Genomic DNA, 144,179 nt, shown 5'->3' on the forward strand with positions numbered 1-144,179 from the left:
CTGACCAAATATACATCAGTGTTGTAATTATACATGTGTATACATCATATCTAATATCTTATTTCCCTCTCATGGTTTTAAAAATACCACTCCCAGAATCTCACAGTCCCGGTCAACATGTTGGATATAGGCAGGTGAGGCAGAGTGCATGAGTCTGAGTAGAGGCCCTTGGATGTTGTCAGGTGAGCAGTGGCAGTTAGGGGTTCAGGGTTGCTCTCGTGGCTCTAATGTGAATTGAAGTAAATGCATCTGGCCCCTTGCTTGGGGCCTTACCCTTTCAGCTATCCCTGCTGATGCTTCCCCTTCCTCCAACCTCGGCCAGCATCTCCAAAAGCAGCTATAGCAACAACAGAAACAGCAGCAGCGGTGGCAGCAGTCACAAGGAGAAATAGAAGCAAGGTCCCACAAAGATTTACTATGGTTCTGACAAACTGTATAAATCATATAACAATCTATTCCACAGAATGTATCATGATGATAAGGGATACATACTTGAATATGCATAGTTTTAAAAAGCATGGTACTTTGGAAAGTGCTTAAAGTGCAAACCCTGTTATTAACACAATGTTAATAAAACACACTATAGAAGGATCCCTTTATTTCAGTAATACCCTACTTTTCACTTATAAACTACCTTGTTATCTTACATTTTGCAATTACGGCAATAGCAAAAGGCAACGATCTGATTATTTTGTGCATTAACAACATAGATCTGGAAGTAATAGACATCACGTTTCAAGGCAGATTAAGGCTAGCTGTGATGGTTAAGATGATGTGGCAGCTTCACTGAACCATGGTGCTCAGTTGTTTGGCACTTAGGTAATGATGTAATTTGGCAATTTTGAAATGATGTCATTATGCTCCATATTGATATAATACCTACTTTCTCATAACAATATAGTTTTTTGAACTTAGTCACGTTCTTAAGTGAGGAGCGGTGCAGCATCGGTTATTACACGAGTGCTATCTATCGCAAAATACACATTTCCCTTTTACAAGGTTACATGTTAAGATGTCTAAGTACAAAATTCCCCCCAATCCAAAGAGAAACAGAAATTCCCTGGCATTTATGCAAATAGGACATGTCCAATTTTGAAGGTTCTTAAAATTAAAAGATATTATATAAAGTAAGATGCAATATTATATTTAAAAGTCCTGCTGATAACATCTGAGATATAGATGGGCCCAAATAAAGCAATAACATGAATGCAAAATTGACAAGCATATCTTTCTTGGTCTGGAAACATTTCTGCTGCAAACCTGTGAGTAATTTTGAAGTATTCATTGAAATCTCTAATGTTATTCATGTTATTCTAATTAAATTTTGTTCAGAAATTTATTTTTTGTTCTACCAATAAATTTCAGTTTTAATCCTTAAGAAACTGTACAATTATTCAATAAGGCAATGTATATTTATGGTATCTGAATATCATAACTGTCCTTGAAGAAGAAATTGATTAAAAATACTAAACAAATCTATCTAGTGGATTGAAAACAAAATTTCCAGATCCATAATCTCACGAAGTAAAGTGTTTAGTTCATGTGAGACAGTTAAGCTATTTGGTAAGAAAGATCTAGATCTAGATAGTGTTTAATATTTTAATGATATCCAATTTCTTGAACTTATTGCAGAATAAAAAGAATAAAAATTAGGACATGCATGATAATAGATATCACGTTATTATTTGCTGGAAAGTTGTAAAGGTAGTAGAATTTCCATATACACTAACCTTAGTTTTTGCTATTGTCAACCCTTTACCGAATGTTTGAAACTAATGAAACAAAATGACCATGTGAATGCTTTATTGACATTTATTTAGATTTTAATTAAATATTCTTCTCGTGTTCTGGGACCCTAGCAGAATGCCACATTTCATTTCCTCATCCTTTTACTTACTGTGATTTTAACTATGGTACTGTGTTTAGGCACCATTGAATCTGTTTCTGCCATTGCAACCTTGCGTAAAACACACTGAAAGCACTGGACAGTGCTTCCCCTCCTCAAAGTTGTTCCTGTACTTGAGCCAATTGTTGCAGCAACTGTGGCGACCCATCTTCTTGAGGGCTTTTCTTTCTTTTTTTTCAATTTTGCTGCCCTGGGCTTTACCAAACCTGGTGTCCATCTTCTGGGACCATTCACTCCTGACAAGATACCCAAAGTATGTAAGACAAAGCCTTGCCATTCTTCCTTTTGAGGAGCACTCTGGAGGTTTAATTTCTTCCCAGATCAGTTAGTCCTTACAGCAGTCTGCAGTGCTTTCGACGTTCTTCTCTAGCACCACAATTCACGCACATGGATCCACTCCTGTCTTCCTTGCTTGATGTTCAAGTTCACATCCATATGAGACAATGGAAAATACCAGGTGCCCCTTAGTCCTGAGAGCAACATCCTTGTTTTTCAATATTCTGAAGCGATCCTTGGCAGCAGAATTACTCAACATAACTTGGTTTTAGTTGTTGTTCTTGCTGTTGTTGTTTAATTTCTTGACTCTGCTTCCATGAGCACATTGATTTTGGATCCAAAAGATAAAATTCTTCACATCAAGCATTTCTCCATTTGCTACAATGTTACCTACTGGCTCAGTTGTGAGGATTTGCCACTTGTTTGCACTGAATTGTACATGTTGAAGGCTGCAATCACAGGTTGTTAATCAGACTTCCTCTTATCCCGATGCTATATTCTTCTTCATATAAGTCAATATATCTGACTATTTTCTCAGGATACAGATTGAATAATATGGTGAGAGAAAAGAAACTTGATTAACACCTTTCTGTATCACAAAACATGCAATATTTCCTGGTTCTCTTCCCTCAACTGTCTCTTGATCAAGGAATAAGTTCTGAATGAACACAAAATCCCCCATCCTTCTCCAGGTGATCTGCAGTGTATGATGGTCCACACTGTTGAATGCTTTTTCAGAGTCAATGAACCACTTGTAAGCATTTCTTTGGTATTCTCAATTTTGAGAGTAGATGCCAGAATATTTACCAAAAAGAGCCCCCAAATTATTGAAAAATACATTTTTATGCTCAAAGTTGCAGATAAGATATTGCAGCTTAACTACTATTTAATTGATCTTAAAACAAAGAGTTTAACTTGGATTATATCGGTGGGCTTAATGTAATCACAAGTTTCCTCAAAAGAAGGGAGAAGGTTGTAGACATTTTCAAGTCAAAATGATGTGAAGTGAGAAATAATGGTCTGGTTATGGATGCCTTGTTTGTGAACAGTCTCTCGAGGAAGGTAAAAACAAGAAAATGTTTTCTATTCTGGAGACTGTATATTGTTATCAATTGAGAGTGATATTTTGCTTCTGGTTCAGAGAACTGTAAAAAACAATTTAAGTGTTTTTAGACAAATTTGTAGTCATTTGGTACAATGACAATAAGAAATGAATAAAATGTGTATTTCCAAATTAATAAAGATTTCATTGAAAATATACCTGTATTGTTGGATTGTGATAAGAGTTGTATGAGCCCTAATAAAATGATTTTTTAAAAGAAAGAAAATATACCTGTATTAATAGTTTTACTTAGTACTATTGACTTTCTTACATGGATATATGATATCAAATGGTAGGTATAGCAAAAAGAACTGTATAGTTTTTTTCTAGTTTATTGACATGGTTTTTTTTAGTATCTCTTCCAAACCAGTTTTTCATTTACATCCACAAATATGAGAGGGGGCTTCAAAAATGTGACATTTAAATTTAATTTTCCACAACCCTTTTGAAGCCCTTGTGTAAATACTGAGGTTAGGCAATTTCTGGTCTCATGTGTAGAATATCTTTTCACTTACCTGCCAACAGTACATTGGGTGAGCACTTATTTCTTATTTAAGACAAAATGTGGGTCAAAATCTGGGAGATTGTTTTCCCATAGCACGCTTAACCAAATATAAGCGAGTGTGACTCTGAGAGTCCTCTAACTGTGGGAGAGACTATCATGGCAAACATCTTTGTTTAACAAAAGAAGCAGTTTTTCATACTGAAGAGCTTGGCTTTGGGGATATTGGTGGCCATGCATAAAAATTATAAGCTGAGGCTGGCAGAAAAAAACTCAAGTATAACTGCAGTTGAATTAGCACTTTGAAAGGAAATTATTTGGAGCTGGAAAGAAAGTAGAGGCATAGGGAGTACACTTGGAGGGAGAAAAGGTTATTTAAATGGATATCAGACAACAGATTTATTGAAAAAGGAAACTGTAAATATACTTTGAAATGATAATTATAGATGCTGATTAAAATCTGCATCAATTGCATATGTGTATATGCATATCTAGATATCTCTATATAGTTCCCTGTTTAACGGTATTTATTGACTATGTATCCACCACTGACATCATGAATCTGGTATCTTAATGAATGAATTAGAGAAATGAAAAGAAATACAGGTAGTTAATAACAATTCTTTAAAAGACAGTTAATACTTTTGAAGAAACGTAAAAATATAATAGGATCAAGCATGATAATGCTATTTTACTCCTAGATAAGATGATCAACTCTGACTTTCCTAAAAAGGTGGTATTTATGTCAAATTGAGACATACAGTTATCTGTAGAAAATTACTTCAAAGACAAAAACAAGGCATGAGAAATGGCATGATTTGGAAATGAGGCTAGCCTATTAGAGAAACAGCAAGGAATCCAGTACTTGGACAAGGGCCCTAATATTAATATTACCATAGTTCTGGGTTTGTGAGCTATGATGTATGTAGCATGTCACATTCCATTACAAGGTGAAAATTGAAGTGGTGAGCCTATTTCCAATCATTTGGAAATATTACAAATCAAGATACAAATATGAGTTTAAGTCAAAATATAATGAAAAGCTTATTGTTGAAGTTATTTTAAGCCATTGTTTAAGCTATTGTTAAATTAGTTTCAGAGAGGTGGTGATACCATCCCTCCTGTTTTTACAGAATCATTTTGTATGGAATACATTGTAGACTCTGCTACACAAGACCTCTTTAAATCTTGGAATAGCAAGAATGTAACTTTGGGGATGAGGACTTGCCAGAGCAAATCTCGGCCTTTTCAATCACCGTACGTGCATGTAAAAGTTGAAAATGAATAAGAAATACCTCAGAAGAATTGATGCCTTTTTATTTTGATGTCGACATAGAATACTGCGAAAATTATATACTCCCAGAAGAATTTACAAACTCTATTTAGAAAGATGTACAACCAGAATGCTCCTTTGAAGGAAGGTTGGCAAGACACTATGTCAAGTAATTTGGATGGGTTATCAGGAGAGACGAGTCCCTGGAAAAAGGCATCAGGCTTAGCAAAGTACAGTATCCTGAATAAGGAAGAGTGTTCTCAATGAGATGGGTTGACAGAGTGTGCATCAGCAGATGTCTACATTCCATAATAACAATGGCGAGTACTGTTCGGGCAGGGCTGTTTCATTAGAGAATCAGGGTGATGGAAACTCAGCTTCATTTCAGGCCAGTGATAGAATTATAGGTAATACAGGATGGGAACTTGATAGTGCTAAGACCTGAGGTGAGGCATAAAATACATGATATGGTTTAAATAATTTGCCCCTTTCTTAGACAAAGGATATGACAATAAAGAATGGAAAGACATTGTAATACATAGATACTTGTGCCATGTATTGAAATAGAATATTTTGAAAGATATTGAGGCAAGTAGAGGAAATGGGAGAAACCCTGTGAGCTCAGTGGGATGTGTTGAGCCGCTAACAGGAATGTCAGTGGTTGGAATCCACTGAATGCATATGAAGAAAATAAGAGGTAGTCTGGTTTCCTAAAGATCCAATGTGTTGGAATTCTATGGAGCAGTTCCACTTCTCTGTCCTACAAGTTTATGGCGGCATGTTCGTGGTTATTTTTTTACTTTTTTCAGTTGATAAAGTTGAAGTCGAATCTTAGAAAAATAACGTTTGAGATTCCATTAGACATTCATGTAAAGATACCCATCTTAAATTGGAATGAGAGCATAAAATCAGAGAATATTGTATCCAGACATACATATTTAGTGGTGGTCAGCTTTAAATGAAATTCACTGCTGTATATGAGATTATTGGGAAGCAAATGTACCTGGAAAGGAGAACAGAAGATAAAATCTTCAGAGCGACTCAATACAAAAAAGAAAGAAAAGAATGATCCTTTGAAGGGCATGATGAGGGTGCATTCCATAAAATAGGTTGAAAATCATTAAAAAAGTCATAAAGCTAAATAATTAAATAAATGGTTTCTGTTGAGAGAAAGTGACAAAAAAAACAAACACATAATAAATCCAAAAATAAATTTTGGCAAGATGAGGACAGTGAAGTGGCTACTGAATTTTTGCATCTTACATGTAAGTATTACTTTGATGAGAAGAGTATCAGTGATGTGGTGAGGTGTGTTATAATGTATAGACGAAGCGAAAAATGTAATAGAGGATGTATAGAAGACTGTTTTAGGCAATTTTCTACGAATATTTATAAAAATGATGAGATATAATGAGCTTTTCATTTGACAAATATATTTTTCTGATACTTCATTTAGCTTTTAAATATTGGAGATGATGGCTAGTATGTGTACACTAAGGTACATATGCATAGTGTAAGGTAGGTATCCACCACTTGTCTGTCAGTTTATCATAGTGTGGTGGCTTGTGTGTTGCTGCTAGTAGGGATGCCCCTGGTATTTCAAATGCAAGCAGGGTCACCCCCAGGGAATATGTTTCAGCAGGACTTCCAGATTAAGAATAGATGATGGGGAAGGATTTGGCTCCCCACTTCAGGAGAAGGAGCCACTGAAAACGTTATGCATAGCTTGAAAATATTGTCAGATACCAAAGTCCTAAAAAATGAAAGCAAAACCGTGTCCGAGGTAGTGGCATAGGACAAAATCCTCAGCTCTGAGGGCACTTGGATTGTGACCGAGGAGGAGCTGACTGTTCAGAGTGGAGTCAACCACAATGATGTGAATCTGGTGAAGCCTGTGGGATTGGATTTAGGAGTGTAGCCTTCAGGCTCAAACTACACTAAAAGTAAAGGTGAAACAGCTATTGGAGGTATGGGGTAACAGATGCAAAAGTTCTGCTAATGATCCAAAATTGGTAAGTGCAAAGTATGAATCTAGGAAACTGGAAAGTCATAAAAATAAAATGTAATTCATAAAGATTGCTATCCTAAGCATTAGTGAGCTGAAATGGACTGGGATTGGCCCTTTGGCGATAGCAAAACACATGATTTACTGTGCCATGAATAATCCAACCACACAGAATGACATTGCTTTACTTGTCAAAAAAGGACATTTCAAAATCAACCTTAAAATACAATGCTTTGTATAATAGGACTAGATCTATCAGCCTTCAAGGAAACCCCAATTTATAGACCTGCTATTCCCTTTTATCCACCTCCCACAATTAAAATACTTCCTCAAGCTGGTGAAGCACTGGAAGCAGTCACTGATCATCTGAAAGACAATTACATGGCCAACACTCAGGAAGAGACCCAACACCATGATCAAACTATGGAACCATATCATATGCAAATAAAATTTTACTTAAGATCATCCAATAACAGTTGCAGCCGTACATTGTCAAGGATATCCCAGAAGTTCAGGCTGAATTCAGAAGAGGGTGTCAGATGAATATTGGCTAAAACAGAAAGAGGTTAACTTGTATTTTGTTGACTATAAAAAGACATTTGACTGTATGGACTATAATACATTATGGATAGCCTTGAAAAGAATGGGAAGTCCTTAACACTCCATTGTGCTCATGAAGGACTCATACATAGATCAAGAGGCAGTTGTGGGAAGGAGCAGCACAAGGTGGTACTGAATGGGTTAAAACCAGGAACGACAGTGTGTCAGGTCTGAAGCCTTTCACCATACTTGTTCAATCAGTATGCTGAGCAAGTTAGCTTCTTATGTGAAGAAGAAGGTTGGCTTATGTGAAGAAGAAGGTTGGCTTCTTATGTGAAGAAGAATGTGGCATCAGGATTAGCCTAACACTCTGCAATTTGCAGATGACACAACCTTACTTGCTGAAGGTGAGGAAGAATTGACACATTTAGTGATGAAGATCAAGCTTTGCAGCTTTCAGTGTGGATTAATGCAATGTGAAACAGACTGAAATCCTTACAACTGGACCAATAAGTAACCATATGAAAAATGGAGCAGTCTTTGAAGTTGTCAAGGGTTGTACTTTGCATGGATCCACAATCAATGCTCGTGGAAGCAGCAGACAAGTGATGAAGAGAAGGGTTGCATTGGCTGTACATTTTTATGTGAGGGTAAAACCTCCTCTCTCTCCTGTGGAGCAGCTGATGGATTGCACTGCTGACTGCCAATAAACAGGAACAAGGCACAACTTAAGCCTCATCCCCTCCTGAGTGGTGTCTTATACAAGGAGAGTCATATACATTTATAAAGAAGTAGCTAGGTCTCCCAGATACCACTAGAAATTACATGAGAGATCACAAACGATTTCTTTGCAATGCCATCGAAATGAATATAAATGGCTGATACACGGATTTGAATGTCTAACTTCCAGAAGTTTGAGTAAGTACAATTAAATTCTTTGAACATACCTATTTTATGATATTTTGCAATGGCACCCTTAATGCACTAACATAGCATACATGAATGTGCATGCTATCCTTGGTGTTGATTAATAAAAATAATTAGTATATTTATGAAAGGCAGCTTCAAGATAAATTTAAAAATATTCACTAACATCTTATCCTATGGTAGCACTGGTGAGAGGAATTTTAGCAATGACACAATAGACAAAGGTCTTATTACTAAAATCTACTGTACCCCCTAGCCTAAAAAAAGAAGAAACCACTTAACTCTCTTTAGGAAGTGGGTAAAAGACCTGAACAGTAGTTTCACTAGGAAGGAGACCAAAATGGCCAATAAACACCTGAGAAAATGCTCCTGATCATCAGCCATCAGAGAAGTGCACATTAAAACAATCATGAGATGCCACCTAACGCCCTTGAGATAGCCCAAATCAGAAAATCCGAGAGCAACAAATGTTGGAGGGGATGTGGCTCAATAGGAACAGTCCTCCACTGCTGGTGGTCATGTAAAGTCGAATAGCCTCTGTGGAAAGTGATCTGGTTATATTTAAAGAAAATGAAAATTGAATTACCTTATGTGTCAGCAATCCCTTTACTGGACATACATCCCACAACCAGTCATCTGTAATCCAATGTTTATTGTGGTACACTTCACAATTACAAAGAAATGAGAACAACCTAAATTTTCAATCATAGTTGAGTAGATTAGAAAATTCTGGCACATACACACAGTGGAGTCCTACACATCAGTATAAAATACTGATGATTGCATGAAGCACATCATCTCATGGGACGAGTTGGAGGAAATGATGCTAAGCAAAATTAGCCAATCCCAAAAGGACAAGTACAACCTGAGTGCACTAAGGTAGATATAATCAACACAGTAGGTACAGAAGAAAAGCTAATCATCTCACTATATGGGTTGAGATACAGGTAATTGGGCAGGGGACAGACCAAACCCGAGAATGTTTGTGTCATTCCAACAAAAAGAATAGGAAAAGGGGTGGTGGAAAAATGGGGGGGGGGGGAAGAGGGAGACAATGACACTGGACAAGTAGGGAACTATACCACCGAGGTGAAGGGTATTGTTTATGTCTCTACAGAAATGGGAGTGTGCATGCAGAACCTAACACGGCATGCCAAACCTTGGGGGCAATGTAACCACATGGAGCAACATATGAACAGAGAGGTCTACAGGGCTGGCCCCAATTAGGGCCAAACTGGCCCCTTCCCTAGAAGTACAGAGTACAACAGTAAAACTACATGTTGGGGAAAGAGGCTGACCTGTCGTCCCCACACAGAAATGAACCAAGCAGGAAAAAGAAAGAATGAGGGACTGCAGCCCATGTGGCACATCACACTCTGAGCACAATGTCCCTGCAGGGAGAAGACTGTAGTTAGCTGAGACATGATGCCCCCTTGCTGGAGCATACCGTAATTGAGACCAATATGGGGGACACAGGAAGGGAGTGAAACCCATCTGACCTCCACTAGAGAAACAAGAAAGGAACATAACAGATCAACAGAGGGAACAAAGGAAAGCCACCCCTCAACCCCGTGGACAAAAAACAGAAATGTGGGTGAAGAGAGACAGCGGTCTGAGTAAGATATGAAAATAATAATTTATAATTTATCAACAGGTCACGATGGTGGGAGAGGGGAGGGAGAGAAAAAGAGGAATTGAGACTAAGGATTCAAATAGAAAGTAAATGATTAGAAAATGATGATGGGAACATATGTACAAATATGCTTGATACAATTGATGTATGGATTGTTTCAAGAGCTATAAGAGCCTCCAATAAAATGATCTTTAATGAATGAAAAGCAAATATTGCTGACAATCTGGGAATCCTCAAGCTTCTGTCTTACTCTTGGTCAAATTTAGAATCTGGAACACCGTGTGCTTTCCCTGTTAAAATCTGACCTAATTTCAAGGGGTTAAAATATCATGTATGTCAGATTAGAACTGTACAGCATAGAATTGTCAACAATGAATATTTGAGAGGCGCATTGCCAAGCATGTTTGTTGAGGTATCTCTGAGTCCATTTTATCTTCCAAATTTTTATTTGGTAGTGAAATGTAATAAAAGTTTGCACCACTCAGAAATTTTAAAAGGATGCAGGATACAATCAGGAAATGTTGCAGCAGCTTGTAGCCTTTCTCCATGCTTACGCAGACTAGATACTCAGCACATAATCAAAAAAGCTGGACGATATGAAAAAGAATGCAGCATGAGGATTGCAGGAAATTTTATTAACAGCCTTCTCTCTGCAGATCATACAAATTTCCTTGCAGCATACGGATTTCAGAATGGATTATAACACACTATACATAAAATAAAAATCATCAAGACTGGATCTATAGACAATATCATGATAAATGGAAGAAAGCGTGAAGTTTTCCAAGATGACATGTTACTTGGATTCGTCAAGGCTCATGAAGTAGCGGTCAAGATACCAGATGATGTAGTGCACCCGGAAAATTTGCTGCACAAAATTTCTTGCAAGTGTTGAAGAACACGGATGTTACATTAGGAATAAGGTGCATCTAAACTATGCCCTGGTATTTTAACTCATATGCATGCGAAATTTGGACAGTGAATAAGGAAGAAAAGAGAAGCATTGAAGCATTTCATTTATGATGTTGGAAAAGGATATTGAAAGTATCCTGAACGCAAGGAGAACTGCTGGAAGTTCCATTTTATTCTTGATGACTTTGAGTTTCTCTCGATTCATTCTTTGTAGATTCCAAGTTCAGATTATCAAGAGATGCTTACAACTGTTTCTTTTCATTTTGAGTCATGCCCCATCAGCAAATGGAGGCCGTAAAAGCTCGACCCCAATCACATCTGTACGGTCAGCGCTACTTTAACAAGGCAGCAGCTCTTCCTTGGCCATATTCTGAGTGCCTTTCAACTTTAAGGTCTCCTCTTCTGGTGCTCTCTCTAAGGATGTTCTATTGATATGCATGATGTTCTATTGATATGCATGATGTTCTATTGATATGCATGATGTTCTATTGATATGCATGATGTTCTATTGATATGCATGATGTTCTATTGATATGCATGATGTTCTATTGATATGCATGACATTATCTGACAGTGTTCTGCCTCGTTTTATAAAGCATTCAGTGGCTAATTCCTCTGACATGGACAGTCTCTCCCATGCTCATAGTCTTCTTTTAGTGTGGAAACTTTGTAGAAGCATGTGCACTTTGGGTGACTTTGCCGGTATTTAAAATACCGGTGACATAGCTTGTAGCATTACAGAAAAGAGAAGCCATCACAGTACCACAGTACAGCACATTACAGACAAGTGGTGAAAGCGCTGCTTTGTAGTTACAATAGCAGAGTTGAGACAGTACCTTGAAAATTTAGAGTTCCCAGAGGCTAAGATTTTTAATCACACTTAGATGTTTTACATTAAAGGCTTGTTAAGTGTTAATGCATGGTATTATTTTACTTGTGTGCATAAGAAAATTTAGAATCGCGGAATTACTTACCCTGCTCAAGGAAGATTGTGTGATTACATTGTTAATGTCAACCTGAAGTTTACACTTAGACACACATAAATTTTACTAAAATCACTTTGACAAATAATGTTTTCCCTGCTAAAGAATATTAACGTTAAGACAAAATCAGAATTTAGAATCAAACTATGATAAAATCAATAGTGACTTGAAGTTTAAAATATAAGGTAATAAATATGGATTAAAGTAGTCTGAATCAGATTGATAATAAATCTGTTTCTGGGTCTGCTCTTCATTTGACTTTAGTATTTTTTTTAATTAAATAAAGAGCTAACCGCAAAGAAAAACAAAATTAGAGCATATTATCATTCATCATTTTAGAAATGTTCTTCTTAAATATATATTACAGATCTATTCCTTAAAGTTTTTTTTTAAAAACTTAAGTTGTTAAATAATTCAAGAAAATAACTACATTTTTATTCTTACATTTTTATACAAAATCACTTGGGAAGAGATATCAAGTGTTCATTTAGAAATTTATAGGAATCAAAAGGCTGCACTTTCTTCTCAAATAATAATCCAATAATTTGAAAACAAACAACATTTTATACAATGAACTAGCTGTGGTATTCAATATGAAGTTATTTCTTATAAAATCCCATTATGAATGCGTGTTACAGAAATATGAGAAGATTCTCTAGTAGTACTGTTTTATTTGCCATATAATTGAATTGCCTTTATGGGATAATAAAAATGAAAAGTAAATAAAAAATGAAATTCTATTAACGTAACCACGATTTTGTCAAACCTACTGGGTGCAGGTATCATCTATGAGTTTTGAAAATACTAACTCAGTTATCACTCATAACAATTTTTATAGTATATATAGAGAGAGATATACATCTAAAGTTGGTGAAGACTGTATTCATACATAGACAGAATAGCTTACAATCCATGCTTTTCATTTATATGAAAATATTTATTATTAATAATTGCATTAAAATATTCGGTTTCTGTATATTTTTACAATTTGAAGGCACATGTCAAAGTTTCTAGAAGAGAGAGTTTTAAGGAACATAGAAAGCTTTGTTAGAAGGAATCCTGGTGATATCACGGGTAGGGTGGCCTACGACACTGAACGCTTTGCAGCGTGAATACCCATCGGCTCTGTCGGAGGTGGCCCCTTGAGATCTGTTCCTGTCAAAGTTAAAACCAGTCAACGGTCCTATTCTGTTCTGCAGTGCCAATGTGAAGACAGAAATGACAAATTTTGTTTTATTTTATTATTTTTATTTTTCATTTTGTTTTATATGTTTATCAGTTTATTGGGAGCTCTTACAGATAGCATACCATTCCATAGTTCAATCACATCAAGCAGTAGTGTACAATTGCTACCACCGCCAGTTTCAAAATATTTTTTTTCTTCTTGAACTCCTTGATATCAGCTCCCCTTTATCCCCTCCCTACACACCCTCCCCACAAGGAACCCTTACTATTATTATTACTATTTTGCCGCATCTTACACTTTCCTGTAGATCCATTTATGAACAATTCTGTTGCTTGCTCCTCTTGAGTGGGGTTATACAGTCATCAGTGAGATCAGCTGCTCCCCCTTCTCCTGGTCCACCCCTCACCCACCCCTGACTCACGTCTTGTTCCCTCGGGGAACTATTACTCTTGTTACTGTTTCTGAAGTGTTATCTATCTTTGCTTTCATGTATTGAATGATCTTTATGCAAATGAACGTACATTAGTCTAATTTTTTGTAATCATTTTATTAGGGCTCATACCACTCTTATCACAATCCATCCATCCATCAATTGTGTCAAGCACATTTGTACATATATTGCCATCATCATTCTCAAAACATTTGCTTTCTATTTGAGCCCTTGCTATCAGCTCCTGATTTTTCCCATCCCTCCCTGCTCCCCTATGAACCCTTGAGAATTAATAAATTATTACTATTTTGTCATATCTTATACCAACCATCGTCTTCCTTCACCCACGTCTTCACTGTCTGTCCCCCAGGGAGGAGGTTGTATATAGACCTTGTAACCTGTTCCCCCTTTCTCCCTCACCTTACTTCCGCCTTCTCGGTATTGCCACTCTCACCACTGGTCCTGAGGTGTTCATCTGTCCTGGAATGAAGTTAGCCAAGCACAAAAGGTCAAATACAGCATGAGTCCTCTGGGGTAAATTCAAATAGCAAAATGTGCATAAGGAAAATGCACACACCACACAATACCCAGGCTGTTATGAGCCAAACCAATTATGACAGATTCTATCTTCATCAAAAAGAGATGCAGAAATAACCTGTGCTGAGAGGGAACCTCCCTCCCTGATATGCCTCTAAGACCCACGAAAGGGTGGAAGAAGAAAACAATGACAATGGGGGGTCAGGAAACTAACCCAGCCAAGGGGGGGTATTATCTTTATCTTAGCAGGAAAAGGAGAGCAAGAATAGACCTCATTCTGGTGTTACGATACTTGAGGATAATGTTCCTGCTCAGAGCAGCTCATACCCAGAGGTGACTGCAGGATCCGCTTCAGCCTGAGACAGGACACCCTCTCCCTAGATGGCAGCACTACAGAGGTTGGCCTTAAAGATAGGATTTGGGAAAAAGTTGGTGATCTGACCTACCCACTGGGGGACAAACCAAGACAGGAGTGCAACAAACCACTGATGGGAGCGCAAAGCCACAAAGTCCCCAAGGAATCCTGATGGTAGACCTTTGACTTGGGGGCACCTCATTTTAACTGGGTGGGGATTACACATAAGGGGACCCCACTGAAAATCTAAAAGTGTAACCAGGCATGAGGGTTGGGGAGGGCTCTAGATCACTCCATCCCTGACTGCAGATATAGAAATGGGGACTTTAATGATGGGCATCTTTTGGACACAAATGCTGAAGACCAAACGGGTGTGTAGGTTGTTAGGTAAGTGAGAGTTATAACATCTCCTTCCATTTAATTATTGTTTGATCATTCCTTTTATTTATTTTTTCCCTTAAAACTATGCATCAGGTCAACAGTTTCAATATGCACAGTGGCATTAGTTATGTTCTCTGAGTTATGCAAGAACTCTCATCTCCCTTCCCTGAATTGTTCTTTCCCCACTAACATAGAACCAATGCTACCTAAGATGCTTCTTTTAATTTCAATAGCAAATCATTGCTATATTTTAGAAATGTCACTTTGGATAAGGCCTGTAAGAGTGAAAATAATAACAATCTATTATCTATCAAAGGGCCACAAGGGCAGGAGGGAGGAGGGAGGGAAAAAGAGGAGCTGATCCCAAGGGCTTAATAGAAAGTAAATGTCTAGAAAAGAATGATGGCAATATATGTACAAGTATGTCTGATTCAATTGATGTCTGGATTGTAGCAAGAGTTCTAAGAGCCCCAGTGAAATGATTTCAAAAATAAAAAAGTGCATGAGTGGACTTTTAAAAAGATATATGTAATTCCTAAAAAGAAGGATTCATATGACAACAAAACTATTTTGTGATGTCTTATTTCCAAAAGAAAAGGTGTGAGCATAGATTTATTTTAATAGCTGCTGTTTCTCATATGTTATGTTCTCTTTAAAAATCAGAATAGTCATATCAATTCAATATCAACTGCCTGTATATTGGTTAGCAACAAACATGTTATCTCCAGCCATGAATTTAAAGTGATAAAAAGTAGTTTATAGTTCTGACTCTATAAACTTTGGCCTACACCTTCACAGTGATTTTAGTCTCTCCATATGTCACACTTCTCTGGTTCTACACAATTCCAACTTCTAATCCTTAAATCCTGAGTTCAGTGAACATTTCCATGGAGTTCTCTGATCACCTAGTTATACCCAGCTTAATTTCTACAACAAAATCTATTTTAAAATATCTACCATTATTTCAATTTGTGACTTGCTTTTATATAAACTTGTGGTTACATTGGTGTCCTTCTTGTCCTACCTATTTATTCTTCTATGAGAGGTGTGTTGTCTGTTTACTCTTTACCACCTCAATATTGCCACAAAGTAAATATGTTGTTGTTGCTCTTGCTTACAAGTATGTTTCATTCACAATGACCTTGTGGGACAAAATAGAACTACCCAGTAGGGTTTCTCAGACAAAAGCAGAATGCCTGGTCTTTTTTCCAGTGTAAAAAATGTTGGGTTTGGGATTGCTGACCTTTCAGTTAGCAAAATAATGTTTAACTATTATAGCACCAGAGCTCTTTGGATATATGACTTGTAAATGTTTATCAAATGAAGTAGAGAAGTACAATTCAGATCACCAACTAAAATAACTAAATAAAAGTAACTAACTAAAATCACCAGGAATCACCCATATGCTATAACATTAGGTATAATATTAACAAAAATACAGAAAACCTCCGTATTGTGCTAAATTAAATAAAAGTACCTTTTATCTATGTTAAAAATTAAGATACTCACTTATGAAGATCTACATATAACCTCCTCTCTGGGGAGCAGACAATAGAAAATTGGGTGAAGTGAGATGTCGGACAGTGTAAGGCATGACAGAATAATAATAATTTATAAATGATCAATCTTTCATGAGGGAGAGGGGAGCAGGGAGGGAGGGGGGAAAGGTGAGGAGTTGATACCAAAGGCTTAAATGGAGAGCAAATATTTTGAGAATGATGAGGGCAACGAAAATCCAAATGTGCTTGATGCAATTAATTTATGTATGGATTGTAATAAGAGTTGTATGAACCCCAATAACATGATTTTTAAAAATTAAGATACTCCTTCTATACCTTTCCCTTATTCATGTGACTTATGATTTCTCAGGAGAAAACATATTTCAAGCAAGAAAATTCTGAAGAACCTTGCAGAGTTCCACTGACATAAATTGATGTTGAAGGATAAAGTCCAATGATGAAAGTAGAGAGTAAAAGACAAGGAAAAAGCTCTATTCTAATGAAACAACAATCGTTTCTGAAATCAGAAGCACCAGGAAAAAGGCATCTATAAGTTCCTGGGTCACATGCTACCCATGATAAAGATGGTTTGAATATGCCAATAAGAGTTAATGAAGCTGTAATTGGAACATTGAAAAACATTTTATTTACACTTATAAAAGTGATTAAAATATCTAAAATAATTAATTTTAATAATAATTACTAATGACAAAAACTGAATTGAAACTCCCTACCATCTAGTCGGCTTCATCTCATGAAGACTCTATTGGACAGTGCATAATTGACCCTGTGAGATTTCTGATACTCAAAATCTTTGTGGATATAGTAAGCTCCATCTTTCCTGTGGAGCAGCTGGTGACTTTGAGCTGATGATTGTGCTGACAACAGCCCAATGCATAACCACTACACCACCAGGCCTCCCAATAGCCAGTCGAAGCCTCCTCTCCCCCACTACCCGATTCCGCTCCCAGTTACGTTACATATGTGTTAACTCAATTGCCACCACATCCTTATGATGTCATTGCCATATGTCCTAATGGCATAGATGAAGAAATAATTGACAAGAGTAGACATGGAGGCTAGTTTCACACATTTTTCCCTGACGCCAAAAACCATTTTTCTGATTGAGCTTAAGAGTTTCAGTGCTCAACTTTTATTCTTTGAATAAATGTAACAGTCATGTAAATAATAAAATATTCGCTGCTATGAGCACAAATTAAGACAAGAAGAAGCCAGAGAATTCTTACAATGTAGTTTGTGTCGTGTTGTTGTTGGGGACCATGGAGTCCATTCCAATGTGTAATGACCCTTATGCACAACAAAATGAAACACAGGTTGGTCCTGGACTATGTTCAGAATTGTGCCTGCTATTGAGCCCATTGTTCAGTCCTGTGTCAGTCCATCTCCTGGGGGCCTTCCTTTTGTTTGCTGTCCCTCTAGTGTACTGAGCATGATGTACTTCTTCAGGTACTCTACTCACCTGACAACACATCCAATGCATGTAATACTAACTGTCACTATCTCTGCATCTAAGGAAGCCTTCTTCCAAGAGTCATTTGTTTGTCTTTTAAGCAATCCATGGTACTTTCAATATTCGTCATCAGAATAACATACATTTATTTTATTTCTCATTTCCTTATTCAATGTCCAACATTTACATGCATATTAGAGAAATGAAAATATCATGCAGTGAGTCAGGGGCACATAAGTGTTCAAAGTAATACCCTTGCTTTTCCATGTTCTATAGCTGCCGTTTGCGGTAGATTCCCACAATGGACTCCTATTTTGATCTCTTGACTGATGCTGCTATGAGTATTGACTCGGGGTTTAAGCAAGACAAAATCTTTGACTTGAATCTTTTCTCCATTTACCATTATGTGACTTATTTGTCCAGCCATGAGGATTTTGGTCTCCCTTAAATGAGTTGTATGCAACAACACTTTATTCTATCAACCTGGCATTCTCTGATGCTCCCCCTCTCAGCAAGATTGCTGAAGAGAACATGTGTGCACAACTAAGTGTGGTGAAGAAAGCTGATGGTGCCTGTGTTTGGGATCTTAAAGGCTGGTAGCATTTGGAGTCTTAAAGGCTTGAAATTAAACAAACAGCCATCTAGCTGAGAAGCAACAAGCCCACACAGAAGAAGCATATCAGCCCATGTGATCATGAGGTATAGACGAGATCATGTATAAGGTATCAGAAGACCCCAAACAAATAAAACATATTCCTGAGAATGAGGGGTTCAGAGTGGAGACTCAAAACCCATCTGCAGACAATGGGACAACCCCTCACAGGAGGTTCACAAGGGAGGGATGAATCAACAGGGCACATTATATCACTGATAAAATACAAAATATTCCTCTGGTTCTTTGAGGCTTCCTCACCCCCCACAATCATGACCCCAGTCCTGCCTTTCAATTCTGGCTACACAAGAGCATGTACACTGACTGGTAAAGTTAAGAATTCAAGACAAAAAAAGTTCATAACAGACAGAATCCAGATCCGATAAACCCCTCAAGAAAAGAAGTGGGAGTAGCAACAATACCTGGAGGGTAAGTCGAAGGTGGGGGAAGAAAGGAGGAAGGGGGAACCAATTGGCATACTGCCCCCCTCCCCACTGTCCAGGGGGATGATCAGTAGAAGCAATGGAGGAAGGGAAAAAGCAGTCAGTATAAGATAGGAAAATAATATTAATTTATTAAGGGGTCACAAGGGTGGGAGGGGGGAAAGGGAGGGAACAAAGAGAAGCTGATGCCAAGGGCTCAAATAGAAAGTAAATGTTTAGAAAATTATGATGGTGACATATGTACAAATACACTTGGTACAATTGATGTATGAATTGTTATAAGATTTGTAAGAGCTATAAATAAATAAGCAATCCACACTTCAGTTTGTAATTCTTAATCTTCATTAGCAAGTGCTTCAAGTCCTTCTCAATTTCAGCAAGCAAGGCTGTTTCATCTGAATATTACAAGTTATTAATGAGGCATTCTTAAATTCAAATGCTATATTCTTCATAAAGGTCAAACTCTGATTATTTGCTGAACATACAGATTGAATAAATATAGTGAGAGGACACAAACCTGACAGTCCTTTCCTGTTTTTAAGCCATGCAGTATTCCCAAGAAACTGCTCATGCAGTTTCTTCTCTGTCCATGTAAAAGCTCCACAGGAGCACATGAAGTTTTCTGGAATACCATTTTTCTCAGGGCTATCCAGCATGTGTTATGATCCACAGAGTCAAATGCTTTTGTGTATTCACTGAAATGCAAGGAAACCTATTTGTGGTATTCTCTGTCTTAAGCTAAAATGTGTCTAGCATCAGCAATGATATTCTTTGTTCAATGTCCTCCTCTGAAATCAGCCTGAACCTCAGACAGCTGACTATCAATGTACTGCTGTTGGATAATCTTCAGCAAAATTTTACTTGCATGTGATATCAATGATATTGTTCTATAATTTGTAAATTCTGTCAGGTCACCTTTCTTGGGAATGAATATAAATCTTGATCTCTTCCAGTCAGATGGCTAACTAGCTGCCTTCCAAATTTCCTGCCATAGAACAGTAATTTCTGTCAATGTTTTATCAAATTGTTGAAACATTTCAATTGGTATTCTATCAATTCCTGAAGCCTTTTTTTGGCACTAATGTTTTATGTGTAACTTGAACTACCTCTATTGGTTCTGGTTCATAAGCTACCTTGTTCATAAGTTACCTTTCAAATTGGCTAGTTTATTTGGGTACAGTAACTGTATTCTTTCCATTTTCTTTTAATACTTCCTACATCATTCAGTATTTTCCCACACAATCTTTTGTTATTGAAATCCAGGGTTCAATTTTTTCTTCAGTTCTTTCAGCTTAAGATATGCTGAGCCTGTTCTTCATTTTTGCTTTTCTAACTCTAGGTCTTTTCACATTTCATTATAATACTTTGTCTGCTCAAGATGTTCTTTGAAATTGTCGATTTTTATCTCTGGCTTCATCATTTCTTCCATTTGCCTTATGTATACTAGAATTAAAAGCAAGTTATAGATTCTCTTCTGACATCCATTTTGATCTTCATGTGTTTTCAGTCACTTTTCCTTTATTCATGAATCCTGTTCTCGATGTCCTCCCTCAGCTCCTTAAGCCTCTGTCTCTTCTTTTGGCTCGCCTGGACTTATTTTCATTTAATCAACTTCAACTTACATATGAGCAATTTATGAATGCTCCACAGTCAGCCTTGTCTTGATGTTAGCTGATGATATTGAGTTTCTCCTTTGTCTTTTCCCATAGTGGTAGTCAATTTGATTTCTATGTATTCCATCTTGAGAAGTCTATATGCTTGTGTTGTTGAAAAAAGGTATTCTCAATGAAAGCAGCATTAGTCTTGCAAAATTCGTTCGTGCAATCTCCAGCTTTGTTTCTATCATGAAGACAATATTTTCCAATTACTCATTCTTCCTCTTTGTTTCCATTTTTGCATTTCAATAATTATTCATGCACCTTGATTGTATGTTTGATCAATTTCTGAATAAAGACATTGGTAGACTTACTTAGTTTCTCCACCACTTGCTTTGGTATTTGGTTCAACTAATATATATAAAATATTTGATTATTGCTTCAAGTCAAACTTCAAGAAAAGGAGGGAAAAGACTGAAATAGGAATAAACCATAGGAAAATAAATTGAAAATATAGTACATTTTATGATGAACTCACTAAAAAGGGGAAAAAGTCTGGGGAAAGTTATAAAGATCTGACACATATAAAATTATCAGTATTTCCCATCAGAGAGCAGCATAGTCACTGCAGGAAAGCAAGAAGTGATATACAAAAACAGACTTCAGGATTATCCTTCAATGAAGAGGATCTTGATAAAGTTAGAAACAAATGACTGAAATAGAGACCATTATATATGGAAGCAAAGAAAACCTTACTTATTAGTAACTGTGGTTTAGAAATGATATGCAAAAAATTGCAATAGACAATTAGTTTTCACCTAAAGATAGTTGGGTAAATTATATGAGATCATGGCAGAGACTAGGAAAATTCATTGTGGAATGTGCTGGTGTAAGAGATACCTACTTTTTAAATAAAATAAAAACATGGATAGTCCTAACCCCTTAGAAAAATTAGTGTTATATCATATTTATGTATAATAATGAAGAGGTATAATTTAGGAAGCATAATAATTTCATAATATTTATACTTTACAGAAATACTTTTTAACTTGTGTAAAATTACACAGAATGATATATGCTTACATTTCTTCTGAGCAAGAAAGATGATAATTAAGTTGAATAACAAATAATCAGTATATGTTATAAGAGAATTTTAAGTGATCATAGAAATGAATTAAATATAGCATTGCATTTAAATCATTACTAAAACTTTCTTCAAAGAGAATTTAATGGCAAAACTCCACTTAAACTCCAGTAAGTACATCTTAGAATCATAGTATAAATATTTGTTATTTTAATGCACTCAACTGACAAAATTATTTGGAAAATCACACAGAAACAAGAGGAAATAAGAAAATATAGTAAAACAATTTTGGAAAATAAATTTTAACTTATGTCCCTATAAATGTTCTCAAGAACATTTCCCCATTTAGACCACAAATTAATTATTAAAAGATTACTAAATTGTAGTTTTATAGAATATATTCATTTACCATATTCATTAAAATTAATAGTAAGATTAAACAAAAATATCTGACTTTTTGACAATAATTTTGTTTTAAATTAGAAAAATTAAAACTATAATTATAGCATTGAGTTACTGATAAGATAAACATCTTATCAGAACACAGTTTATGAAAATAAATCAGCCAAATTGTCAATTTATGAGGAATAAAACAAACTTAATGAAAGGAATATTGAAGGAAGAAGTGACTGAAGAAAAATGATAAAAATATGGATTTGATAACAGAATGTATTTCACATCAAATATTAATTTGTGATGGGTTTCAATCTTAAATTATATAAAACAGATATTTGTATACTTAAAGAAATAGGAGGAGTGCTTCCTGTTTTCAGGGTGAGAAATTATTCTAGGCAAATAAATCACATGACAACAAAATTGAAGCTTGATAGATTTGATGATGATATATATCTATATCTATATCTATCTATCTCTATCTCTATCTATCTCTATCTCTATCTCTATCTCTATCTCTATCTCTATCTCTATCTCTATCTCTATCTCTATCTCTATCTCTATCTCTATCTCTATCTCTATCTCTATCTCTATCTCTATCCCTATCCCTATCCCTATCCCTATCCATATCCATATCTATATCTATCTATACATAACTGTACATTTAACACCTTTAGAAAATAGTGAAGACCTTTGGGAAAATATTTGAAACAGGGAGAATCAGCTTCACTATTCTATATAGAACACATATGCAAAAACAGTTGGATGACGTTAGAGGCGCATGGATAAATTATTCTTACAAAGATACATTTAAAATATGCAATATCCATTTAGCTGATTATTAAAGTATAACTAAAAATAATGTAAGTCTCATATTTATTTTTCTATCATACTGAAGCTATATTTGAAATTATTCCTTATCTATCTAGAAATATTTACATTTTGGATTGAGTACATTTTATCATAAAATATGGTTGTCAACTGATTATCTGTATGCCTCATACCTTCTAAAATATTGGTATATCTAAGTATAGAATAAAGAATTCCTTATGTCCCCGCTGTGGAGCACAGGAAAAATGGATGCATGGTGATGATAACTGATACAATTGGGTCTAGGGAATAAAGAGGTGGGGGGAGATAAGAAGAGAAAGGGGATTTCGAAAGTAGATCATGAAGGTGGGAGAGGGGAGGGAGCACTAAAACGGATTATTGCACAATTCGTTTTAAAGGCAACTTTAATGGGAATTGAGATACTCTAAATTTTATGTGGTAATGATTTTACAATTCTATTTAACATAATTTAACAATTGAATTATTTTTAATTGTATGCTATGTAAATGTGTCAATAAAATGGTTGGAAAAAAAGAATTTACTGAGAAAATTACAAAATAATTTAAACATAGATTTTAAACATTTAAGATTATGATTAATGTTTTTTTCCTACAAAACTGGAATTAAAAGGACAAAGGAGAACAAATATGGTTTCTAGAACAAATAAATCATGAAGAAACTGAAAATAATTTGACATCCAGATACATTTATATTTGTAATCTGAAAGCTTGAGCACACTATATCCAAATAATGTTCCAAATAATATAATGTTTCAGTTTCCCTGAAAATAAGACAGCGTCTTATATTAATTTTTTCCCAAAGATGCGCTAGGTCTTATTTTCAGGCAATATCTTATTTTTTCCATGAAGAAGTATATGGTACACATTTATTGTTGAACAAAGAAAAAGGAAATGTATTACCTCTATACAGTATGGTAGTATCTGTCATCACAAACCAGTATAACCAAACAAACTGTGAATCCTACAGTATCAAGAATTTCTTGTTACTACCATTATTTCCATGTACAACAATCTATAATACATTTACTCATAATCTATGGTATATTTACTCACACTTCCTGTCTGCTCTGGCTGCGCTATGGTCAACAGTGAGCTGTGCTGCGGCTCCCGCTGCTACAGTCCAGAGTCCACAGTTACAGTAGCTTCCGGGGGGCCTTATTCTCAGGAAGATACTTCAGGGGGATGACTTATAATTCAGCGAGAGACAAAACTGTAAGTAGGCCTTGTTTTCGGGCGATGTCTTACTTTCGGGGAAACACGGTATAATGAAATTAATATTAATAATGGAATAGCAATGAGAATTATGTACTGAGGTATATGTAATATGTAAAAGTGATAAATATTTATTAGCAAACGTTTGTTATTTCAGCAATCTTCACATGTGCATTTCAGTCACATCTATCATGGTCACCTCATTGGTCAGCCATCACCTTTATGAACTCTCAAATTATATCATCACTCTTCCCAGAAACTCAATTTCCTATAAGTATTGATGAGCCCGCTTATAGGAAATATCAATAATTGGTAACGTTATTGAGGACTACATGCCATCTTTATAAATTGCTTGGAATTATTATTGAGATTCTTTAGGGGGATTATTTATTTGCCTGATCAGAATGTGTACCGCTAAAAATTGGAAGCAAACAAACAAAAAACTTTAGTATCTATCATGATACAGGGAAAGGATGTGCTGTTATGGATTTATTAAGTTTTTTATAATAACTGTCGATTAAAACACATGATTGATATAGAAAAATGGTATTAGGCCCATGGAATTCTATATTTTTAAGTAAATATATTCATATGTACATATGCCTATCATTGTAACTTTTAGAAAGTTAATAGTACTTTTCTGTAAACAATTTGTGGTTGAATATTCACTACTTTCTAATTTACAATGATCAATTTTTTGTTACATTTTTATGCAGAAAGCAAGAATTTAAATCATTCTACTTATGGTAACTATGTTAGAAGTAGAAGAGCCTCAGATTAATAAAAAAACATTACTTAAGTTCATTGTAAATAAATTTGTCAATAAAATGTTTACATAATATTAACCAATAAGGTATAACTGATGGTAATGTAACAGGTGTAAAAAATATTAGCAAAACAATAACATTATGTCAAAATAAAGAGGAGACCATTCTAAGATTGTATTTTAATATGGTATGAAATTGGAGTACAGTGTTAACAGCAGTCAAGACTACATAACTGTTATACAGAAATATATCTTATATATTCTTATTTTTGAAACTTTGCTATCAAATAAAATTTATTTCCAAATAAAACTTTCTTAAATCTCAAGATCCCACAAAGAATGCGCAACAGGATGTTGACATACAATTTACTATTTTTCTTGTAGAAAATTCTCCAAAGCATCAAATCATGTTTTAAATAAAATGTGAAATCATGGTATGCACAAAGACATGTACAGTGGGTAGCACAAGTTTGCATTAGAATAAATGATTTTGAAGTAGATGAATGGATTTGAATATTAAAGCACTACTGCAAATTGTAATATATCTTTGACACATTAATTTCCTGACATCAGGTGGATAGTAAAATAGATGCTTAATATTACTTATTAATTGTGTTTATCCTCAGACAGAATTTGCCATGTTGACTTTTGATACTGTGGAAAAATAAATCAATTACTTAAAGTGTACCAAGACTTCATACTTTTTATTTAAAATCCGTTTTGCTGTTTACCTTTTAATTTTTCCCCCTTTTTAATGAACAGCTTGGTTCTGAGTAGACACACACAATTTGGCACCATTCTCTATAGTTCAGCACAGTATGGTTGATTTGGCAGTCTCTGCTCTGAGCATGCCATTATCGCCTCGGCAATTAAATTCCATTAGTCCAATCCCTACAGAAGGAGACCTTTATAAGGCAGGAAGAAGACTGATGGTGTGATGTCGGCACTGGTCTGCTAATCGTTCTACTTGAAGAATATTTACCGAAGAGAAATATGGCTAAACAGCTTTAATGCATATGGCTTTTCTTTGAGAATTTATTATAAAGAGACAAAAGAGAGTTTTTCATAATTGATTTTAATCACTTCAATGTTAAATCATTTCACTGAGCAAATGTGTTTGAAATGCATTCAGAAGAATTTTCTCTGCTTACTAGTGGAATTAAATATAATAAACATTATGAAATTATTTATTAAATAACTTATCTGTATGATTTTATTATTGAATTAAGCATTTTATTTTATATACCCTTGTAACCAACGTGCAACAAGGAAATATAAATTGTGGAAGGAAAATATTTCCTTACATGCAAAACTTTTACCTGTCAGATATATTGCTTGAAATTTTAAGAAAAGAGGGCATTTTTCCTAAATTAGCAAAGTAAGAGAACCGAGTAAATGCATTCAACTGTTAACTTATTCACTTATCCATTACTCTAAGTCATGCTTGTCCCCGGTGGTAGTTGGTTGATTTTATGTCAACTAGAAACACCTGGTAATGAGTGGAATTTAGCATGTAGATCGGGTTGTAGCCTGGTTATGTCTCTTAGAAGTGTGGGCTAGATACACAGTGACACTGTGAAGGACAGCCTCTCTCTCACTCCTCTGGACCATCCTGCTTGCTGGCCACCCTGAATGCTGTCAGACACCTGCCATGCTTCTACTGATCATGGATCCAGAGGATTCTGCACCCACTTGTCTGTGATTTTTTAGCATTCTGTGTCAGTGTATGTGATTATGTGAGTCTGGAAAAGGTAGAATTGGAGGGATGGACTTGAGGTAGACTGGGCTGGGATGCTTTCCTGAATTATAAGTACTTTTGATAGAACGCTCTTTATCATACATGTATACATGTCACTGGGTCTGTTCCTCTAGTCAAATGAGTGTAACATATACCCTCTGCAACAGTGTACCACGTCCTTCATAACATTTCCCCCCAAGCTATTTTATTAGGAGCTAATCCATCCATCATACCACGCCATAGTTCGATCGCAACAAGCAGTCTTGCACAATTGCTACCAAAATTAGTTTCTGAATATTTTCTTCCTTATGTGCTATTTGATATCAGCCTCTCCTCCCCCCAGCTCCATTTGCCCTCTTCCATGGCCTCCCTGAACTCTTTCTCTAAGTTGGTGTCTCTATAGCTTCACCTACCCAAGGTTTAATATCCCCAAACCATAGAGAAATGCATGAGAAGGAGTGAAGAAAACTACCAACAATGACAAAATTCAACAGAGAAAAACATCAATATGAAAAAAAAACCACAGACAATCTGAAAAAACAGATTAAGCCCAAGATGTATCAGAATGGACATAAAATGACAAGGTTCAAGTCAGATTTATAATTTTGCTCAATGGTAGTTGTCTCTCCAGTACTCTGTCTAATAACCAGGTTACTCCCATCCTTCAATGATGGTTAGAGGGAAATAACTGGAATCTTACTCCCTGTGTAGATCCTGAAAGTATATTTGGCTTTCTTTTGTCATCCATTCCCTTCTAAACCCTAGAATATCACAATTTAAGCTTTGATATTATTCCCTTGATCGGATTTGAATGATATATTTCACTCCTGGATGTTGGTATGCTTCTTCCATGTGGGTTTAGTTGACATCTTACTTAGATGGCTGATTGTTTGGAAACAAGCTTTTCAGACCTCAGATGCTCTTCTTTATGATAGCCAGGCACTATTTAATTTCTTTACCACATTTTGCTATAGCTCCCATACCTTGTGTGTTTCCTTTATGAGGGTGAGTTGAGCATGGCCATGTTGTAAGAACTAATTATTCTTAGAATGGAGCTAGGAGTGAGAGCCCCAAATCCATTCCTGAATCTGTTTTTATGATCTGCCTCTGGTTCTTTTTTGAGAAGCTCTTGTTAGGAACTTCTGTTTACAGTGATTGATAAAACTATGGTATTAATTTTAAACACTATTCAGAGAGCAAGATCAAGCCAGTGTAGGTTACCTAGATGTTGCAATACCTGGATTATACATTTGTACAGAATAATTACTAACCTTTGGCACAAACCATAGGAGTTGGTAATCGGGCAAAAATAATATTCACTGATAACAGCAGACACATGTCTGCAAGCATGATATATATCCTAATATAGCAAATAGTTTATCGATATATTAAGTCAATATTAGTCTACCTACCAACAGTTCAATACTCTTGGCTTAACTATCTTCAGCCTTTCAGACAACGTGAAGTTTCAGTTTTGAGTCTTCAGGTTAAAGGTGCGTTTGAGGTAGAGTCCAGTTAACCTAGTGGGGTTTCCACATCCCATACTTCTGATATGGCTTTTGCAGTGTGTTGTGGGCCTTGAAGATGCAGGGCTTTATGTCCCAGTGTTCTATGGCACATGGTCTAGGTCCGCAGGGGGACGTATGGAAACTTGGACCAATGTGGCTTACTAGGAGCGTATTAGCAGGCATACCCCCCCTTAGGGTCCTTAAAAATATCATTATTTATTTTTTACCCCATTAGTAACTTGGTCCTCATCATTTTTGACCACAGATGTGCATTTGCCTTCTCCCAAACATGTATGCTTCTTTCCCTCCTTCCTGACTTGACTTTCTGATCAGTATCCCTCATCACTCTGAGAAGAATGGTTCCCAGTTCAGAAGGATCTTCGTCATACTTTTGCATGACAGTCATTAAGCGGTCATCTTCCCCTCCACCTCTCTCAAATATCTGATCCCAGCTAAGGCAAGTACCCATTCACCAGAGTGGGCTTCCAGATACACATGTAGAGAGGATAGTGCATGGTTCATTAGCACCATTCAAACCCTTTCATGAGCTACCTGCCTGCCCAAGCTAGCAGATTGGATGGCCTGAAAGCCTAACCCTCCTCCCACCCTCGTGCTCATCCCTAGAGCAATGAACTAATACAGAACCTTCCTCTCGTGACTGACTACCACTGTTCATCATCACGATCTCAGAGCCAAGCACGTCATGAGGCACTTCAAGGTCTCATCACTGTGCTTCAGGGAGGCTTAGTCTTCTAGTTTGTGTGGAAGTGGGTAAGTTTTTATACATCCCCTTTTCAAATTGTACTGCCATTGTGAGTGTTAGAGGGTACCCTATCATTGCTTTGTTTTCATTTATGGATGGCTAGTAAATAAGAGCATTTCCTCATGAGCTTGTTAGCTATTAAGATGTCGTCCTTCGTGAGTTTTCTACTGATGTAATTTCCACACCTTTTGAGAGGGCTGTTAATTGTTGTTATTGTTGTTTTATCCTTGTTGTGGACTTGCAGTATTATGTAAGTTGTAATAATTAGTTCTTTGTCAGTTATGTTATTGCAAAATATCCCAATCTGTGGGCTCTCTTTTTACTCTTTTAATGAAATCTTTTGTTGTACGTAATGTTTTACTTTTTAATAGGTTCCATTCATTGATTTTTATCTTGCATTGATTTTTATCTTGCTCTTCCTTTGTTAGGTCTGGTAGCCTGTGCATGCTGTGCACCAGGACCCTAGATGTGTCCCATTTTTCTTCTTGATGTTCATGATAGTGTTAGATTTTATATTTAGGTCTCTGATCCAACTTGAGTTCACTTTTTGTGTATGGGGTGAGGTATGGGTCGTGTTTAAGAGATGGTGTCTGGGGTCTTAAAAGCTTGAAGGTAAACAAGTGGCCATCTAGGTCAGAAGCAACAAAGCCCACATGGAAGAAGCACACCAGCCTATGCGATCACGAGGTGTCGAAGGGATCAGGTATAAGGAATCATCAGAGAAAAAAAATTTTTACCATAGTGAATGAAGGGGGAAGTGCAGAGTGGAGACCCAAAGCCCATTTGTCGGCAGCTGGAGATGCCCTCACGGAGGGGTCTAGGGGAGGGGATGAATCAGTCAGGGTGCGATGTAGCACCGATGAAGAATACAGCTTTCCTCCAGTTCCTAAATGCTTCCTCCACCCCCAACTATCATGATCCGGATTCTACCTTGCAAGTCTGGATAGAGCAGAGAATGTACGCTGGTGCAGATAGGAGCTGGAGGCACAGGGAATCCAGGGCGGATGATACCTTCAGGACCAGGGGTGTGAGGGTCGATACTGGGAGGGTAGAGGGTGAGTGGATTGAAAAGAGGGAACCAATTACAGGTATCTACATGAGATATCCTCCCTGGGGGACGGACCACAGAAAAGGGGGTGAAGGGAGATGCCAGACAGGGCAAGATATGATAAAATAATAATTTCTAAATTATCAAGGGCTCATGATGGCGGGAGGGAGAAGCGGGGAGGGAGGGAAAAAAAGAGGACTTGATGCAAAGGGCTTAAGTGGAGAGCAAATGCTTTGAAAATGATTAGGGCAAAGAATGTACAGATGTGTTTTATACAATTGATGTACGTATGGATTGTGATAAGAGTTGTATGAGTCCCTAATAAAATGTTTAAATTTTTTTAAAGGAAGAACATATTAAGCATGTCTGAAACCGAAGGAACTCAAGAAAAAAATTCAAGCCCCAATTTTCAATCTTGAAAGATTCTATGGACAAAATATTGAATTATTGAGGAAGCATTAAAATAAGATGGAAAGAATATACAGGGTCACTACACCCAAATTAACTGGTCTATATTTCATCATTCCAGGAGGTACCATATTAGCCAAAAAACAATGAAACAGAAGGAAGAACTTCTAGCTATATTTGAAGCATTAGCCCCAAACAAGGCTCCAGGAATTGAGAGAATACCAATTGAAATATTTCAACAAGCTGCTGAAGTACTGGAAACATTCATGTGTCTATGTGCAGAAACTTGGAAGACAACTGATTGGCTGACTGATTTGTCGTGATTGATATTTGTCTGTGACCATTGCAAAGAAAAATGGTCCAACAGAAAGTACAAATTATAGACCAACCTCATTGATATCACACACAAGTAAAATTTTGCTGGAGATCATCCAACAAGCTCATTCTACATTGACAGGTTGCTGAAAGGGGTCATATTAGATGAAGACTAAAAGAAATCCCGAGGAACAAGAGCTATCCATCGCAGTGTCCAGTGGGTCTTGGTGGAAAGCAGAGAATGCCAACAAATATTTACTTGTATATTAATGACTATGCAAAGTAATATTACTGTATGAATCTTTAAAAACAAACAAAAATACTTTGGATAACCTTGTAAAGAATAGGAATCTGGAGCAGCTTATTGGATTCATGTGGAGCCTATATATGAACCAAGAGATGGTCATCATGAATAAAGTAAGGCAATAAGTACTTTACCATTTAAACTCAGGTCAGGTCTGCATTAAAATCGGATCATTCCATCCTATTTATTCCATCTGTATGTTGAGCGTAAATTCCCAAAGGTTGAACTATTTAAAGAAGGATACATAATAGTGATTGGGGGAGGACTTATTAACAATATGGTGTAGCTATAGATGGAACAACCTTGTTTGCTGCTATTGTAGAACACTGGAAGTACTTCCGGGTGAAGATCTAGGATTGTAGCGTTCAATATGGCTTCAAAATATCTAAATTAAAAAAAACCCCTCAAAATTCTCACAACTGGTCCAATAAGTAACAGCAGCCATGAAATCAAATGATACTGTCTTAGGAAAATGCGCTGCATGAGACCCCTGTAAAGTACTGAAGAATAAATATGTCACTTAGAAGACTATGATGAGCATGACCCAGTCCATGTTATTTTCAGTCCGATAATGTGCATGTGAAAATGGGACAATAAATAAGAAAGACTGAAGAAAAATTGATGCATTTAAATCAAGGATACTCAAACTTTCTAATTCCATGACCCTTTAATAAAGTTCCTCATGTTGTGGTGACTGCCAACCATATGTGTGTGTGTATGTATATGTGTGTGTATATATATATATATATATTATATATATATAAATATATCACATTGAATGAAAGGGGAAGAGCATAAAATTATTTTTGTTGCTACTTCATAACTGTAATTTTGCTACTGTTATGCATTGTAAAGTAAATATCTGATATGCAGAATGTATTTTCATGGTTAGAAATTGAACATAATTAAACATAACTAAAACACAGTGATTAATCACAAAACAATATGCAATTATATAATGTGAAATATTTATGTGTTTTCTGATGGTCTTAGGTAACCCCTGTGAAAGGGTCATTCAACCCCCTAAGAGGTCACGACCCACAGGTTGAGAAACACTCATTAAAATGATAGTGTTGGTGACATACATTGAAAGTACCATGGAAGATGTACCAGAAGAACAAACAGATCTGTTTTGGAAAAAGTATGCCTAGAATTCTCAATAAAAGTAGAGATAAGATTGTATCTCATGTATTTTGGATATACTACCAGCAGAAGTCACTTGAAAAGGAGATTGAGTTCGATAAAGTGTAAAGTCAGCGAAAAAGAGGGAGAGCTTACGCATCGGCTGCAAGAGCAGACACACACAATAAACCAAATGCAAATTGGTTTTCTTGAGTAGCATACAACTAATACAAAGGAAAATATGTGTCATTTTCAACATGACATTGATACAGTAACTGGTTTGTTATAAAAGACAAAAGGTTAAATGTTAAGAATGTAGTACTACAGTTTATTTATATCAGGAGTTTTCAGTGTAGAAAATATCATATAGTTGCTATTATCAGAGTTTATTTGGGTGGCTCTCACTCATCGCTATACTAAGCATAGCATAATGCAATGTTGCTTGTTCCCGTGCCATTTAGTCATTACCATATTTGAGTATTTGAGTCCACTAGTGTACCCAGTATATTAACCCACCACATTGAGTGTCTTCCTCTTTTTCTCTGGCCCTCCACCCAGAATCCTATCTTCTTTCAGCGAGAACTCTCACCATCATTGCTTCTAAGGAGCGTTTAGGTTATACTTTATTCAAGACAAATTTGTTTGTTCTGGCAACCCAAGGCATATTCATCATTTTTTACATCACCATATTCAAGTACATAAATTCCTCTTCGTTTTTCATTGTCTAAATTCTCGTGCATGGTATTTTACTGTGAGTATTTGACAAAGTTTTTCTTACCCTCTCTTCAGGTGATGTATATGTGTTTCAGTTATTTGTAATACTATAATGATGCTATTCATTATTAGGGACCCTAAGTTTGTCCCTATCTTTTTTTAATGCTGATCTTTATGATGTTAGGTTTTACGTTTATATTTTTATCCATTTTTAGTTTGTTTTTGTATAAGATGGGATATATTGGCCCTGCTTCATTCTTCTTCAAATGACTATCTATTTTTATAAGCATAATTTATAAAGAAATATTTTCCCCAATTTATTATGCTTTCATTCTCTGTCTGAAGTAAGTTTTCCATAGATTAATGGATTTATTTCTAGGTTCTAAATTCTTTTCCATGTGTCTATCAATGGATCAGTATCACATAGCTTGGATTGTGATTCTGTAGTACCTTTGGATCACAAAATGAGACTCATTCTACTTTGATCTTCTGCATTAGTGTTTTCACCCCACACCCCACCATAGTGTTTTTTTCTTTTCATATATAGTTGGTTATTTACTTTTTTCATCTCTTTAAATAAGGGTAATGAAATCTGAATTGGTATTGAATTATATTTGTATAATGTTCTGTAGTACAGAACAATTTATTATGTTAATTCTTCCTATTCGTTAAGATGGCATGTGCTTCTATTTATGTACATCTCATTTTATTTCTTGTAGTAGTATTTTGTGCTTTTCTTTGTATAGAACTTTTATTGTTTCTATGGTTACATTTAGTCCCAATTATGTCAACATTTTTGAGTATATTGCAAATGGTATCATTTTCCAGAGTTCCTTTACAGGTCTTCTTTTTTTAGTATAAAAAAAAAATCTGATTGATTTTTGTATGTTGACCTTGTACTTTTTCACCTTGTTGAGTGTTTCCGTTTGAATCATTTTCTTAATGTGCTCTGGGAATTTCTATGTATAGGATCAGATCATGTACAAATATATTGAGTTTTACTTCTGTGCCAATTGGCATGTTTTAACTTCCCTTTAATTCCTTATATCTCTGGATAAGACTTCCAGCACAATGTTGAATGGAAGTGGGGATAAAAGACATTCTTGTCTGGTTACCCTTCAGGAGGAGAACATTCTCAGTTTCTCTCCCTTAAGCAGTGATTCTCAACCTTATTAAGGCCGTGACCCTTAAATACAGTTGTGGTGACCCCCACCCATAACATTATTTTCATTACTACTTCATAACTGTAATTTTGATACTGTTGTGAATCATAATGGAAATATCTGATATGCAGGATGTATTTTCATTGTTACAAATTGAAAATAATTAAAGTGTAGTGATTAATCACAAAAACAATATTTAATTATATATTGTGAAACATTTATTTATAATTACAAAAAAATGAAATTTTGTCTTGAAGCATGGTGTAGCATGAGTAACAGTCTTAAGAGAACAATAGTAAACTACATTGCTACATTTTAAGACAGTGTGTGTACAAAGCTAATGTCAGTGTAAAGGTTGAGATAGCTTCTTTCCCACCAGATCAGAAATTGCCGGGGCAGTTTTTGCAAGAGCATAATGAAGATCATCTTCCATAACAAGACTACCTCTGTATTTAGACTTGATAACCAGCAAGCTGGAACACCCTGTTTCACAAGGATATGTTGTTGGAAATAGAAGAAGAAGACTCAACACAGTCTCAGACAGAACAGGATATGACTGCAAACACTTGATCCAGAATTTTATAACTGGCATTGTAGAGAAATCAGTTCTCACTGCATTGCTGTTAATAAGTTCAATGACCTCCTCTTGCACTGTCTCAGGAGCATCTTCAACTTTGACTGTGAATGGCCTTCTGGCAAGGGCAAATGTCTTGCTTTCTTTTTTTTTTCTTTCATTTTTTTTAGGTTTTAGAAAACTGTAATCTTTTTTTGTTCTTTTAATCATTATATTGGGAGCTCACACAACTCATCAAAATTCATATGCCCTCATCATTTTCAAAACATTTGCTTTCTACTTCGGTCCTTGGTATCAACTCATCATTTTCCCCACCCTCCCACATCCTGCCTTCCTTCTGATAATTTATAGGTCACTATTTTCCATGTCTCCCACTGGCCAATGTTTCCCTTCACCCACTTTTCTGTTGACAATCTCCCAGGGAGGAGGTGATATGTAGATCCCTGCCATCAGTTCCCCCTTTATACCCCACCTTCCCTTCACCCTCCTGGTGTCACCACTCTCACCACTGGTCTGGAAGTGTTCATCTGTCCTGGATTCCCTGTGTTTCCAGTTGATATCTGTACCAGTGTACATCCACTGGTCTAGCCAGATTTGTAAGGTAGAATTGGGATCATGTTAGTGGTGGAGAGGAAGCATTTAAGAACTAAGAACGTTCTATGTTTCATCATTGCTACCCTGCACCCTGACTGGTTTGTTTCCTCCCCATGACCCTTCTGTAAGGGAATATCCAATTGCCTAAAAATTGGTTCTGGGTCTCCACTCCACACGCCCCCTAATTCACAAAGATATGATTTTTTTTCTGGGTCTTTGATGCCTGATACCTGAACTTATCGACACTTGATGGTCACACAGGCTGGTGTGCTTCCTCCATATGGGTTTTGTTGCTTCTCAGCTGGATGTCTGCCTATTTCTCTTCAAGCCTTTAAGACCCCAGACACTATAGTCTTGGATAGCTGGGCACCATCAGCTTTCTTCACCACATTTGCTTATGCAACCATTTGCTTCAGCAATCGTGTTGGGAAGGTGAGCATCATGGAATGCCAGTTTAATAGAACAAAGTGTTCTTGTATTAAGGGAGTACTTGAGTAGAGGCTCAATGTCCATCTCCTACTTTAATACTAATCCTATGAATACATACACATGGATGTATTTCCCCATCATCATGTACAAATATATTTACATACGTACATGCCTGTATCTAGACCTCTATAAATGCACTTTGCCTTCTAGTTATTTTCTCTATTTCCTTTCCTCTTGTCCCACTATCAAGCTCAGCCTTCATTTGGGTTTTGGTAATTCCTCATAGTTACATTTCCCTTGATCAAGCCCTATCAGGCCTCTTACACCTTCGTTCTCACTGACTTTGGATCACTTGCTGTTCCCTTGTCCCTGGGTTTGTTAATACTACTTCCTTTCCTCCAGCTTACCCTCTCCCACATGCCCCATCACCATTGGCCCCATTGTTTTCTCCTCCAGATTGTTTATCCAGCCTATCTTATCTAGACAGACATGTAGAGATAATAATATGCACAAAACAAGATAGTGCAAAACAAAGCAACAAAAGAAAACAAAACAAAAACCAAAAAATAGTGAGAAGGAAAAAGAAAAGCTTGTAAATAGTTCAAGGTTTTTACTTGAACTGTAGGAATGTTTTCTGGTCAAGTCTGATGGTTGTCACTTCCTGGCCTCCAAGTCTATTTTTGGTACTCCCTCAGACTTCCTTATCTGCTCTCCTTGTTGTTCTGTTGCATGCCCTTAGTGTTTTGCCTTGGTGCAATTGGGTCACATTGGGCACAATTCCCACACTGTGTCTCCATTGTTGTCCCCTGTCCGACTATGGGTCAGTGAGGAAAGTCGAGTCTCATTTGGGGGCTGGCCAGATGGTCCTCTCTATGCATTGGCTGTTCTGAGCAGGATATCATCCTCGGGGCTTGGTGGCCAGGATGTGCTCCACTCTCTCTTCCTCCCCCTTCATTTGCTTGCCTGTGTCCTGATCAGATTTGTCCCTCCCCTTGAGCTCTAGCTTCAGTGTTGTCCTCTGAAGTAAATTCTTCTAGGCGGAACGGTGGCTGCCCATGTAGTTAGGATTGGGGGTGGCCCCCCAGATCTCTCTACTACTTCCCTGCTTCATGCCGGTATGTTGCATTCACATCTTGAAATACCGGGTTGAAGTCTGGTCACTCTTTCCCCATGGAGTTATAAACAACACCCTCCCCTTGGGTGGGTTAGTGCCCTGTTGCCCCACTACCCATTTCTTTTTTTCCCTACCTACTCCCCTCCTTTGAAGCTGGCTACGATATGTATCCCTGGATTTGGTCTGGCCCTGACATACTACCTGAACCTCACCCCAGGAATGTTTGAATATAGTACCTTTTTCCCAATTCCCATTTTGCATTTTTTTAGTCTACCTCAGTGGACTCATGTTGTACTTATCCTTTTGTTACTGGCTTACTTGGCTTAGCATAATTTCCTCCAGCTCTTACCATGCGGCAACGTGCTTCATGGGTTCATCACTTCTTTTGAACAATGAGTAGTACCCCAGTCTATGTATGTACCACTGATTATTAATGTATTTGAATGTCGATGGCAATTTGGGTTGTTTCCAGCTCTTTACAATTATGAGCTGTACCACAATAAACATTGGAGCACAGATGACTGGCCATGGTTTGTTTCTTTCTCAGTAGGGGGATTGCTAGGTCATATGGTAGAACAATCTCCATCTTTTTTAGATATCACCAAATCAATTTCCATAATGGCTGTACATACCTACAGGTCCACGAGGAGTGGATGAGAGCTCTTATCTCACAACAGGCACTTGTTGCTTTCTGATCTTTTGGATTGGGCTATCTTTGAAGGTGTTACATAGTATCTCATAGTTGTTTTAATTTACATTTCACTATGGCTAATGATCAGAAACATTTTCTCATATGTTTATTGGCCATTCAGATTTCTGCCCTTGTGAAACTTCTCTTAAGGACCTTTGCCCATCTCCTCACTGGCAATTTAGTCTTTTTCTTTATGGAAGCAAGCAGAGTATTATAGATTTTAGTAATAAGGTTTTCGTCTGATGTGTCATAGCTAAAGATTTTTTTTTCCAGTGTGGGCTCTCTTATTACACTTTGGTGAAGTCTTTCAATGTACAGAGGTGCTTTATATTCAGTAGATCCAACTTGTCAATTTGTGACTCATCTATATTTGTGTCCTTCTCTATTTCTAATAGCCGATGTAATCCCTGCAACAAAGTTCTCAGGTTAGTCCCAATTTTCTCACTGATGGGCCTAACAGTTTGGGGTTTTACCTCAAAATCTGTGATCCACCTTGAGATTATTCTTGTGCGTAGAGTGAGATAATGGTTTTGCTTCATATTTCTTCAGCTAGATATCCATTTTTTACCAGCACCACTTGTGGAAGAGGCTGTTGGTTTTGCATGTATAGCTTGTATTGTCTTGCGGAATTTTCCTTCCATACCTGTCTTCGCTAGTGTCTTAAACAGGAATGGGTGCTGGATGTTGTCAAATGCTTTTTCCTCATCTATTGATATTATGATGTGGTTCTTATAGGTTTTCATACCAATGTGGAAAATGACACTAAGGGTTTTTTGTATGTTGAACCGTCGTTTAATCCCTGTTATGAATCCCACTTGGTAATGGTGAGTTATATTTTTTACATACTTTGTATTCTATTGGACAGTATTTTGTTAAGAATTTTTGCATTGATGTTCATTAAGTATATTGGTGTGTAGTTCTCCATTCTTGTGGGATCCCTGCCCTATTTCGGTATCAGAGTTATAGTAGCTTCATAGAAGGAGTTCAGGAGTTTGAACTCTTTTACTATGTTCTGGGAGAATTTGTGTGGGATTGGTGTCAGTTCTTCCCTGAGTGGTTGGTAAAATTCTCCTGTGAAACCATTTGGTCCAGGGGTTTATTTTTGTTGGGAACCACTTGATAACCTTGTCTATTTCTTCTATTGTTATGAGTCTGTTGAGATGAGATTATTGACGTCCATTGGGGATAGTCTAGGGAAGGATTGTTTATCCAAGAATTTGTCCAGGTCTTTCAAGTTTTTTAATTCATTGGAGAACCATCCTTAGTTGTATTGTGTAATTATCCTTTTGATTTCATTAGAATCTATTGTAATGTCCCCTCTTTCATCTCTCATCCTTGCTATTGAAATTTGTTCCCTCTTTTCTGTGGTTAGGTTTGCCAGCAGTCTGTTGATTGTATTTATCCTTTCAAAGAATCTACTTTTAGCAGAATTATTTTTTCCATTGTTTTCTTTTTTGCCCTCTCCTGAATCTAAGCCCTAATTTTTATTATGTATTTTCTTTTGCTATTAGAAGGATTGTCCTGATTAATCTGCTCTATTGCTGCACATTTTGTGCCAGCAAATCAATCATTAGTCTTTTTTCCTATTCCATTTGTGCATGTAATGCTATGAAACTGCCTGTGCTATGCCTCATAACTTGTCATATGTCGTGTTCTCATTCTCATTGGTTTCTAGAAATTTCCTAATTTCATCTCTGATCTGTCCCAGTATGCACTCCTTTTGCAATAGAGTTATTCATCCTCCAATTGTGTGCTCTTGTTTTCTTATCTTCTGTTTGATTTCAAGCCTTATGGTACAGTTGTCAGAAATAGAGGTCTGTATGATATCAATTTGCTTAAATTTATTTATGTAGATTCACCTTATGCACCAGCATGTGGTCTCTCCTAAAATATGTGCCATGGGGGCTTGAAAAGAAATTGATTTTTTTTTAATTTGAATGAAAAGCTCTGCTAATATCTATCAGGTCAAAATATCTAACTTCAGTGTTTAGATCTCAAGCCTCCTTTCTGAGTTTCTTTCCCTATGATCTGTCTTTCTCAGAAAACAGTGTATTGAAGTCACCTTCTATAATTGTTGAGTTTGTGATTTCTTTCTTCTTTTTGGTTGACATATTCAGCGGGTCTCTTGTTTGGGGAATATATGTTTAAAATGCCTAGTGGTTATTTGTCTACCATACCCTTATGCATTATATAATGCCCCTCCTTATCTCTTTTTATGGTTTGAACTTTAAGGTCAATTTTATCAAAGACTAGGATTGCATCCCCTGCTTTTTTTGAATTGCTATTTGCTTGGTATACATTTATCTAGCCTTAGATTCTCAGCCTATTTTGCCTGTAGACTTGAGATGTGTCTCCTGTAGGCAGCAGACTGATGGGTTGTGTTTTCTAAGCCAGTCTCCTAGCTGCAGTCTTTTAATGCCTGGTTTCAGTCCATTGATATTCAGGGTTATTATCTCCATTTGTAGACTCTGTGATGTCATCGTATACCTTTTGTGTGGGGTGTTTTCCTACCTCCCTTTCTTATCAGTGTGTGTGTATGTGTGTGAGGGTCATTATTGACTTCTTTTTACCCCTATGCCAATGCTATCTTGGGGAATGTTTTCTCTTTGTTGCCCTCTGAGTGGGGTTGTTATATATGGCAGTCCCTTTTTTATGCTTGGTGAATGCTTTTCTTCTGCCCATACTGGGTTTCAAGGATCTTTTATAGGGCTGGGTTTCTTCTAATGTATTCTTTGAATTTTTCCTTGTCTAGAGACACTATTACTTCTCCATATATCTTGAAAAATAATTTGGCTGGCTAGACTATTCTTGGGTTTAACGTTATTTTCCTTCAATTTATGGAATGTTACTCCACTCTCTCCTCTTCATCATGGTGTCTGCTGATAGGTCTGAGCATATTCTTATTTGGGAACCTGTATAATATGTGAATGCTTGTTTTTCCCTAGATGTTTTCATGATTTTCTCTTTTTCCTCAAAGTTGCGTAGTTTAACTATTATGTGCCTTGGTGACTTCGTGGGATTCGGCCAACTGGTGTTCTTTCAGGCTCTTTCAGCCTGGATTGCATTTGTTAGGCTGGGATGGTTTCCTCTAAGAATTCTCTCACTATTGTTGCAGATGACTTCTTTGTCGTGTCTTCCTCTGGAAATCCAATTACTGCGATCTTGTTTCTCTTCATAGCATCAGACATAACACTTAGGTTTTCTTCAGCTTCTCTGAACTAGTGAACTAAATATATTTTTGTTCACTTTTGTTAAAATCTGCATGGCTGATCTCAAGGTCACTGATGAGGTTCTCTGCCTTCTCTGGTTGGTAGGCAAAGTCCATGAGGCTGCTACTGATTTTCGTTATCTCATCACTAAGGTCTTGTATTTTCCTTTGGGGTATGGACTTTATCTCCGCTATCATTTTATCCTTTTTCTATATTGTTTCCATCATATCCTGTATTATTCCACGCAGCAGTCTGAAAAACTTTTTCTGTGCCAGATCCAGGTCTGCTTATTCTATACACACTATTAGGTTCAAGACATCTTGTACAATTGCCTTTTGTTTCTCCTGTTTTTTAATTTTTTCATTATTGAGGTCATAGGAGCTGTTTGCTGTTTGTGCTGTGTTGTTGTAGAGATCCAGGTGCCATTTTTCAGGGAGTCGAAGAACACTAACTCTGGGAGACTCATAAGAATGCTTCTTCGAACTACCTACAGCCAATTTCACTATGGATTTGACCTACCACTGTATCCTCCTGTGGCTTCAATCTTTCCCTTCAGCCAGTATTCTGTTATTTGGAGAGCAAATTGGATGGTCCTATCAGGTAACATGAGTTGTGTTGTTGTGGACCCATGATGCTGTACTGGGTGATCTCACAACAAGCTGTGATAGCGTTGCCCACAGCAGCTTGGGGTGCCACAAAGGGTGTGTTCAGGAGTGCCACAGATGGGTGGTGGTTTTCCCGCTTGGTGTGGAACACCTCAAGTGGTGGGAAGAATTGCCCTGATCGGGTAGCTTGCTATGTAGGTTGAGCAAAGGTTCCCGCAGCAACATGGAACATTTGAAAACGTTGGCTGAGCTGCCTTAGGCTGTATGAGGCACTACGGCAGGCGGGTGGAAGTTCCTTCAGTCATGTGGGACCACAGAGGATGGATACAAGCTCCTCCAGCCACACAGGTAGGATTTCCTCAAAGAAGGTGTTCCCCAACCAAGTATTAAGCACTGTAGAGTACTGGCAGGTGGAATCTCCTTGGAAGTAGTCGGACAGGTTTTCGCCAGATTCAGGTTACACTGCAGAGGGTGGGGCACTCCCAACTAGGTGGAGGGCAGGTATAAATACCTTAGGCTAAGCAGAGTTGTCTGGGAAAGGGTAAAAGAAAAAGAAAAAAAAACTAGGCTCACTGAGACTGTGAGGGATAGACAGAAGATAGGGAAACAAAAGTAACAATATAGCTGAACTTCAATCCCTGACCATGGCTGGAGGGTCTCAATCCTGCTCCAAGTTAGCAACAACCTGTGACTAGGTTGAGATGCAGCCCCTGCGCCATCCCCAAATGATCCTGGCTCCCCCAAGACGGTGGCAGGCCTAAGGTATAATCCTAGCCGGCCTCCACTTCGGTAAGGCAAAAGCCCCAGCCCCTAAGACCCTAGTGAACCTGTGCCTACTTACCTTTATGATGCTCCTCCTGCTATCTGCCAGTGTGGAATTTCCCTCTTAGTAACGCTCTTGGGCTGATTTCTGCTGAGTCCCTCTGGTATGTGTTACGCAGTTGCAATCTTCACAGCAGTCCTGCGGTCTTGTTTTCTTATTTTTAAAAGTTTTGAATTCATCACAAGGCTCAAAAACATGTTTTAAAACTTTTCCTCTCAGCAACCATCTCACTTCGATGTGAAAAACTTTTCCTCTCGACAACCATCTCACTTTAGCACATCCAACTCTTTGCACAGTTGCAAAAACCGTTGACTATTTAAAGCACTTGCCTTTACAAATTTCACAGAACTTATGATGCTTTTCATTACTTCTTGTAACTTTTGTGGCAGTGTCTTCATTGCTAATATTCACCAATGAATCATTCAGTGAGTTCCAATGACTTTTGATGACTCCTTAAGTACCAAATATTGAAATCCAGATCGACATCCTAGCATAGCTAGAGCAAATCTGTGCAAGCGCCACAAACCTTTTCCCTAGAGATCTGATGCTCTTTCAGAAATGAATCAATTGTGTCAAATATATCACATGCAGTAGATGTTATTTCAAAATGACAAACTTTTGCAAAAATGTTTGCAAAAATGAAACTCATCTTTAAAGTCTTCATCATTATCATGTCTCACGTAAACCAATAACTGTGAACAGTTTGCAAAGACTATAGGTTGATCAATGTGGATGCTAAATATTGGAAGTGGAGAAGATTTAATTACCTGGATGACCTGTTCAAGAATAGCAGAATATATGTCATCTATTCTTCTGTGGACAGTGTCATTAGATAAGGAAATTACACTCAATTTTATCACAAATTCATTTCCAATCATAAGTTGAACAATATCTTGGGCTACTGGCAACAGTAAATACTCAGCAATTGTGTGAAGTTTCGTAGCTCTGGCGACTTTGAGTGCCACCAAATATGAAGCCTCAATGGCTGCTACATTTTTTTTTTCTGGTACTTGCCACCAGAGTCAAGTCTGGATTTCTTGAGTCCATCAATTTTGCTTCTAAAATAGTTGGTATGCTTTCTGGAAAAGCTTGGATGCTTGCTATCAAAATGGTATTTTAGTTTGTTCCTTTGTTTGTTTGTTTGACTTCATAGATTTGGCTGATAAAACTTCACAACAAATAACACATCGTGGTTTCTCAATTCCTGCTGTTATCATTGAGTTAAAACCACACTGTAAAAAAAAATCCTCAGTATATATTCTTTTCTTAATGCTCTTCTCTACACGATCCGTGGTTATGGGATGATCTGGTAATGAAAATAATGTATAGGAATAGGTTCAATAATACAAACGATGATACAGCACTTAGTTCCGTCAATACAGTTCATTAAAGTTTCCTATGATTTACCACTTTCTGCATTTTTAACATACCTGTAACTATCACACGGGGGCAGTAATTACATCAACCACTGCTGCATATTAAAAGACCGACAGCATCCAGAATACATTCCCATGATACAGTTTTTTTTGGCAGTAGTTGATTTTACTGTACATGATTTTACATTTACCCAGTAATTATAGTTAATGAAGTGTCATTTTACCTCCAATACTGCTTCTTTCAATACAGTAACTGATTTTAACAGAGTAGCTGCTTTCAACACAGCACCTACTTTCTACACAGTAGCTGCTCTCTACATATGTGTGACTGGTCCATATATGTACATTATGTGGCCAACCCTGTCGCATACACCCATATTTATATGGGGTGTATATGATGGGGTTGGTGCGATGATGTCATCACACTGGGTACTCATACGTGGGCATATCTGTATGTAGGGGATCTTCCTGGAGATGGATAGAGTAACAGTGTCTCAGTTACTGAAACTCTCAGAAATATGTGTTTTCAGAGGGTCTTAGGTGACCCCAGTGAAAGGGTCATTTGATACCCAAAGGGGTCGTAAGCCTCATGTTGAGAACCACTGCCCTTGATAAAAATAATGACTGTGGGTGTTCTATTTATGCTCATTTTTATAATAGAGAATTTCTTTTTAGTGCTCTTTTGGTTAGTGTTTTAACTAATATTAGGTGTTGAGTTTTTTAATTCCATTTTTTGCATCAATGACTATGATCATATGGTTCTTTTCTTTTGTTTTATAAATATGATGGATTATATGTATTGTTTTTCTAATGTTGAACCATCCTGGCATAGTTAGTATAAATAAAACGTCTTCAGAATATACATACGCACACACATACAGACACAGTATTGGATTCTACTGGTAAGAACATTGTTTAGGATGTTTGTACTTTATTCATGAGGAATATTGACCCATAATTTCAGTTTTAGTCATATATTCACCTGATTTTGGTATCAAAGTTATATCATTTTACAAAAATAATTAGGAATTTTGGAACTTTTTCTATACTCTGAAGTAATTTAAGTTGTGTAGCATTAGTGTTACTCTTCTCTGGATGTTTGATAGAATTCATCATCGGAACCATTTGCGCATGGATTATTCTTTTGTGCCTTCCCAGCAAGCAGGCTTCTTACTTAAGGACTTTGTCTCCTCTTTTCCAGAGAGGAAAAGCACAGGACAAGCCCATCCCTGTCATTCCTCTTTACCCTGCTAGTAAGCAGGGTTCATCCAGGCTTGGTTCTCTGTCTGCTAGATGGATAAATCTTAGTGCGTTAGGCTGAGTTGTCTAGAGAAACAAATAAATGACACCCATATATGTATAAGAAAATAATTTATATCAAGAAGTAATCAAATCAAGAAGGCATTCAAGATGAATCCCATCTGAGTGGGTCTGATGGTAGCTGGAGCCCTCTTCAGACTTACATTAGTTGCAGGACAATGACACAGAGGTGAAGCAGGATGCAGAAAGATCACAGGAAATGGGTCCAGGGTTGTGTGAATCCAAAGTCAGGGGAATATGACAGGGCGCCAACATATCTCAGTGTTGAAGTCCATGTGTGGCTGCCCCTGGAGGTAGGTATAGTGTCGAAGGTAGGACTCCCTTGTATATCTCTTATTAAAAGCCCAAGTCTTCCGGAAGATATCACCAGCCTTTAATCTGATTGACAGGTTGGATTCCACCCTAAAAACAAGAGAAAATTGTTGTAAAATCTAACTGCCACACCCAGCCCATCAAGCCCTCTGTGCCCATCCACTAAGCAGGGCCCAGCCAAACAAGCCACTCCATCTGCATCTGCTCATCAAGAAAGCCCATCCAATGCCTTGACAGCAAACAGGGTCACCTTAGTTTAGGTACTCTTTTTATACTCTACCAGCAAGATGGCCCAGCTCCAACACTGATCCTTTCATGCCCATTAGCAATAAGTGCCCAGCCAAGCTAGCTACTTACTATAGTCTCTACCCCCCAAAAGTCAAGTCTTCCTCCAATTATCCCTCAGTGCCTCACAAGCAAGCAGGGATCTGTCCAGACTTGGTCACTCTTTCTGCAATCCACTAGCAACCAGACCCATTTCCAAACTCCATGAACTCTCCATACCACCACCATCCCCAGGAAAACAGGGTCCAGTCTGGCTTAGTTGTACTTTTCTTGACCTATTTCTTCATACTTTCCCAGTAAGCCCCATCAGCAGTATTGTTGCACTGGAAGAGTCCACAACACTCCAGGCAAATACTCATGCCAAACCTTGCTGCAACACATTGATGCACTGTCTTCAGCTACAAAGCTCCTGGATGGAGAGAAGAACCTCCCCAAGCAGTCTCATCCCTCATTATTCTCTTTTTGACATTTTTTTATCAAACACATATTATTTTTTCTGTCTTTTCCTTATATATATTTCTCTTTATTTATTTTTCTTTCAGCATTCTACCTGGCTATACCTATTCCTATAATTTTCCTCCTCTATTATTTGTTCCTTAACCCCTTTCAATCATACTAGAATAAATCAACTACTCACACATAACCCAGAAGCCCCACAATCACTGTCCACTGTACATTGACGCTATGAAAACAACAGAGAATAATGGTATAAACACACAGAAAAACAAACAAAGAAACATCTCACACAAGAAAAGTAGCACAAACAGTGGAAAAACATCCATGTTCAAAAGAATGTTCTGAATAAAATTCTCTGGAACTACTAGAAATAGAATTCAGAAAAACTTATGTCCAAGTAAATTTCAGAGGACGGAAAATATTCAAGAGAACAGAAAGAATATAAAATCCATCCATAGACTGGCTATAAGAAACACAACTTAGACACAGAGACAAAAATAGACTCTAAATAAAAAGATTCTTCAATGTGAATAAAATATTAACATTAAAAAACACATTGGATTTTTGTATAGTAAGGAGAGAGCTCTGAAAAAGAAATCAGGAAGTCAATATCACAGTACCATACAAAAGATGTAATACTAAGGACTAAATCTCACTTGAGAAACAAAAGACCTATGCAAATAAAAACACAGAATACTGTTACAAGAAACCAAATGAGACCTACTCAAATGCAAGAATATCCCACGTTCATGGATAGGAAAGCTTATCATTGTGAAAATCTCATTAAATACAACACATTGCTGTTCTTGATCCCACCTTCATCCTTTAAATAAATGGAAAAGCTATTTACTAACTAAATGGAGAAGGAATATAATCAGGAAAGACAAAGAACTGCTTAAGAAGAAGAACATAATAGATGGCCTCTCAGTACCTGGGCACAAGACCTATTACACACTCTAGTAGTCAAAAGACCCTAGTACTGGCACAAGGACAGATAAATACACCAATGGAACAAAATAGAGAATGCAGAAACAAATACATCCATCTATAGACAACTGATTTTTGACAAAAGACAAAAAAAAACCACCATAAAATGGGAAAGAATGTCTCTTTATCACATGGTGATGACAAATGATTAATAGAAGACTCATACTTTATGCTTATATAATTGAATAAGTCAAGTTGGATTGAGGCCTAAGTGTAAACCCCTGAGTTATAAAGATCATCAATGAAAAAATAGGGATAAACTTAATGGCCTGATTACAAGTCATAAACATATTATTAAACACAAAAAAGGAAGCATATACAATTGAAGACAAAATAGATGATTGAGACTTACTACACTGAAGACATCTATGTGCATCAAAAACTCAATTAATAGAGTAAAATTACAATCTATGAGGAACCCTGAAAATTTTTTTTTTCAAAGTTATGTAGTTCATTTTTTTTTCTTTTGGTAAAACAACCTTATCACCTTCAATGTACTCTCCATTACACTTAATACTGTTCCATTCTTGGAAAAATTTTTTAACTCATCTGTTTGGATGGCTGATGACAATTCCCTCATATTTTTTCTTCACCTCTTCTCCATCATCAAATTGCTGTCCTTTCATGTCTCTCTTCATTCGTAGACACAAAAAGATGTTGCACACAGTGAGATCAGGTAAGTAAGGAGCATGGGGCAAGAGAGGCATGCTGTGTTATACAAAAAATTGGCACACTGAGTTGGCACACGTGAGCAGATGCATTGTCGTGGTGGCAAAACAAATCCCCATCTGCCACCAATCAAGTCTTTTTTGTCGCACACAGTTATCCCATTCTTTCAGAACTTCTACTCATAAATAAAAAGCTTAATTAAGAGTCTGGTCAGGAAGAACAAACTCCAAATGCACTATCCCCTTCACAATAAAAAACCAAACAAACAAACAAAAACAAATGAGCATCATCTTGATCTTTGATTTCCTTGATGAGCTTTGGGGGGCAAGGTGACAATGGTGTCTTCCATGGCTTGATTAATATTTGCTTTTGGGGTTGTAAGAATAACACTATTTCTCATCAGCAGTAATGACCTTGGGAAATATAGACTGAGTCCCTTCAGAGCTGTACCCTCAAAGCATGGCATGTTTCCACCCAACACTCTTTTGCTGGTCAGTAAGAATCTGAGGCACAAATTTCACATCAACCCTCCTCATTCTCAAATCTTCCATTAAAATTTGCTGAACCAATATCCAAGTTAGTCCAGATAGCATCCCCATATCATCAATGATCTGTTGTTGGTCATTCAGCACAAGTGCATGGATTTTGTTGACATTTTCTTCCATTCAGGAAGCTGATAGATGTCTAGAACAAGGTTTGTTGTCAAGCAATATTTCTTTTTTTTTTGAAATGAGAAAATCACTCATACACTTGAGTTTTCCCCATTGCGCTGTCCTTCTAAGCTGTGCTCAGCATCACAACAATTTCTGCAGCATTTTTCCTGAAGAGGAAACAAATTTCATAGCCGCACACTGTTCTCTTAAATTGACCATCACACACACACACGAAAAAGGTTCAAAGGACACTGCTTTCATGAAAAATTCACTGTGACCAGAGAGAAACTTCCCAGGTGATGCCACTGGGTGCACTGTCTCAGGGCAAGCTGCTTGATGCTCACCTAGCAGGAAAAATGTGTACTATGATAGCTCCACCTAGAGGAACTCATTTCCATTTTTATTGTGTGTGTTTAGGGGGAAGTTACCCATCATATGTTCACAATTTGGCATAGAGGGGATATTTTGTTTTTCTCTTTTATGATTGTCAGGCTTCTTTTATTAGAATGAACATAAATACTTGAATAACAACATACCTGATTCTTTAGTACAAGTATGTTTGATATTACTTGTATTTTTAATGTGTGTTTTCTTTTTAAAGAATGTAACACTACGAACAAAGAAGAAAGCGTTGATACCCAACTGAAACAACTTGCGACTCTAAAAATAATTTGTTGGTTCAGATTCTTGCACTTCAGATACAGACTGTGACATTACAGAAACACAATACCACTTCTGAAGACACAGAATGTCAAGCACCCAATTGTATTGTAATATTTTGAGGATATGCTATTAACCTAGGGATAGTAGACATAGGAGCATTAGTATTTTTATTAATATTTATTGGTGAAAAACATCTACAGTAGTGACCCAAAAAAAAGGCTCTATTTTCTAAAATGTATAGAATTTGATAAAACCTCAATGAGAAAAAAAGAATAGCCCAATTAAAAAGTGTTAAGAGGACATCAACAGACAATTCTCTAAAATGACATCCAAATAGTAAGAAACATAAAAAAGATGCTCATAACCATTAGCCATTCAGAAGATGAATTCAAAGCAAGGGTGAAATATCATCTTATACTCTCAGTTACATCGAAGAAGAACATTTTTAAGTGCTGGAGAGTGTATGAAGAGATTGGTGCCCATACACAGTGCTGGTGAGTCTGTCAATATGTACAATTATTGTGGGAAACAGTATGGAAATACTTCAAAAAACTGGGAACAAACAATGTCTCTGTTCAGTATCTACCCTAAAATAGTAAAACCAGGACTACACACAGCCATGTTCATAATAGGAATGTTCACATGAGCAAGAATCTGAAAATAGCCCAAAATCCCCATCAATAGATGAATGGATAAAGAGGCTTCTGTATATTCACACTACAGAATACTGTGCATAGCTAAAAATCAAGGATGAAACATCATGACATGGGCAGACCTCCAGAACATCATGCTGATTGAAATTAGTCAATTAGAAAAGGAAAAATATTGTACGAGATCACTGCTATAAAGATAAAAACCAAGAGCATGACTTGTGTATCAAAGAGAACAGACTTTGAGGTTACCCAGTGGGAGAAAGTCAGAGAATGAAGATGAAGCAATGGACTACCAAACTAGGATGTGTGTTGACTTGGGTGAAAGCAAAAAATCTGAAGTGGGGGTAGTAACGAGGTTTTAATTATTGAATACCTCATTGATAGTGTAAAATGTACCCCTCCTATAAAATTCACACACACACACACACACACACACACACACTATGGAACATACTACTAACCTGACACAAGGGTTAACATGGATGGGTTCGAATTTTAATGGTTTGTGTTTTCAGCAAAAAATTACCTATTGAGCTGGAGGCACAGGGAATCCACGGCAGATGGTACCTTCAGGACCAGGGGTGTGAGTGCTGATACTAGGAGGGTAGAGGGAGAGTGGGTTGAAACAGGGAACCGATTACAAGGATCTATATGTGACCTCCCTGGGGGATGGACAACAGAAAAGGGGGTGAAGGGAGACATCGGACAGGGCAAGATATGACAAAATAATAATTTATAAATGATCACCGGCTCATGAGGGGAGGAGGGAGAAGCGGGGATGTAGGGGAAAAAGAGGACTTGATGCAAAGGGCTTAAGTGGAGAGCAAATGCTATGAAAATGATGAGGGCAAAGAATGTACAGATGTGCATGTGTGGATTGTGATAAGAGTTGTATGAGCCCCTAATAAAACATTTTTTTTAATTACCCATTAGTCTTATTCTCCCTGTGAATAATTTAAGTAACACAAAGCAACAAAACATACAACAACAACAACAACAAAGAAGAATGTTAGCTGCTTTTCCCAAAAGATTATACATGTGTTTTAGAAATGGGCATGAAAACTATTCACATTTATATATCTTGATACATTGAATGCTAAACATTGGTAAGATGATGATGGAGATAATTTAACAATCATTTTTAAGAATGTATAGCAATTGAAATTTAAGTAGTGATTAATATCAATAATTCACTGATTTGCAGTTAACTATTTCAAAATTTTCAGAAATTTGAGTCTTTTGTAATACTCATGTCTCTGGAGTTTTTGCAAGTAAGTGATCATCAGAATTCTTTGTAGAATTCTGGATTATATTTCTTAGTAAGCTTCAGTACTGTTCTAAATTATATTTGAACACCTTAGTCAAATTGAAAATAATTACCTCAGATTAATGAAAATACTTATCTGTTTTAACTTCATCATAGCCCTTGAGGGCACATTTTTTCTAATTAATCCTAAATAATTTATCTGAAGTTAGGAAATTCAGATTTTACTTTTGGTAACTTTTCATGCCACCTTTGGAAGACGCTTAGTCATAGCCTTCCTCTATTAAAATCGGTTGAGTTTTTCATTTCTTTCCTCGTAAGTGTATTTTGAGATTGGCCTCACCATACAATCTAGTAAAAATAGCTGCTCATGAACTGAATCACTCCCAAGTGATGTGATCTTGTTGTATATTCTTTTACCATCAGGGCCTTTTGAATCACTAATATAATGATAATTTGTGTTGATAATAAAGCTCCCCAAATGCTTTCTGAATCATCAAAGGAAGACCAGATTAGGTTCAGTATAGTTTTGGTTCCAAGTGACTCATCAGTGTCATTAATCTTCTAAATTGAGCCTCTAAATCCTACTGTGGATTTCTTCAGAAAGAAAATGCATTCTAAAGCATACTTATTAAATAGCATTAAAATAGATGTTTTATATACTTGGATATATATATATATATATATATATATATATATATAGTGTTAAAATTCACAAGATCAGGTACCCTGAACTTTATAGTTCTTACTAAATATGTGACTGAATAATTTACAAAATTTCTGTAAACACTTTGTTTTATCAGTGAGTGTGGTATAATAATCCCTCACTAAAACAGTAGTTTAATAATACATGCCATGTATTTAGCTCAGGGCATGATATAATAGTAAGAATTAATACAGTCTTAAATTTCATTATGACAAAAATACATTCAATTATCATTCTTTTAATAATTTCATTATTTTCCATAACAAAAATGAACCCTTATATTCTGTCATATCAGGTGAAATATTTTCTGACTTATTATTCAACAGTGAAATGGAATATTCAAATAGAATTAGATATCTACAAAAGATGTTTGTGCAAATCAAACCACCACAATATCCCAATCTGAAAAATAGAGAATAACTCATACGGCAGAGTGTCCAGATTGGGACTCTGTACTCTTCAGGTGGATTTGTACACATGCACAGCCATTGTGGAAAGTGATATTATGTTATCTAAAACAGCTAGGAATAGAAACACTGTTTGATCTAGCAATGAAAATAAATGAAACAGAACCTAAACAGAAGTATGATCTCCCTTATTCACTGCAGCAAAAAATCACAAATACAAGAATTTGAAAGTAGTCCAAATGCCCATCATTACAAAAATGGATAAAGGAACTCAGGTAGATATACACAATGGAATGTCGTGTATCTCTAAAAAAGAAAACCAACACAAACTGTGATGAAACCATGAAACTCCTCATGACATGAATGGACCTGGAAACCATTAGGGTTAGTGAGGCTATCAAAACCCAAACCCACCGCCATTAAGTCAATGATAGCTCACAGAGGCCCGATAGGACAAGGTAGAAATGTCCCTGTGGGTTTCTGAGATTGTAACTGTTTCTGAGAGTAGAACTGCAGGTCTTTCTCTTCAGGAGTGGCTGGTGGTTTTGAACTGTGGACCTTGCAGGTTGAAACCCATTGATTAACCACCATCCCACCAGGGCTCCTTGAGTGAAATTAGTCCATTGCAAAAGCATCAACATTATCTGAGGCTGTTACTAAAAAGTTAATCACTCAGATGAAGACAGGCTTCATGCTCTCAGGTCATGTCATCTTCTAATTTGCTCTCTTAAGAAACAAAGTAGAGAGAGCCTGTCCAGTGCCATGATTCATATATCACCCCCTTTAGAAGTACATATAAAACTATTTAGACAGAGAAGACCTCACCTCGGCTGTGGTCAGTTTTTGAAAATGGGGGAGAGAGAGAAGACTATTGGGTTGCTGCTAACCAACACTGCTAAAATCACTGCAAATCAACACACGTCTAGTGATAAGTGAACCTTACTAGAAATTCACGTCATGATGGGAGGGAGGTGGGCATGCATGGCTCACTGATGGTGATTACATATCAGCTGGTGGGTAAACTGGGTAGAGCAACCACCCATGGGGACTAAAAAACTTACATTTACAGAATCCAAGCAGAAAATATACCCAATACTATAAACTAGATACGGTAGTGGTTAGATAATTTTGTCACCTTGAAGACGTATGAAAGTGTAGGGGTGGAGACAACCTGTCAATCAGGTCACAGCCTAATGATGTTTTCTTTGGGGGGGGGGGTTTCTTAGAAGGAGAACCTTGGTGACTTCTTTCTCTCTCTGCCTCTTTTAGCCTTCCTGCTTGTTGGGGCTTGGCCACTAACCAGGGAGTTGCCAGATCCCTGCCATGTTTCCAGTAATCTTGGATCCACAGGATCCTGCCCCCAGTGGCCTGTGATCTTCCTGCGTTCTGCATCACTGCATGTGACTAAGTGAGTCGGAAGAGGAATTGATGGGCAACTATCAGACATATGGACTCAACAGACTGGACTAGGACACTTTCTCAATAAATAATTACTTCTTGATATAAAGCTCTTTCTTATGCATAGGCGGATGTAACCGAATTTGCTTTCTAGTCAACCCAGGCTAACGCAGACGCTTTTGTCCTATTTTATGTATTTGTTTTAACCCAGCTCTTGGTGACCCAGGGTGTGGGCTATGATTACTGGGACATTAGACCCTGTCCTTTCCAGGCACACAACATGCTGCATAGGCCAAACCAGAAGAATTCTGTGTGGAAACCCCACCAAGAAAACTGGGCTTCACCTCAAACTCACCTGTAGGAGATTTAAGGAACTAACACCCTCCCTTGGACTTAAGACATAAACATCCTAGTAGGAGAAGAAGGAGATGGAACCACTATCCCACTATTAGAGACCTGATGCTTGTTGGATTTTGTTTTGGATCTGTTGCTTTGAGAGTGTCTGTGTTAGTCTGGGTACTTTAGAGAAACAAATCCACAGAAACTCATGTATAAAAGAGAGTTTTGTGTAAAGGTTAAGTGCACATCAAGAAAACATCCCTACCCAGAGCTGCCCAAACCCACAAGTCCAACATTAACCCATTAACCCTTATGTTCAACACCAGTCCACAAAGTCCTCCTCCATCTCATAAAACACACATTTTGATGCGGATTACAGGAGGAAAGTCGAGTCAGTGAATGTGTAAGCATCTCAGCGCTGGCAGGGGTCTCCACACGGCTGCTCCAGCACCCAGGGCTGCATTGGGGTAGGTGCATGTGGCTTCTCCTTGGGGTTGTCTTGTAGGGAGTCAACCTTACAAGCTGAAGCAGGGAACTGCTAAGGCAGCTGCACCGTGGTGTGACCCTCACAAAGCAAGAGACCCTAGAACTAGAAAGGAGAGGCTCACCGAACCATTTATCCATCTGCCCTTCAATTAATCCTGCATGTGTTTATCAGCCAGGTTGTCACAATATACTAACTAACTCAGTGTCTATTACTATTTACTATTTTAATACCATTCTCGATTTCTTATGACACATATTTATTTATCTGATAGACATGTTTCATCCTTTGTGAATGTTATTGAAAGTTTTGCGTTATTACTAACCCCTATTGTGTGTGTAAATATTATCCAATTACTTAAGGGTCTAAACTGTGTAAGTCAACACTTTGTGCTTTGTGGTCTGAAGATGACCTACCCTTCTATAGTTTCCTTTTCTCAAGATTGTTTTAAATTCTATGCCATTGGCTAAATTAAAGACACTATCAATTTAATTATTTTATTTCCCGGGGGGGATGGTTTATACTGGTCTCTATCATAAAATGATAATGCTGTCTCTAAAGTGAACTAGAGACATATATAAACCATAGGTAGATGCCACTAGACAATTATCAATCTCGTCATAAAAAGAAAATCATATACAATACAAAATGGAAACAATTGTCAACAATGACTAGGAAAGAAGACAAGGAAAGATCTCAATTGAAAGGAAAGCAGAAAATATTAATAACTTAGATAACTTTAAGTTGGGTCAAATGATAAGGTATTGCATTTCAATCAAACGAAAATGCCATTATCAATTTTCCAATGTTCTCTGCATGATAACAAGACAATTTACTTTCCTAGTCTGTGTTCAGAGGGGATTCATCAGAGGTTTAATCAATACGGGGACCTCGCAGATGAGTTTGGGTCTTCCACTGTAATCTATAACTGAATCTAAACTGCTCTTTCTATAATTAGAAGTGATTATGTTTAAGATGCCTCCTACAATGATATGGCTCTATTAAAACAACCAAGAAAAATCTTTTCCCCAAATTGATCGCATAAATAGGCATAGGGATTGGGATACCAACACCTATTTGGGAGGTGCACAAGTCAGTCTGTAACAGCTGAATGCAACAACAATGATAGGGTTCTGGGCCCTGACCCTACTATAGGATTCTGGTTCTATTTGCAAGGAAGATCACCAGATCTAATAGTGAATTCTTCCAGCGAATCTTGGTCTGGATGGCCCCATAACTAGACACTTGAAAAATTAAAAACTTTCTAAAGAAAGAGAGCACACAGGTCACATAATAAGACAAGGAGCAAAGTTCATAGAACAAATAGACAAAAGGGTTACATATAGACTTTTAAAATATATTTATCGAGATAAAAAAGAACTGCTATAAATCATTATGGAGGCACACTATCACATTTTTCTTCCACAGAGTGACTGGCGGGTTTCAGCCATCACTTTTCCCTGTTAGAAGCCAAGCATCTAGCCGCCGCACCATGGCTACAGAGTCCTACAATAAAATACTAGGATACCATTAGTGATGTCGTGCTAAAGGATAGGCCTCTCCAGTCAGAAGCGGGTAAAATGCAACTGCGGAGGAGCTGCCTCTTCAAAGGACAGTAGGTATGAGTGCCTGTGATGGAGCTAAGCTTTCAGGACTGGTATTTGCTGACAGGGCACAGCTCAAAATGAGAAAAAATAGCTGTAAACATTCTTAAAATGGTAAACATGAAATGTGTAAGTTTGGATGTAGAAATATTGGAAGTCATAAAAAATTAAATGGAGCACATAACAATTGATATCCTAGACATTAAGGAGAAAAAATTGATGTAATTTGGCCACTTTGAATCTGGCAAGCATATGATTTTACTGTGTTGCGCATGACAGCTAGACTCTGTATCAACCTGAGTGGACCAGGATTCTCAGTAGTTTGGCAATTGAGGACCCTCTCAAAATGATCTAACAAAATGTAAAAAACTCCATAATGGAATGATGGAATCTACTATGAGAAGCAAGGTCATTGTAAGATAAATACAGAAGTATCTCTTCCTTCCTCAGGGCCTTGCAATTGAAAGGATGTTTCCTCCAGAGGGTAGCCTACTTCAATTCTCCAAATTTTGGGGAAAGGCTTGCTCTTTCATGCGAGACTGAATCCCGCATCTATCTCATCAACTTCTACTACTTTGGACCTTAGCCAACATCCCACCATGTTGCCTGCCATCCCTGGGAGCTATCAGCAGCCTGCCATATTCCCTACCAATCTTTACCTTGGATTAATTCATTCATCTATTAAGCCAGGACCCTGAGCTATTGACCTTAGATTCTTCCAGATCTGCCTCCACTAGCCTGTGGCCTTCCTACTTCCTAGAATGTCTTCTTCCTTTCTGGTTTGTCAGTCCTGGGAACTAGTTGAGTGAGGAAAAGCCTTCGGTTTAACACGTGATCCACTAATTTGAACCAGATTGCACTTAACTCATAAAACATGTGAGTCACTTTACTGATATATATTTCTTCATATTATTGAAAGATTGGAGATGGAAATCCCACAGACAGAGTGAGAGAAAGAAGCCTGGCAGGAAGCACTGGGAGCAGTGAGATGTCTGTGGTGGGGAGATGGGGGTGAGACTCCAACAGTCTAGGATATTTTAAAACTTAAGACCCCTGGGCTGGTTTTAAACTCCAAAGTCAGCAAACCCAAGGCACTTTAAGGCATCCTTACGTCCATATCCAGGCCCGTGCAAAACCAGGCCCGGGATAGAACATGACCAGATTCATGACTGGACCTGAGCAATAGAACCAGACCCAAGATCAGTTCATTAAAACCCCAGAGACACAAGAAGCCAAATAGCCCACATCCACTAAAAGCCCCTAGACGCTGCTCATTCACTGTCAAATCCATACCTGCTCTGTCAAGCGGTTTTCTTTCCTTCCCAAATAAACGTTGTTTTCTGCTTGCTGTTGGTGGTCCATGACACCAAGACCTCCGGAGCACAGCAGACAGTTGCAACCTTGTGGCACCCAAATCTGGCACTACTCATTAGAATGTTACGCAAATGGACTTCTGCCCATGTTTTGCCTTTGCCTTTCTTTTTCCGTTTCCCCCTGGAAGTGGCCAGGTCTGCTTTGCCACCTGAGACGTGGACTGTGGCAGCTCCACCGATGCTTTGTTTCACACTGTAGCAGATACTCCCTTCCTGAGACTTTTCTCTCTCGTCTCTTTTTAAAATTCCCAACCTGACTCAGAAGATCATAAGGTGCCAGTAACTGGTGGCCTCAGAGCCCCTGTATCATTCAGGTGGATCTATGGTGCTGAACAAAGGTATCACTATAATCCTGCTTGTGTGAGAAGCCTGGGAGTTTTAATTGGATGCTTTGAAGCTCCTCTCTGTGTCTCTAAATCCCTTTAGTCTTTCCCTTTTTCCATGATATATGAGCTACCCTCCTTACCAAAAGCCAGAGAGATACTATGCTGGCTATTGAGGGAAATAACTCATAGTTGTTCTTAGGGCCCTAGAAATTACCCTCAAGGGGTTTCTCTGACATTCACAGAAATAAGTGTAGTGGTAGATCAGCTCTGGGGACAAAACAGAAAGAACAAAGGTCCCAGGAGGCTACTGTTCTTTTTCAGGAATTGTCACATAACATCAATCACACTCATTGTCACTGAAGGCCCTACTTAGCCTCTGCCTTTTAAGCACTATCTTTTGAAAGTTACCATATATACTCGATTATATGTTGACCCGAGTATAAGTCGAGGTACCTAATTATTACCTGGGAAACCAGAAACATTGATTGACTCAAGTATAAGTCTAGGGTGGAAATTGCAGAAGCTATTGGTGAGTTTCAATAATCAAAACAAATGAAAATAAAATTATTAAAAATTAATACATTAGTGTGGTAATGTACTTAAATATTTACTTTAAATAAAAGCATAAAGAAAAGGACGACACATCATTTAACATTAGTAAACCAGCACAGTAAGTGGAAAATAGGTTCAACAAAAACAAGAAGGTATCAACAATGATACCTTAAGAGTACTATTCCCTGAGCTCAATCAGCAACCAAGCTAAAATGTAAAGAGTTAAAATCCTTCAAAACTGGATTCCTCATCATCATCCGTATCCCAATGCAGAGCTTCGGCTGGTGTGAGGTCATCATAGACACTGTCCTCACTGAGATCGCCATCATCACCATCAATGCTGTCATTTTCATACAAAGTGCAGTCTTCACTGTCATCCATAGGATTACTAATACTACATTTCTGGAAGGCACGTCGCACCATGTCTTCTGGAATGTGTTCCCATTTATCTCAAATCCCCTTTGCTATTAACTCTATGTCAGGCATCATACGATTTCTTCATTTTGTTAGTCAGGCTTGACCAGATGACATCCATTCATGCCACTGACCCGTGTATAAGCCAAACCCCAGTTTTTCAACACATTTTTTGTGCTGAAAAATTTGGCTTATACAAAAGTATATACGGTAATTTAGGAATTCAAACATTCCTTCTCCTGCACAATTAGTGACATCCCTGTTAAGTAATACAGATATGTTTACAACAAATAGAACAGAAGATATTCCAGAGAGTTGAATTATGTCTTGAATGACAAACGAAGAGCCCAAAATTCATTGATTACTCTTTGTTCCCAACAAATGTCGGGGCCACAAGTTCTCCCTCTACAAGTTTTTGTTTTCTAATCTCTATGAATTAGATTCTTATTAGACACACAATAGCACCTTATGTTTTACTGGATGGGCAGCCCTGATGAACTGTCAGCAGGCGACCTCTTCACTCACTGCACACCGAGGAAGGGCCCATGAACTCCTTAGGAAGGTTTCAAATGTCAGAGCCTGAAAGATTGCAAGTGTTGGGTGCCCACAGCACCTGTAAAGAGGACACTCCCCCAATCCGGGGGCTGTGATCATGCATCACATCATTTGAAGTCCTGTCAGTAAGGCACACCCTATGGCCAGAACTCCTTGCTCACAGTGTAGATCATTGTGACTCTCTTTCTTGTTAGGTGGGGATTTCTTCATTACTCCCGTCCAACATCTCTGTGCTCTGCTGCAAACTGGAAAATAAAACAACAACCTAAAGTAGTCCCTCTTTGACCCACAGACTTTTTAGAAAGAGTATATCCTTTTCTTTTGAAATAAGGCGTGGTCACGGTAAATATTTTCTAATGGAGAACAATGACCCCATAAGGGAACATATATCATAACACCAGCTTTCAGTTAACATTATTTAGCAAATGGGACAGCAGGTAGTCTGAATTTCCCTATGTGCAAGCCTTTTTTTTTTTTTGCTCTGTGCAGTGATCAGAAGTTAAACAGATCTTGGCATTTGGACACAGTTCTCCTCAAAGCCTTGGTGACTGAAGAAACTAAGACCATGTCCAGCCCTTGGTACCCACCCTCCTGCCACAACCTTGCCAACAAGAATCTCCGTTTACATCTGTGGTGAGTCCGCCCTGTCCCTCATATCAAACACCCCCCCTGAGTCTATCAGGGATACTGAAATTCCTGAAGACCAAGTCCCTTCTAGAAACAAACGAGAACTCACTAGAGCAGTGGTTCTCAACCTTTCTAATGCCACGACCCTTTAATACAATTCCACATGTTGTGGTTGACTTCCCAACCATAAAATTATTTTCGTTGCTATTTCATAACTTTAATTTTGCTACTGTTATGAATTGGGTGACTCCTCTGAAAGAGTCGTTCGACCACCAATGCGGTCGTGACCCACAGGTTGAGAACCGCTGCACTAGAGTGTTACAATGTGCTCATACAGTGCTTCAGGAGACTTTGTCACCAGGATACATATGTCCATTCTCCTCTCCAATCTAAGGCAAATTAAGACAGATTTTGGAAAATTCTTAGATGAACCTGAAAAGTATATAGACATTTTACAGTGATTTGTCCAAACCTTTGGTCTTTTACTCTTTTTTCTCCCTCAAAACAATTTTATTGGAATTTAATAAAGATATCCCCCCATAGTTCATCACATCAAACAGTATTTTACAACTGCTAACACATCAGTTTCAAGCATACCTTTCCTTCCTGAAGTCCTTGACATCAGCTCCCTTTTACCCACCTCACACCACCACCACTGTATACCCCCTGCCCCCGCCCCAGAAATCTTTATTATACTCAATTTCCCTATATGTTCATCAATCCTAAGTTTCATATACTGAAAAGCAGGGAAAATGCCATATAATAAAAAATCAAGAGGGTGACCCCCAATGGCATAACATATCTGAGATAAACGCAGATATGAACAAACAAAAACCAACGATAGAAAATGTGGAAAACCAGATCAGACCTAATGTGCATCAGAAAGGGGATCGACATGCTGGGACACACAGCAAACTTGAGAAACTTCAAAACATAGAGCCCATTCAAACCACTTTTTCGAACCACAGTACCATAAACTTGGAAATCAACAATCGAGAGAACACAAAATCAAAGACAAACACTGGAGCCTAAAGAACACAGTTCTCAAAAAAAAAAAAAAAAAGAGAGAGAGAGAGAACGGGTATTAGCCCAAAATAGAGAGAAAATTAAGCAGGTCATAGAAACCAATGAGAATGACATTACAACATACCAAACCTATGGGACTCAGTAAAGGCAGTTATCAGAGGACACTTTATTGCAATAAATGCACACATGAAAAAGAGGAGCGAAGCATGGCCCGCACCTCAAGCAATCAGAACAGGGTCAGCAGTGTAATCTTTCCAACAGCAAAAGAAAATCATAAAAATTAGAGCAGAGATAAATGAACTGGAAAACAGAACAATGGAAAAATAGCAGCAGAGTGAAAAGTAGATACTTTGAAAGGATCAACAAACTCGACCAAATGCTAGCAAAATTAGCAAAGAAAAAAAAGGACTAGATGCAATACCTAAAATTAGGGATGAAACAGGGGAAGTCACAACAGACTATTAATAAAAAGATTAATAGCACAGTCTTACCAAAGACTGTATTCCAACAAATTCAATAATTTGGAGGACATGGACAAATACCTGGAAAGTCACTCTCTCCCCAAACTAACACATATGAACATTCAGAACTTGAACAGAATCATAGCAAAAGGAGAAATAGAAAAGGTAATCAAGAAAGGCCCAGAAAAACAAAAAAACAAAACATCCCGGTCCAGATGGCGTCGCAGGAGAACTCTAGCAAGCATTCAGAGAAGAGCTGACACCAATCCTAGACAAACACTTAAGGACAGCAAACTCCCACACTCATTCTGTGAAGCCAGTATAACCCAGATGCCCAAACCAGGCAAAGCTCCCACAAGGAGAGAGAACTACAGACCAATGTATCTCATGACCATCAATGCAAAAACCCTCAACAAAATCTTAGGCAATAGAACCCAACAGCATAATAATGATAATAATACACCTTGACCATGTGGGATTCATACTAGGGATGCAGGGATGGTTCATCATTTGAAATACAATTATTGTAATCCATCCTATCAACAAGAAAGGACAAGAACCATATGATCATATCAGTTGACACAGAAAAAGAAATATTTGATTACATCTAACACCCTTTCCAAGTAACGACTCTCAAGAAGATAGGATTGGAAGGGGAAATCCTCAATGTAATAAGAGCATATATGAAAAACCAATAGACAATATTACATTCGATGGAGAGAAGCTGAGAACATTTCCACTGAGTAAGGGAACCTCACTAGGATGCCACTTCTCCCCACTTCTACTTGACATAATGCTGCTGGTAGTCCTAGCCAATACCATATGACAATGGCAACATATGGAGGGTGTACAATTGGGTAGAGAAAAAGTGAAACTTTTGCTACTTGCAGATAATATGTTTTATACATTGAGAATCCTAAAAGGTCCACAGTAGATTGCTGAAAACAATTGAGGAGTTCAGTAGAGTAGCAAGATACAAAATTAACTTGCATAAATCAATTGGATTCTGATATATCAATGATGGAAATACAGAAAAAGTTATCAAGGAAACAATGCCATTCACAATAGCCATGCAAAAGCTGAAAGAGCTGGAATAAACCTAACCAAAAAACAAAGCAGGACAAAAGACCTGTACTAAGAAAACTACAGAGCATTGATACAAGAAACCAGAAGGGATCTAAAGAAATGGAAGCATATTCGTGTTCCTGGATTCAAAGGCTCAATAGTGTGAAAGTGTCAGCACGTACCTAAAACAATCTGCAAATTCAACGCTATCCCCATTCATATCCCAGCGTTATTCTTCAAGGAAATGGAAAAACTTATTACCAACTTCAAATGGAAAGCAAAGAAGCCCGGGATAGGCAAATAACACCCCAAGAAGAAGGTGGTTTTACTCTACCAGACATCAAAACCGACTACACAGCCAGAGTTGTCAGAGCAACCTGGTACTGGTATACTGATAGATCCTGGACCAATGGATCAGGACAGAAAATCCAGAAATAAAAACATCCCCATATTGACTATTGATTTTTGACAATGGCCCAGGAAACAGTAAATGGGATGCAGTTGCTCTCTTCAATAAATAGTGCCAGAAACTGTTTATCCACTATCAAAAGAATGAAACAAGATACCTATCTCACTCCATGCATAAGGTGACCAGATTTTAACAATGGTAAAGCAGGACACCATTCACAGGGGTGGTGGTGGTGGTGGTGGTGTTGGTTCTTGATAAAAAATTTGGTCATTATGGAGCAACAAAAATTTTCATAGAATGCAAAAATAGTATTGTAATATATATATATTTAATTTCAACATAAGTATAATTTACAAATATAATACATTAAAATTATCTGTAGCATTACTTTATTCTTTAGCATATTTCTAATTTGAGTGAAATTTTCTTAGTAGATTGCTGTCATTGTTTAAAAGGTCATGAAATTTTTCACAAGAATTTATTAAATTATATTTAACACATAAAATGGCTTTCAAAGTCTTAACATTTAATTGTGATTTTCCTGATATTCACACTTTATTTACCATAGAAAAAACACATCAGTAGCAGCATTAGTTCCTGGTAAGGACAGCACGTATTCCACAATTTTTAGTGCATTATTGTATGGAACCCGGTTTGTTTCAAAACGATGAAATATTTCTAACCATTTGTTCTCTATTGTGAGTTTTGCTGATGCCCAAAATTTAACCATTTCCTTATCAATATATTTTTATAAGATACTTCATTAAAAAGATCGTTTTCGGAAATATTACTATGTGGGAAATTTTGAGTAATATGATAGAATGATTTTTGCACATCATTACAATTAAGTTCTTGTTTTAATGTAACTCTCAATGAAAATGTTCAATATCATTGTAATGTACCGTCCACTCTTCTAAATAATCTATGCAGTTACTATAGAACTTTTAACATGATTCATGATACATGCACGCTTTATTGCACCTTGTTCTTCTAGCTCGCTTATACTATTATGGATAGTTAACGGAAGCAAATTATTTTCTAACCACAATTGACACTGAAATTTTAAATTATTAACTTTGCTACTTTGATTACCAAAATTTTGTCTCCTTCAATAAGTTTTATAGAATTTTGAAAAAGAGCTTCTTGATTGTGTACAAACTCTAGCCAAAATTTTGAAGATTAAAAAAAAACCCTTCTAAAATTCTAGGACATTTATCCTGTGATAGAAAGGATTTCAAAGGGTCATTTATTTTGAAAATTCTTTTGACAGCTGGCAAAAGAGCTTACCAGCATGTTTTACTAGATCCAAGTATTTTCTGATATTCGACTTCTGCAGTTTCACAAAATTCTTTTAAGCATTTCAATGTGTACAGTGTATATATAGAACTAAGAATATATTTTAATAACAATATTTTCCACATCTACAGGCAACAAATCAGCAGCTGTTTGAATTGTGTTATGTATTATGTGCGCTACACAACCAACACCAATAATGTTTTGATTTAGTTTTTTTCTTTAATGTATAAAAAATATTATTTTTACCTCTTCTCGATTTTACTCCAAAATTTGCGTTCGTGTTGTCTGTACAATATGCAATCATCTTATGTGTTAAATTGTTTTTTCCAAAATATTAATAATGGAAATGAAAATTATTTCAGAAGTTTTGCAGGGCCCAGAAATGAAATCTAAAATTCTAATTTTTTCCAGTTTCTGAATTAAAAAATCTAATAATGGTTGGCAATATCTTTATATACTTAGGATTATATGCATCAGAATATATGGATAAAAATTAATTTTTCTATTTTTTGTTTATTTCTGAAAATGCATATGGGGAAAGCACATTACACACTATTGGCTTGGATTTTGTACTAGCACAGGCAAATTTTTTGTTGATTAACTTTCTGACAACTTGTGATGTACAGTCCATAGATCTGAAGGAATGATTGTGATTAATAGCGTGAAAATACATAAGTCCTTCTGCTAATGCTAATTTCTTTTCTTTGTCTCCACAAGTTCTTTTCTGAAAAAATTCCTGTATTTTGGAGGAAGATGCAACAGTATTTAAATATCTTTCATGTTTCTGTGTCTCCAAGTGATTTGAAATATCATTCACCCTTACATTTCTCACATTTTACCATATAATCGCTTCTGGTATTTTTAATAAAAGAAAATTCACTTCTTATATCATAGTTGAATTTGCATCCTCTTTTCTTACTCATTATATAAAAATCTAAAAAAATAATTAAAAATTATATTATAAATTATATACTTATTGCTTAAAAACACAGCAAGTAGGTAGGTACATAATTACATGAACATAATTTATTGTTAGTTTATAAATTAAATTAATTTTTATAAGGTAACTATATTTTACCAATTATTTTAATTTTCCTCCTATATTTCTTTCTAAATAATAACAATACTAACTTGCATTATTTTTTCTCTGAATTTGCCATAATGTAAGTCCTAAGCGTCACTTTCAAGGCCGGTGCTAGACTTTTTGCCACCACTATAAAATATAAATCATATGAGTACTGTCTGCTAAATTCAAGGAAATGTATGTATTCATGAAATAAATAAATTACTTACCTTAATTATCTGAATAGCTGATTTGTTGAGATCACTTGTTGAACTAGCACTAGCATGCAGTACTATGTGTATCGTCTGAGAGACAGTTACAAAATGTTTCTGTCATTGCCAATGCCAAAAATGCCATTGTTCATTAAGTCCAAACAATGGTGTTTGAATTCTAACAACTGATAAACAATTCAAACTTTGATAAGCAGTTCTCGATAATCAGTTCTCAACAATTATTTATTATTAAAGTTCAACATTATAAAAAAAAATAAAACTCACATCCTGGCAAAATAGCCACATGGCAGCCGAAAACGGTATATTAACTTCCCGTTCTCCCGTCATTCCCTAGCTTGTCGTGCATTCTTTCCAAAAACCTGGACTTTTTAAAACGCGCGGGACGTGGGACAAATTGTTAAAAATTGGGACTGTCCCACCAAAAGCAGGACGTCTGGTCACCTTATCCATGCACAAAAGCAAATTCAAGATAGACATAAATGTAAAACCTAAAGATATCAGATCATCAATGAGAAAATTGGGACAAGCTAGGAGCTTAGTGCAGAGAATACACAGACAATCAGAAAAGACAAAGGAAATGCATTTTGTAGAAGACCAATCGATAAGTGGGACATATCATATTAAAAATAAACACTTGTGTACATTGTAAAACTTCATTCGAAGGAAGACTTGGAAAAGATACTTAGTAATGACATAACAGAAAAAGAACCAGTGACTAAATTGTACAGAATTTATAAGCTTACAACAAATAAGAAACTAATAGTTCTCAGAGAAATTTGGCAAAAGACCTGAGCAGACAATTCACCAAGGATGGCACTCGAATGGATAATTCACACAGGAGGAAATGCTCCCAGGCACTAGCCATCTGAGAAATGCAAGTCAAAACAACATTGAGACACCACCTAGTGGCCACAACTAGCCCAGTCAATAGATGATAAATAGATAGATGACGGATGGATGAATTAATAAATAATAACTGAAGACAACAAATGAAGGTATGATGAGATAGAAACTCTTATCCACTGCTGGTGAACTTGTAAACAGGTACAGCCACTTGGAAGGCTATATGGCGATACCTAAGACAGCCAATACCATTACTGGGCATAAACCCAAAATGTGCAAACAGACGTTTGCTCCCCCATGTTTATTGCAGCAGTGTTCACATAAGCAAGAACCTGGAAACAGCCTAAATTCCCATCAATAGAAGAGTGGATTAAAAAAACTCAGGTGTATACACACAATGGAATACTACACATCTCTAAAAAATAGCGTTGAAGCCATGAAACACCGCAACTCCTGGAGGGATCTGGAAGACATGATGCTGAGTGAAGCTAGTAGGAACAAGCAATAGAACAGGCACACGCTCAAACTTACAGGCTGTTTAGTCATCTGGCTGGGGACCAGACAGCCTGGTCAAGTGATAGACCAGTGCTAATGAACTACATACCACCCACCCACTCCAGGAAAGTATTGTACAGGTCACTGTCCCGCAGGATACCTCAGGGCAGCTGGAATCAAATGGCCTGGGGCAGGGGCAGGATGCTGTCTGATGGGGAGTAATCATGTGGATCTGGGGTGAAGTGCCCTGAAAAGGGAGGCGGCCTTTTCATGGGATGAGGCTCAGTACAGAAGAGGGAAGAGGGAATGATACATTTTGGAGGAACATAGGTGGATGTCTGTTGAAGGGAGGAGGAGGGCTGACCTCTAGGTACAGGGAGAGAGACAGAGGATGTTTTGGGGAACATTAGGTGGGGAAGGTCTTTATTGGCATGCAGTGGATGGGCAGAATTTAACAAGGGCTTCTGGGGATACCCGGGAAACTCAGGAAGGGAGCTGTGGAATATTGGGGCACTGACTCCTGCATCTTTGGGGTGCATAGCAGGCTCCACAAGCTGCATCAGTGAGATCCCATGCGGGAACTCCACTGGGTGAACTGCACTCTACAGCAGACTCACTCATATCCTGAGGACTTAAGTGGGAAAAGACATGGTGGACAAACCAGGTCTTGTCATTGTATTTATTAGGCACATTAGTATGCTTTATAACTTGTATTAAGTTACATATTATTACAGCAGTTCTGTGATGGCCAATCTGTTATATTTTGTTTATGCTTGGTCATATTAGGGGTATATCTCCGTGGTGTTTTGCCATTGGGGGTCACCCTCTTGATACTGTGCTCTTTGTTTCTCTGTTTTCCAGTAAATGAAACCCAGGGATGTTGAGTCCACATGGAATGCAAATTTAACAAGGGTTTTGGGGGAGGGGGATAAAGAGAGGGGTGGAGAGATAAAAGGGAGATGAGGTCAAGAAGTCTAGAAAAATAAAGGACGGTATGCTTGGAGACTGATTATGCAAGAAATTGTACTCTTATATTTGACATGACTGAACTATGGAATGGTATGACATGTATTAGCTCTCAAGTTATAGCAAATTAAAAAAGGGGGGGGGATAGAGCCAGGAACGAGTTTAGGGTTCATACTAAATCCTAGCTCCAACTTAAACACAATTAGTTCTTACATCGTGGCCCTGCTTGATTCTCACTCTCAGGAAGGGAACCAAGAAGATATTGGTGTTCTAGAAAAATATGGTGAAGAATTTAGATGGTGCAGGGCTATCAGATAAAATAGCATCGGGGGTCTTAAACAGTTGTCTCTAAACAAGCAGTGATCTAAGTGAGATGTCAACTATGTCAACCTGGAAGAATCACACCACGTGAGGATTGGACTCTACATGATCCGAAGTCGAAGGAGGGATCAGTATCAACCAAAATTGTGGGAATCTGGTGTGCAGAAGGCTATGGATGACAGTGGGAACACAAGATTCATTTGTGGAACTACCTTGGAAATAAGCCTCCAGAGAAGTCCCCCTATCTGGAATTGAGGGATGGGAGGAAAGTGGTCATGAAACAATCTGACATGAACAGTTATAACTTTATCAGTAGATTGATTGCCCCTATCATCCTGGCTGGACTTGATCTTCCAAAATTTTCTATGTTTTTGGTTTGTATTGGATTCCTCTGTTATTGTTTGTTCATATTAGAGTGTATCTCAGAGGTATTATGTAATTGGAGGTCACGCTCTTGAAGCTGTCTTTTCAGTATATGAAACCCAGGATTGATGACGCTATAGGGACAGCAGGTAAACTAAGTGGAGAGTGGGGGTACAGTGGTGGTGGGGGCTAAACGGGAGATGATGTCAAGGAGTCCATGTAGCAAAAGAATGTTTGGCAACTGATTGGGGTAGCATTTGTACATTCCATTTCATGTGATATGACAAATGCAATCCCAACTAATATTTTCTTTCTTTTTTTTAAAGAAGGTGGATCAACTGACAAAGTTTTAGCCATTCGAATCAGGTTTATTTTTTTGATCTTATATATTCATCTTCCCAATGCACTCTGTAGTTAACACCTTACTCCCATTCATCAATTATGGATAGAGGTAGAGGGACACCACCGGATATTTACTTCCCATGTACATCTCACAAATGTATTTTTGGGCTTCCACTGTCATCCAGAGTCTTCTTCAAACCAGATTCTCACAACAAAGGAAGTGTATTCCATGGAAGACAAAATAGATGAGTAGGACCTATTAAACATAATACACTTGTGGTCCAGATTTTCTATCTTTCCTGGAGAGATGCAATGCTCCTGCTAGAGCAGACCCTGACTGGTTCAGAGAAAAGAAGAAAACCCTACAGTATTCCCGGGACAATTAAGATAATCCATGAAACAGCACAGCACATCCCTGTAACCCCAGCCTTCCTCGAGGGTCAAATTTTGTTAGAGCCGAAGTTTATTACTCAGGGATACCCAGATAATAGCAGGACATTACAAGAGCTAGCACTTGGCACCATGGAGGACCTTTACAACTTCCTGAAGATTGCCATCTTGGTCTTTTACATGGGAGACCGGGGGGAAAGGAGAAAACAGAGGAGAGTGGAAAGAGAAAGGCAGAAGCCAGCTCTTTTGGACCACCAACAGTGGACAGCTTCTGGAATTTATTACATATGTGGGCTCAGGGCCACTTCTGAAGGAACGGTCCTATTAGAGCAGGGTCCACTCAGTCCAGAAGAAAGATAGGGCCTGTCCACCATATTTGAGAACTTCAAAGTGCAAAGTCTTGCATTCAAAGTGAGGCAATAGTTCTTGTAATAACCCCCTCCTAGGAGTACAGAACTCCAACAAGAGCTGGAGAGTGGTCCAAGACCTAAGACTGCTCAATGAGGTTGCATTTCCTGTACATCCAGGAGTCCAAATCCTTATACCCTGCTCTCCTCTGTCCCAGAGGGAATGGAATTGTTCACAGTATCAGGCCAAAATGATGTGTTTTTTGCATCCCCTTGCATCTGGACTTGTATATCCTCTTGCATCTGGAGTTTATATTTGCATTCGAAGTCCCCTCTAAGCAGACAGCCCAGCTCACCTGGACTACCCTCCCCCATGGTTTCTGGACAGTCCTCACTGGTTGGGCCAGACCCTTGTTCTAAACTTGAGTCATTTTTTTTCTCATCCAGAGTTCACCCTTTTACATTACTCAGATGACATCCTCCTTTGTACACCTTCTGGGAGGGGCTGTCTTGAAGCGACCACAGCCCTGTTAAACGTATTACAGGGCAAGGCCCAACCATGCTGAGAGCAAGTCCTATACACGGAATTCATGCTATCAGAAGGCTCTAGAGCCCGTGGGAAAGAACGAATTGAATTTATAGATGCCTATCCTTGTGGTAGCCACCTAATATGATGTCAGTTAAGGATTAAGAGTGTAGGGTGGAGTCTAGGCTGTCAATCTGGAGATAGCCAATGAGACTTCTGTGTAGGCATGGCCTTCTCCTGAGGATTTGGGGCAATCTTGGACGTCCTCCTTGGAGGCGGAAGACACCTCTCTCTCCCTGCTACTCCCTGGGTGACATTGCAGGAGACAAGCCACGTGGACACAACCAGACCTCAGAAGCTGGAGAAGTCACAGAGAGACAACTTCCAGCACTGAGATGGTTACAACGCCATTGGACCCAATGACTTTCTACCCACTGGCCTGTGATCGTCTTGCGTTTAGCTTCATTGCATGTGTTTCGTGAGTCTGAAGAGGACTTTATAGATTGGTATCGGACATATGGGCTAATATCAGACTTATGGCCATGATCTGGACTGGTCTGGTATGTTTTCTCCATGTTCAGTTCCTCTTGTATATAAACCTCTTTCTTATACACATGTGTGTGTCCATGGATTTGTTTCTCTAGTCTACCCAGACTAACACAATCCTCTACCCCATACCTTAAAGCAGCTGTGAGGTTTTGTTAGGCAGCTTAGCTTAGGGAATTGGGAAATCCATTGACGCATGCCCAGGAGAGCCAGCATAGGAAAGCTGGATTTTCCCGCTGGTGGGCGCAGATGGGCATTACACCTGGAGCAGCCCACCTGGGCCAGGTGACTACAATTCAGCCAATGGGATCACCTGGCGTCGTTCACCACGCCTCCCCCGGGAACTCTTAAAAAGGCAGGAACCCAGAAGGAGAGGGTCTTGCTTGGGCGGTCTGGTTGTCTTCGTGGGAGGGGAGGGATCCTCGCATGTCCCGGAGCAGTCTCTGCCAGGCCGCATGGTCAAAGGAATCCTATGGGTGCCGCGTAAAACTTGATGCTTCTTTGAACTTTCATTAAATTCACTTGGATCACGAGCCCGGCTTCAGCGTGAAATCTTTCTCGCGTGGAGCCAAGGACCCAGGATGAAATCTAGTCTCAGAGAGAGAGACCTTACAGTTTCCTGGGTATCACTAGATTTGGCTAATTATGGATCCCAAGGTACAGCAAAAATGTTCATCCCCGAGACACTCTCCTCAAGGCAGCCCACAAACAACACTGCCTCGGCCTATCTTGGGAGCCTGAGACAGAACAGGTATTTCAGCAATTAAAGCAAAGTGTTTTAAGTGCTCCTACACCTAACCTCCCCACTGAGCAGAACTTTCATATATGTAACTGAAAGGACTAGGAGTTGCCCACAGTGTGCTCACTTATCAATCCAGGCCCCCATGCAACAATCAGTCGTACACATGAATAAGGCTATTGGAACAATTGCAGAAGAATAGCCTCACTATTTCTGAACGCGGCAGCAAGGGACTCGCTAACTTTTGAGGTAACTAACGTGACTCATGGAAAAGACTGGATCATGTACGTCTCACACAATGTCACTGGAATCCTAAAGGCTAAGGGAAGCCTGTGACTTTCAGACCTGGCCAAACATCAGCCTTTCCTACTCGATCAGGGGTTCTCAACCTTCCTAATGCTGCAACCCTTGAATACAGTTCCTCAGGTTGTGGTGACTGCCAACCATAAAATTGTTTTTGTTGCTACCTTATTATTGTAATTTTGCTACTGCTATGAATCGGGTGACCTCAAAGGGGTTGCAACCCACAGCATGAGAACCACTGTACTAGAGGGACTGGTAGTACAAATTCAAACCTGCACTTTCCTAAACCCTGCAACCTTCTTACCAGAAGGAGAGAACCCCATGAATGACTGCAAGCAAGTCATCCTACAGAACTATGCCACCAGGAACTTTATATAGTTCCGACCTAACCCTTTTCTACAGATAGTTGTTCTTTAGTTAAGAATGGCAGCCACAAAGATGGATGTGCAGTAGTGACCTTTGAAATGAAGTATCAGTGTGCTCCCTTGCCTTCTAGGCCAGTACCTAACTTCAGAATTATGTGCTTTAAGCAGAGCCCTAGAAATAGGGGAGGGAAAGATAATCATCCTTTACAAAGTCCTCCACGTACACTTATCTTGTGCTACATGTGTATTCGGCTACTTGGGAAGAGAGACAATACCTTACCTGTAATGGGACTCTTACCAGATACATAAAGGATCATCGATCATCGTCTTAGAGGAGTCAAAAAGCTGAAGAAAGTTGCTGTAATCCTCAGCAGAGGCCACCCAAAGGGAACTGATAAAGTGCTTTCAGGGAAATTGGCTAGCAGATTGGGTTAGCTTGGGTAGAGGAACACATCCATAGACACATGTATGTGTATAAGAAAGAACTTTATATCAAAGAGAAACAGCATATTGAGAAACCATCCCAGCCCAGTCCAGATCAAGTCTATAAATCTGATATTAGCCCCTATGTCTATGACTAGTCCATAAATTTCTCTTTAGACTTATGCAGCACATGCAAGGATGCCGAAAGCAGAGGAGTCTTGTGCGCCAGTGGCAATGGAAGGATCTTAATGGTCGCACTGCTCTCCACACATCTCCTCCAGCTCTCTGAATGTCTCAACAGCAGGACAAGGAAGGCAGAGAGAGTGGGTCTGGTCTCCAGTGAGCTATTTATCTCAAAATGAGGTCATCAAGCTGGGACCTGATTGACCGACTAGATTCCACCCCTTTGCTCAAGTTTACCGGAGATTATGTAACTGCTGCAAAAATATAGCAGCTAAAGACACTTCTGACCTTGAATTTGTTTCTCCCAGTATTGAAGTTCTGTGTGGCAAGACCTCTAGAAGGATGTAACATACCAGTCTTCGCAGAAAGAAAAATATGAGGTGTTTGGATGGGATTATCAAATTCGCTTAGCAGAGGGAAAAATCCTTTTACCCTCTGAAAACCAGTGGAAGATCTTGAAAGCCTTGCAACAAACATCCCATCTAAGAGCAGAAAGTACCTGCCAGAAGGCCAAATCATTATTTATAGTAGACTAATTGATGGTAGGTTAGCTCCTCCAGGATTACAGGGACAGGAACAGTATCAATGGGAGGGGTGGCATATTTCCAAGAGCTTGGGTACAAAGGTGTTGCCAGTATTGATGGACATCTTTCCAACTATGTAGAAGCATTCCCCGTAGGATAAAAAAAACCCCACAAAGTAGTTGAGATATTATTACATGAGCTCATCCATTGCTTTGGTCTGCCGCAGAGCCTACAAAGGGACAATAGACCTTCTTTCAAAGCTGCCATCATGCAGGGAATTTCCAAGGTCCTAAATGTAGGTTACCAACTGCATAGTGTTTGGAGACAGCAGTCCTCAGGGAAAGTAGAGAAAGTAAAGGACCTAATAAAAAAATCCCAATGTAATATATCCCAAGAGACTCATCTCCTTTGGATCACCTTATTTCTTGCTTTGCCAACAATTAGAAACACTTCCCAGAAGTTAAGGCTCAACCCTCATGAGATATACAGCAGACACTTTCTTCCCAACGATTTACTTTTGAACGTTGAAACAGCCTGCCTGGTACAAACCATTACCTCCTATGTCAAGCTCCAACAGATCCTCAAGAGTCTTCCCAAAGGGCCTAGGGAAACTGAGGAAGCCATATGAACCAGGAGATTTGGTCTTGTTAAATCCTTACCTTCTAACACCCCTTCTTTAAATCTGGTAGGTGAGGGTCCCTGGTATGTTATTTTATCTACCCCTCCTATAGCCAAGGTTGTGGGAATATATGTTTCCATCCATCATACACTCTTGAAGCCTTGGGCCAGAGACTGATGGTTCAGAAGAGCTACAGCCCCAGCCTAATAACACCTGGAAGCCCATAAAGACTTAAGACTTTGTTTCTAAAATATTCACCCGACACAGTGAAGTAGGCATTTTGTTTTACTTTATTTTTAAACACCCCTATGACTAATGGATGTACAATGAAATACCACATTTGGGGGAAAGTTTTTCTTTCTATTTTTAACTTTTTGGAGCTTGATGATTATCCATTTTTTGTCTGCTATCCAAAGGATTTAACAGTTTTTTGGGTTTGTTTTTTTTTTTTTTTGCTCTTAGTTACATGGAACTGAATGGCTAATTGCCATCGTTGGGACCTCTTTAGGAAAGAGTAATGCATTTGTGACCTTAGTAAGATCATCTTGCTGGCTATCACTCCTTTCCATCCAATGTGGAAGACCTGCAACTCCCTGGGGTCACTTCTTTAATCTATAAACACAACTATAACCACCTTACAATTAGCTTTATTAATGATTGAGCTTCTTTAAAGGTCAGAATATCCAGACAAATTTATCTGTGCTTATTTCTTAATTCTAATTTACAAAGCATAGTGAGGGAAGCACTAAGATATATCAACTGCCTGAGGAGGAGCGGTAGTGGCAGTATGGGAGGAATAAGCAATTTGTCTAATTTTGACCTGTGTCAAGGAATACCATCTCTTCTTAATGAAGCAGCCTCTACTTAGCTCCTCAATATTATTCTGAAGATGGGAACATTTCCCTGTTGTAACAACACCCTCGCCATCCCCTCTGAATGGGCAGTATCACTAATAATTACTCTAGTATGCACATACAACCCTCAGCTTATATGTTTTATTGTATTTTGGTACAAATGTTTAGATCAGTGGTTCCCAACCTTCCGAATGCTGTGACCCTTTAATACAGTTCCTCATGTTGTGATGACTTCCAACCATAAAATTATTTTCGTTGCTGCTCCATAATTGTAATTTTGCTATTGTTACGAATCATTATATAAGTAGCTGATGTGCAGGATGTATTTTTAATTGTTACAAATTGAACATAATGAAACATAATTAAAGCATATTGCTTAATCACAAAACAATATGTAATGATACATTGTGAAATATTTATGTGTTTTCTGGTGGTCTTAGGCAACCCCTGTGAAAAGGTCATTTGACCCCCAAAGGGGTCGTGACCCAAAGGGGTTGTGACCACTGGTTCAGCTCCTCTTTCAATGACTGGTAGTTGTGTCTTTAGGTATTTCATTTTCCCTTTATTGATAACTACTTTTTTTCTTCAATATTTATGACCCTTTAGAAATTGAATTTGCACAGAGATGGTGGGTTTTATTCAGTGTATTGTGACAGCATTGGTTCTATTGTGGCAGGAATTCTATTTTTATGACCTGCTTGACAGCTTCCTGATTCTATCACCAATTTGACACAGACAATTCACTTATTGGGCAACGCCACTAGAAATGTATTCAGGGCTCAACACACATCTTTACGGTCATCTTTCACAGGCTCACACTAGACCATGTCTTGATTAGAGAAGGAGGTGTTTGGTCCATTGCCACACTTTTGGTTGTGTCTTTGGGAACACTTCTAGAAATGTGTCATCGTGTGTTGGCTCTTGGTTTTGCTGCCACCACTTCTTTACCAATACTTAGCAGCTTCTCTGGTGACACAGATTGTTGTACTTGGTTCAAAGTATTTCAGTGAGCAGAGATCTCAAGGTCCAGAGAACACGTTTCTTGCCTGGCTCTGCTCTCTTGACAGGAGTGAGGCCCTCCCTTCCTATTTTCGAAATGGGTAAACTTGGATCCAGAAGAATGACAACATTGACCAATTCCATACTCTGGATTTCTAATTTTATTTTATAATCACAATCAACCCTGTTAACAATCATCCATATTTAAATCATATATGCTTATCTGCATCTTCTCCCACCTTTTCTTACCCAGACCAATCAAATAAAAAGGAAATACACCTTATGTGCATGGTCTCACTCAGAAATTTGATGGAAGCAATAAAGTCAATGGAAAGAAGATGCATACAAAGTAATTGACTGAAATGCTTGTACTCATTTATTTTGTTTGTTTTTCATTATGGCTTCACCAATTAGATTGAAATGCTATACTAAAGCATTTCCATTTATGCATTTCACTCTTGAGTTCCACTAACTTTGTATGAAAGCACTGACTATGAAAAGACCTAAATTGTATGAAAGTACGCTATCTTTGTGAACACATGTTCCATATATGTGTTTGATAGTTTGATAATAAAAGTGTACTATATTTAAATTCAGAAAAGGTGCACTCAATTGTCTTACCAACCATCCACTGACTAATTCAATTTGAATATGTGAATCACTTTGATACTTGGCAATGACTATTAATATTCTCTATGGACTGTTTTAAATTGGGATAGTTACCAGTAGGTACTGAAATCAGGATTAATGTGCAAAGATTTAATATGGAAATTCTACTAAGGAAACTGGTATGGAGTAGCATAGCTGGATCAGAGCCAGAAAAAGCAAGGCAGGGTACAATTTAGACCAAGACCAAGCCTCAATGTGATTCTTCAGGAAAGATCTGTAATATAAATGGCACCTCAGTGTTTGTTCAGTCGCGAGGTAAATGAACTTGACTTCATACTCCCATAACAGTAAATCTGTAACTAAATTGCCAATGTGAACCAGAGGTTCAATGAATATATAATATTGAAATTCTGCTTTTGGTCAAAGCAGGCTTTTCATCATAGGTATTAGCACTCAAAATTATTAAATGGGATCTGAGAATATTCTAAAGGCGTGCCAGCACCCACTATATCTCTCCATGATGAATTGTTTTTGAATAGTGAGCACACCGTACTGGGTTAAGTCTAGAAAGGTTAAAAAGACAGTTGCAGGGTCTGATCTTGAATAATATAACTTTCACTGCAGCTAACGATTGAAATGGACAAAAGGATATATATTTGGGGTAGCACCAAAATTTGCCTGACGCCAAGATTGATCCATGCTCATTCCATTGCAATCTGCAGATTTCACTGCTACCTACCCAAGATATTCATATAGTTCATTGTTCATAAATCATAAATTTCAATTATTTCCTTTGCTAAAATACCTGCAAGAATTGATCTTTAAAACAGACTGGACATCTGGAATTTTGAAAATAATATTTATGAATTAAAATACACGCTGTTGGGAAAATTATCTAACCTAATACATCATAAATGCTGGAAAAGTAAAGATACTACAAAGAAGCCAAAGAAACTTACATTTATTTACTTAAATAGTCTACCATGGTGTCCAATTTGTTCAGTGAATTGTGGCTAATGGAAGACGCAGTAAAGTCTCAAATTCCTAACTAGAAGCGTCATTTCTTTCTGCTATCACTACCTGCTGAATGGAAGGGATGAAACAACAACATTGCAGTGGTGATGGGAAAATTCAAAGCACACGAGTAATTAAGAAATAGAAATTACAAGTATGGGTACTTATGACTGAGCACGGAATCAATTATTGAATGATTGAGTTACTTATGGTTAAGCATCAAAAGATATCCTCTACAAGGAATTTGAATGTTACCTTTTACATCAATTAAATACGTCAGTTTTCTTTGTTAATTTGTACATTTCAAGAAGCACATAATATTGCAACAACAACAAAATAAGATGGATGGAAGGCTAGATGTTTTTTGAACAAATAGCATGGTAATAATAAAATAATCTCAGGAAGACATGTAAATTTTAAAATAAGCAGTTCTCATCTAAGACTGCCATAGTATCTTGAAAACAGAAAAGGATACAAAACAGCCAAGGATGAAACAGTACTCACAAATCTTTATTTAAGACAAGGAAACAGAAATGACTACATTTTATTACTTCTAATTTTGAAACTTATGTGATTAGAATATTTTTATGCAATGCTATTGAATTGTTAGGAATCAATTCCCTTTAAATTGAAGCAATCATGTCCCCAAAGCAAGCACTTACCTCATGTGAACCCTTTATGATGATGGAAATTCAAGCAAACTATACAATGGCTGAGATTCATTTAGAGTTGAAGAAAATAAAGAATTATAGCAAAATTGTATAGAGGCTTTGTCCAACCAACACTTCAGAGCTGAATGATTTCAGCTGAAAATCTCTGCAATTTTCCTGGAATGTTTACTATTCATCAGGAAAATGAGTGTTTTCATAAAATTTGACCAAAGAATGAGCTAAAACTTATGCTAGGATTGACTATTCCATTGACATAGTGAGAAATATAAATAGTTTCAACTTGCTTGTAATTGAATAAAAGTTTGGATACATTATTTTCTTTTGTTTTTATTCTTTTAAATTTTGGGTTTATCTTTAAAATTTTTTCTTCCTTGCTAAATAATGAAATATTTAAAGGCATGAAAGAAAAGTATGTAAATGTTAAATGGGTCATTATATGGTTATGTAATATTTATTAAAGTTATATGGTATTTATCTCCAACTAAGATTGTAGAAAGTTGAGTCCCTGAGAGTGCTAGAATGGCTAAATGGAACAATGCAAATACATCATACAGATATTTATTTATAAGAAGTTTGCTGTAAGTATTAAATAGTATTATACATTTTTAAAGTTATTACATAAGTGCCTTGGGCGAAAGAAAAGCAACTGTCCCCCACCCACTGTATATTGCCTTCAAGAATCCTTGGTGATGTGATTGGCTATGCACTGAGCTTCTAAGCACAAGGTCATTGAGCTACTAAACACACAGTTCAAGTGCACCAGCTGCTCTGTAGCACAGAAATGAGGCTGCCTACTCCCATGTAGATTTAATTTCTTGAAAACCTAAAAGAACAGTTGTATCTTGTATCCCAGGTTTGGTATGAGTCAGAATTGAATTGTTGGTAGTGAATTTGCTTTATATATTACTTTACAAGTGGAGTTGCTAATTACGAAGTCATTAGTTCAAACCCACTAGCCATTCTGGGAGAGACAGACGATGCTCTGTGTTGCATAGATTTACAGACTCAGAAACCCGGAAGGACGGTCCTGCTTCATCCTGCAGAGCCTCTGAGAGTTATCCATCAGCTCCATGGCTGTGGATGTAGATCACTAATATGGATTAAGTTGAGATGGTCTGGTTCCATAAAGATTTACAACTGGGAAACTCTTTAGAGAGTAACTACTTTGAATCTACAAAGTGGAAATGAGTTGGGGTTTATATATTCCTGGGACAGCTGGTAGTGCTGTAGTTGGAAACCACCAGGACTCTGTAGGAAAAAGATTTGTCAGAATTCTTCCCTAAAGATTAAAATCTTGAATGCCCTATGGGCCAGTTCTTCTCTGTCATACAGGGTCATTAAGAATTGGCATCTACACAAAAATGTGTTTGATTTATAGTATGCATCACTACCAAGTACCATTTTGGATAATGTGCTTTTCTTTTTTAAAAATGTGTTTTTCACATAAGTTTAATTTTTAATCATGAAGAGTTATTAAAACATTAATTTTTCTTATGGAATTGATCACAAAATTTTTATATTATATTCTTTTGATCTGACATTATTTTTAAATATTAAAATAATGTTGCAGTACTTGGATACATTAAAATTATTTGTGAAGTAGGTTTCTTTTTTATAGATTCTTAGTTTCCCTAATATTTTGATATTTTGAGTTATGTTTTATAGACCATTGATAATTTGAATGGTTGATGTTATCTGTCAGCTGCTAACTTAAAGGCTGGAGTTCAACTTCACCTTAAAAAGTGTCTAGGCGCAAAGAGCTGGTGGTTTACTTTAGAAAATGAGCCACTGAAAGCCTATGGAGGATAGTTGGATGCTGACCACGTAGGGTCATCATGAATTGGAACCAACTTGATGGCAACTGGTCATTAACGGATCAATGTACATGGTACAGATTTGACGTATATCGCCCCCCAAAAGATATTGAAATCCTAAACACCATAACTGTGGATGTAATTCCATTTGGGAATAGGGTCTTCTTTGTTAAGCTCCTGAGTATATCCTCAATTGAATCATTTCTGAGTTGTAATTGTTTCCATTAGACCAAGAGGATGAACAAGTGAGATAGGGCAGGGAGAACACATGTCACCTGAAGATTTCCAAGACAGTCCTCCCCCTACTGAAGGATTCTCTCTGAACCAAAAAAGGCGGAGAGAAAGCACCCTCCTTTCCATGCAAGATGAAGGTTGGTGTTTGATTTTCCTCCCATTTAATGATCTTGCCATATTTGGTTACATAATAGTTACTCTTAAAATAAACCTATTTTAATTATGAATGCAAAGTATTCATACTTTTGCATTCTTCTGCAATTTTTAAAGGGTGTTTGCTTATGTAGGTGCTAATTTGTTTGCTCTTATATGCTATGGGTTGCCAAGTTGTCTCGGGACCTGGAATTTCGCCACCTCCTACACACACACACACACACACACACACACACACACACACACACTTTTGAATCTTGATTGTAGATTTAATGGCTTTAAAGCTTTTCTTTTTTATTAAATATTCTTAATAATATGCAGAAAACTTCTGAGTCTTAAATGTACCCATGTGTTAAAAATCATATACTTATCATCCTGTTTTAAATATGTATGGGTGCTGTGGTGACACGAATGTCCTTTCTACTTTACCAGTATTAGAGTGCATGCTGTCTTCTCTGACGGGAGCATGCTTGCTTAGGCTTTTATCAACGGTTATTAACCTGTCTAAGGGGATGAATTAAAAGAAGAATGAACAACCTCTCTTAGAAGAAGTACAGGCAGAATACTTCTTGGACAGAATTTGTACAGAATTATGCGGAATTTGTATCAGATTTTGTTCAAATGATTCAGATGAACTAGTACCTGTAAAATGAGCCTGTGTGTGGTACAAGCACCATGAATAAAGAGGAAGACCTTCAATAAAATGGGCTCACAATGTCTCTGAAACACCGTTCAAATGTAGTGATGGTGAGTTTGGTAGCAGGAGGATCAGTGCTTCTTCGGTTGTAGCTAGTGTTCCAGGTGTCTCCTGTACTAATGACCAATGATCTTCTGGTTGCATTGATGCACTTCACTGTACCTTAACCCAGAATTAGTATTACCTACATTTCTCAGGTATGACATTGTTTTAATAATGTAATACTATTTGCTTATAAACTCTAATTTGGGGTAAAGGGTCTTATATTTACCCCAATCTGCTAATCAGTAAGACAAAGATGCAAATTATATTTCTCAGCATACTGCTATAACTTTCAAATGAGAACTTAGAGCTGATATGAGAGCATATTAATCACTCAATAATAAGCATTTAATACTTTTACTAAACATTTTATTAAATTTATTAAGAACTCAGTGGGTGTTACATACAAAATGTATAATAATCACTTAAGAAATGTTATTTTGTCTTATTATTAACTGATTTTACTTTGGTGCCAAAATATATTTTATCTGTGCATACATACTATCTATTCATTTTTACTCTATGGCCTCATTGTGAAAATGTGTAAAATCACCTGCCTAAAGTTACAGATCAGATTTGAAATAGGAAGATATGTTGGTGGCAGTCCAGAAGGCAGATTCTTGAATTAACATTTCAGTCTTATTGTTTATTTCAGTTTAATACCAGTAAAATGCTTGCGTCTTTACTTTTCAATTGCTAGGTTTTAATTATTTGTCTGTTAAAGAACACACATCTGATAGAAAATTTTTAAGTATTCTGTAAATTTTAGTATATACACGATTTAGTTAAATGCTTTTTAAAAAAATGCACATTTCTATCTGACACCTTCATTTCTATCTGGCACCTTAACCAGGCAAGATTAAGGTCAGGCCCACTGGGAGTATCGTACAGATACTCACTGCCTATGTGGGTGATAATGGGCAGAAAGCATCAGTACCAGCTAACCTCAAATAGCTCACCAAAGAAACAGACCCAGCAATCACATTAGGGAGGAGTTCAGCAAATGTTTGATTAATATGGCCTGCGAACGATGTCATAAATGCCCAAATGGCCCTTGATGGAAGAAGATGCCCCACACCTGCAGAAATGTCAATTCAATTTCGATGAGCTATCTGCTTTTGGCAGTTATCATATTGATTCCAAAGAAAGTGGTACTAGAAATGCATTGTGTCATACGTCGTGTGAAAATATATTTTGAAATATATATAGATACATATTCTGACCATAAGAACTAGGGAAAACATCAGGATCTCATTAAGTCCTAAGGTAAACAAGCCTGTGTTTTATAACGTTTCTTCCATACAGAAAAAGTGCAGTTTTAGAAAGAGGAACGAACATCCATCTGGTTGAGAAGAGCTCATTACAAGAGACATTGAGACAGCTTTTAAGCGTTTTTGTTGTTGTTTTAAACACAGTGGGGTCATTTAAATCTTTTGGGAGAGAAAAAAAAACACTTTGAATCAGCCTTATGATTTCAACCTGCATAATAATGAAAGGAAGAGTAAATTTTAACCACTTTATTTCCAGCTACCGCATATATTGGGAAGTTCAGACTTTATCCATCGGAAATGCAAGGACGAAAAGCGTGGGCCGAACAAGGCAGGATGTGTCTTTGGGCTTTTTATTCTCTGCACTGTAAAAAACTGTGGTAACTAACATGCAGCTGTAGACTTCTCATCATTGTAAGGAAGTATGGGGTCAGGTGAGTTATGCAGTGTGCTGCTTACCCACAAGGCCAGCACCTTGAAATCACCAGTTCGCTGCTTTGCTGAAAAAAGGATGCTTTCTACTCCACTAGAGTAGTCTCTGAAACCCACAGGGGCAGTTCTACTTTGTCCTGGAGGGTGGCTGTGGGTTGGTTTCAAATCAACAGCAGTGAGCATTGTCGGTGGTGGTGTTTTGGATGTAAACCTTCATTAGGGATGCTTGCTAGTATAAGCCTTTATTCTCAGATTTTTTTTACTGTCTTTCCTAGCTGGAAAGTATCTCTGGACTTCTTGGTAGACTAAACCCTTGGTTCTTTTCACTGGTAAATAAATGTGTTGCCGCAGTAGCTTATATTTCCATAGGGAATGCACTGTCTTAAAGGAAAACAGCAAATAGGTAGGATAATTAAATTGTCACTTTATACTAGGACACTCTTTTGACATCCTTAAAGGCTAAAAGAAATCCCACCCAAATGTAAAAGCAATAATGAAAGAAAAAAATGAAAGGGTGATAATGTTATGAGACTATATTGGGCTCTTTCATGAATATTTTTCAAAAGAAATTAATTTTAAGCCTGTTCCTGCTTTTCCCCCACCCCCTTTTTCTTGTAGTTGGCAGCTATACTGTTTCAGTCAAACAATGACTGGATTATAAATGTCTGCTAATTGCCTTCTTTCTTGGTGAGAAAGCAATTTTTAGATTCCTGACTGAGTCTCCTCATTGCTACCTGAATAGAAACATGAAAGCATGCAGAATCAAATGAAACAAGTGGTTTTGAGAGTGTTGCAGAACATATAAATTAGTATATACTTTCATGTAAGTACATGAAATACATAGTAATGATTAAAAATACTGAATTTTAAAAGTATATGCACAATACATATTGTGCTATATGTAGAGTACTCAATCATTTATCATTAAATGTATATTTTGTTATTTATATCCACCAACTACATATATTTTTGATGAAAAATATAATTTGCAGAACAGATACATTAATCTGATTTTTATTTTTGTGTATATAATGTGTTTACTAAAATACAGTCAATAAATGTTATTTTATTTATTGTATATATTTGGATTAATTCAGGCTAGAGTTTTACTCTAATGCTGGCATAAGGGGCAAGGAACTGTGAGATAACTTTATAATTAAGTTTATTTTGCTTTGTCAGTAACTCAATGGTTGGATGCAGTACAGGAAGGACATATTTTAGCAGAATAGTTTGCTCTAGATAAAATATAAAATGCCTAGCAATATTAATATTATTTTTAGGACCAAGATGGATTTTCTATTTTTCTACAATTTAATTGTTTTAAATGAACTCTGTATAAAAGATATTTTTAAAACTTTATAGACAAAAGAGACTTGACCTACTTTTTTAGAACAACAGTTTCTCAAATATGGTCCCAGTAGATTTTATGAAGGTTACTCAGAGCTGTATAATTGTAAAATAGGAGGATGAAAAGAGCATAAGTTGCTTCCTTTGGGACTTGAGTTAAAAGAACTAAATTAAATTGAAGAAATGATGGGCAACTTACAGTGGGCATGATAATGACTGACTCGGATAGCTTCTTTTGGCTATAGTATCTATTACTATTTTGGTCACATGTGAGAATACTAAGTATCAATGTTCTGTGGTGAATAATCCACATGCAGTTCCCTGTGTACATGCAGCACTGGAGATCCTAAGGTGATGGATAGTTTCTGTTTTGAAAGGGTCTTTTATAATATACCTGCACTTACATTTATGAATGTTCTCTGAGGGGGGAGGTGGCTGGGAATCCCTCTCTTTGCTGGCCACATGCCCCTTGTTTGATGAAACTATATCAAATCTTTCTAAACAGCAAGCTTGGTTAACACAGCAATGAGCAGCAATGGGCATTGAAGATAAATTGTCTTCGCCAAATGATATTCAATGTCCAGACGTAAGAAATTTGAATCTATTTAGACAAGAGACTACTCTGTGTTGTAATGGCTATAAGCCTTAAAGACAACTTTTAAATAATTATCCTCAGCGACACTGATTCTCCCAGTAATAACACGAAAAATAAGGGATGTAACACTATTTTGAGAATTCACCAGGTGTCAGCATGTCAGACTCTGAGTGACATACCAGGGTTATATGGGTAAAAGTACCACAGCTCTCATCTTAGAGAAATTTTTATAAGTTGATTCTAGAGGGGGAGAAACAGCCTCTTTTTTTTGCATTTTTGAATATAAACTTTTCCTTGTTTCATCCTTTCCCTCACTGTGTCTATTTCCTCCTGGTCTTGTCACTTTATCTCTTGTTCTTCCTCTTGTTCTGTGTTATGCTTTCACTGGTTTGTCATAGCCATCATTAGTCCCACTGCAGCACCTGCAGCTAGGCTACTCAAATGAAATAACGCCCTTGGCACTTTTGAAGCTGAGTGAACTGCAGAAAAATGTCAAGCATCAAGTTGCAACACTGAAGGATTCTATGCAATAAATTGAAGGATGAAGAACATCAAGATGGAAAGAGTACATGAAGTTATTGTACTGATGCTTAAATATTTCAGGAGGTACCATGATGAAGTTGTAGTATTTAAGAAAGAATTTTGAATTGCATCAAAGACATTGGCAGAAAAAATGAGCTCCAGTAATTGACAAAACGTCCATGGAGTTGTTTTAACCAGCAGATGTTCTTCTGGAAGAACTCACGTCTCTGTGGCAAGAAAGTTGGAAGAAAGCTATCTGAATAATCAATGGGAAGAAATCTATGTTTTTGCATTTTCTAAAAAAAGGTGATTCAACATAGTGTAAAATTTTGTGAACAATATCATAATATCACAGGCAAGTCAGAAATTCAAGCTGGATTCAAATGACAAAATGGAATGAGGGATATCACTGCTAGGATCAAACAGATCTTGGCTGAGACCATAAACACTAGAAAGAAATTGCCATAAGTGAGATTGAGTTCTCTAGAGAAACCGAATCAATATAAGCCCTGAAGCATTATATCTCCATAATTATCTACAGTCATATGTATAGAACTCTCACAATATGTCAATATATCTACTCTTTTTAATGGCTCACACTGTTGTAGAAGTGGGTAAGTAATTGTTCAGTGTCAGGTCAATGGGTAAGATATTAAGCTGGAGGCTTCTCCCTTTGGAAAGAAACACCACAGACTGCAGAAGTAGATGAATACAACCTGGGCAGGTCTAAGAGCAAGACATGATAACTTCCTGGTTTGACAGATAATATGGCAGGCTGTTGGCTCATCCAATAAATATGTCCAAAGTATGTAAAACCAAGTATTGACATTCTTGCCTCTAATGAGCACCCTGGCCCAACTTCTTCCAAGACAGATGTGTTTGTCCTTTCAGCCATCCATGGCACTTTCAGTATTATTTTCCAGGCCTACAATTCAAATACATCAGTTCTTCCTCAGTCTTCCTTATTTATTGTCCAACTTTCACATGCAAATAGGACAATTGAACAAACTACAGCTTGGGTCAGGTGCATATTAGTCTTTGAAGTAGCACACTGGCTTTTCAACACTCTAAAGAGCTATGTAGTGCAACCCATCATTATTTCTTGACTGCTGCCCCAGAGGCATGAAAAGCCAAAAATGTCCAAAGGCATTCTCAACTTCCAGATCAATGAAATTAGTGCTTGTCGCCCATGGAACTGCACACATCCAGACCCACGGGGCACAGGGTCCCGGGGAAAGGAAGCCACGTGCTGCTGTGGGGCTCACTAGGGATAACAGTGAGTGATGCTACTCTTCTCTTGAGCCCTTGGTACTTGGACCCATGGATGCTGGTTCTGGAAGAAACAGCATCTTATAGGATGCTGCTTTAGAGAATATGAAGCTTCCTGGAGAACACTGCCACAACCCTGCAAGGTATTACTAATTAGCTAGCACCATAAATGTGTCTTTAGACGGCTGATCAAACATTCTATCAAGCCAGCTGACTCAGGGTGATAGGGGACATGGTAAGACCAGTGGATTCCTTGAGCATTAGCCCATTGGTGTTTTATATTGACTATTTACTCCAAAGCAATATTGAGCAAAATGGATAAGGCATTCTGTAAATTCATAGATTATAGTTTTGGTAGAAGGATTTTATGCAGTGGTGGAAAATACATATCCAAGGTAAGTGTCTATTTCAGTTATAACAAAAAGCTGTCCTATCTGTGAAGAAAGGGGTCCTATCCTATGCAGCCAATCTAACACCAAGTGGATAGGATGGTGTGTTTACTACTGTCACTCCTGATTGCCCCATCTTCCACTCAGTGTTGGACACTTAGCAGTGACAGAAGTGAAATGGGCATCTTTGAGGGAAAGTTGATGTTGCTGAGCCATGCATAAACTCTATCCCTGTGATCAGTCCCTTTGTTTATGAGCCCATTGTGGAATGACAAGAATGGCTGGGGAAAGAAGGTAACTGCCTTTCACAGAATATGTCATCTTATCTACTATATTGATAAAATCCGCCTCTGCCGAGATAACACGTTGTTGCCCCTTTACAAGTCTCTTAATTCTGAAGAGTCTGTCCACCTACCTGCTGCCCACACCTCTTTGTCACTACTTCTCTGATTATGCTCATTCTAAGTCCCTGACCATCCAGCCAAACCATCGGTAGCATAATTCAAATGCATCAAGTTTTCTTAGATCTTCCTTAATCAATGCCAAACTCACACATATAAATGAAAATATCATGGTTTGGGTCAGATGAACCTCAGTCCTCAAAGTGATAGCATTGCTTTTCAGCAGGCTTTATGCAATGTATTTCATAAATGAAGTGCCCATTTGACTTATTTACGGCTTCTCCCATCAGCACTGAATGTGGATCTGAGCAAGATAAAATTCTTGACAACTTCAGACCTTGCTCCATTTATCATGATTTTAATTGTTGGTCCAATTGTGTGGATTTTGTCTTATTTGCCTTAAGTTGTAATTCATATTGAAGGCTACAGTCATTGATCTGCCTCAGCAAGTGCTTCATGTCCTCTTCACTTCGAGTAAACAAGGTGGTGTTATCTGCATATCCAAGGTTATTAATAAGGCTTCCTCCGATCTTGATACCGAGTCCTTTTTCATATAGGCCAGATTATTAAATTATTTTCTCAGCAAATATTTGATTAGGCATGTTTTATTGATTATTCAAAGGCTTTCCACTCTGTGGATCATAACCAGTTATGGAATTACAATTTTTTTCTATATTATCCATAGCTGGTCATGATCCACAGAGTGGAAAGCCTTTAGATAATCAATAAAAGTAAACATTTTTCTGGTATTTTCCGCATTGAGCCAGGATCCATCTATATCAGCCATGATATTCCTTGTTCCATATCCTCTTCTGACTCAGACCTGAATTTCTGGCTGCTCTCTGTCTAATTCCTGTTGCAACTGTTGTTGAATGACCTTCAGAAAATTTTTGTTTGCATGCATTATGAAAAATAATGCTCGATAATTTCTGCAATCTGTGAGGTCGCCTTTCTGTGGAGCCCTCGTGTCAAATGTTGTACTGTTCACTGAAACGTCAACAGTTCCAAACCACCAGCAGCTGGTTTCTCTGCAGAGAAAATTGAAGCCTCCTCCTCTGTAAAAGCATTCAAGTCTTTGAAAACCATAAGTTCTACTCTTTACTGTAGTCGCTGTGACTTTTCTTAGCACCCAGAGACTATAGGACTGAATTCCAGGTCACCATACTGGAACTTTCACCCAGATGGAAAGTGCCTGAATTTTGTAAATTCCCCAAAGTGTTTCCAAAGTGAGTGATGCTGCTCCCTGGAACATGCTGGACTATTTCAGAGGGCTTGCAAAAGCAAATACCTGCACTCCAACACTTCATCCTGAATTATAAGTTTTTTTTCCTTTTATTTATTAGTATTTTTATAAGTATGAGTATTTTTAATTTCAGGAGGTGGGGAGTGGTCACTGAGTACTGAGTACATTTTTTTTTTCTTTCTGAAAGCTTGCAATAGGTCAAATACGTTTGGGAAAGTCTGGTAGAGTCTACCACCTAGATGGTTTAGCAATAAGTCTCACTGTTCTAATCTCCTCACATGTGGGTCAAAGGTAATCGTGTTACTGATTATGGCTAGCAGGAAAAGTTGGAGTTCTGCATTCAGATGAGAGGGTAGAGCTGTTGCCTGATGAGATTCCGTGGGCCGCAGGGACTAAATTACCCTATCTTCCTATCCTTCCGCATGTCCCCATCCCAAGTTTCAGGTTCCCATTTCTTCCTAATCAATTTCTTCACTTTAATATCAGACACTATTTGAGGTAGGAAATTTGGTTGGTTTTGGAACTCAGCCATTCCTATGAGAAGGCTCCAGGTTTGGTTTCCAGCAATATTAGCTCAGTTACTACAAGAAAGAAGGTTGTCTTTTATGACACAGTAGAAAATTTGAGGTCTTCTATGTGGTGCCTGACTTGTAACTTTGAATCCCTTACACATTTTCCTAAATCATTTTGTCTATTGTACTTTAAGTAGTAGCAGTGGACCAGTTTTCCTATAGTTGCCATCATGACCAAGTCACTGAAAACATATTGAACACACCTCACCCAGAGCCACGCGTTTCCTTGAGTGTGTCCTCTCTTCATGGTGATAGTTTGTATGTTGACATTGCCACCTCATGTCATGGAATAGCAGCTCTCTCTTGACAAACAGTGGCAGACACGTCAGTATTGATGGAAGCAAAGTCTCCAGAGCCTAATCTTGAGACACAACTTAGAAATATATTCCAAAGATTTCATTTCACTGCAACCACTCCTGGTACCAAATGTAGTAGATTGGGTTCTCTTAAGAAGCAAAACTGAAGAACTGGAGGTCTATGAGCCAGATACGGGATACAGACCCAGCAAAAAATCAAGCAAGCATCCACTTTACAAAGGATTTAGGCCATACTCTCAAGGAAACATCTTTTTAATTGCACCAAGATTATGACCTTTGTGAAGAGGTTGCCTTCCACCCTAATTATCCTTCAATGAGTTGGCTGTTCATAGCTTACCCTTGTTGATTTTGTTGCAATGTCTTATGTAATGTCATGAAATCTTACTAGGCGCTGTTAGCCTCTGAGAATCCTGACGTAGCTAAATTGGCTCAACGTCTATCTATCACAGATATTTACCTGTGACTTATTTGCTAGGCAAAGACATTGGACTGGGTAGATGACTCAAAATTATGAAGAAAAGGAAAACAATGGGAGATGCAGACACATAAATGTAATTATGCTAGTCGATGAGTACATTTACCCAGAGGCAACCATTGAACAGCCTAGGTTCATATATGCAAAGCACATGTTCTGAGAGGCCGGATGTGACATCAGGATGAGCAAAAGATTAATTAAAAATCTTCAATATGCAGATGATATGATCTCACTTGTTGAAAGCTAAGAGGACTTATTTCTGATAGAGATCAGTCTGCCATCTGAGTCTCAACCACACTTCTCATAGAAAATTTAAAAAAATCACCAATGCACCAATAAATAGCATCATGAGAAACAGAAATACAGGAGTTGTCAACGATTTGATTTTGCTTAGATCCACACCCAGTGTCCATGAGAGCAGCAACCAAGCAAGCAAACCACGTATTGTACGAGGCAAATATGCTACAAAAATCCCACTTTACAGCATAACTGTAGGGTGTGATCATTCCAGGTGAGACAGTAGTCTTCAGCAAGTGACTCCAAGGCAGGCAGGCTTCTTTAGACAACCAGGTTAGGTAGCAAGCATAGCATCCTGTTGATTCAAGCCCTAAGAGCTAGAGATCAGAGTACAACTCAGATAAAGGATCAGACCCAGAAAAAAAGCAAGCAAGTCTTTCCACAGTGTCCAAGTATGTTGGAAGCAGGTCACACCCCCAAGTAAATTTCATTTACATTGGATCGCACCTGTGCTCTGAGTAAGGGTACTTCATCCTTCTTTCAACGGACTAGTTGCTCATAACTAATATCATTTTGATGGTGATTGTACTGTTAGAGAACTTCATGGGGTATCACTAGATCTTAACTGTCAAGTCACTGAATATACTAATCCAGCCATGTTGACACAAAACTTTAACAGCCACACAATCATACTTTTAATCATCACATATGTGTGTAAAATTTGGACAATGAATAAGAAAAAAACACAAAAAATTCACGTCTTTGAATTTCAGTATTGGAAAAGAGCATTGAATGTGCCTTGAACTGCTGAAAGAAGGAAGACATTTCTCTTGGAAGAGGCAAAGTGGAGGTACAATAAAAAGGAAGAAAATCTTCAATGTGATGGATTGGCTTGATGGCTGCAACAATGATTTCAAACACACGAAGGAATATGTACATGGTATAAAATTCACCATGTTTCTTTCTGCGGCACGTAAGTGTGAATTGCAGTTGACTCCGTCTTACCTCCCAATAATAGCAAAAACAGTCACAATTCAAGGAAAACAAATCTAGTATCTATTTGTAGAAAATATTGCAATCACTTGTTGTTGAGTGTTCTCTCATTCATGGAATTAGAATCAAAATCATGCTGGGGGCTTGAGTGGAGAGCAAATGTTTTGAGAATGATGACAATGAATGTACAAATGTGCTTTACACAATTGATGTATGTATGGATTGTGAGAAGAGCTGTGTGAGCCCCTAATAAAATGATTTCAAAAAATAAAATAAAATGAACCATGAAAAAAATTGACCATCAAATAAACAAACAGATATTTCTCTCTAGAACTAGCTTAACGTCTCCATACCTCAATGTCTTCATCCCCCAAATTATGGCCTTTTGCCCATCTTCAGGTCTGGAATTGAATTCACCCTATTTATAATACTCAACCATTTCCGATCCAAAGAGTGGACAATGTTCAGAGGACAGGAAAGAAGGACAAGGAGGAAGGAGGACCAATGGCGATCATTGAGGGGATTGCAACATAGCAATTGAAACAAAATGGGCATCAGTTGTTGAATATAAAGCAGATGGTCTACTCTCTAAGCCCCATCTAATGCACAATAAAATGTTCTTCTAAAATGCGTATAAAAATAGTTAGAAGCAGATAGCTATGTTCATTTTGCTCCCCTCTGGGTGCCTCTGGTTAGCTTTCAACCTTGTGTTTAATAGCCAAACACATTAATCATACAGCCTACCTAAGGACTGGAAGTCCTACACAATTTTATAATATGTTCTAAGTGAAGAAGCAATTCCTATTTTTAAAGATTTTAATGCAATCCTTTATATAATCCTTGAGTTTTACTGAGATAAGAGTAAATTTAGAATAGCCTAAAAATTACTCTTGAGTAATTTTGCATAGTAAAAATTTACCTAAGCACAGACAAAAGTCAGAAATCCTATTTGTAAATATTTTCACGTGTAACCCTGATAATTGACTTGATAGAGAGGGTGACAATACCCTTGTAGAGATCGCTGCAGAGTGTTGCTGATTAGGCATATGCAAATTGCAGAACAAAACTGTAGTGCCTGCTTAAGGATACAAGCTGCACCTCTACTACACATCCCATCAGCATCTGTAGGATAGAGTCATGCAGCAGGCATGATTTACTAGTTTATGACTAAGAGGAGAAATGGGACTTTTTTTGACAAAGGACTGAGAATTTTCCTTATAAATATGATTATAGAATGGTACATTTATAGAATGGAAATTGTTGCTTATGTTTGCATAAAGAAAAGAGACTAAAAGATTCACAACCTATGGGGCTGGTGAAGAAATATGATTTCATAAAAATATTTTTAAAGTATTCCCTCCTGTTCTTCACATGTGCTTATATGCTTCAGGCATTCATCACTGCTTTTAAGCAATGCATAGTACTCCATTGCATGTATGTACCACCGTTTTTTTAATCCATTCATCTGTTGCTGGAAATTTGGGTTGTTTCCAACTCCTTGTGATTGTGAACTGTGCCGCAATGAACATTGGAGCACAGATATTTGACCATGGTTTGTTTCTTGCCTCTTCTGCGTATATGCCCAGTAGGGGGATTGCTGGGTTGTATGGGAACTCATTTTCCATTTGTTTAGAAATCACCAAATCTAATTCCATAATGGCTGTACATACATATAGGTCCCCCAGCTGTGGATGAGAGGTCCTGTCTCACCACAGCCCCTCCAACACTTGTTGTTTTCTGATTTTTTGAATTAGGCTATCTTTGAGGGTGTTAGGTGATATTTCACAGTTGCTTTAATTTGTGTTTCTCTTATGGCTAATAATCAGGAACATTTTCTCATGTTTATTGGCCATTCAGCTATCTGCCCATGTGAAACTTCTGTTCAGGTCCTTCGCCCACTTCCTCAGTGGGCAGTTGGTTTTTCTCTAATTGTAAGCTTGGAAAGTATTATAGATTTTACTAATAAGACCTTTGACTGATGTGTCATTGCTGAAGACGTTTTCCCAGTTGGTGGGCCCTCTTATTACTCTCTTGGTGAATTCTTTCAATGTAAACAGGTATCTTATCTTCAGTATATCCCACTTGTCTATTTGTGACTCCCCCATATTTGTATCCTTCCCTATTTCTGATATCCTATGTATTCCCCGTGCCAAGGTTCTCAGGTTTGTCCCAATTCCTTCATTAATGGCCCTAATTGTTTGGGGGTTTACCTCAAGGTCTGTTATCCACCTTTAGTTTATTCGTGTGCATGGAGTGAGATAAGGGTCTTGCTTCATTTTTCTGTAGGTTGATAACCATTTTTCCAAGCATCATTAATTGAAGAGGGTATCTGCTTCCCATTTGATATTTTGGGGCCCTTATCAAAAACGAGTTGTCTGTATGCTCATGTTTTTATTTCTGGGTCTTCAGCTCTTTTCCATTGGTCTGAATATCTGTCATTATACCAGTGCCACCCCGTTTTGACTACTATGGCCATATAGTACGTGTTAAAGTCAGGAAGAGCAAGCCCCTCTCCCACACTGTGTCCTTCTTCTTGAGGAGTTCTCTGCTAATTCTGGGCTTCTTCCCTCTCCATATGACGTTGTTAATCAGTTTTTCCAATTCTTTGAAGAAGGATGGTGGTAATAATATCAGGATAGCATTGAACTTATATAGAGCCTTGGACAGAACTGACAGCAGCCATCTAGCTCAGAAGCATCAAAGCCCACAGGGAAGAAGCACACTAGCCTGTGTGGCCATGAGGTGTTGAAAGGACCAGGTATCAGACATCAATGAAAAAAATCATATCATTGTAAATGAGGGTGAGTGCAGAGTAGAGAGCCAAAGCCCATCTATAGGCAACTGGCCACCCCCTTACTGAAGTGTCACAGTGAGGAGATGAGCCAGTCAGGGTACAGGGTAGCAACAAGAAATGTACAACTCTCCTCTAGTTCTTAAGTGCTTCCTCCCCCTACTACCTGGATCCCATTCTACCTTACAAATCTGGCTAGACCAGAGGATGTACATTGGTACAGATAGGAACTGGAAACATAGGGAACCCAGGACAGATGATCCCTTTAGGGCCAGTGGTGAGAGTGGTGGTACCTGGAGGGTGGAGGGAAGTTGGGGTAGAAAGGGGGAACCGATTACAAGGATCTACATATAAACTACTCCTTATGGGATGGACAACAGAAAAATGGGTGTAAGATATGACAAAATAATAATTTATAAATTATCTAGGGTTCATGAAGGAAGGGTTAGCAGGGAGAGAGGGGGAAAATGAGGAGCTGATATTAAGGGCTCAAGCAGAAAGCAAATGTTTTGAGAATGATGATGGCAACAAATGGGCAAATATGTTTGACATAATGGATGGATGGATGGATTGTGATAACAATTGTATGAAACCCCAATAAAATGATTAAAAAATTGAAATTGTAGATAACAACCAAGTGTTCTGGATGATAGGAGATTTATGTGGTAATAGGGTATATTTATTACCCTTTGCTCCAAATTAGGCTATAAAAGTCTTGGTGGCAAATAATTAACCATTTGGCTGCTAAATGGAAGGTCAGTGGTTCCAAACAACTCAGTGGATCCATGAAAGAAAGATATGATCATCCATTTCTGTCAAGATTTATGTGCTTGGAAATCTGATGAGTCACTACTACCATATCTTACAGCTTCACCATGTGTAAAGGTCGACTCGACGGCTGTGGGCTATTTTTCTCCTCCTTTGTATTAAATTTTTAGAACATCTTGCAATAAATTTTTGAAAAAAATATAGCTAACATTTTTAGGATTTAAGTATGGAAAGTGGTAATATTCATTTGTACAATTTTCTTAAAAGTAAGAAACTCTTAAAATAAAAATGTCATAATTGGAAAAAGAATACCAAGCATTCATAAATATCAATGCATGACTGTAAATAAACTTTGAAATCTAGGAAGTAGAAATAATTATCATTCTAGACAATAGAAGAACCCTCTAAAGTGCATGCGGAGCTGTAGTTGTTAGGTGGCATAAAGAAGCTTCCACCTCATAGTGATTTCGTGCACAACAGGATGAGCGCTGTCTGGCTATGTTCCACTCTCACAGTTGTTGGAATGAGTCCATTGGTGCAGCCACTGTGTACACATATCTTCTTGTGGGTCGCCCTCTTCCTTAGCTGACCCTCAAGTCTGCCAAGGATGAGGACTGGTTCGATGGGTGGGTTTCTTCGGATAGCATGTATACGCTACGTGAGGTGATCTATCACACTCCTCCCTTCTAAGGAGCATTGTGACTATCTTTCCTCCAAGACAGAGTTGTTTGTTCGACCAGACTAAAGTGCTTTCAATGGTTGTTGCTAACGTCAAAGTGCAGCGCATCCATACTTCTTCAGCCTTTCTTATTCACTGTCCAGCTTTCACGTGCATTCAAGGAATGCGAAAGCACATAGAACTATCACGTGCATGAAAATAGCATCGTTTGGGCCAGGTACACATCATTCTTAATGGACACCTTTGCTTTGAAATGCTTTTAAAAGGTCTTGTGCAGCAGATTGAACCAAAGCAATATGTAGTCATTTGTTTTCTTGACTTCTGTTTCCATTTTGATTAATTGTGGAATGAAATCTTTGACAATTGCAATATTTTCCCATGTATAATGATTTTGCCTAATTAAAGAATTAGAGGCATATGAAATATGTGGAAATGCACGATTAGAGAAAAAATGAACTTCCACTGAAACCTGCATTGTAGAAGCTCTCAGAAGTGCCGACTGGAAAAGGGAAGAGGCAAAGAGAACCAAAATTGAATGCAAGACTCTTCAATTTGAAAACTGGATGTGTAATTAGAAGGATGCAATTTAGACATATGTATATCTCCGTCTATATCTCTGTAGAAAGTATAGATATATAAAAGATAAGTCAACCCAGGAAGTAAAATTAATGAAGAGAATAAAAGAAAAGTAATTCTGAGAAGCGAGGTAAGTTATAATAGAGTTGAAATGAGATTAACTAATTAGAATTCAGTAATACTCTGAGTATACAAAAATAATAATTTGGGTCTAGGACTCTTTAACAATCTATTTTCTTTCATGAATGAAGTCATTTTTCAACATATATTATGCACAATTTTACTACTCCCAAACTTTGTTAAGGTATATACCACAGTAATATAGACAGTAATAAAGATAGCACAAGGAAGAAAAATGTGATAATCCAGAGTGGGTACAAATACTAAACCAATATTATGAAATATAAGTAAATGTAAAATAATAATGTCATAGATATGAAATTATGATGAAAATAAAATTTTAAAGTTCAAAATTTGTTACGGGTTAGTGGTGATCATTAGGAAGTAAAGAATTTATTTGGTATAAATTTAAAAATGAATATCTATGCAAAAAGTACAATAATGGTTATTAATGAAATAGGTGCATTTAAAATAGGATGCAAACAAATAGGAATGAAAAGCAAAAATGTATAAGAAAGCAGTAAAAACAAAAAAGAAAGCAAAAACATACATAATACACAAGTACAATAAGATTTCACCTCATCTACAATCAAAATGAACTTAAACTCTTTAATTAAAAAGTGTATCAGATTGTCTTTTTAATGTGGATAATGCTCTTTTTTTAAACATTTTATTAGGGGCTCATACAACTCTTATCACATTCCATACATATACATACATCAATTGTATAAAGCACATAATGCTCTTATGACAAATCTAATTTTGTATATATAATTCAGAAAATTTTGAAATAAAAGTATGGAAAAAACAAGTAGCACCACACAAATAGAAAGCTAATGATAGAATGGAAATGTCAGAAAAGTGTGAATTTAATATAAAATAATGAATATTACAAAATATGTAATATTCACATGTTCTTGTGGATATTTTCAAGGAATCTTTCAAGAAATAATCTTGAAGCATCAACATTTTGAAAACAAAAATGTATGTATGTATATATATATACATGCGTACATATATATGATGAGAAATGGAAAATTACAAACATTGGGAGCAGAGCCAGATGATGTCATCTGAGATTCTCAGACACTGTGGAGGCCTAATCATGTATTTAAATAGAATCTGTGTTGAATACACAACAGTATATAATCTCACTGCCATACGGTCAATTATGACCACAGCAGCCCTATAAGGCAATGTAGGTTGTCCACCTTTAAGGGAGCACAAAGACTAATCTTTCTCCTACAGAGCAGCTGGAGGGTTTGAACTCCTAATCTTGTGGTTAGCAGCTGAATACATAATCCATTAGACCACCATGTCTAATGGACCACCATGTCCGTATTTATGTATGTGTGTTTACCTAAGCAATTCATGATGTAACTTCTTTTTAAATGTGATGAAAGCACTAGTAATTGGATGCAAAGCAGTTTATTACATTTGAGTCAAATGCAATAAACTAGATTATAAAATTTTAGCCGATGCAAGATACTAGTTTTACTGCATGCCACATTTCCTACAAAACAATATATATATGTATATATATATACATACATACAAATTACATATATATATCCATCTTATTCATATATCGAACTGGACAGCATTCACTCATTTCAACAATTGTATGAGGCATTTCCTGATATTAAGCTCTTCCTCTATATTTATCAGTGTCACTGTGTTTGCTTCTCTGGAGAACCCGGCCTAGCACATTCTATAACAAAGAGAAGTAATTAGGGGATTAGCTGTTTTATCAGTGCAAAATTATGTTGATCTTTTACAATAAAAATCGTATTTCAGTTTTGATGTTTTTGTAAAAATCAAATGTTTTTTAAAGGGTTGAATGTAAACAAGTGTGCATCTAGCTCAGAAGCAACAAAGCCCACATTAAAGAAGCACACCAGCAGGTGTGATCATGAGGTGTCAAAGGGATCAGTTACCAGGCATCAACAGAACAAAAAAAATCATCATTGTAAATGAAGGGGATGGCAGAGTGGGAATCCAAAACCCATCTGTAGGCAACTGGACACCCCCTTACAGAAGGGTTGTAGGGAGGAGATGAGCCAATGAGGGTGCAGTGTAGCAAGGATGAAACATACAACTTTCCTCGCATTCTTAAATGTTTACCCACCCCCCTACTATCATGATCCCAATTCTACCTTACAAATCCAGCTAGACAAGAGCATGTACACTGGTACAGATAACAACTGGAAAAACAGGGAATCCAGGACATATGATCCCTTTAGGACCAGTGCTGAGAGTGGCCATACCAGGAGAGTGGAGGAAAGGTGGGGTACAAAGGCAGAACCGATTACAGAGATCATATCACCTCCTCCCTGGGGGATGGAGAACAGAAAAGTGGGTGAACGGAGGGAGAGATCAGATAGTGTAAGACATGACAAAATAATAATAACTTATAAAGTATCAAGGGTTCATGAGGGAGTTGAGAGCGGGGATGGAGGGGGAAAATGAGGAGCTGATACCAAGGGCTTAAGTAGAAAGCAAGTGTTTCAAGAATGATGATGGCAACAAATGTACAAATGTGCTTGACATACAATGGATGTATGTATGGATTGTGATAAGAGTTGTATGTGCCCCCAGTAAAATGATTTTTAAAAAGGAGGACATGTCACAAATGAAAATTTAATGACCAGAAAACAAAACAATTTTAAGTCATATTTTTAGATGGATATTCTAGCTCTCATCTTATGATTAGAAATATTTCTTTCCATTTTTTTCTCCAGCAAATCCTTCAATGATTTCATCATAATTAAGCTGCCAAACCTAATTTACTTACATGCACAAGGATAATGAATTGAATCTTCCTTGATGCATTGTTTTACATTGAGGATTTTGAATCTTTTAGAAATTAAATTGAGAATTCTACAGTGAAGTTTGCAATCACTAAAGTTAGGAATACATATAAAGCAATTTCAACTTTGAGAAACACATATTGCATTTTATATCCTATTATGAAATCATCATGTATACATGACTAAAATTTTTCTTTCCTGAATCTGTAAGCTTAGTTCTCATGTAAGAATGAAATTGTCATACTTTTCTGTTGAGGTTGGTGCTTAAATCATCAGGATAAGCTTGTACTAATTCCTTGGGTGCTCTCAGATGTACTTCATCAATCATAAACACATTGTTTATGAATATATATATTAAAATAACTTCATACTCTTTGTGACCTCTTTCCATGAAAGAATCAAGTATGCCGAGGTTGGGGTATGCAATGCAGGAACTGATAGAGCTCTTTTGTACATAGTCTTGTCACTTCCAGTAAATGACTTCTTATGATGGGTCTGGGTAAGAGAAGAAATAGGAAGGTGCTCATAGATTGTATAATTCAGTTGTGAATAATTGTTCACAAGCTTAATTGTTGCTGACAATTTGCTGGATAAAAAATGAGTCACCTTGAAAGCAGGAAAACTGATTTCATGATGATCAAGAGTGATGCATTAGGTGTGGCATGCTTCTTTTGACCCTGAAAGATTGGTGCATTGAAACTCTGGAATCTAAGTACAGAAAGCTGGGACACCAGGGATGCACAAGAGGCATGGCCGATGATGGTCATCATCAGAAACAAAAGTCATAGTAAGAAAGCAAGCAGAGCACTTGCAGACACCAGAGGTGAGTGAGCTGGATGCCTTTAGGCAGAGCATGCTCATGGAAAGGGATACCTCCAAGTACTTAATTGGGGAGCTAGATTTGCTGACCCACAGAGTTTGAATTGAACACCTTTGGGTTGTGGCTTATGACGGAGTGGCATGCCTTTTGGGTACTTATGGGCACATTAAATGAGCTCTGTAACATTTTTTTTCTGAGGAGGGAAGATGGGGCCATATGACTGAGAGGCCCAGTACCATAGGGAGGCACAGCTGAGAAGAGGCTGTCCTGACCAAAGAACAGTATCTTAAACATTTCTGTACTCTAATTTTAATCTGCTCCCTCACGTCAAACCAACCACACTCACTGTAATGGAGTTGATTTCTACGCAGACTGACCTTACATTAAGTTGGGTTCTCTAGAGAAGCAAAACCAGTAACCATGGCTGATTTCCCTAAGGGATGGTCCCATAGCTTTGATTCAGTGTTGGTTTCTGTTGTTGACAATTTGGAGCCACAATGTCCAAGTCAGCCTTAGTGAGTGGAAGATAATGTTGTCAGTCCCACACAACTCTCCATCCTGCAACCATGCCACTTTGTGTCCCATTGGGTAATGACAAAAGTGGTTGAGGACAGAGGATTCGGGGTTTCTATGGGGTATGCCATCCTATCCACTTGATTGACAATGGACTCCTTTTAAGGGGTAACCCATTGGTGAACATTCACATGAGTCGCAAATATTTTCATGTTTTCATCCTTTCAGACAGGTCTATCCACATATATCCTCCCCAGATCTCCTTATCACCAATTTTCCAATCATGTCCTTCCATGGTTCTGAACATCCAGCCAAAACATTGACCCTAACCCAAGGATCAGAATATGGTAGCATGTCTGGCCATTTCTCTTTCACAACAAATTGAATAACCAAACACATTGCTTGAAGTTCAACCCATTGAAAGCATTCTCTTTCTCATGGCCTTCAGGGAGATCCTACACAGTAGTTGCAGTACCATCAAGTGGTAATTGCAATTCATGCAGAACCATCAATAAACCAAGCTTAATTTTTGTCTTCTCCAATCAACTGATCATACGAAATTCCTCATAAGGTCATAGGTGAAGACTGGGGAAAAGGGTACTGTGGTAGGTATGGAGACTGTAGGCATTTGGGCCATTTCATGCAACTGATTTGTAGTTCATGTCCTGATGAAGCTCAATCCCATATATACCACTTCCAACTCATGATGCCATCTTACTGTATGACTCTGAGTAAGACACAACCCAGCTCATAACGGACAACTCAGGCTTCATGGTGACTTGGTGCCCCATGGTTCAGTCTCCACCATGGCCCACTAACAAGATAAAATACGTTTTTCAAAAAGGGAGCAGTGGTCTGCAGAAGATGGCATGACAGCCTGAAGCTACTTCAGATCCTTTTTGCACTGTCTACCCCATTCAAAGCTGCCAGTTTTTCAAGTTATTTGATATATAGGTTGGTGTAGCCCACCTAATTCAGGGATATGTTGACTCCCAAATTGAAAGTGGCCCACCAGGCATTGTATTGTACTTTCTTTACACTTGTTGAAGGGCCAGAGGCAATAATTTAACCATCACTTTAGGAGAAAAATCTCTACATGGCTCACACCACTGGATTCCTTGAAATTTAAGAAATGTAAGTCATATGCAGGGATCCCTGGCAGTTATGCATTAGGCTGTGAACCGAAGGTCAACAGTTCAAAATCACCAGCTTCTCCCTGGGAGACACAGTGAACTTTCTACTCCTGTAAAGAATCTTAGAAACTCACAGGGGCAGTTCTACCCTGTCCTATATTCCACCCTTTAATAGGAAATATTTTACCAATAAGTTTAAAGTCATTTATACTTCTTCCGTACTAGATCCTGTTGGCACCAATATAATGGACTAATGCAACATTGTTTGAAAAGGAATGGTGCTCAAGGTCATTGCTGACAAAATTATGGTACAGTGCTGGGAAGATGATAAAACTTTGAGGGAGAGTCATGAAAATACATTATTGCTTTTGACAGCTGAAATAAAACGGCTTCGGGTGGTACTTCAAAAACTTGATTCCCCTTCTGATACATGTTGGACCTGATCTAGTTTTCTATCTTTTCTCTCTCTCTCTCTGTGTGTGTGTGTGTGTGTGTGTGTTCATACTGTGGTCTATCTGTGATATATTTTTTCATTGTGGTTAGCCCTTTTTAATTTTGGTTATATGATTTTTCTGTTTTCCGGGATATGAAACCCAGGATTGATGATCCTAGAGAGACAAGTAAACTAAGGTTGCTGGGGGTTCAGTGGGAAATGGAAGGTACAGAGTAGTTGATATCCAGGAGTTCTAGAAGGAAATAGTGCTTTGAAACTGATTGTGGTAGGAATTTTAAAATACTGATTGATGTGACTGAACTATGAAATGATATGCTATCTGTGTTAGCTCCTGGTAAAGTATTTTTGAAACAAAAATGGAGCTGAATACAAGGCTGTGCCTCAGGTACCAGGAGAAATTTTAATTTACTCTCGCATTAATGTCAAACAAGTTTCCAGGTTGAGAATTGAACTGGCATTGTTATTCAGCTATTTGTAAAACAAGACTCTGGATTTGATTGTGAGTAATATCAGTTATATTACTAGAAAATATATAGCTTTCTTTGATGACACAAATAGAAAGGTTGAAGTCTTTTAGCATTTGAGCTAGGCCTCGGAATCTCTAAGCCTATTTCTCACCTTGACCAGGTTGTCCATTGTAAGCAGTACCAACCAATATTCTCCTCAGAATGAAAAAATTGTAGAACGGTATCAACAACACAATTACAGCAGAGCCTCTTTTCTCACCGTCTTTCAAATGTGCTATTTTAGATTTTAACATGGTCATCTTACAACATGGATAACAACATCCCTTTTGCTAATAGTGATAGACTTAACCTTACTTGAAAAGACAGAGCCTGAGTTTCCAGTGCCTTTCTACCTAATCTTATTTGAGAACCAATTTAGAAAACTCACTGTTTGGACATTGCTTATCTAGAATCCACTCCACATATGTTACCCTGGGTTATCTACTGTGGCAATCATTAATTTGCTTTAACAGAGAACCCAGCCTAATATATTTGCCTAACCCAGCTTAACATATTTGACTCTTGCATATATGTGTACGTAGGAAGATGTATGTGTATGGGTGTATATATATGTATGTCTATATATATATACAAAATTATAGACATGAGATTTAAGTCTGATTCAAGTTCCTGGGAAAGAGGTCAGCTGGAAGTTCTTCCTGACTCATGTACCTGCAGGAGCTGATCAACAGGGCACACAAAGATGAGGCAGGAAGACTGTAGGCTGGTTGATGTGCCGCTGAATGGATGTTCGGTCAATCAAATGCATTAATGGCTCATGGGGTTCTCAGATTACAAAGAGGAGGTTGAGTAACCAGGTACAGGATCTCTAAGTCAATCTCCACTGAGAGTAGGCCATATTCCAAATGATACCTTCTTTATTTTTAGCAAGATGTGACTAGAGCAGTGGTTCTCAACCTTCCTAATGCTGCTACCCTTTGATACAGTTCCTCTTGTTGTGGTGACCCCCAACCATAAAATTATTTTTGTTTCTACTTCATCATTCTAATTTTGCTACTGTTATGAATCATAATGCAAATATCTGATATTTGGGATGTATTTTCATTATTACAAATTTAATATAATTAAAGCTTAATGATTAATCACACAAACAATATGTAATTATATATAGTTGAATATTTATTTCTAATTACAAATAAATGAAATTTTGTCTTGAACCATGGTGTAGCATGGATGACATTCTTAATATAATAACAATAAACTACATTGCTACATTTTGCAACAGTATGCGTAAAAAAGCAAACATCAGTGCGAAGACTGAAATAGCTTCTTTTTCACCCGGTCGGAAATTCTTGGAGTAGTCTTTACAAGAGTACAACAAAGATCATCTTCCACCACAAATCTACTTCTGCATTTAGTCTTGATAACCAGCAAGCTGGAAACCCCTGTTTCACAAAGATAGGTGTTGGAAATGGAAGAAGAAGATGCAACACAGTCTCAGACAGAACAGGATATGATGGCAAACACTTGATCCAGAATTTTGTAACTGACATTGTAGAGAAATCAGTTCTTGCTGCATTGCTGTTAATAAGTTCAATGAACTCCTCTTGTGCTTTCTCAGGAACATCTTCAACTTTGACTGTGAATGGGCTTCTGGGGTGTCAAGTAGTTTTGGAAAGTATGATGAAATTTTGTCTGCAAGCATGTGCAAGGGTTCTTTCACAGAAATCTTATCATCATAATCCTTTTGTCTGGGTCAATGTCATGCTCCTCAAAGAAAGCATAAAAGGTAGGCAATATATATATTTTATTTTCATCCATTTTTTCTTTGACAATCTGAAGTTTCATTTACAATGATCAGATATTTTCAGACAAAGTGAGGCATATTGTAGTCATAAATCTAACTCATTCAAGATGGCAAATATGTCAATTAAGTAAGCTATTTTCTGCAGTTCACCTTTATCACTGAAAAGTGCTTTGAACTGCGTTCTTGCTTTCTGACTAAACAATGTTTTAAGTTCATCATGAAGATCAAAAACACATTTTAAATTTGTTTCTCTTGACAACCCTCTCCCTTCGGTGTGAAATAGCAGAGCATTAATCGACATGTCCAATTCATTGCACAGTTGTGAAAACAGTCGACCGTTTAAAGTGCTCATCTTTGCAAAATTGACAGAACTTATGACACTTTTCATTACTTCTTGTAACTCTTGTGGTAGCATCATCATTGCTAATATTTATTGATGAATCATACAGTAAGTTCCGAAGACTTCTGGGGACTCATTCAGTACCAAATGTTGAAATCCAGATCGACATCCTAGCATAGCTAGAGCACTATCTGTGCAAATACCACAAATCTTTTCCCAAGAGATCTTATGCTCTTTCAGAAGTGAACCAACTGTGTCAAATACATCACGTGCAGTACCTGTCATTTCAAGAGGTTTGCAAAAAAGAAACTCAACCTTAAAGTCACCATCATTAATGTATCTCATGTAAATCAGTAAATGTGAACAATTTTCAATGTCTGTAGATTCATCAAGGTGGATGCTAAATATTGGGAGTGGAGAAGATTTAATTTCTTGGATTACCTGATTAAGAATATCAGCAGACATGTCATTTTTCTTCTGTGGACTGTGTCATTAGACAAGGAAATTGCACTCAATTTCTTAACAAATCCATCTCTGATCAGAACTTGAACAATATCTTTGGCCACTGGCAATAGAAAATCCTCAGCAATGGTATGAGGTTTCAAAGCTCTGGTGATTCTGAGTACCGCAAAATATGAAGCCTCAATGGCTGCTATGTTTGGTTTGTGGTACTTGCCACCAGTGTCAAGTCTGGCTTTCTTGAGTCCATCAACTTTGCTTCTGAAATAGTTGGTATCCTTGCTGGCAAAACTAGGATGCTTGTTATCAAAATGGCATTTTAGTTTGTTTGGCTTCATAGATTCAGCTGATAGAAATTGACAAGTAACACATTGTGGTTTCTCAGTTCCTGCTGTAATTATTGAGGTAAAATCATACTGTAAAAATTCCTTACTATATATTTTTTCTTAACATTCTTCTCTACACGATCCTTTGTAATGGGTTGGTTTGCTAATGAAAATAATATATAGCAATAGCTTTAATAATACAAAAGATGATACATGGCATAGTTCAGTCAATAGGACATTAAAGTTCCCTATGATTTACCATTCTGTGTTGCTGTTGTTGTTGTTTTACATACCTGTTACTATCATAAGAGGGTAGTAATCACATCAACCACAGATGAATATAGGAAGACTGATCAGCAGCCAGATTAAGTTCCCATGGTGTGTGTATATATATATATATGTATATATATATATACATACATATATATGCAGTATTGATGATTTTACATTTAGCCAGAAATTACTGCTGCTTTAAACACAGCAGCTGCTCTCTACACAGTAGCTGTTCTCCATACATGTGTGACTGTCCGCATAAGTAAATTGTGGTGCCAACCCTTTCACATACACCTGTTTTGTGATGTCACCTGTTTTGTGATGTGATGATGTTATCACGCCAGGTATACCTATGTGGGATAACTGCAATGTGGGTGGACACGTCTGGAGATGGATAGAGGAGTGGTGTCTAGGTTTCTAAGCCCATTGGAAATATGTCTTTTCCGATGGTCTTAGGCAAGCCCTGTGAAAGGGTCAGGCGACAACCAAAGGGGTTGTGACCCACAGGTTGAGAACCGCTGGACTAGATTATAGCAATAGTACTCTACTGCATTATTCCCACAACCACCTGACTACTTCACAGAAGAGCCAATCATAAAGTTAACCACACATTTAGATTAGGCTGTGGAGAAGCATACACAGTCAGATTGACATGAAACTTAGCTATCACAGAGCTTATTCATTTCCAAGTCTTATGTGAGCAGAAAACAATCTATCTATTTATCATTATCTGTTTTCTCCTACATAGATAAATTGAGAAAGTTCAGCAGTGGTCTCTGGCTTTCCATAGTGATCATGGAACAATATGATGAGATATATCCTTATTTCCTTTTTTATATTTTGAATGTCATAGTTGTAAAAGCAATCCCACTTCAGCACACTCATATTAAAAAATAATATTTGTGACCCATAGATGTGTTTGTTATCAATCTACATTAATACTTTGGAAGGTATTTTGTATTCTTTTTATTTGATTTCAATAAATCATTTTATTGGGGGCTCTTACAGCTCTTAGAACAATCCATATATCCATTGTATGAAGCACATTTGTACATATGTTGCCATCATCCTTTTCAAAACATTTTCTTTCTACTTGAGCGCTTAGTATCAACTTCTCTTAGTTGTTCTTCTCTCCCTCCCCCAGACTCGCACTCTCATAGACTCTTAATAAATTATACATTATTATTATTTTCATATCTTATACCATCTGCTCTCTCCTTTCACCCATGTTTCTGTTATTCGTGACCCTGATTTTGTGTGTGTATGTGGGGAGTGTTATATGTTGATAATTGTAATCAGTTCCCCCTTTCTCCTCCCACCTTTCCCCTACCCTCATGGTATCGCTACTCCCATTACTGTTCTTGGGGCGGGGGGTATATCTGTCCTGAATTCTGTGTGTTGTGAGCTCTTATCTGTACCAGTACACATGCTCTAGTTAAGCCAGATTTGTAAGGTAGAACTGCAGTCGTAGTGGGGGGCAGGGTGATCCTTACAGAACTAGAGGAATGTTGTGTGTTTCTTCGGTGCTGCACTGTACACTGGCTGGCTTGTCTCTTCCTTTTGACCCTTCTGTGAGAGATGTCCAATTGCCTACAGATGTTTGGGTATCCACTCGGATCCCACTCTTTTGCATAAATATTATTTTTTATTTGGGGTCTTCTGATGCATGATTTCTGATCCTGTCAACATCTTGTGATCACATAGGCTGGTGTACTTCTTTCATGTGGGCTCTGCTGTTTCTAAGTTAGATGCTCACTTGTTTATCTTCAGGCCTTTAACATCACAGATGCTATATCTTTTCTTTTCATTTTGTATTGCTAGATGTTTTAGGAAAGAGAGGAAAAGTTAAATAGAGAGGCTTGACAAAAATAGCTGTTTATATTTTGACTCATTTCCCTAAGCATGTATGATAAAATTAATGAAAAAGAGGGTCCATAATTCAAATCCTCTTTTGAAAATCCATGTTTTTATTCTATCGATCCTCTCTCCTCATGACATTCACTATCTTGAGTATGTTATAGACCATGACTCTCAATCTATTCCCACTCTTTAACCAAATATGTTCACTCATGCAGCATATGTCATCCTTGATTCACGTTTTCAAAATTTTCATAAATTGAATAATTGGTTTTGTATCCATTGTTCCTAGTTCTCTGGAAAACCCTTAATTAGGGCTCTTATCTCTAGATCTGTGTTTCCAATTCATGTCTTATAACTCTACTTTCTGACTTAGCAAAGTTTCAATATTATGATAAGTATGATAATCTGTCAACTTGATTTTCCTATGGTCATTAGTGATTAGAAAACACATGCAATCATCTTACATTTGATGATCTGATGTAAACAGCCAATCAGTTGAAAGAGGAATTTCCTATGGGTTTGGTCCGCATACAATATATCTGAATGTCCTAAAAAAACAAAATAATAAAAAACATCCTTAATCCTACATTCATATCTTAAACCTTTGGCATCTACTTCTTTGTATGTGAGCTGGCAGCCTGCCACCTACCTACTGATTTTAGCTCTGTTAGACCCTGCAACCATGTTGATTTAGGACAGTCATTCAGACTCCTACCACAAATTTGGGGCTTGACAACCTTCACAACTGCATGATACATTTCCTTGAGATCAATCAATCTCTTCTATATATATATGATAGTTGTAAGTTATCCAGAAATAAGATGCAATGCTTAAAGATCAATAAATTAGGTGCTAGTGAGCTGAAATGCACTGGTATTAGTCATTTTGATTTAGGCAGTTATGGTTTACTATGCCAGAATGACAGGTTGAAAAGAAATGGTGCAGCATTCATCAATCCATCAATAAATAAATAAATAACATTTCAATATCTCTGCTGAAGTACAATGCTCTCTGAGACAGGACATATATTCACAAATAACTAAATTCAGTCAGTTGAACTATTATTCAAATGAAGAACTTAAAGAATTCTACTAGTGTCTTCAGTCTGAAGTTGATCAAACATGCAAACAAAATGCATTGGTAAGCATTAGTGATTGCAAAGCAAAAGATGGAAACAAATAGAAAGGTCCAGAAGTTTGAAAATATGGCTTTGGTGAAAAAAATGAAGCTGGAGACCACAGAATAAAGTATTTCAATATCAATGACGTCTTTATTGAAAATATATTTTTAACAACACAAAAGGTGACTATACAGTATTACACAGGATAACTCCTCCACATGGTGTACACAAAAATCAAATGAATTTTGTTTGTTGGAAGAGATATTGGAGAATCTCAACATTAGTAGTTAAAACAAAGACAGGGCCCAAATGTGGAACAGACCACCAATTGGCCTTTGAAATTGAAAAAAATGAAATAATTGAATTTGAAGAAAATGAACACAAATCCACAGGAGCCAAAATACACTCTGGAATATATCCCACATGAATTTTGAGAACATTCAAGGAGCAGATTAGATACATTGAACATTAAAGACTAATTGATGAGCTGTGGTATGACATCAATAATATCAATGTGTTAGACTAAGCTGACTATTGAAATAAATCATGTGATACTCATATATGTAAAAGAAAGAGTTTTACATCAATGAGTAATTATAATATCATGCCACTATCCTAGCCCAGGCCACATCTGACAACAGTTCATAAGTCCCTCTTTTGACTCACACAGCTACATGCAATGATGCAGAAAGTAGGGATATCACAGGCTGATGGGTAAAAGTCATGTGAATCAATGGTGGTGGAAGCATCAAAGTGTTATGGCAGGTCTCCGAGAGGCTCACCAGCAGGAAGGTGAAGGCAGAGAGAAGGAGAGATTCCCAGGACCCTCCTTATGAGAAGACCATGTCCATAAAGAGTCACCATCAGGCTGTGACCTGATTGACAGGCTAGATTCCACCCCTACACTTTTATATATATTGAAGTTGAAATGAAATCATGTAACTACTACATCATACAATAAGGAAGCAGGAGGTCATTTAAAAAGACAAGAAAGAAATAAGATCAAAGTGGATGTCAGAAGTGACTCTGAAACTTGCTCTTCATTGTGGAATAATTAAGGCAAATGCAAGAAATGATTAAGTAAAAATTTGAGTAGAAAATTTCAAAGGGCAGTTCAATATTCACTGTGCCAAAAATAACTAGCCAATATTCAACCATTTCAACAGGCAGCATATGATTAAGAACCAATGGAACTGAAAGAAGGAGTCCAAAATGAATGGAAGGCAAAAAGCTAGTCTCAAGGAATTGACGGAAGATCAATTGCATAGTTTCAATAAGTTGATGAAGCTCTGGAAGAACGCATTCCTCCACGGGAAGCCAAAATAATTTCCTCAAAGCATCACTGAAGTAATTGAGTATTCTGTATCTCTCTCTCTCTCTCTCACTGACATTGAAATTATTCTGATTCATATTGACCCTATAGAACTGAGGAGAACTTCCTCTTCGGGTTTCCAAGACCGTGTAGTTAAATAGAATGCCTCATCTTTCTCCCACAGAATAGCCGGTGGTCTTGAACTGCTAACCACTACAATACCTGGACCCTTCACTGCATATATTTAGCATCTATGAAACAGAATAATGTTCTTTTCATTCTGAGAGTTAAAAAATTAGAAAAAGTATGACCTTTGACTTCATAGCCTCATAGAGATATTAAGATAATGTAATTAATAAAACATGCAATGAAAATGAAGTTAAATTTAGCATAGCATTTAATTAAATAATGCAACTCTCTCCAAAAAAGACATAACACAGTACCACAGAGTGCTTTTATACTCAGTGACCATACAAGACAGGGTAGAACAGTCCCTGTGGGCTTCTTAAACTGTAGATCATTATGGGGAGCAAAAGCTTTATCTTTATCCCACAGAACTGAGTGAGATAGGCTATACAATTTAGAAATGACATAATGATATGGAGGAATACATCTTTAATTAATTAAAAGTGTTTCAGGTAAGGTCAAGGTCAAAATTGAAAATGAATTTGTTAGTCTAATTCGCATAAAAACAAAGATATCTGCATATTTACTTTGAGATTAGTACTGCTAATCAACAAATTAAATCAGTTACCATAGGATCTTTTCCATGTTTGTCAAAGAAGAACTGCTTTGTACAGAGATTTTATTGAACTATTTCTTTTAAATGAGACTATAAGGCTTTTCTTTTGAGACATCTCTGGGTGAACTTTAATCTCCATTGCTGAGTGCGTTAGTGGTTTGCCCCACTTAGGGATTCTGTGGCCACTCACCACTGAGGGAATCTGTGTCCACTATAACCTAGTTTAAAATTTTCCTCTACCATTTTCATTCTTTACTCTTCCACAACTTTTTAATTTTTATGGAGCTCAGTCATAGGAAAACTTGTATGCACATCTCCCTAGTGATTGTTTATAGGCTGGGAAAGCAGAGTCTCTATAATCTCTAAATGAAAATCAAAATCTTATGAAATGTGATTGTTAGATTTTGTTTCAACTTGGCTGACCCAGGATCCTCAGTAGTCTGGCTGTTAAGGCTCCTCCATGAAGTAATCTAACATAATGTAATCTACTCCATGATGGGATCTACTGTGAGAAGCTAAGCTGTTGTGGGGAAATTAGGGTAAAGGTCATAAAGGGTAAAGGACATAGCCTCAATTTCCTATCAGGTGTTGTTGGTCAATTGATATATAAATAGACACCATGGAGAATTTATTCACTCTTTCTGGATGGTTAAGACCCTGCATCTGGTTCATCTATTTCTGGATCTTTGAGCTTGTGCCAATGGTCTGCCTTATTGCTAGATGATCATGAGAGCCATCAGTAGCCTATCATCTGACAAACATGTGGAACATATTTTGTACCAAGAGTAGTTCTAGAGAAACAAAATCATAAGGATGTTTTATAAATTGTTTTTTGAGTACAGTTTTTAAAGATCAAAGCACTGGTGAAATCGACCCCATTAAATTTGTCTCCATTAATGTGGGTAAGTCAGCCACTATTAGTAAGAATGATGTTAATCAACAGCTTGAGGTGGTAATGTTAAAACACAAAACATCACCATCAGATGACAAGTGTGTCTTGGGAGGATAATGTGTTTAATATTTTCTATAAATCATGTCAGGATAAGATGTATGGGGAAGCAAGTTCAGTGTTACTAGTTATAGTAGACAAAGTGGTAAAGGAAAAAGATATATTCTGGGCTTTGGTGGTCAAGCTCAAGTGCCTTGTAAACTACCTCAAAGTGTCCACTTGTGCCATGAAAGAAGCTCTATTCTTGCAGTAACTTAGCTGATATCACCGACAAACAAACCCAGAGTCTTATCATAAAAAATGACTGAATTACAATGCGAACAGAATTTCCAAACTAGTACAGAATCTGATTTGAATGGAGGCCATTGATTGGAAAGAAACAGGACCCTGAAGCTTGGTGTGGAACATATGGATAGATGATCAGCAGAAGGGAATTATTGAGCCCCCAAATTACATGGAATCACTTTAGCCAACTGGACTATCTCACCCATCTGAAAGATTAAACCATTATCCTCTCCATCCAGATTTGCAAATAACCCAAATGTGCCTGCTGATATGGCACCTAGGACTGTGTCTGGAACACTGTGTGAGGTAGATGGCTTATAAGGGAGTTCCCAGAAACACCTTCACTACCTTTTTCTGCAACTAGACCTAGAACTAGCCTTGAGTCACAGATGTCACAAAGGTGAAGTCCAAACTGGGACCCAGGAAGTGGTGTGCTATACTCTGAAGACTTCTAGGTTTCCTATTATAGAGAGGGTACCCCCCTCCAAAAAAAAAAACCAAAAAACAGATTTTTTTCAAAGCTATGCATTTATTTTTTTCACAAAACAACCTTATCACCTCCAAAGTCTTCTCCATTACACTTAATAAACTTGTCAAATCTGTGAATCTCCTCTTGGAAACATTTTTCAAACTCATCTGTGGATAGCTGACAGCACCTCCTCATTTTTTTTCTTTACCTCTTCTATGTCATCAGATTGCTATTCTTTTTTTTTTTATAAGACCACTTTATTGGGGGCTCTTACAGCTCTTATAACAAGCAGGGGAGGGTATTGTTTATATCTCCACAGGGAAAGAGGGATCAGACTTCAACCCAGTACCGCAAGGTGTGAATGCAACATTCCGGCATGGAGTAGGGAACCAGTGGAGAGGTCTGGGAGGCTGGCCCCAGCACCAAAAATTAAGTGGATTCCTGCCCCTCCCCCGAGAAGAATTTGTTTCAAAGGACGACATTGATTCTGCAGCTCCGGGAGATGGACATATCTGATCAGAGCACATGGGAGCAGATTGCTATTCTTTATGTCCTTCTTCACTCCTGGAAACAAAAAGAAGTCGCACAGAGTGAGATTAGGTGAATAAGTTGCATGGAGCAAGAGAGGCATGCTGTTTTATGCCAAAGCTAGCTCACAAAGATGACTGCCTGAGCTTGTCATGGGAGCAAAACCAGTGCCCCGTCTACCATAAATCAGGCCCTTTTCTGTTGCATACTGTTATGCAATCTTTTCAGAACCCCTAAATAGAAAGCTTAATTAACAGTCTGAGCTGGTGGAATGAACCCCAAATGTGCTACAAGTGAACATTTTCATCAGTTTGGGAAGTGGAAATACCTTTGTAGGCAACATCACTGGGTGCACTAACTCAGAGCTTGTTGCTCAATATTTGCCTAGGGGGAAAACACATACTATGAACTATTGAAAACTTCATTAATAGCAACATAATATTGTCATAGACTACTAGGAGATGCATCACTCAGGTCAGAAAGCACTCAAAATATGATTGAAGTATAGCTACCTCCTCAAAGTGGAGTGACCATAATGACATGCATGGGGTAGAGCCTGCAGGAGTAAAGTTTGGGGACCTTTCATTTGCTGATTAAGGTGACTCAAAATGAGGGGGGGGAAAGATGAAAGCTTCTATTAATTATTAGAAAATAAAATGCATGCAGTATAAATCTAGATAAAGGAGAAGTTATCAACAATGAAATTGAATGCATAGCATATCATTATCCAAAGTGTTAATGAATTGAAATAGACTTACATTGGCCATTTTGAATAAGGTAATCATATGATTTATCAGGGCAGGAATGACAAATTCAAGAGGAATGGTGTTGCATTTACTGTCCAAAAGGACATCTCAAGATCAGTCATACAGTATAGAGCTGTATGGGGTTGAATAACAGCTATTTTATAGGAGGAAACAACAAATATTATCCACTTGTATGCTCTAACCAAAAAGATAATGGTGTCAAAATTAATGAATTTTACCCATACAGTCTGTCTGAAATTGCTCATGTATGCAATCAATCAAGATACATTGATACTTATTGGTGACTGGAATTGAAAAAAGGAAGTAATCATAGTTGGATATATGTTCTTGGGGACAGAAACAAAGCTGGAGATCACATGATAAGTTGTGTAAGAACAATGTCTTGCTCATTACAACTACCTTTTTCCAACAGCTTATGGACTTCTCCAGGTGGAATACAGAGAAATCAAATTGACTATGTATGTGGGATGGTAAGGAATAAAATCACAGTATCAGTAATTAAAACCAGGCCAGGGGCTGATTGTGGAACAGATAATCAATTACTCAGATGTAAGTTCAGATTAAAGCTGACGAAAATGAAAACAAGCCCACTAGAAGCAGGGTACAACCTTGAGTCTTTCTCACCTGAATTTGAGAACATCTCAAGAACAATTTTGACCACTAATAACATAAAACCTGATAAGCTATGGGAAGACAAAAAGAACATTGTTTATAAAGAAACCAAAAGGTAATTAAAAAGACAGAAAAGAAAAAAGGTCAAAGTGGATGTCAGAAGGGAGTCTGAAACTTACTGTTAATCTTATAGCAGTTAAATCAAATGTAAGGAATAATGAATAGAAAGAGAGCTGAATAGAAACATTTCAAAGGGCAGCTCAAGAAGAAAAAATAAAATAGTACACATATGTATAAAGAACATAGAACTAGAAAACCAAAAGGGAGTTGTGTTAGACACAATTCTCTAGAGAAATAAGACCAGGACACTTACTATTTTAGATAGATAGATAGATAGATAGATAGATAGATAGATAGATAGATAGATAGATAGATAGACAGATAGATGCAACATAAGAAGTAAATAGCTAATTAGTCAATAGAGTTTAAATGGCTCAGTGCAATTCACTTCCATGAGATAGGTAAAATTCTGGCAGACCTTCAAGTCTTCAGGGCCGCTAGGTGCAAGTCAACAAAGCAGACAGCTGAGTACTCTGTAGGGTAATTCATGCAATCTGGTTGCAGGCAGCAAACAGCAAGTCAGGTCACCAACAGTCAGCCAGATGACAGGGTCCAACAGTTCCCAGCTCAAGTGATAAGCACACCAGAAGAGTGGCAAAAAAGGTCTAGAAGGAACCACAAACTATAGGAACACAATCCACGAGTTGGGTATCCCACAGGTGGTGTTAGCTGGTAAGTTGAGGAGAGAACCAGCTAAGGCAGCCGCACACTTCTCTGATCATCAGAGAGCAAGAAACAAGACAGCCACAGCTCACTGAGCCATTTATCTCTTCCATTTAACTGTCCTTCAATTAATCCCACATGTGTTCATTGGCCAGATTGACACAATAAAACTACCTATCACAGGAGTAGTATACTCAGCATATTTGATTGAAAACTCAAGAAAAAATTCAAGCTCAAGAAGCAATATTGAAAAATTCTCTAGGCAAAATATTGAATGACGCAGAAAGCAGCAAAAAAGATTAAAAGAATATACAGAGACATTGTACCAAGTGAATTAGTCGACACTCTAGAATTTCAAGAAGTAGCATATGAGCAAGAACTAATGGTACTGATGGGAAACGTTCAAGCTACATTGAAAGAAGTAGACAAAAGCAAGGCTCCAGGAATTGAAGGAATAGCAATTGAAAAATTTCAACAGCACCAGTCACTTACTCTTCTATGCCAGGGAATTTGGAAGAAAGCTACTTGGCCAATTGACTGAAAGAAATCTGTATTTGGACACATTCCAAAGAAAAGTGACACCAGAGTCTGCTCAAACAATAGAGCACTATCATTGCTATCATATGCAAATAAATGTTGGCTGAATAACAATTGCAGCAATACATTGACAGGAGCTGTCAGAAGTTCAGGGTGGATGCAGAAGAGAACATGGAACAAAGCATATCAGGGCTGCTTTCAGATGGATCTTGGCTCAAAGAAGAGGATACCAGAAAAATGTTTGCTTGTGTTTTAGTGACTATGACAGGTCATTTGACTGGATGAATTATAACAAACTATGGATGACCTTGAGATGAATGAACATTTTATAACACTTGAGTGTGCTCTTGCAGAACATGAACATGGATCAAGAGGAAGTTGTGTGAACAGAACAAGAAAATACTGCATAGTTTAAAATCAGAAAAGGTGTGTTTAAGGATGGTATCTTCTCACCATACTTAATCTGTATGCTGAGCAAATCATCAGTGAAGCTGTCTTATATAAAGAATGGGCATCAGAATTGGAGGGAGGTTTACAATCAACCTACAGCATACAGATGACACAACTTTGCCTGCAGATGAAGATCGAGAATTGCAGTCATTAGTATGGATTGCAACTTAATGTAAAGAACTCTCATATCCTCACAACTAGACCAATAAATAGCATCATGATAAATGGAGAAAAAGGTGAAATTGTCGATGAATTTTCTTGCTTGGATCCACAGTCAGTGCTTGAGGAAACAGCAGTAAAGAAATCAAAACATGGTTCCCGCTTGGTAAATCTGTTGCCAAGGTCTCTTGAGAGTTTAGAAACGTTCACCTTAAGGATTAAATTTTGCCTGATACAAGGCAGGCTATTTACAGCTGACTCATTTGCATATTAAAGTCCGATATTGAATGAGGAAGACTGAAGAAGAATTGATGCATTTTAATGACGGTTCTGGAAAAGAATATTGAAAATACCATGGCCAGCGTACTCTGTAGAGGCAAGGACGTCTTGCTGGGTAAAGTGGATGGGCAACAAAAACGAGGAAGTCCTGAAAGAGATGGATTGGCACCATAGCTGCAATGGGCTCATGCAGAAGAGCAATGTCTGTGAGTATGAAGGGCGGCAGGACATTGATTCCTTCTGTACCGAACTGCGGAGCACGTAACAACAGCATAATTTAAAAATCTTCCTTCAGTTTGGAAAGGACTGTTCTAGATTGCCCTCTATCATTCCTCTATTCTTAATGCTTTTCTGGCCTGTCACTTCACTATCTCTGATTTGACCTTTCTTTTGCATGCCTGTGCCCATTCTTACTCCTTATCCCTGCTCTTCCACTCTTCCTTCCATGCACTGGTTTTTTTGTTGCTGTAAAACTTCTGAATATGTATTCTTTAAAGTTATTGTAACATATTTCATTAGCCCTATAGTGATTTTTTTAAATGTCACCAGTCTGTCATTCATTATTATAATGATTCTGGACCCTTAAATATACTTTTAGAATGATTACTTTGACCGTGTTACCAGTCAGAATGATTACTTTGCAAACCTCACTTGTTCTCCCATAACCCTTTATTTCTGTGTTTCTTGTACTCATTTTGAGCTTGTTTTAATTCTACCTATAAACTGTGAGTTCCTTAAAGCAGAATTAGCGTCATCTTTTATTCTTTCACTTCTATCTGTGCTGTGTATTTTTCAGTGCACAACAGAAATGATATCTCCAGACACCTAGGCAATTATTTTCTTTTGCCTGTTCACATTCCACTTGCTCTTTGCAAATCAACTAAAGCATTTCACAATCTCAGTAGGAAGATGTCATTTTAATTCTCCAAAATACATGCATTTGGGGCCTTCTCTTGTGTTCAATTATATCATTGCAATATAAAATATAATTTAGTTTCATGATTTAAGATTTTAAATAAAAAAGCCAACTCCAATTTTTGTGTCAGTTACTGAACATAACATCTAAAATTCATAAGCAGCTCAGTTTTTTCTTGAAATGTAATGCAACTCAGAATTGTGACATAGTATGATCTATCTCGTGGTTAATTTAGTGCCCTGCAACTCTGTTAGGTCTGAATAACTAATTGGCAAAAATAAAATTTATTTTTGTGTTACAGATTTTAACAAAATGTCATGCTGGCATTGTGTTAGTATAAATTTTTAACGTAGAAACAAAGCAGTGAATACAAAAACCATTCTAAATAAGTTGTTTCCTCTTAAAATAATATTTTTAGGTAATGTTGCCATCATATACTAAAACTCACAGTAAGCAAATGATAATAGGGGCTTATTAATTCTGGAAGGTTCCTTTGCCAATCCACATACAGTGTAACATGTCTTTTATATGTAGACATTCTTTATGTATTGCATTAGTATTTAAGTAAACTAGAAAAGTATATTAGGAGTTTACTTAAAGAGTAAGCAACTTCAACAATTATAAGGGGTTGGAATCCATTAATTTCATGTAGTTGACTGAATTATCAAATAACTTGGACTTATTAAAGACTGATTCCAACATTATTTGATAGAACCATTGTTTAAATTCACTCTGGCATTCATTTTAATTATACACAGATATTTGTTGTCCAATCAATGTGTGAAGAATAGATTTAAAAAGTGCATTTAAAAATCAATATTATAATTTATGTTTAATTTAGATCAATGACATTGTATCCCTGTGGAACCAAATACCATTTTCCTGAAGTTAGTGCTGAAATCATTTCTTGATGTACATCAAAGTTCAATGAACTCCTCTATTATTTAATCCAGAAATGTCCGTTTTTCAGTACAAGTAGCTTGAAAGACAGTGACTTTACTAAGATTGAATAAGGTGGAAAGAACATTTCTAGTTACTGCTACGGTTTCCTTTTAGTGAGCAGTATGCTTGGAAAACCATGCTTGATAGGGTTGTCAATGACTGATTTCTCAGAAGCAGTTTCACCATGATTTATTTCCAAAGCAATTCTGGGTGGACTTGAACTTCCAATTCTACTGTAGTAATTAAGTCAGTTGACAATTTATACCAACAAGAGACTTTGAAAATTAGGATAGTAAATGTTTAATTAATACATTTATATATATATATTAGAATGTTTAATGAATACATTCTAAGATATATATATCTAGCATTTAACTTTAGTTGGGATCTTGGGATATGTTAGCTCACTGTGTTGAGATACTATTTCTACATTATAGTTTGAACTAAAATAATAAGATATTATATCCTAAAGATTTAAGTGTATTTTTAATTTTGTATACCATTACTACCTTGTGCAATAGGAGAATATTATAATGATTTTGTTACTCAAGAAATTATCGCATATTTTGAGTTCATTTGTGAAAATTGTCTGTTATTGGGTACCATATATCCCAATATTGGGATTCCTAAACTTAAAGCACTTTAGCACTTTTGATAGTCTAGTAAAATTAGGGACAACTTTTCAAAATAATTTTTACATGCTTAAAATAAAAAATATACATATGATAGGAAACAAATTATAGATATGCATCATTTAATTTTTAGGATGTTGTTCTTGTTAGGTGCCATCGAGCTGGTTATGAACAACAACGACCCTATGTACAACAGTATGAAACGTTGCTTGGTACTGCGCCCTCCTCACAATTGTTCCTCTACTTGAGCCCATTGTTGCAGCCACTCTAAACCCATCGTGCTGAAGGCCTTCTGCTTTTTTCCGCCCCTCTTCTTTACCAAGCAGGAGGTCCTACTCCAGGTACTGGCATTACATCTTCCACGACAGATTTGTTTGTCCTTATGGCACGACAGGGTACTCCCTGTGTAACTTTCGCGTGCATATGATACTATTGAAAATAACAGGGTTTGGATCAAGTGTACCTTAGTCTTTGAGGTAACACGCTTGCTTTTCAGCACTCTAGAGAGGTGCTGTGCAGCACATGTACCTAATGCAACTCATCTTTTGATCTCTTCAGTGCTTCTGCCATAACCATTCAGTGTGGATACAAGCAAGAAAAAATTCTTGACAACTTCACAATTTTCTCCATTTATTAACATGTTACCTGATGGCTCACTTGTGAGAAGTTTGCTCCTTCCATATTAAGTTGTGAATTATTTTAGGATACTTTTTATGAAATAAAAATTTATATGATTTGGAAATTGTGTGAACACTATATTATGATCTTATGGGAGCTTGCTTCTAGTCATCCTTGTCGCCACTGTTGATGTTGCTACTGAGACTGGAGCTGTTGCTGGAAGAGGCCAGAAGCATGGCTGTGAAGAATATCCAGGGGTGAGAGGATGGGGGAGGAATTGAGAAAGAGTAACCAAGTAGAGTAAGTGGAGATTGTGACGTCCATAGCTCCTGTTGTGCCAACCTAGGTAACAGGACCTAAGATCTAATATGCATTGAATAGATCTCACTTGAATTTAGACAGGATCTCAAAAACAGTTGTGATGCATTAAACACTAATCACTATGAAGACAAGAGGAGTTGTAGGATGACCCCAATAATATAAATAATTTTTTAAGAATATAATTCTTGAAGTAAGCATTTAAAGATCATTTAAAAGAAAGAATCATGGGAAAAATATATCAGAAGAGGCCTTGAAATACATTATTGAATGTAGAATAACTAATGGAAATGGAAGATATGATAAAAGAGTTGAACAGAATATTTCAAAGAGCAATTGGAGAAGACAAAATATAGTATCATAATGAAATATGCAAAAATATGAAATTAGGGAAAAAAAGGAAAGACACACTCTGCATTTCTTACATTAAGAAAACTGAAGGGGAAAAGTAAGGCTAGAGTTTCAATATTGAAAGATTCTTTGGGGGAAATATTGAGCAATGCAGGAAACATCAACAGAAATTAGGTGGAATTCAGTCACTCTATCCGAAATAATTGGTTGACATTTAACCATTTCAAGATATGGACTATGATCAAGAACCAAAGTTATTGAAGGACAAATTGCAAATGATCCTAAAAACATTGGTAAAGACAGCGCTCCAGGAATTTACAAAATGCAAATTGAAAAGTTTAAACAAACTCCCTGAGCACTGGAAGTGTATACTCTTTAGGTGTTTAATACCAAACGAGTTTGAAAGCTAACTACCTATCCATGTTACCAGAAGAAATATGCATTTTTGCCAATTCCAATGAAAGGTGACCCAACAGAACTAGAAAATTATAGAATATGCCATTATCACATGCAATTAAACTTTTTCTGAAGATATTTTCAAGAAATGGTCCCAGCAACATATCAACATGGAGTGGCCAGCTGCCAGAGGACATGAACTGAGAGCCGAATGAAGGTTGAACATGATAGTGGCGCAGGAGAAAGTCAATGGAGGCAAAAGACATTTATAGAGGTATATGTAACTTTATTACTATATAATGATAGGGATATAGGTCTAAGTATACATATATTTATATGTTAGGTATTAAGGTAGCATATGGACTTGTGCCCCTACTGAAGTCTTCCCTCAATGGCAGAATACTTCGTTGTGGTAACCTGGCATTCTGTGATACTCACCTTCCTGGCATGATCACTGAAGACAAAACGAGCACATAAGTAAATACGGTGATGAAAGCTGATGGTGCCCAGCTATTACAAGATACAGCATCTGGGGTCTTTGTGCTAGTTTGGGTACATTAGAGAAACAATTCCACAGAAACTCATATGCATAAGGGAGTTTTATATAAAGGATAAGTGCACATCAAGAAAACATTCCAACTCAGTGCTGCCCAAGCCCACAAGTCCAACATTAGCTCATATGTCCAACACCAATCCCCAAAGTCCACCTCCATCTCACAAAACACACATAATGATGTCGACTGTAGGAGGAAAGCCAAATCTGTGAATGTGTAAGCATGTCAGCTCTGGCAGGGGTCTACAGATGGTTGCTCCAGCAGCCAGGGCTGCATCGGGGTAGGTCAATGTGGCTTCTCCTCAGGGATGTCTTGCAGGAAGTGAGCCTTGTCAGCGGAAGCAGGGAACTGGCTAAGGCAGCTGTTCTCTGGTCTGATCATCAGAAAGCAAGAGACCCTAGAACTAGAAAGGCGAGACTCACCAAGGCATTTATCTCTTCGCTCTTCAATTAACCCCACATGTGTGTATTGGCCAGGTTGCCACAATAAACTTTAACTATCTCAGTCTTAAAGGTTTGAGGATAAACGTGGACATTTAGCAGGGAAGCAACAAAGATCTGCCTGGAAGAAAAACACTAGCCAGTGTGATCACCAGGTGTTGAGGGCATCGAGTATCAGGCATTATGAGACCCCAAACAATCATATTGATGAAAACGAATGGGGTTGGAGTAGAGACCCAAAGTTCATCTGGACATCCCCTCACAAAAGGGTCACAAGGAAGGGACTAGTCAGCCAGGGTGCAGTATAGCACCGACAAAACACACAGCATTCCTCTAATTCTTTAATGCTTCCCTCTCTCCCCCTCCACCATTATGACCCCAGTTTTACCTTACAAATCCAACTAGACTAGAGATTGCATGCTGTTAAGAGCTCCTGACACACAGAATCCAGGAGAGAGAAATCCTTGACAAATAGTAATGGTAACAGTGATGCAATGAGGGTAGAGGGAAGGTGGGGAAGAAAGGGAGAGAGGGAATCTATCACAATGATTGACATATAACATCCGCCCCCACCCTCATCCCCCAGGCAGACAAGCAACAGAAACATGGGTGAAGAAACACAGCAGATGGTGCAAGATATGGAAATAATAATAATTTATAATTTATCAAGGGTTCACAAAGGGTCAGAGGTTGGGAGAGAGTGGGGGGGGGGAAAGAGACTATTTCTTGATATATAGCTCTGTCTTATGCATATATAGTGTTGCTGAATTTGTTTCTCTAGTCACCCCAGCCTAACACAGCCTTTGTGAGTTGGAATTGACTAAATGGTGGTAAATACCTGGCATGCAGCACGAGATGTATATTCAGTCTAGGTTTGTCATATATCCTGGGCACAGGGGTATCTGAGAAACCCATTTAGTATATATACTCAAGTTTCCAATACTAATATATTAAGAGTGTTGTTCACAATTAGCATATATTTATACAATACTTAAATATAGGGCATTATAATTAAGTAGTCCATTTATATTAACTTTTAATCCTCGTGTCAAAAACAAAGTATATATCCTAGAGGCAAAAATCAAACCCACTGCCATTTAGTTGATTATGACTTGGGTTTCAGAGATTTTAAATATTATGGGAGCAGAGAGCCTCACCATTCTTCTGCTGAATAGCTGGGGGACTCGGACCGCCCACATTGCAGGTCGCAAACCAGCGCTCTCCCAATAGTTCCACAGGGGCTTCTTCAAGTACTCAAAAGACCCCTATTTTTCAAGAGGTCATTAAGGCTCAGAGAAATTATATAGCTGACTGAAAAAAAAGTTAACCAAAAGTGTTCAAGTTATTCAAGTGTTTGAATTCACAACTACTTGTTCAAAGTCAAAAGCAGTTACATAAAATAATTTTTCTATAGGATACCTCAGGAATTTTATTTTTTGTGCAGCACATCATAGTACTATGAATATTGCCCTTTACTTTTTTTTAAAACTACAAAACTGTGTAAATCATGGGCCTTTTCTTATACGCTTCCATTGCATGGTTCAGATAAATAGAGAAGCAAGAACATATTTATTTTGTAATATATATTTATATATTTTGTAAAATATATGGAAAAATGAATTTTCAAATAATGTAATATATTTCTATCTCCTTTTTGAACTTTACAATTCATTAAAACCCAGATACTCAAGCACATTAAAAAACAAGCAAAGCATGTCAAGTTGCAAACATGTGGAGTATGTGACAAGGCTGATAAAGTTGATGACAAGAATAATTTGTGATCTGTCTGAAATTTTAACTCTTACTCTATATATCTATCAACTTAAATAAAATCTAAAGACTGCATTCCATAATTAAACACTCAGAGAATTAAAAAAATGAAGTTGATATCATTTGCATTTTTTTCAAAGAACACCTGCATTTATGCCCAGGATCTTTTTAGAGAAGATCACAGCTGCGAATGTTGTCACTATTGAAACACACAACATTGAAGACATGAAGAACTAGCTGTGTTATGCATATTTCTACTACTCTAAATGAAAGAAAGACCTATCTTTAGCTCCCCACCTTATAGTAAAAATGACTTTCAATAACACCCCAGCTTTGAAGTACAAATATGATATTGGCTGATATTTTCCCCTACAGTGTCCGAAATGGTGGTAGCTGAGGAAGAAAATACTGAAAATACCTGTCCTAGGCTTATGGTGAAATGTAGTGCGCTTACCAATTCTCAATATGACGTTTTTTTTTAAACCAATTTGCTCTTTCCTTCTTCATTGCTCTAACTTTCTCATATACACCATGCTCAGAAAAAAGAGGTTAATAACTCCATACTCTGATTAATTTTTTCAAGATAGATGAATACAGCACATGATATTTAGCACACTTATTATATGATTATAAATTTCTGAATTATTTAAAAATTATTTATTTATTTAAAATTTTTAAGGGAAAGCACAATTTTGTTTATAAGCTCATAAATTATTTTAGAATTTTTCCACTTAAATTCTGCTAGAAAATTAGAATATTCCTTATAATTTTCATTAACATGAATTGTGCAATAGTTTTAATCTGAAAATAACTTTGCATCACTTCTAATTCAAAATATTTTTTCTCATGTATATCTGTTGATTGAGATTTCTTTTCATTCATCATTTTTCCTATTGGCACACATTGCTGTTATTTGTATCCAATAATCTGTAAAAAAATGTCTAACTAATTGCCCTTATTTCTATGAATGTTTTAATTTTTTCTCTTTGTCTTTTACTTTATTTCAATACTATAAAACTGGATGTAGATTAATATTTCTTCACCTGGCTTTCTTCATCTAAAAATTGGTGAATCTTACCCAGTTAATTATTGGAGGAATTCACTAACCTTTTTTCTTGTAACATTTCCTCATCTGATTCTATTCATCTATCTCTTTACTTGCTCACTGGGCTAGATAGCTCTGCCTTATGCTCTGACCTTGGTTCTACTTCTGCTTCTTCATTGCTATCTCTCTGGTGTCATAGTTTTCTAACCATGTTTCAAGGAGATTCAGTGCAGAGGGAACTAGAGTCCATGTGACCCCCTTTCCTGCTTCTGACATAGCTCATTTCATACTCGGAAGGATGACAGAATCGATCAACCATCATGTTAGAATTCCAGGTTTTATAATCACAATAACCTCTTATATCTCATAACTGAATCATATCCTTCTATTAGCATCTTCCACTCCCTTCTCTAACTTGGATCTAACAGGAAAAAAGAAAATGTACCCAATGCTAATGGCCTCACTTAGTCATTTGTGGAAGTTCCCAAGACTATGTTTAGAATAGGCATATTCACAAACCACTGCACCACAGGACCTAAATGTACAGGAACTCCGGCACACGAATATATTTCTACTGTACTTGATAAAAGTTGAGTTTAAGGTACAACATCCGCAGTAATAAGTAAACAAATTGAATCTTATTTTGACATTCTCTCCTTTATAGCATTTTTTTTGTAAACAGATACTGAGAGGTTGTAATTTGGTAATAAAATCAACGGTGCATGACTTCTAATCAGTTACTGCCAATGTTCCCAAAGGGCTTTAACTCAAACTCAATGGCCATCGAGTAGGTGCTCACTCCTGGTGACCCTATAGGACAGGATAGAACAACCCCAGTGTGTTTCCACGACTGTCACTCTTACTGAGAGTAGAAAGCCCCATTTTTCTCCCACAGAGTGGAAGGAGACATTGCTAGTCTTGCAGTTGGCAATAATTTGAAAGTAGTACTCATACATAGGACAAAAATAAGTTGTAAAGAATCTTTTAAAACTTGAACATTTTCAGGCTTTAAATACCATCTCATCCTTCCTGCTAAACACAAAACCATATTTCAGACAATGCTTTAAAGCAGCCTAGCTACTGTACATAAGAATACATCTTTAACATTTTAATTAGTTATCTAATTGACAAATATCTACTGAATATTTTTTCTATTATAGAAATATGCTGCAGTTTCTTACTATTGCAGAAACAGTAAAATTCTGAGCTGCTGATGAAGCTTTGTTGAGCATAAAATGCTGGTTAGTATACTACATATTGATCTCTTCTAAAAAGAAATGTATAGACCAGTTTTAATGTATACATGTATCAATACTTATTGAATTTTTAAGTGCCTTATCTAGCAAATGGTAGAAAGAAAAAATACATAAACGTATCCTTAATCTATTGGTTAATTACATATATAAATTGATAATGTAGTTTATTAGTAATACAAACACTGAGGATAATACTTATCTGTGAAATGACATAGGTACTAGTTGAAAGCTCAATTCCAAAGATGTATACCAAATATTCTTTAGTATATTTTTTGTTTTGACAAGGAAAATCAAGTGAAAATGAATTCTTTTTAAGAGTTCCAGTCAAACAATCATGGTATTTACTATAATTAACTAGCCATAATAAGAGTTAGAAAATTCTCTATAAAGTTATTTACGGCTAAGTAATTTACTTGCAACAGGGAATGGTTGTATTGGTGTTGTTAGGTGTTGTTGAGTTAGTTCTGATTCATTGGCACTGTATGTAAAACAGAGGCAAACATTGCAAGGTTCTGGGATGTACCACCCTCTCAATCATTGCTTCATTTGAACCTTTTGTTGCAGCCATTGTGTCACTCCATTTCCTCAAGAATCTTCCTATTTTTTGTCGGACACTCGTTTTAAATAAGCATGCTGTTCTTTTTTTCAGGGACCGGCCCTTCCTGAAGTACATGCTGATATGCATGAGACAAAGTCTTGTCATCGCTGCTTCTAAGGAGCACTCCGGATGCCTTTGCTGCAAGACAGATTTGGCGTTTTCTTTTAGCAGTCCTTGATAGGTTCAAGATTCTTTGCCAAAAACATAACTCAAGGGCATCGATTATTCTCAAATATTCCTTATCACTGTTCAGCTTGTGCCTGCAGGTTGGTAGTTTAAAATAGCATGACTTAGGTAAGGTTCAATCTTATAGATCTTGAGCAGATTTAGCTAATGGCATACCACTGTGAAAGTTGGACATTGAATAAGGAAGATCCAAGAAGATGCATTTGAATTCTGGTGCTGGTAAAGAACACTGAAAGAAAGAGGGCTGCCAGAAGAACAGTGGAAGATGTAAAGCCAGAATGCTCCATAGAGACAAGAATGACAAAAGTCCTCTCATAAATCTTTGAATATATCAGGAGACACCAATCCCTGGAGAAGGACATCATGCTTGGAAAAGCAGAAGAACTTCAGAATTAGTAAGGTCCTTGACAAGATAGATTGACACAGTGTGTTCAAGCATGGCTTTGAACATAAGAACAATTGCGAGGATGGAGGAGGATCAGGCAGTGTTTTGTTCTGCTTTCTAGTCTATGTAATCCCCACAATTCTTCCTCTGCCTGAGTCCATTGTTGAGGTCAATGTGTCATTCTTGCTTGTGGAAGGCCTTCTTTCTTTTTAATCCATGTATGATGTCCTTCTCTAGGGACTGGTCTCTCCTGACAACATGTTCAAAATATCTAAGATGAAGCCATGCCATTCTTACGTCTAAGGAGCTCACAGGCTGTACATCTGAGACAGATTAGTTTGTCCTTTTAGCAGTCCATGGTTTTGTAAATATACTGAACCAGCTACTCAACACAAATGCATCAAGTCTTAGGTTTTACTAATTCAATGTCTGACTTTCACATGTATATGAAACATTTTAAATAGCTTGGTTTGGGTCAAATGCAACGTAATCCTGAAAATAAGATTCTTGCTTTCCAACACTCTACAGAGGTCTTAGGTAGTAGTTACCTAATGCAATGCATTGATCGCTTTGATCCCTTAACTAGTATTTCCATGAGTATTGGTTGTGGAGTCAAGCAAGAAAATGTCCTTGGCAACTTCAACCATTTCTCTACTTATCACGAGGTCATTTATTGGTTTAGTTACAAGGATTTGGGTCTTCTTTACATTGAGTTGTAATCCACAATGAAGGCTATAATTTCTTTTATCTTTATTTGTGTGCCTTAAGTCCCTCTCCCATTCAGCCAACAGAGTTATGTCATCTGCATGTAGGTTGTAAAAAAAGCCTTCCTCCTATCCTGATGTCACATTCTTCTTCACATAAGCCTGTTTCTCTGGCGATTTGCTCATTATACTGATTGAATAAGTTTGGTGTTGAGGATACAGCCCTGACACATAACTTTCTTGACTTTAAAAAATTGAAGATTTCCTTTTTCTGTTCTCACGAGTGCTTCTTGATCATTTACAAGTTCCACAGGAGCTCAGTGCGGTTTTCAGGATTCCCATTCTTCTCAAGGTGAAGCATAGTTGATTATGGCCAGCACAATAGAATGCATTGGTATAGTCAACAAACACAAGTAAACATAGTTCTGCAATTCTCTGCTTTGAGCCACAAACCATCTGACATCATCAATGATATCCCTTGTTCCACTTTTTCCTCAGAACCTCTGATAGTTCCATGTTAGTGTGCTGCTGCAACTGTAAAATTTTTCTTGCATGTAATATCTGTGATATTATTCTGTAGTTTTAGCATTCGATTGAGTCACCATTCTTTGAAATGGGTACAGGGATAGATCTCTTCCTATCAGATGGCCAAGTAGCTGTCTTACACCTTGCCTGGCAAATACCAGTGAGTGCTTCCAGTGATTTATCAAAACATTTCAATTGGTATTCAATTGGCTAATAATTTCATTGCAACTTAGACTTCTTCCTTCAGTACTATTGGTTCTTTCTCATATGCTGCCTCTTAAAATGGTAGAATACCAACTTTTTTTTTTTTTGGTACAGCAACTCTGTGTATTCTCTCTGTATTCTTTTGAAGCTTCCTGTATCATTCAACATTTTACTTATAGCATCTTCCAATATTTCATCTTGAGGGTTGAACTTTTCTTGGTTTTTTCACTTTAAGAGAATGTCGATAGTGTTATTCCTTTTTGTTTTTCTAACTCTACGCCTTTTCACATTTCATTATAATTGACTGTTTCCTTGAGCTGGCATTTCAAATTTTCTACTTACCTCTATAACATTATCATTGCATGCATTCACTTTAGCTACTTTACAATATAAATCAAGTTTCTGGGTCAGTTCTGACATCCACTTTGAATTTTTTAAAATTTCCTGTCTTTTTAGTGACCTTTTACTTTTCTCCTGAATGATGTTCTTGATGTCTTTCGCTGCTCATCAGACCTTCTCTCATTAGTGGTCAAGGTGCCAAACCTGATTTTGAGATGTTCTTAAAATTCAGGTTGGATAAATTCAAGGTTATATTTTGACTGCCCTGGAATTTTTGTTTTCTTCTGCTTTAACCTGAACTTGCATATGAGAAATTAATAGTCTTTTCCACAGTCAATCCCTGGTCTTGTTTTATCTGTTGATATTGAACTTCTCTATGTTGTCTTCCCACAGATAGAATTACTTTAATATCTATGTAGTCCATCTGGAGAAATCTATGTGTATAAGTTGCCTTTTGTGTTGTTGAAAACAAGGCATTTGCTATGAACAAGTCATTGCAAAATCCTATCATATGATCTCCAGTTTCATTTCTACCACAAAGTTCATAATTTCCAACTATTGTTCCTACTTCTCTGTTTCTAACTTTTACATTGAAACTACCAATAATTGACAATGTATCTTGATTGCATGTTTGAGCAATTTCATACTGACATTATTGGTAGAATTTTTCAATTTTTTAATCACTAGCTTTTGTGTTTGTGCATGAATTTGAATAAAAATTGTATTAATTATATTTCATTGAATGCTGTAGATATATGCCTATTGCAGAAGCATTGTACTTCAAGATTAATTTTGAAATGTCCTTTTTGACAATGAATGACAGACACAGAATTCCTCTTGATTGTGCTATTCCAATCATAGCAAATCATCTGATTTTTTTTTATTCATAATGGGCAATGCGAGTCCATTTCAGCTCACTAATGCCTAGGATATTGATCTTTATGCCTTACGGTTCATGATTGACCCCTTCCAATTTATGTAAATTCATACTTTGCCCATTCAAAGTTCAGATCAATAGAAGATTTTTCTCCTTTATTTCTTCTTACTTTGAGTTGTACCCAATAAGCAAATAAAGATCTCCCAGGCTCCCACAGACTTACTCCACTCTTGTCACCAGAGCGGACTCACTCAAGGAACAGCGTCTCCTCAGTCCTATTTGGAGGCCCTTTGGACTGAATGGACCCATCCTCTGACACTATCTGACAATGTTCTCTTTCTGTTTATTAGGCCTTCACTGTCTGGCAGTACTTTGAAGCTACCCATTTGGATTTTTTCTGCTTCTTCTTCTGAAAATGAGCAGCCAATTCTCTTTGTTGTTGTTGTTGTTGTCTTTTTTTAGTCTGGAAGCTCCACTGAAACCTGTACACTTTGGGTGAGCCTGCTGACATTTGAAACACCAGTTACATAGCCTGCAGAATCACAGCAACACCTAGGTCACCACAGTAGGAGAAACTGACAATTGGTGGAAATGAAAGCTATGTTAATTAAAACAACAGAATATATTATGTTAAGTAAATCAGACACCTTATCATGGGAGTGGATTAACTATATTGGAGTGTTCTTTAAATTGGAACTTCTATTTACAAGATGACTAACCATAGCTATTTCATATGAAAATTAGGCAAATACTGACCATGAGGAAGATGAAATGAATGTTACAACAAATAGTTTCTGTTTTAAAGTTAGAGCTTAAAAATCTGGAGAGTATATTTGCTGTTTGAAAAATTTATCCCTTTCTTTTTTGTTAATAATCATATATGTTTATTAATTTGTCAATATTATATCGATAATAATTTCTATTTATATTAAATCAAACAAAACTCACTTCCATTCAGATGATACTGACACATAGTGACATTTAATTAGGTCCTTAAAATTATCAGTCTTCTGTTAAATTGAACTGTTTTGAGAATATCAGTGTATTTTATTCTCAAAGATGCAGCATAAACTCAATGTCTTTGATTCAATATTCACTTATAGGAACTCTATCAGAGAGGACAGAACTTCTCCAGTGAGTTTCTGAGACTGTAACTGTGTTTGGGAGTAGAAAGCCCTGACCTCCTCCTTTGGAGCTGCCACTGGATTTGAACGGTCACCCTTGTGGATCACAGTCCAATGAATACGCATACTCCACCAAGCCTCCCTAAAGATGCATTATACACCGCTACAAAACTGAATTTAATTGTTGCACGGTTTTAAATTTTCTGATTTTGTGTATGTGTCCCTTCACTACGTGAAACTAAAGTAGTCAAACACATAGGCTAAAGGTATTTTAACCTAGAAGATGGCATGCATCTGCTGCTTTCCACTTCAAGTCTTTCTTGACAGATTTTACATTAACAGACTCACCTAATAATAACCCTGGACCAATGTGCCTTTGAAATTAATCACAGGAGTACTGTGTTCCAATGACTAAAACTGACACAGCATAACCGCTCTCTACTGTAACTTCAAAAGGAATAAGTAGCTCAATTTTTAAATTTTGTGTGCTACAAGACAGTTCTCTTAAAAAAGAAAGGCAGTTCATGATGTCCTATTTTACTGCTTAGCACTTTTGGACAGGTACCTTTTCCATTAATTCTCTCTGTCTGTCTGTATGCACACATACACACACACATACAGATATATAGTTGATCCACAGTGATAATTTCTGAACCAATAACATTATGGTTCAGTACTAGTTTTCCTAATAAAAATGTAATGTACTACATTACATTCCAAGCACACTCTAATTAAATTCCTTTTCATTTCAGTCTGTCTCAGAGGGTTAGAGGAGCTCAAGAATATTTAACAAAACTCAACATAGCAACTACCTGAAGTTCATACATTAACCTTGGCACTGCAGTTACTTTATTCAATTCGTGTATACCAGAAACAGCATTATACAATGACCTAAAAATGAAAGAATTTCACTCCAGCTGGAGAGACTGTAAACGAATAATGATCAGTTCTAGTTCGTTATATGTATTAGGTATTTTATCCTGAGTTATTTTAATAGAAAAATAAAACAACCAACCCACAACCACCCAAACACACATGAGTGACAGGATGATCCTACCTTACCTAGAATTTTATCCTAGACTACAATTGGATTTGTAATTTTTAAATGGTTTTATAGTAAGCTAAGTTAATTTTAATAGTTGTTAATGAAATAATTATGATACACACATTTTGATATATATATTTCCCTTATACTGTTTCTATTCTAAGATAAAAATATACCCCTGCTCTATCATGTGAGGAGCCCTGGTGGTGTCGTGGTTACGCGTCGAGCTGCAATCAGTATGGTTGGCAACTGGGAATCACTGGGACAACGACTGTGCTCTCTGCTTCCATACACAGTGACAGGCTCAGTAACCCACAGAAAGTCCCTGTAGATCAGCGGTGACTCCAGGGAAAGAACTTGAATTATATTAGAATTGGGTGAATAATGACCATGTTAAGATTATGTCTCTTCTGTTAAAGGAATTCAGGTAGGATCAGATTGTGTACTGATGGAGTTATAAATTCTTTCCTTCCTCAGATTTTTTGTTTATGATTTTTTCAGTGTATGAATCGTGAAGTCATGCAGCCAATTTGTAAGACCATTTGCACTTCCTGTTTACATAAGATTACCTGGACTCTTATTTTCTTCACCATACATACAATTTTGTGATGCCAAAACTAAGCTTTGAAGAGAACCCCATCTTCCTAAAATTTGCATGATTCAGATACTGAAAATACTGCCTCATTTGAAGGCATTAGTGCGAATCTACATTTTTTTATTTATTCATCTATTTATTGGGCTTACATCATTTGGTTTACAGTTGAAACCTCTATTCCAGCTATATTATCTTTTAATATTTGACAATGATTGAAGTGGTTTCCTTTAATATGCTCATTTACATATATATATATATATATATAAATCTTTTATTGGGGGCTCTTACATGTCTTATCACAATCCATGCATTCATCCAGTGTGTCAAGCACATTTGCACATGTGCTGCCATCATCATTTTGAAAACATTCTCTTCTCACTTGAGCCCCTGATATCAGCTCTCCATTTCTTCCCCTCCCTCCCTGGACCACCCTCTCTCACAAACCCTTAATAAGTTATACATTATTATTTTTATATCTTACACTGTCTGCCTTCACCCCTCACCAACTTTTCCGTTGTTTGTCCCCCTGGGAGGGAGTTATAGAGTGATTCCTCTGATCAATTCTCCCTTTCTCCCCCGACCCTGCCCTAATTCTCCCACTATCTTTACTCCCATTGTTGGTCCGGGGGGGAGGGGGTGTTGATGCATCCTGGATTCCCTGTATTGTAGGCTCTTGTAACAGTGTGCATGCTTTGATCTAATCCAATTTGTAAAGTAGAATTGAGGTCATGATAGTGGAGGCAAGGAAGCACCAAAGAACTACAGGAAAGTTGTGTGTTTCTTTGGTGCTCTATTGCACCCTGGCTGACTCATTTTTTCCCTGTGAACCCTCGGTAGGGGGCTTTCCAATTGTCTACAGATAGGCATTGGGTCTCCATGCCATGCCCTCACCCCATTCACCTTGGGTATGATTTTGTTCTGGGTTATAGATTCCTGGTACCTGACCCATCGACACCTCATGATCACACAGGCTGGTGTGTGTCTCCCATGTGGTCTTTGTTGCTCCTGAACTAGATGGTCACTTGCTTATCTTCAAGCCTTTAAGACCCCAGACACTATATCTTTCGATATCCGGGCACCATCAGCTTTCTTCACCACATTTGCTTATGCACCCATTTTGTCTTCAGGGATTGTGTCGGGTAGGTTAGCATCACGGGATGCCAGATTGTTAGAACAAAGTGTTCCTGTGTTGAGGGAGTACTTGGGTTGAGGCCCAATGTCCATTTATAACCTTAATCCTTTTTTAAAAAATCATTTTATTAGGGGCTCATACAACTCTTATCACAATCCATATATACATCAATTGTGTAAAGCAAATTTTTGCATTCATTGCCCTCATCATTCTCCAAACATTTGCTCTCCACTTAAACCCCTTGCATCAGGTCCTCATGTTTCCCCTCCCTCCCTATTCCCCCCTCCCTCATGAACTCTTGATGATGTATAAATTATTATTTTGTCATATCTTGCCCTGTCTGACGTCTCCCTTCACCCACTTTTCAGTTGTCCATCCCCCAAGGAGGAGGTCACATGTAGATCCTTGTAATCAGGCCCCCCTTTCCAACCCACCTTCCCTCCACGGACCTGGTATCCCCACTCTTACCACTGGTCCTGAAGTGATCATCCATCCTGGATTCCCTGTGTTTCCAGTTCCTATATGTACCAGTGTCCATCCTCTGGTCTAGCCAGATTTGTAAGGTAGAATTGGGATCATGATAGTTTGTGGGGGCGGGGGGAGGAGGAAGCAATTAGGAACTAGAGGAAAGTTGTATTTTTAATCATTGATACATCACAACCTGTCTGGCTCCTCTCCTCCCCGAGACCCCTCTGCACGGGGATCTCCAGTGGCCTATAATTGGACTTTGGGTCTCCACTCCACACTCCTCCCCTCATTCACTATGGTGAGATTTTTTTTGTTCTGATGATGCATGATACCAGATACCTTCAACACCTCATGATCACCCAGGCTGGTGTGCTTCTTCCATGTGGGCTTTGTTGCTTCTGAGCTAGATGGCTGCTTGTTTATCTTCAAGCCTTTGAGACTCAGATGCTATATCTTTTGACAGCCGGGCACCATCAGCTTTCTTCACCACATTTGCTTATTCACCCATTTTTCTTCAGTGATCATATCATGGAGGTGAGCACGCAATGATATGGTTTTTTGTTCTTTGATGCCTGTTAACTGATCCCTTCAATACCTTGCAATCACACAGGCTGGTTTGCTTCTACCATGTGGGCCTTGTTGCTTCTGAGCTAGATGGCCGATTGTTTACCTTCAAGCCTTTAAGACCCCATATGCTTTATCTTTTGATAGCTGGGCACCGGCAGCTTTCTTCACCACATTTTTTATACGCCCGCTTTGTCTTCATCAGTTGTGTTGGGAACGTGAGCATCATAGAATGCTAATTTAATAGAAGAAAGTATTCTTGCATTAAGGGAGTACTTGAGTGGAGGCCAAATGTCCTTCTGCTACCTTAATACTAAACCTATAAATATGTGCACGTAGATCTATTTCCTCATCCTCATATAGAAATATATTTGCATATATATATATATACATATATATTTATCTAGACCTCTATAAATGCCCTTTGCTTCCCAGCTCTTTCCTCTATTTCCCTTGACTTTCTTCTTGTCGCAATATCATACTCAGTTCCTACCAGGTTTTCAGCAATTCCTCTTTGTTACATTACCCTTGATCATGCCCAACCAGGCTTCCCACACCCTTCTCACTACCAATTTGGATCACTTGTTGTTCCCTTGTTCCTGGGTTTGTTAACACCGCTTCCTTTCCCTGCACCTCCCCCTCTCCAATGTCCCCCTGGAACTGTCGGTCCCATTGTTTTCTCCTGCAGATTTTTCAGCCAGCCTATCTTATTTAGAAAGACCTGCGGAGATAATAACATGCACAAAAACAAGATAGAGCAAAACCAAGCAACAATATACAACAAAACAACAACAACAAACCAATGACAAAGAACCAAAACCAAACACAACAAGAGAGAAAAGCTTGTAGTTAGTTCAAGGATCATTTGTGGGCCTTAGGAGTGTTTTCCAGTCCAGTCTGTTGGGGCACCACGCCCTGGCATCAAAGTGCACCTGCAGCATTCCTTGAGGACCTCGCCGCTCCATTCCCTTGCTGTTCTGTTGCACCCCCCTAGTGTTTTGCCTCTGTGTGGAGGGATCAGATCGGGTGCAATTCCCACACTGTGTCTCCAGTGCTGTCCCCCGCAGGGCCACTGGTCAGTGAGAGGCAGCATGTCTCATAGTGGGGCTGGCCATGTGGTCCTCTTTGTGGACTGGTTGCTCTAATTGGGTTCATCGTCTTCAAGACCTGGTGGACCAGGATGTGCTCCACTCTCTCCTCCTCCAGCTTCATCAGCACCCGTGTGTCTGATCAGTTATGTCCCTCTCCCAGAGCTGCAGACTCAATGCCGACTAAATTCTAAATGCTGCAGACTAAATTCTTCTGTGAGGAGGGGAAGGTGTTCACTTAGTATTTTGGATTGGGGCTGGTCCCCCAGACCTCTCCACTAGTTCCCTACTCCACGTTGGCATGTTGCATTCAAATCTTGGAGCACTGGGCTGAAGTCTGTTCCCTCTTTCCCTGTGGAGATATAAACAATACCCTCCCTTTGGGTGGGTTAGTGCCCTGTGCCCCTCTACCCATTTATATTTATTAGTATTTTTCTTTCTCCACCTCCTTTTTAGTTGTGTATCATGTGTATCCCTGTATTTGATCTGGTCCCGACCATATTACCTGGTCCTTACCCCAGGAATGTTTGTATATAGTAGCTTTTTCCCTATGCCCCTTTTGCATTTTTTTTAACCTCAGCGGATTCGTTGTACTTGTCCTTTTGTGTTTGACTTACTTCGCTTAGCATGATTTCCTCGAGTTCTTCCCATGAAGCGATGTGCTTCATACATTCATCACTGCTTTTTCACGATGCGTAGTACTCCATTGTATGCGTATACCACAGTTTTTTAATCCAATCATCAGTGATGGAAATTTGCATTGCTTCCAACTCCTTACAATTATGAACTGTGCCACAATAACATTGGAGCATAGATGTCTGGCCTTGGTTTGTTTCTTGCCTCTTCTGGGTATATGCCCAGTAGGGGGATTACTGGGTTGTATGTGAACTTAATTTCCATTTGTTTTAGATATCCCCAGATTGATTTCCATAGTAGTCGTACATACTTAAAAGTGGATGAGAGTTCCTGTCTCCCCACAGCCCCTCCAACACTTGTTGCTTTCTGATTTTTTGAATCAGGCTACCTTTGAGGGTATTAGGTGGTACCTCATTGTTATTTTAATTTGCATTTCTCTTATGGCTAAAGATCGGGAACATTTTCTCATATGTTTGTTGACCATACAGATTTCAGCCCCTGTGAAACTTCTATTCAAGTCCTTTGCCCACCTCTCAAGTGGGTTATTAGTTTTGGGCTTTTTTTTTTTTGGAAGCTAGCAGAGTATTGTAGATTTGAGTAATAAGGACTTTGTCCATTGCTAAAGATGGTTTCCCAGTCTGTGGACTCTCTTATTACTCTCTTGATGAATTATTTTGATGTACACTGGTGTTTTATCTTTAGTATATCCCATTTGTCAATTTGTGCCTACTCTGTTTTTGTGTCCTTCCCTATTTCTGATAGCCTATGTATTCCCTGTACCAAAGTTCTCAAGTTGGTCCCAATTCCCTCATTGATGGCCCTAATAGTTTGGGGTTTAACTTCAAGGTCTGTGATCCACCTTGAGTTTATTCTTGTGCATGGAGTGAGATAAGGGTCTTGCTTCATTTTTTTTTTTTTGCAGATAAATATCCACTTTTCCTGAACCTTAATTCTTAACATACAGTATGAATACATAGTTCTATTTCGTTCTCATTATGTATATATATATATATAAATATATGGATTGAAACTGTCAGCCTCTCTCACTGCCCATCACCAATTTGCAAATGTCTCTTTCATCTGAACTCATATTTTTCATAAAGGTGCCAATCATTTCTAAAATATATTACTGTATCCTGAAGTACTTTGACATAATTCCAACTACAAGAGGACTGTCACCCACAATTTTTGTTTTATAATTCAATGTTGATGGTAGATTTTGAGTCTGTGAGCTGGTGTAGACTTCGGTAGTCTTTTTTTTTAAACATTTTATTAGGGGATCATACAACTCTTATCACAATCCATGCATATACATACATCAATTGTATAAAGCACATCCGCACATTCCCTGGCCCAATCATTCTCAAAGCATTTGCTCTCCACTTAAGCCCTTTGCATCAGGTCCTCTTTTTTCATTTTTCCCCCTCCCTCCTCGCTCCCCCCTCCCTCATGTGCCCTTGGTAATTTATACATTGTTATTTTGTCATATCTTGCCCTATCCGGAGTCTCCCTTCCCCCCCTTCTCTGCCGTCCATCTCCCAGGGAGGAGGTCACATGTGGATCCTTGTAATCAGTTCCCCATTTCCAATCCACTCACCCTCCACTCTCCCAGCATCGCCCCTCACACCCTTGGTCCTGAAGTTATCATCCACCCTGGATTCCCTGTGCCTCCAGCCCCCATATGCACCAGTGTACAACCTCTGCCCTATCCAGTCCTGCAAGGTAGAATTCGGATGATGGCAGTTGGGGGAGGAAGCATCCAGGATCTGGGGGAAAGCTGTGTTCTTCATCGGTACTACCTCGCACCCTGACTGACCCATCTCCTCTCCTAAACCCCTCTATGAGGGGATCTCCAGTGGCCGACACTTGAGCCTTGGGTCTCCACTCTGCTCTTCCCCCTTCATTCAGTATGGTATATATATATATACACACATATATTTATATACATATATCTTTTTTTTTTTGCATGATGCCTTATACCTGGTCCCTTTGGCACCTCGTAATCACACTGGCTGGTGTGCTTCTTCCATGTGGGCTTTTTTGCTTTTGAGCTAGATGGCCGCTTGTTCACCTTCAAGCCTTTAAGACCCCAGACACTATCTCTTTTGATAGCCGGGCACCATCAGCTTTCTTCACCACATTTGCTTATGCACCCATTTGTCTTCAGCGATCCTATCATGGAGGTTTGCAGCCAATGACATGATTTTTTGTTCTTTGATGCCTGATAACTGATCCCTTCGGGACCACTCGATCACCCAGGCTGGTGTGTTCTTCCATGTGGGCTTTGTTGCTTCTGAGCTAGATGGCCGCTTGTTTATCTTCAAGCCTTTAAGACCCCAGTCACTATCTCTTTTGATAGCCGGGCACCATCTGCTTTCTTCACCACATTTACTTGTTCACCCACTTTGGCTTCAGCAGTTGTGTCGGGAGAGAGAGCATCATAGAGTGCCAATTTAATCAAAGAAAGTATTCATGCATTGAGGGAGTGCTTGAGTAGAGGCTCAAGGTCCTTCCGCCACCTTAATACTAAACCAATAAATGTAGACACTTGGATCTCTTTCCCCATCCTCATATATATGTTTGCATGTACATGTCTTTGTCTAGACCTCCATAAATGCCCCTTGACTCCCAGCTCCTTCCTCCATCTCCCTTGACTTTTCTCCTGCCCCACTACCATGCTCTGTCCCCACCTGGGCTACAGCTATACCTCTTCTCTACGCAACCTTACCCTTGATCATTCCCACCAGGCCTGCCACTCCCCCCTCACTACTATTTTGGATCCCATGTTGTTCCCTTGTCTTGATAGATGGCCTGCTCTTTTGAATGAAGATACTAAAAGTTTGAATTGGAATGATGATTCTTTACATCAAAGATTATGCTTATTTCCTCAGGCTACAGAGTTGATAAGAATGGGCAATTCAGAAATTGTATAGCGAAAAATTGGGAGATAAAGGTATGAAGTGCCTGACATAATTTTTTTCCGGATGTATGTAGTTTGAAAAAAAGTGCAAGATGGGACGATTTCCCCAATGAAAATTTTTATCTTTTGCTGATGTATCTGAGAAGAGAGGATGGGGAAATATGATGTTGATAGGATTGTAGGATTTAGGTGTAGGTGATTGTTTCCAGAATGTAATTGTTATGAATATAAGGCAAAATGGATTCACTGTGAGTTTTTGAGTGTATTATTTGTATCATGAGAGGTGCAAGTATGATTCATTTATTGCATTTGATTGAAGATTATGTATTGTTAAAATTTGTGTACAACTGCCATATTTACAAAGGGGTTCACTGTGATGGTTACGTTTTGTTCCAACTTGGCCCCCGCAAAAAGTTATGGGTGGAATTCAACCTACCAATTAGGTGACACCACAAAAATGCCACTTTGTATTTGTGGCATATTTAAATGAGACCCTTTGGAAAATTAGTATCTCACTCTTGCCTCTCTTCTCTTGCTTTTTGGATCCAGTATTTGGCATCTCTGGGTATAGTGGTCCATCTGGCATGCTATTTCAGGAGATGTCCACACTTTGCTATGTCCCTTGCTGTCCTTGAATCCACTGGACTTTGTACTCACCAGCCTGTGGTCTGTCAATTTTCTCCTTTGTCTACCTGTTTCTTTGGCAGCTGTCTGAGTCTGGAGGGGCTTACAACTAACAACCGACCCATGAAATTGAGTTGGGCTGAGCTGGTTTTTTTCCTTGCTATACATTTTCTTCCTGATATAAAGTTCTTCCCATAATCGTTTGATTTGGATGCAAGCAAAACTAAATTAATGACCACTTCAATGTTTTCTCTGCTATCATGATGTCACTTATTGGTCCAGTTGTGAGTATGGGTTTTCTTTACATCGAGTTATAATCCATACTGAAAGTTGCAATCCTTTTTCTTCATCATCTAGTGCCTCAAATCTTCCTCATTTTCAGAAAGCAAGGTGTGTCATCCACATCCAAAGCTGATGCTACATCCTTCTTCATTTAAGCCAGCTTCTCAGGTGATTTGCTGAGCATATATATTGAATGAGAATGATGAGAGGATACAACCCTGTTGCCTGCCTTTTCTGATTGTAAACCATACATTTCTGTTCTCACAATGTCCTCTTGATCCATGCACACGTTCCAGAGGAGCACACTGAAGAACGTCGCATTCTTCTCAGGGTTAATCATAGGTTTCTATGATCCACATAGTCAAAAATCTTGGCATAATTAATAAAAGACAAGTAAATATGTTTCTGAAATTTTCTCCTCTCAACCAAGATCCATCTGATATCAGCAATGATATCACTTGTTCTACTGCCTCTTCTGAATCTGTCTTGAACCTTGGACAGCATCCTGTCGGTATATTGCTGGAATCATTGCCGAATGATCTTCAGCATTTTTTATGTGATGCAAATGATATTATTGTTGTTCGATGCCCTGGAGTGGATTCCTACCCATAGCGACCTTACTTATATCAGAAGGGAACACTTTCTAGCCCTGTGACTTCCTCACAAATATTCCTATGCATGAGCTCATTGTTGAAGCCACTATGTCAATCCATCCTCTTGAGAGCTGTCCTCTTTATCTTTGCCCCTCAATTTTACCAACCCTAATGTACTTATCCAGGAATTTATGTCTCCTGTCAACCTGTCCAAAATACGTGAGATGAAATGTCACCATCTTTACGTATAAGGAGCACACTGAACATGCTTCTTTTAAGAATAACTTGGTTATCCTTTTGGCAGTACTTTCGATATTCTTCCTCAGTACCACAGTTCAAATATATCCATTCTTTTTGTGTCCTCCTTATTCAATGTACAACTTTCACATCATGTGTGGCAACTGAAAATACCATGCGGAGTCAGGTGCTTCTTAGTCCTCAAAGTAATACCCTTGTTCTTCAATACGCTAAAGAGCTTTTATGCAGCAGACTTACCTAATGAAATGAATCTTTTGGTCTATTGACTACTGCTCCCATGAGCATTGACTGTGGATTTGAGCAAGACAAAAATCCTTGAAACTTCAACTTTTTTCCATGTATCATGATGTTATCTATTGGTTCAGTTGCGAGGATTTGGGTCTTTTTAACATTGAGTTTAATCTATACTAAAGACTACAATTATATTAATCCATAATTTGTACACAGTGTTGAGTGACCTTTCTGTGAGTTTAGAACATAATTTAATATAAATACAAATCCAACTCTTTCCGGTCAAGTGATGGCCAAGTGGCTGTCTTTCAAACTTCTTAGCATTAAAGAGTAGGTGCTTCCAGTGCTTCATAAGCTTGTTGAAACTTTTCAGTTGGTATTTCATACATTTTTCAGAGCCTTGTTTTGGGTGAATGCTTTCGGTGCAACTTGAACTTCTTCCTTCTGAACCATTGGTTCTTGCTGATATGCTACCTCATGAAATGGTGGCATATTGACTATTTTGTGTGTGTGCATGCATGTGTGTGTTACGTTGACTTTGTGTATTCTTTACATTTCTTTTGATACTTCATACATCATTAAAGGTTCTTCCTGTAAAATCTTTTAATATTGACAGTCAAGGGCTGATGTTTTTTCTACTGAGTTCTTTCAATTTAAGATATGTTGAACATGTTCTTATTTTTTAGCTCTGGGTCTCTGACCATTTCATTATAGATTACATTGTTTTCTCGAGGTGCCTTTTGACTTTTTCTATTCAGCTCTTTGAAGTCATCATTTCTTCCATGTCCCTTAGCTACTCTAAGATTGAATTCAATTTTCAGAGCCTTTTCTAACATCTACTTTTATATTTTCTTGATTTTTTAAAATGATTTCTTGCTTTCCTCCTAAATGATATTATTAATTTTCTCCCATAGCTCTGCAGATCTCACATCATTAATATTAAGTGCACCAAATCTGTTCTTAAGATCTTCTCAAAAATCAGGTGGAAAATACACAAAGTCACAGGTTTACAGTTGTGGACTTGTCTGAATTTTTTTTCTCGTCTTCAACTTGAACTTGTATATGAGCGATCAGTACTTTATTCCTGTCAGCCCCTGACCTTGTCTGAGCAATTGTTAGTGATATTCTCCATCCTCTCTTACTCCAGAAGTAGTCCATTTGATTTCTTTATATTCTACCTTGGGAAGTGTATGTTCACAATTGCAAAGAGTTGTAAACAACCCAGATTTCCATCAACAGATGAGTGGATTAAAAACTGTGCGACATACATACAATGGAGTACTCCGAATTGCTAAAAAGTAGTGATGAATGCTTGCACCCGAAAACTGGAGGAAATCATGTAAGTGAAGTAAGCCTAGCACATAAGGACAAGTACACCATGAGCCTGTTGAAGTAAGCTTAAAAAATGCAAAGGGGACATAGGGGAAAAGCTACTGTAATTTCTCATTAATATCCACATTACTATTTATGTTGTTAAAATATATTTGCAACGAATAATTTGCTGGTTTTGAAAACTTCTATCATAAGATCGCTTGCATTTTTTTCTATCTTCAAGGCACAGTTCCCAGCTACAAAGCCTCCTATACTACCAACATTGGTACTCTACCAACCAGTAAATATCAATGAATCATTATTTATATTTTTGATAATTTCTATACTCTAGAAATTGGTATAAGTATATGACTTGTTTATCTTTGCTATTAATGGTTGGTGTGTAATTTGAATAATAGCTGTATTGAGTAGTCTTTGTTGTTGGAATATGATTATGATTCTACTATTGACATTATTTTATTTCAGGACCGATTTTGAACTGTTATTTTCAGTAACACATGATTTTAGATTTCTCTTCAATATATAATTGCTTGTAAAGGAGACCATACATAGAGACCATTCAAACTGGATACTAAAGGGTCCAGCAGTAACGCTATGGTTCTCAGCTGTAGCCAGATTTGCTAATCCCTTCTCCATCCCCACCAAGCATAACGTGACACTTGGCCTTCTTAAGAGGTCTCACAGAAACCTTCCTGCCTCTCTTCACCCTTCTGCTCATTCCACAGCCAATCCGGGGAAAGTGCGGGCTCCCTTCGACATGATCATTTATTTCTGTCCTCAACGTTTGTTAATGCGGGATCCCTTTATTCGCTCTCTCTGACATGCTTCAAGTTCTACTGTGACCGCACCTCCCGTCCATCTGTCTCTTCCTCTTGCTAGCTCTCCCCTCGCTTACTTTCCGCTATTTCTCTCTTCACTCTGCAATCCAATCTCCCCTCACCCTGGCCCCTTTACTCGTAGTCCAATCTAAACACCTGGGCAGGTCCCTAACTCTAAGACAACCTGTTAATTGAAACTCATGCTCTGGCTCTGCTTTTCTTTTATTCCCGTTCTAACAAATACCAGTCCATTTCAATTCAGTAATGCCTAGGACATTCATTTTTATTTATTACATTTCATTTTTAATGACTTGCAAATTTTCCTAGCTTCCTACTCCACACGCTCCATCTTCCAATTATTCGTGGATATTTCACCTATTTCTTCTCGTGTGAGTCATGCCACATCAGCAAATGAAGATCCTGGAAGATTTATTCTATCCATGTCATTAAGTTCAATAATTACATTGAGAAAGCAGCTCTTTCTCAGTCCTTTATTGCATGACTTCCAACCTCTTCATAAAATATTGAACTAGATTATCAAAGTACATTGATAGGAATGTATTAGTTGAATTCATTTGAATAGGAAATGTATGTGTTTACTGGCACATTTTAAATAGTGCACAACTTAACATATTAGAATAAAATCAAACCAAAATCTCAATTAAAGGAAAGCACGACAATGAATTGTTTATAGGACAGTTCTCAGGATCAGCATAAAATAGGTTCTATAAATACCTTACATATATATTTCCTCCCATAAATTTAAAGGAAAAAAAAAAACTCCTTGGTCTTGAGTACAATTTTACCTACTTATTTTAGTTGGATATACTTTCCTACTTAAAAAAGTGTTTTAACATTTCAGATCACAACTAAATCTCAAGGTCATTGTTTTAATTAGAGACTGTGCAACTCATCCTATTAGCAATTATTCTCCATATTAAATTGTATTCCTTGATGTATATTTTCATAATTTATTCAGCACAATTCATTCAAAGTCTCCTGAGAAATAAGTAGTTTTAAACTGAATCGGAATAATTCAATGTAAATGTTTTATGTGACTCTTAACAATGCCTACATAATATATCAAATATTTCTATTTCTATTCAATATGTGTGGGGGTTGCATAATCTGTTATCAATATGATGTTTAAGACTGAAGGGGTGAAGTTTAGCCTGTCAATCAGGTCACAGCTTGATGGCCTCATTTGGAGGCACTAAGGAGATAAATAGCTCACTGGAGGCACGACACACACTCACTTCCTGCAAGACATGCTTGTCGACAAGACACATGGAACTATGCTAGTGCCCTGAGCTGTAGGAGCCAAGTGGAGACCCCTGTCAGTGCTGAGATGCTTACATCACCACTGGATCTACAAGACTTGCCACGCACTGTCTTGTGATCTTTCTGCATTCAGTGTCATTGCATATGTGTTTCATGAGTCTGAAGAGGAATTTATTGATTGGTTCAGATTAATGGGCATATATCAGACTTAAGAACTTTATCTGGACTGGGCTGTCATGTTTTCTCAATATTCAATTGCTCTCATATATAAACCTCCTTTTTATACACATGTGAGTGTCCATGAATTTGTTTCTCTAGTCTACTCAGACTAACACACTAGGTTTGGTTCTGTCCCAAGAACAAATGAGCCTTATTTATAATACTTTCTGATAACTAAAATGTAGTGTACTAAATATTTGCCCAAATCTTGTAGATATTCTATGATATTTCAATTAAATAAAGCACCAAGTAGAGATGATTTAAAATCAAG

The sequence above is a fragment of the Tenrec ecaudatus genome, chromosome 11 (assembly GCF_050624435.1).
Source record: "Tenrec ecaudatus isolate mTenEca1 chromosome 11, mTenEca1.hap1, whole genome shotgun sequence".
Lineage (NCBI taxonomy): Eukaryota > Metazoa > Chordata > Mammalia > Afrosoricida > Tenrecidae > Tenrec > Tenrec ecaudatus.